The 144179-nt window shown below is 43.6% G+C and overlaps 1 protein-coding gene across 1 annotated transcript; it reads left to right on the top strand.

The window, feature by feature from the left end:
• The first annotated feature begins 31505 nt into the window (after window positions 1-31505).
• LOC145360561 (androgen-dependent TFPI-regulating protein-like) lies at window positions 31506-106240 on the top strand. Its single transcript, XM_080215865.1, has 6 exons — window positions 31506-31662; window positions 71090-71206; window positions 78473-78574; window positions 91096-91211; window positions 92958-93109; window positions 103872-106240. Exons 1-6 carry the CDS (start codon window positions 31507-31509, stop codon window positions 103898-103900), a joined length of 672 nt encoding a protein of 223 aa, XP_080071991.1. The 5' UTR covers window position 31506; the 3' UTR covers window positions 103901-106240.
• Window positions 106241-144179: the final 37939 nt, after the last annotated feature.

Raw genomic sequence — 144179 nt, 5'->3', positions numbered from 1 at the left:
CAGGAGTAGGCCATCTAGCCCTTCAAGCCTGCCCCACCATTCAATAAGATCATGGCTGATCTGTCGTGGCTCAGTTCCACATTCCCGCCCTCTCCCCATAACCCTTAATCCCCTCTATTATCAAAAACCCATCAACCCGCGTCTTAAAAATATTTAGCGAGGCAGCCTCCACCACTTCAACGGGCAGAGAATTCCAGAGATTCACCACCCTTTGAGTGAAGAAGTTCCTCCTCAACTCCGTTCTAAACCGCCCCCCCTTTATCTTGAGGCTGTGCCCCCTAGTCCTATTATCCTTTCTGAGTGGGAAGAGTCTCTCCACCTCTATCTTATCCATCCCATTCATCATCTTATATGTCTCAATGAGATCTCCCCTCATTCTTCTAAACTCTAACGAGTACAAGCCTAGTTTATTCAGCCTCTCCTCATAGCTCAACCCCCTCAACTCCGGCATCAGCCGAGTAAACCTCCTCTGCACTCCCTCCAAGGCCAAAATATCCTTGCGTAAGTACGGCGACCAAAACTGCACACGGTACTCCAGCTGCGGCCTCACCAATGCCCTATACAGCCGCAGCAAGACCTCCCTACTTTTATATTCAATCCCCCTCGCTATGAAGGCCAGCATCCCATTCGCCTTCCTGACCACCTGCTGCACCTGCAAGCTGGGTTTTTGCGACTCATGCACAAGAGCCCCGAGGTCCCTCTGTTTGTGCCAAATCTGGACATGTAAACGCGATGGTGAAGGGGAAATACTGGTAAAGTTGGGTGGGCAGCCCATTAATTCAATTTAAATGTATGCAAATGCATTTAAATTGCCACTGCGCCTGTTTTGGGCATTGTTCAGATCGCGGCCATTTTCGGACCTCGGTAAAGTGGGCATCTGCCCGAGTGTGGATGCGGATTGCATTACTCACCTCGCGCTTGACCTTCCCAAGTTTTCGCGCCCGATAAAATCGGGCTATCTCTATTTAAATAATATTCTGTTTTTCTATTCTTCCTGCCAAAACGGACAATCTCATTTTTCCATATTACACTCCATTTTCAAATTTTTTACCTAGTTGGTTTTCTACCTATTTTTATATCATAAGAACATAAGAAATAGGAGCAGGAGTAGGCCATCTAGCCCTTTGAGCCTGCCCCGCCATTCAATAAGATCATGGCTGATCTGAAGTGGATCAGTTCCACATTCCCGCCCTCTCCCCATAACCCTTAATCCCCGCGCTTATCAAAAACCCATCAACCCGCGTCTTAAAAATATTTAGCGAGGCAGCCTCCACCACCTCAACGGGCAGAGAATTCCAGAGATTCACCACTCTTTGAGTGAAGAAGTTCCTCCTCAACTCTGTTCTAAACCGCCCCCCCTTTATCTTGAGACTGTGCCCCCTAGTCCTACTGTCCTTTCTGAGTGGGAAGAGTCTCTCCACCTCTATCCTATCCATCCCATTCATCATCTTATATGTCTCAATGAGATCTCCCCTCATTCTTCTAAACTCTAACGAGTACAAGCCTAGTTTATTCAGCCTCTCCTCATAGCTCAACCCCCTCAACTCCGGTATCAGCCTAGTAAACCTCCTCTGCACTCCCTCCAAGGCCAAAATATCCTTGCGTAAGTGCGGCGACCAAAACTGCACACAGTACTCCAGCTGCGGCCTCACCAATGCCCTGTACAGCTGCAGCAAGACCTCCCTACTTTTATATTCAATCCCCCTCGCGATGAAGGCCAGCATCCCATTCGCCTTCCTGACCACCTGCTGCACCTGCAAGCTGGGTTTTTGCGACTCATGCACAAGGACCCCAAGGTCCCTCTGCACCGTCGCCTGCTGCAGTTTTTCGCCACGTAAGTAAGAGTCCTTCCTACCATTATTCCTACCAAAGTGGACCACCTCACACTTGCCAACATTAAATTCCATTTGCCAGTTCCTGGCCCATTCGCCCAGCCTATCTAGATCCTTCTGCAGACTCTCCACACCCTCCGTGCAATTTGCTGTTCCACCAATCTTGGTGTCATCAGCAAATTTTGACACCATACACTCGGTTCCCTCCTCCAGATCATCTATATAAATGGTAAATAGCTGAGGCCCCAGCACCGACCCCTGGGGCACTCCACTAGTCACCAACCGCCAATCCGAATAGCACCCATTAACCCCCAGTCTCTGCCTCCTATTTGACAACCAATCCTCTATCCACGCTAACACCCTACCCCCAACTCCATGCCCCCTTACCTTCTGCAATAACCTCTTGTGAGGTACCTTGTCAAACGCCTTCTGAAAATCAAGAAAGACCACATCCACAGGCTCTCCTCTATCCACTGCCCTAGACACATCCTCATAGAACTCCAATAAATTTGTCAGACACGACTTCCCCTTAACAAAACCGTGCTGCGTCTGCTCTATCAAGCAATTCCCCTCAAGGTGTCTCACTATTTCCTCCTTGATGACGGATTCTAACATTTTACCTACAACAGATGTTAAACTAACTGGCCTATAATTCCCTGCCTTTTGCCTGCCACCCTTCTTAAACAACGGCGTAACATTAGCCATTTTCCAATCTTCTGGCACTTCCCCGGAATCCAGCGACGTTTGGAAAATAACCACCAAGGCATCCACTGTCACCTCCGCCATTTCTTTCAGAACCCTGAAATATCATTCAGCAACAACAAATTCAGAGTCTTTAGTTAAGTCATTAATGAAAATCGTAAATAGATGAGGCCCAACATTGATACATGTGGTTACTGGTTACTGTCTGCCAACTTAAAAATGACCCATTTATCCCACCTCTCTGTTTCGTGTTTGTTAACTAATTCTCTATCCATGCTAAAATAGTATTCTCAATATCATTGACTCTTACTTGTGTAGTATCCTTTCATGTAAGATCAGCAGCTCTGGAAATCCAATTAAACTACACCTATTATACCTCTCCTTTATCCACCCACTTACTATATCCTCAAAGAACTTTGATTTGTCAAATATAATTTCCCTTTCTAAAGACCAAGATGACTCTACCACACTATATTATAATTTTAGAAATGTTCTATTACTTCCTCAATAAGGGATTCCCACATTTTCCTCTTGACAGATAGCAGGCTAATTGGCCCGTAGTCTCCTGCATTCTATCTCCTTTCTTGAATAGTGGTGTTGCATTTACAGTTTTCCAATCCACTGGGACCGTTCCAGAATATTGGAAATTTTGAAAGGATGCGACCTATAGCCCCTTCTTTTAAGATTTTAGAATGCAGGCCATCAATTCTAGGGGACTTGTTGACCTTTAGGCCTATTAGTTTTCCTCATACTTTTTCCATGTTTATGTTTTTAGTTCCTCACTTCCTTTTGTTTCTTGATCTTTTACTATTCTCAGGTTTACTCTGTCTTCTATTGTGAAAAAAGGTATGAAATACCTGATTAAAATCTCTGTCATTACCTTGTTTCCCATTATTAATTTCCCATTCTCACCCTCTAAGGCAGCAATGCACATTTTAGTGACTTTCTTCCTTTTTTATACACTTGTATAAGTTTTTACTGCCTGTTTTAATATTTCTTGCAAGAATCTTCTCATAATCTACTACTCCAGCATTAGTTTTTGATTAGTTATCACTTGCTGATTTCTAGAATGTCTTCAATCTTCTGGTTTCCCAGTAACCTTCACAGCATTGTACACCTTCTTTTTCAAATAGAAGACCTCATCAACTTCCCTAATTAGTCAAGGATGGTACATCCTTCTCATAGTTGCTTGTTTCTTCAGTGGAATAGATCTTTGTTGAGTGATGTGAAAAATCTCCTTAAAAGGGTGCCACTCCTTTTTTAATCTATCTTCCAAATCCACTTCAGCAAATTTTGGGCGCACGCTTATAAAAAAAATTCTAATGGCGTGATCTTACGGAAAAAATTTAAGTGCCGAACAAGGCGGGAAAACAGAAGAGCTTCAGAAAGCAATCTTATGGCATTTAGTCCAAAAAAGAGCCAGGATGCGATTCTCTGTCTTTATACCATTTTAATTATTTTTACTTAAGTTTAAGACTCTATTTTCAGACACACATTTATCACCCTCACACTGAATATGAAATTCTGTCATGTTATGCCTTTATTATGAGGTCATTCATTAATCCTTTCTCATTAAATATTCCAATTCCAATTCTCTTCCTGCACCTAATGGTGCATTAAGTCATACGTTTGTCTGTTTCTGTTGCGGGTCATTCCTGGAAAAAGTAGCTAGTCTGTTGCTAGGGGCTTGAGGGCTGCCACCCAACATTATTCATAGTTCTCCCACTGTTACCCCTAGCCATTGGAGTGTTGGAAGGATTTGCAGATTGACGCTCAGTCTGTCTGGTTGTGTTATGAATGCATCTTCTTTGGCCAACAAATTCTGAGGTGGCGCTTGAACCTCGAGTTCCTGGCTTAGAGAAAGTGATGCTACTCATTGCGCACAAAACCTCGATTAGATATTAACAAGTCTGAAATAACCTGACACCTGGTTGATTCCAGAATGCATTGTTCTAAGAAAATGTTCTGAATATCTTCTTATAAACTCATCCTCCAGATTGCCTCCGTCAATTTAATTCATCCAATCTATATGAAGATTAAAATCACCCATGATTACTGCAGTACTTTTCATCTAAGCCTCCATTATATCAGCTGGGGCAGTGAGTTTAAAAATTGGTCATGTTGCAGCCTTACAGAACCTTAGTTAGGCCACACTTAGAACATAGTGTTCAATTCTGGTTGCCATATTACTAGAAGGATATGGAGACTTTGGAGAGGGTACAGAAAAGATTTACCAGGGTATTGCCTGGTATGGAGAGCATTAACTATGAGGAGAGGTTGGAGAAACTTGGTTTGTTCTCTCTCACTGGAACGATGGAGGTTGAGGGGCAACTTTGTAGAAATCTACAAGATTATGTGAGGCATGGACAGAGTGGATAGTCAGAAGCTTTTTCCCAGGATGGAAGAGTCAATTTCTAGAGGGCATAGGTTTTGCCAGTTAAGAAAGCCCACCATGCCTCTCCTTTCTCAGAAACTAAGGAAAGTTGGCATGTCAATTATGACTGTCACTAACATTTGCAGATGCACCATAGAAAGCATTCTTTCTGGTTGTATGACAGCTTGGTATGGATCCTGCTCTGCCCAAGGCCACAAGAAAATACAAAAGGTCATGAATGTAGCCCAATCCATCATGCAAACCAGCCTCCCATCCATTGACTTTGTCTACATTTCCTACTGCCTTGGCAAGGCAGCCAGCATAATTAAGGACCCCACACATCCCGGACATACTCTGTTCAATCTTCTTTGGTTGGGAAAAAGATACAAAAGTCTGAGGTCATGTACCAACTGACTCAAGAACAGTGTCTTCCCTGCTGCCATTAGACTTTTAAACGGACCTACCTCACATTAAGTTGATCTTTCTCCACACCCTAACTATGACTGTAACACTACATTCTGCATTCTCTCATTTCTTCCTCTATGAACGGTATGTTTTGTGTGTATAGCATGCAAGAAACAATACTTTTCACTATATATGAATACATGTGACAATAATACATCAAATCAGAAGTTTAAGGTGCAATGGGCAAGGTTGAAAGGAGATGTACACAGAGGGTGGTGGGTGCCTGGAACTCGCTGCCGAGAGGGCAGTGGAAGCTGATACAATGGTGACTTTTAAGGGGCATCTGGACAAATACATGAATAGGATGGGAATAGAGGGACATGATCCCTGAGAGGATAGGAGTTTTTAGTTCCGATGGGCAGATGGTCAGTGCTGGCTTGGAAGGCTGAAGGGCCTATTTCAGTAGTGTAATTTTCTTTGTTCTCTTTATGATTTCTTGATTTACACACAGCTTGTAGTGCAGCTACTGTCAGGGGGCCTGTAATCTATTCCGAGCACTGACATATTTTGCTACTTCTAACACAAGGGCATAGGCTTCTCCATTGCTATCTTAGGTATGGATCCCCATTCCTAGCTCACTCACAGCTATACCCTCCTGTCCCTGACCATTGATCAAATCTGAAGGGTCTAACTGCTTCATGGATTGAAGTGTCCAGGCATCTTCCCACTCTCTGATGCATCCTAGTATGCATGAAGTTTGAGCTCCAGTACATCAACTTTGAGCCAAAGTTCCTCCAGCCATAGACAGCAGGGAAGACACTGCCCTTCAATCGGTTGGTATGTGACCTCAGACAGAATGCCCTCTGGAAAATACTGAGAAGACAGGGGAAGCAGATAATTGTTTCAATTAATGCTAGAAGGGTGGCCCCAAGGATCTAGCTGCACTTTGGAAAGAAGCTTAATGATCTCACTTGAATGCCAAAGTCAGTGAATACAACTTCACATTCCAGTTCTTATCAATTGGCCTCACACACTGCTCCATCACCACACCATCTTTAATCTTTTATCAACCATGACTCTTGTCTTAAATTGATCACATCATCTCACCCTCATTTAGTTTGCACTGCTGCAAGCCACACAGTCACAGCTTACAGTTTGCACATACTGCTAGCTATTCAACCATTGTAGGTCCCTCAGTCAAATACATTGCATTCACTGACATACTTCCCACTCTTTTTCAGGACAAGATGGTGCACAACAGGTCAGTGGCATGGCTGAAACCATTAATGATGATGATATATTTCTGCCTGATGCACCTTTGGAAATCTCACTTTATTTTCATCCTGAAATCTGATACGATCTACATTCTGCAGGTGATGGTATGAAGATGTATGTCTTATTTTGCCCCATTTCCTTCAACCAAATCCTATTCTCATGCCTTTATGTTTTCAGATACACAGGAAGTGTCACCTGGCCTGTCAGTAATGCAGGAGGTTGAGAGCTTGGATGGAGAAATGACTGAGAAGAAAGAAACACTTCCACTTGGCCTGATACATGTAGCTGCAACTCAGATACTGGTACTCCACAAAGTTCAAATGATTACACAGACCTTGTGAGTCAGCAGACATGAGTGAGCTGCAACCAGGACTGTATGGGCAGCAACAGGATTCAGATTGTAGCAAATAGAAACAGGCTGCCGAGCATGCACAGTGAAATGCATTGGCAGGCCCACCAGAGAACCTGGAGTCACAATTGTTATAAGGCGGAGATGGATTCCCCCTCTGAGAAATAATACCTGACCACTCAAAGAGGAGAACCTTGCCTCATGATCTGTAAAAGTGAGTTGAAGTGGTATGATCTTCTCTTCAGCAACTTTTAGTGGTTAAATCAAATTAACTCCCTGACATTCTCTTTAAAGTCAACAAGTAACAATTTATTTATCTAACTATAAGTGAACAAGTTAACTAAGCTATTAACAGACCAAATAAAACATAATTCTAACAGAATGCTGTTCAGATAAATACAACTCCCATATATTAAAAAAAAAGCAGAATTTTAGTCACTTTCTAAATTACAACCAGGCTTAGTATCTTCTGTACTATTCTGGGCCTTCTCGGTTGATTCTTCTTTCTTCTTTGCTATCTAGATGAGGCTTTGAGCTAACAGCTACAAGCTTGTAGCAGGTGGCAATTGCTCTCCCCCTTCTATCGCATTGCCCCCTTCCCTTAATAACTGTGATAATTATCCCCCGCAATAAGATTGGTTGCCAAAAACATCAGATTTAATAGGTTCTTGGTATTAAGAATTCAATTGCCCAATTCAAATTGATAGGCTGAATTCAAATAATTCGGAAGTCTGAAAGCCTGTTGTCTTGGTAACCCTGATGTTTGCCTTCTGATACAAATGATTCATTTTGAGCACTCTATATACACTTGCATTTTTTAAAACTTTCTGAGTACAGAAAAAATACCACCTTTTAAAGGGACCACACAATGCTTTTTCCCTAGCATTTTACAATTTTGCAAACACCAATATACAATTGCTCAACTTCCCAACACAGTTAAGGAGCATAGAGGAGTCTAACTCCAACTTGGCAGAGCTCGGAGATCTTGCTTTGCAATATGGCCAGCCCATCAGTACACTTCTAGGCTAAGTCATTATGTTGCACTTTATGGCTTCCTTTACAGCACAAACAGAAACCACACAACAGCTTAGGTACAATGCAAGCTCAGACTGCTTCAATCATCACCGTGGATACCAGTGCCCAAAGTAGTTTTCAGGGTCTCACAGGAGTTCAGCAACAGATGATGAGCATTGCTAAGGGCCCTCTCTTGGGGAGTGGTATTAACTCCATGGAGCATGAACCTGCCATTATTTCTCAGGATATGAATGAACATGAATGATAGCATTCATGTTCTCACTGTGGCAGTTCACTTGCTGTTGCTATTCAACCAGCTGCTCTTGTCAAGATAGTGCTGTTTGAAGCTGGGCCCACAAAACTCCAGAGATGCTCAAGAGTATGTTCAAGGCTATGTTCAATCTCCCCCACTGAAAATCAGCAGCCTTGGACCAGCAATGCTGCAACCACTGGTATAGGAATCAGCCAAGCTCAAGGATTCGACTAAAATAAGCAAAATGACAGGCCATATCTAATGAACCTAACTGAGCTTTTGAAATAAATAGCTAAAGTACTGGAGAAGGGAATTTCTATGTTTATATAAGAGTAATGAGATCCTGCAGCTGAATGCGTGGCTGAGGGATTGGTGCAGGACAGAGGGTTTTAGTTTTGTTGACCATTGGGAAGTCTTTGCAAAGGAAGGGCACTTGTATAAGAGGGATAGGGAACACTTAAATGGGAAGGGGACACATATTTTAGCTGGGAGGTTGGCTGGAGTGTTTAGGCAGGGTTTAAACTAGTATGGAGGGGGGGTGGGGAGGAGAGAGACAGCTCAGGCACTGGGAGTGAGTTGGAGGTCAGGGTAAGTCTAGTTGATAGGGAAATCCCCCTGAAGAAGGAGGATCCAAGAGGGACTGAAGGTCTTAAGTGCATCTGTTTTAATGCGAAGAGTGTGACGGGAAAGTCGGATGAACTTAAGGCCTTGATGTTCGTGAGGAATTTAGATGTGGTGGCAGTGACAGAGACGTGGTTAAAGGAGGGGCAGGACTGGCAGCTAAATATTCCAGGGTATAAGTGTTTTAGGTGTGATAGGGGAGGGTTGAAAAGAGGAGGGGGAGTGGCGCTCTTCGTTAGGCAGCAGATCACAGCAGTGCAGAGGGAGGATAACATAGAGGGGTTGGGAATTGAGTCTTTGTGGAGTTGAGGAATAGGAAGGGGGCCATTACTATGCTAGGAGTGTACTACAGGCCGCCCGATAGCCCTCGGGCAGTGGAAGAGGGTACATGTAGGGACATTTTGGATAAGTGTAGGAAGAATAGGGTTGCTGTAGTGGGAGATTTTAATCTTCCTGGGGTGGATTGGAAGGTGCCTAGAGCTGGGGGGTCTGACGGGGAGGAATTCATAAGATGTGTATTGGAAGGATCCTTGCAACAGTATATAGATAGCCCGACTAGAGAGGGGGCGATACTGGATTTAGTTCTGGGCAATGAGCCGGGTCAGGTGGTTGAGGTTGCAGTGGGTGAACATGTGGCTAATAGCGACCACAACTCCGTCTACTTTAGGATACGAATGGAAAAAGACGAGAGCTGCCCTAAGGGGAGGGTGCTAAATTGGGGGAAGACTAGGTACAGCCGGATTAGGCAGGCGCTTAGGGATACAGACTGGGATAGGCTGTTGGAAGGCAAGACCACGTTAGGCATGTGGGAGTCTTTCAAGGGAAAACTGCAAAAGGTGCAGGAAAGGCATGTGCTGGTTAGGAGGAAGGATGGGAAAGGTAGGATTAGGGAACTGTGGATTACTAGAGATATAGAAGACCTGGTTAGGAAGAAACAAGAGGCGTATGTCAGGTCTAAGCAGCTGGGAACGGAGAGAGCGTTGGAGGAATACAGAGAGAGTAGGAGAGATCTCAAACGGGGAGTTAGGAGAGCAAAGAGGGGGCATGAGATGGCTTTGGCAGGTAGGGTTAAGGAGAATCCAAAGGCGTTTTACTCCTATCTTAAGAACAAAAGGGTGGCTGGGGTAAAATCGGTCCTCTCAGGGACAGACGTGGGGAATTGCGCTTCGAGACAGAGGGAATGGGGGAGATCCTGAATGAATACTTTGCGTCGGTATTCACGAAGGAGAGGGGCTTGATGTCTAGTACGGTCATTGAGGGAGCGGTAGACCGATTGAAAGATCTATCGATTACGAGGGAAGAAGTGTTGGGGCTTTTAGAGGGCATTAAAACCAATAAATCTCCAGGGCCTGATTGCATTTATCCTAGGCTGCTTAGAGAGGCGAGGGATGAGATTGCTGGGCCTCTGACACGAATCTTTGTCTCTTCTTTGGACACAGGTGAGGTCCCAGAGGACTGGAGGATAGCGAATGTTGTTTAAAAAGGGTAGGAGGGATAGCCCGGGTAACTATAGGCCGGTGAGCTTAACGTCAGTGGTAGGTAAGTTGATGGAGAGGATTCATAGGGATAGGATGTATGCGCACTTGGAGCGTTGCGATCTGATTAAGGATACGCAGCATGGCTTTGTCAAGGGGAAGTCTTGCCTTACGAATCTGGTAGAATTCTTTGAGGAGGTGACAAAAACGGTTGACGAAGGATGAGCCGTTGATGTCGTCTATATGGATTTCAGTAAGGCGTTTGACAAAGTCCCTCATGGTAGGTTGGTACAGAAGATTAAAGCTCATGGGATATGTGGTCAGGTATCTAGATGAGTAGAGAACTGGCTTGCAAAGAGGAGTCAGAGAGTAGTTGTGGAGGGGTCTTTTTCTAGCTGGAGGTCTGTCACTAGTGGTGTGCCACAGGGCTCGGTACTAGGACCTCTTCTCTTTGTAGTGTATATAAATGATTTGGAAGAGGGAGTAGGTGGTGTGATCAGCAAATTTGCTGATGACACCAAGATGGCTGGATTGGCAGGCAGTGAGGAGCAGTGTCTGGCAATACAGCGGGATATTGATAGGCTGGTTGATTGGGCAGATATGTGGCAAATGGAGTTTAATCTGGATAAATGTGAGGTGATGCATTTTGGCCGGAATAATGTAGGGGGAAGTTATATGATAAAGGGTAAGCCCGTAAGGTGTATAGAGTCGCAGCGAGACCTGGGGGTGCAAGTGCACAAGCCTTTGAAGGTGGCAGTGCAAGTGGAGAGTGTGATGAAGAAAGCCTATGGTATGCTAGCCTTTATAGGAAGGGGTATAGAATATGAGCTGGAGTCTAATGTTGCAGTTGTACAGAACATTGGTTCGGCCGCATTTGGAGTACTGCGTCCAGTTCTGGTCGCCTTACTACTGGAAGGACATGGAGACTCTGGAGAGAGTGCAGAGGAGGTTTACCAGGATGTTGCCTGGTATGGAAGGACTGGGGTATGAGGAAAGATTGAAGAAATTGGGGCTCTTTTCCCTTGAAAGATGTCGACTGAGGGGGGATCTAATAGAGGTATATAAGATTATGAGAGGTATAGATAGAATAAACAGAGGTAAGCTATTTCCTATAATAGAGACACGTAGGACAAGGGGCCATGGACTTAAGGTGAGGGGGGAGCGGTACAACACAGATATTAGAGGGAGGTTTTTCACACAGAGGGTAGTGGGGGTATGGAATGCTCTGCCAAGTAAGGTGGTGGAAGCAAACACGCTAGAGTCATTTAAGAGTAACTTAGACAGGCACATGACTGGGTTGGAGATGGGTGGATATAGGAGAACCTTTTAAATAAGGGTCATTAGCATTGGGGCGTCCCTGGTAATATAAATGGGTATGGTATGATAGTAATGTTTTTTTTTCTCTTTCATTCACAGGTTTTAAGTCGGTCCACCTCGTGTCCAACGAGGGGCATACACGCGATGGGTCGTAATGGGGCTGCTCTTGGTGGTTCGAGATTGGCCTAGTGCTTCATGTCATTAATGTGTGCCTAAACTGGACCAGATACTGAGCAAGACGACAGCTCAGTGACTATCGCTGATTGCTGTGCAGACACATGGATTTGAGCCGGTGTCTGTGGGAGATTGTGCATTCTCCCCGTGCTTGCGTGGGTTTTCTCCGGGTGCTCCAGTTTCCTCCCACACCCCAGAGATGTGCTGTTAGGCTGATTGGCAGGAATAAATTGTCCTTAAATCAGTTTCCCTCAATCTGGATGGCCATAACATTAGATAGGGGTCATGGGTAGAGAGGGGGACTGGTGGTGTTGAGATGGCGGCGCGGGCTCGTTGGGCCGAAGGGCCTGTTTCCCTGGCTGATTTTGTTCTTTGTTCTTTATATAGCATTTGATAAGTTTGCATATAAGTTACTGTTAGTTCAAATTAGAACTCATGGAATTGAAGTTGATTGGTTAGGAAGTAGGAGATCGAAAGTAAGGGCAATGGATAGGTACTTCAATTGGAAGGGAGTGACTTGTTGTGTCCCACAAGCATCTGTGTTGGGCCTTCAACTATTCATTGTGTTTATTCATAACTTGGGTGACAATTTTTGACCTTTTTGTCTTTAAAAACAAGGATGGTTATTTTGTTCTCATACACATGACCCAGAGGTTAACGAAAACTCACTCTGCTCACTCATACTGTCACACACATACAAAATTAGATATTGATGAAGATCAAACAGTTACAAGGATGGAACTTAACTCTGTCTCTATTTCTGTGCAGGCCTAATGTTTCTTTGTTGAGTTGATGCATTAACGACTTGTAACAGCAAAGATTTCTCAGTAGCTGCAAAGGTTCTTATTGATCTTATTGGTGGATTTCTCAGGTGAACTTGAAGGTGGATCAAATTAGAAGGGAAAAATTTCTTCTTTCTTTTTCAAGATGTTGTAGTCATACTTTTTGCTGCTTAACTGACTACAGCAGACTGATAGCTTTACTTGCAGGATTCTCTCTCTGTTGGAATTCTCTAGAAAGCTGATTTAACTTCTACTAATATCTCTTTTAGAAGTGAGAAAATATGGCCACCTTATCATGTGACCTTTCATGAAGTGACTTAATCTTTAGTATCAAGTCAGTGTCCAAATAAAGTGCTACGGTAGTAGAATAAGTAGTCTGGGTTGTAGCTTCTCATCCAATGTAGTTTCAGTCAGTCAAAGGCCTTTGTGTTTGAAAGGCAAACCAGCATGTTACACTAAAGACATCAATGGGCTTCATCTGCCTTTTGGGTTTACCATCAATGAGTTACCTCAGAAAGAATGTCCTTTGTTCTGTCTGCAGGTGAGATAGTTTCTTAATCCACTGCAGAGCTCTGGTGACCCTCAGAAGCCATCTTGATTTGCAGTCATTTTAAAATGTAGCTTTTAGAATGTATCTTTAAATTTTATAATATTGTCATGCCTGTTCTTGGTACGGCAAGCCACATAAATAATATAACTACAATTAGCTGCTTAGAGACAAGGCATTCCACACTGATTAACTCACCTCCTGACAGTCCAAAGTCTTTCTATCCACAAGGCATTAATCAGGAGTATGGTGGGAAACTCCCCACTTGCCTGACTGAGTCCAGTTATAAGAGGACTCAAAAAACTCAATGCCATCCAGACGAAATGGCCTGCTTAATTGATACACCATCCTCCTTAAACATTCTATTCTTTCACTACCAGGGCACAATGTAAAGATGCACTGCAGTAGTTTGCCAAGGCTTATTTGACAGCATCTTCCAAAAAAGTGACTGCTACTTCAAAGATTAGTGTGTGTATTTCAGCTTATGTGACATTATGGTCAGTGATATCAGCATTCCACAATTTGGAGCATCTGGTCAACTATGTGGATGTTCCAGTCAGACTCTCTGCACGGATATCTGTGCCACCAGCTCTGAAAACTTTGTTAAAACACTGAAGGATATCATAGAGGTTTTGAATTTTGCAGTATTTGCCAGCTTCTATATGTTAATGGATTGTATTGACATTAACTTCCAAAGCATCTTTCATCGCCTACAGATCAAAAGAAGGAAGGCCTACTGCAGCCCAATGGTAATGGCAGTTTTCAATGCAAGCGGCATGTTCTCTCAGGGTGACAGTACATTTTCTCTCATGTCGGCTTTTAAATTAGTGTCCACCATAGCATTCGAAAGGCAACTGGGTAGGACCAAACACAGCAATTGAGATGTCCCAATCTTGAGCTGGTTCCTTGAGTTTCTAAGCCACTATGGGTTGCTGACCAAGAGCATCTCAAGTAATCTCATCTGAGCAGCAATAGACCCCCATAGTCTCTGTTGAAGCCACAGGGATTTGATTTGATTTGATTTATTATTGTCACAAGTATTAGCATACAGTGAAAAATATTGTTTCTTGTGTGCTATGCAGACAAAGCATACCATACATAGGGAAGTAAAGGAGAGAGTACAGAATGTAGTGTTACAGTCATAGCTATGGTGTAGAGATAGATCAACTTAATGTGAGGTAGGTCCATTCAAAAGTCTGATGGCAGCAGGGAAGAAGTTTTTGAGTCAGTTGGTGCATGATCTCAGACTTTTGTATCTTTTTCCAATGGATGAAAGTGGAAGAAAGTATGCCTGGGGTGTGTGGTGAGCTTGATTATGTTGGCTGCTTTTCCAAGGCGGCAGGAAGTGTAGACAGTGTCAATGGATGGGAGGCTGGTTTGAATGATCGACTAGGCTTCAGTCAAGGCCCTTTGTGATTTCTTGTGGTCTTGGACAGAACAGGAGCCATACCAAGCTGTGATATAACCAGAAAGAATGCTTTCCATGGTGCACCTGTAAAAGTTGGTGAGAGTTGTCACGGATATGCCAAATTTCCTTAGCCTATAATGTCCGTATGGAGGGGCCATAGAACATAGAACATAGAACACTACAGCACAAACAGGCCCTTCGGCCCACGAGTTGCGCCGATCACATCAACACCTACCAATCTATAGACCTATCTATAACCCCCAATCCCATTAAACCCCATATACTCATGCAGAAGTCTTTTAAAAGACCCCAGCGAGTTCGCATCCACCACCACTGACGGCAGCTGATTTCATTCACTCACCACCCTCTGAGTGAAAAACTTACCCCTAACATCACTTCTGTACTTTCCTCCCCGCACCTTAAATCTGTGTCCTCTCGTAGCGACCATTTCAACCCGGGGAAATAGCCTCTGAGAATCCACCCTATCTATTCCTCTCAACATTATATAAACTTCTATCAGGTCGCCTCTCAACCTTCGTCTCTCCAGGGAAAAGAGTCCCAGCTCCCTCAACCTAACTTCATAAGGCATGCCTCCCAGTCCAGGCAACATCCTTGTAAATCTCCTCTGTATCCTTTCAATAGCTTCTACGTCTTTCCTATAGTGAGGCGACCAGAACTGCGCACAGTACTCCAAATGAGGCCTGACAAGGGTCTTATAAAGTTGCAGCATTACCTCCCGACTCCTAAACTCAATCCCTCGATTAATGAAGGCCAGTACACCATACACCTTCTTGACCACCTCCTCCAACTGCGAGGCCGATTTAAGAGTCCTGTGGACCCGGACCCCAAGATCCTTCTGCTCTTCAACACTACTAAGACTCCTGCCCTTGATAGTGTACTCGTTCATCCTGTTGGTTCTGCCAAAATGGACGACTACACATTTATCCACGTTGAAGTCCATCTGCCACTTCTCCGCCCAGTCCTGCATCCTATTTATGTCCTGCTGCAACTTTTGCCATCCTTCCAGACCATCCACAACACCACCGACCTTCGTGTCATCAGCGAACTTACTAACCCATCCCTCCACTTCCTCATCCAGGTCATTTATGAAAATGACAAACAGCAAGGGTCCTAGAACAGATCCCTGACCAAGGCAGGTTTTGGTGATCTGGACACTTAAAAATTTGAAGCTCTCGACCATTTTTACTTTATCCCCATTGAAGTAGATAGTGGCATGCCCTCCACTATACTTCCTGAAGTCAATGACTATCTCCTTCCATTTGTTGGCATTGAGAGAAATTATGGTTGCCGCACCAGTCCACCAGATTCTCTATCCCTTTCCTGTACTATGTCTTGCCATTGTTTGAGATCCAGCCCACAATGGTGGTGTCATCAGCAAACTTGAAAATCAAGTTGGATGGGAATTTGCCCATACAGTCAAAAATGTATAAGGAGTGTAGTAAGGGGCTGAGGACGCAGTCTTGTGGAGCACCATTCCTGAAGATGATCATAGAGGAGGTATTGTTGCCTATCCTATTGACTGTAGTCTGTGAGTTAGAAAGTCTTGGATCCAGTTGCAAAGGCAGGAGCCAAGCTCCAAGCCACGAAATTTGGAGATAAGCCCATAGGAATCATGGTATCAAAGGCTGAGTTCTAGTCTATGAATAGGAGATAAAACCTCGCAGAAGCTTTTGTCTAGTTAAGGAGGTAGGATGGGAGTTCCAATACAGTTATTTTACGTTAACAGTCTGCAAAGGCATTAACTATAGTAAACCTGTTTGGTGCATGTTTTGTTTGTTCACGGAGTTGTACTGATGTATTCAGATAGCAACACCAGGACACAATTGTGTGTCTGCAAGTCATGTTCAGCACCTGGCGGTGGGGTTAATTTTCTTGCAACGCAAAGATTTATGATGAATTGCTGTTCATCTATTAATACTGGCATGATGTGAAGTAGTTGCTTCTGAATTTTCTTTTGTGCTAATGATCTGCTGCCTAACAGAACTGCTACTTGCTGTGCAGATCTTGCTATAGCTTCTACTGTATCTTCTTTTCCCTGGCGTTCTTCTTGGCCTTTGACTCCTCATCACTGCTGCTGCTTGCCTCCAATGCAATGCAAAGGCTAAGCAGCTACGATGACTCAGTAGTAAAGGAAATCCCTAGATTCAACGAGGCATTTACAGTTTTTTTGTTTGTCATAGAATATGCAATCTCTTTTCTGCTCTTGTATAGCTCTATATATATGCCTCATCCAATTCAGTTTCTGGTTGATGATGATCCCCAGGATATTGTATTGGTGTGCTATGTTATTGAAGTCAGAGGGAACTGATTACACCCTCTCTTGTTGGAGTGGTTATTGCCTGGCAATTGGATGACATAAATGATTCTTGCCACTTATCAGTCCAAACCTAGTTGTTGTCCAAGTCTTGCTGCATTGTGAGCAGGGGTGGGCTCAGTATTTGAAGAGCAATGAATGGTAATGCTCCAAGGAAAATTCAGATTTTTGTTATTCTTGTTGATTGTAAGGGCTTCAGCAATGAAGGCAATAGAGCTTGGTAGCAACGTATATGTGCAGTCATGAAGATTTTCCCTTGGGCGAAGCCAGTAATCTGCACAAACCGTAGGGCCTTTCCTGCTACTTCCAGTTTTCCACAGGGACCATGATGAAGTTGTTTGCTTTGGCAAACAGAACAACTCAATCATGAACGGCAGATTGATGAATCTTACTGATAATTTCTGTTGTATTCTGGAAGGAGCCAGAGGTACCATATTGATTGCAGCAGGCAATGCAATGTCAGCTGTGGCAGTAGGCTATCGATATTGTGCAGTCAACAAGATAAGCCCGTGGCAACCGCCCTGGAAAAGTACAGTTTTCATATGCAAGTCCACCTCTGTAACATTGGGTCTATATTTCCTATTGAGGTAAGAATTTTTTTGATCCATATTCCTTTCCTGCACTGATAGTGTAGGTGTTGGTGCATTTCAAGTGACCAATGTGTAAGTATGTGGAAGACATGCTGATTTGAGCAATTTACAATACGTGGAGTCTTTTTCTAAGCCTGTGTTATTGGTCAGACTCCTTGTCTTCTGACAACACCAAGAAATTTGATTGGGAACCACCTATAATTTTTCCTATTTCCAATGTGTTAGGTCAGCACCTCGGCTCACTATTGTTGTGCCTGGTTCCTGGGTGAGGTCCCCCAGTTTGTTACCCTCCACCCCTTCTGTGGGGACTCTCTGAGCTCCAAGTTATAATGATTCGAAATGCAATACCCCAATACGTTCTGTCCCCACATGAGGAGAGATAAAGTGGCTCCCTTTCTTTATTCAACTTCCTTAGCTGATTTCAACATGGTCAATTAAAAAAGTTCTGCAGAAGAGTCATATGAATTTGAAACATTTGCTCTATTTCTGTTTCTACAGATGCTAGCAGACCTGCTGAATTTGTCCAGCCCTTACTGTTTTTATTTAATTTAAAAAAGATTCCTTCCTTTCGGACACCTTTTTCCAGTCCAAATGTATTTATGTTTTAAAAGGAGCCAATTTAACCAGGCTTGCTTCAGTTAAAGAAAGAGTGAGTTTATTAGTTGCTAAAGCACGAGAACAAGAATAAAAATGCACACACATACATACACACAGATTAGAAATGAGAAGCGAGTCAAGAATAAAAGTTACCATTCAGCCATTGACTTGTCTGTGAGGTATAAATGGGAAAACATTGCAACTATTAAGATTTGTGATTGCAGTAGCTTTGATCACAGTAGTTGATGAGTTGGTTTTGAGATTCCTGGTCCTGCAATTTAGCTGAAAGGAGTTGTCTTACTTCCTTTATAACTGTGGCTTTGCTGATGACTTGCTTCCAGCAACGAAAGAAAGAGCGAGACATTGTTACCTGCCAGAGCTGGGGTGCTCGAAAAGCTGTGTTTCCTTGATTCTGTGTCACACACTCTGATGCCATGTGTGCCAGTACACATGGATCTGGTCTGCAGCTGACTTTTTATCCCAGTTCCCTGTGTATTCCTGGATGGGAAAACTCCAAACAGGATGGTTCCTACTGAGATGATAATCAACTTCTACTATCTCCACGGGTGATGACAGTTGAGCCTGTATTACTTCTTTCTTTGAAATGTCCCAGTCTGAAAAAGGTATGACATTCCATTGTCTCTCTTCGTCTCACGATTGAGTATAACTCACACAGGAATATTTCAGGCAGCCGTTGAATCACATTCTCAAAAATTACATTCCTAGCCATTTTTGGCCTGTACAGCTCTTTAAAAAAATACTTAATTAAAAGTTCAGCACATCCGTATGTGTTATGTATAGAGCATAGAACACTACAGCACAAACAGGCCCTTCGGCCCACAAGTTGCGCCGATCATATCCCTATCTATCAGGCCTATCTATAACCCTCAATCCCATTAAATCCCATGTACTCATCCAGAAGTCTCTTAAAACATCCCAGTAAGTTCACCTCCACCACCACCGACGGCAGCCGATTCCACTCACCCACCACCCTCTGAGTGAAAAACTTACCCCTGACATCTCCTCTGTACCTGCTCCCCAGCACTTTAAACCTGTGTCCTCTTGTACCAACCGTTTCAGCCCTGGGAAATAACCTCTGAGAATCCACCCTGACTATTCCTCTCAACGTCTTATAAACCTCTATCAGGTCACCTCTCATCCTTCGTCTCTCCAGGGAGAAAAGACCGCGGTCCCTCAACCTATACTCATAAGTCATGCTACCCAATCCAGGCAACTTCCTTGTAAACTCCTCTGCACCCTTTCAATAGCTTCCACATCCTTCCTGTAGTGAGGTGACCAGAACTGCACACAGTACTCCAAGTGGGGACTGACAAGGGTCTTATAAAGTTGCAGCATTACCTCCCAACTCCTAAACTCAATCCCTCGATTAATGAAGGCTAGCACGCCATACACTTTCTTGACCACATCCTTCACCTGCAAGGCCGATTTAAGAGCCCTATGGACCTGGACCCCAAGGTCCTTCTGATCCTCAACACTGCGAAGAGTCCTATCCTTGATATTATACTCCTTCCCATTGGACCTGCCAAAATGGACCACTACACATTTATCTGTGCTGAAGTCCATCTGCCACTTCTCTGCCCAGTCTTGCATCCTATCTATGTCACACTGCAACTTCTGACATCCCTCCAGACTATCCACAACACCACCACCCTTCGTGTCATCAGCAAACTTACCAACCCATCCCTCCACTTCCTCATCCAGGTCATTTATGAAAATGACAAACAGCAAAGGTCCTAGAACAGATCCCTGGGGCACTCCACTGGTGACCAACCACCATGCAGAAAAAACCCATCCACAACCACTCTCTGCCTTCTGCAGGCAAGCCAGTTCTGAATCCACAAGGCAACAGCCCCTTGGATCCCATGCCCTCTCACTTTCTCAATAAGTCTTGCATGGGGGACCTTATCAAACACCTTGCTGAAGTCCATATAAACCACATCCACCGCTCTTCCTTCGTCAATGTGTTTAGTCACATTTTCAAAGAATTCAACTAGGCTCGTAAGGCACGACCTGCCCTTGACAAAGCCGTGCTGACTATTCCTGATCATGCTAAACTTCTCTAAATGCTCATAAATCTTGTCCCTCAGAATCCTCTCCATCAACTCACCAACCACTGAGGTCAGACTCACCGGTCGGTAATTTCCCGGGCTGTCCCTGTTCCCTTTCTTGAAAATAGGAACCATATCCGCAATCCTCCAATCCTCCAGAACCCCTTCCATCTCCATCGACGACGCAAAGATCATTGCCAGGGGCTCTGCAATCTTTTCCCTCACCTCCCACAGTAACCTGGGGTACATCCCATCCGGTCCCGGTGACTTATCTAGCTTGATGCAATTTAAAAGTTCCAACACATCCTCTTTCTTAACGTCCACATACTCAATCTTTTCAGTCTACCGCAAACCTGCAGTACAACCTCCCAGATCATTTTCTACCATGAATACCGAGGCAAAGTATTCAATAAGCACCTCTGCCATTTCTACCGGTTCCACACAGGCTTTTACCCTTTCACCTTTTGTAGGTCCTATTCCTTCACATCTCATCCTTTTACTCTTTACATATTTGTAGAATGCCTTGGGGTTCTTCTTAATCTTAACTGCCAAGGCCTTCTCATGACCCCTTCTGACTCTATGTAAGTTGAGGCATAGCTCCTTTAAGGGAATTGGTCATGTGACTTCAGGTACGGGGTGAATTATTGGGATCCGCCCAGGGTAGCCAATGTGTGGCATGTGGAGCAAATAGACATATTAAAGAGCCGTGTCCCCTGAGCATAATGGATTTAACACTGGCAACAAAGGTGGCATATTTCGATAGCCAGTAAAGTGAAGGACATGAACCTTTAACACAGATCGTCTGGAGACCCACAGTGCACAGTAAAGAAGGAAATCCTTGAAGGACAAGTAGGATCATGAGGGTAAGAAGGCATCATAGGAGACAGAGGTCAGATTTCTATCGCCCCGCCCATCATGGGAATCAGAGTGGACGAGGGGTGGATAGTAGGAAGGCCCGTTGACTTCGAGTGGGATTTTCCAGTCTCAGGTCGAGTGAGGCCATAAAATGCCACCCAGACAGTAGATGAACTCAGGAACCATCAGACGTTTTAAGTCAGTCTCCATGACAGTTCCTGGCTTTGGGTTGCGAACGATCAAAGGAACTCAGTTGTTGGGTGTGACAATACTAAATACTGGGGAGAAGCGAGTGCAATAGCCAGCACAGGAAAAGCAGGCTTCAGGCCTTGTCCAGGGAATCTCCGGCAGCTGATACAGAGAAATGGCGGGAAAGTTTGGGTTGATTGGGACATTTGATAAAGAGGCTGTGTCGTGTACGGCCTGTATCAACTGGTCTTGTATTTTTGTCGCCACAAATAAGACCTTGTGGCAAAATAAAACATTTGCCATTTTGAGAAACCTGTTGCAGCCAGAAAAACCAACTGAGAAACCTTTTCAAGAGTTGTGTAGTTACCTCATGATGAGGGGGCAGGTTAGATCAGATCAGCCATGATCTTATTGAATGGCAGGGCAGGCTCGAAGGGCTAGATGGCCTACTCCTGCTCCTATTTCTTATGTAGATACCCAACCCTGAGCTGGCCCTAATAATAACACAGAAGATGGGCAGGCACAAACATTCACAACATCCCCAACAAATTTTTTTAAAAAATTAAGGATCAATTTGGGCTTGTTAACAAACTAATTGACCCATATAATTTACTACATGCACCATAAAATGGATGGCATGGGAAGATAGGTGGGAGTAAGCAGATTATGCGTTTTAAAGAAATTGTAAAGGTGGTAAGGAAGGAGGCACATCATTCAAGGATGCCCTTTGTGCCTCAGGACCAACATTGACAAAGATTTTATGCATTACCTTTGTTCCTTCAAAATGGCCCCTTTTACCTCTCTCGCCCACAACTCCATTCTGGCACTGCTGCGACTGCTAGACCTGTCAGCCAATCTGATTAGCTAACAATTCTCAAAGATGTCAGGGGTAAGGTTTTTCACTCAGAGGGTGGTGACTGAGTGGAATCGGATGCCGTCGGTGGTGGTGGAGGCGAACTTGTTGGGGTCTTTTAAGAGACTTCTGGATGAGTACATGGGATTTGATGGGATTGAGGGTTATAGCTAGGCCTGGTAGGTATGGATATGATCAGCGCAACTTGTGGGCTGAAGGGCCTGTTTGTGCTGTAGTGTTCTATGGAACTTCCTCTGACTGAGGGTCCCTTAGCAGCCTGGATCACAATTCTTCTGGACCTGGAGCTTTGTCTACTTTTAAGCCTGCCAAAACTCCAATACCTAATCACTCCTTATGTCAATTTGCTCAAGAATCTTGCAGCCTCTCTCCCAGAATTCCATACCTTCACCCTCATTTTCTTGGGTGAAGACAGATGCGAAGTATTTGTTCAATACTCTGCTCATGCCATCTGGTTTCACCAGTTGATTACCATCTTGGCCCGTAATGGGCCCATTCTTCCCAGTTATCCTCTTCCCATTGAAATCTTGGGATTTTCCCTACTTTTACCTGCTGGAGTTTTCTCGCATCCCTTCTTTGCTCTCTTAATTGTTTTCTTAAGATCCATCCTGCATTTTCTATACTTCACTAATGCCTCTGCTGATTTGCTCCCCTTGTACCTGTAAAAAGCCTTTCTTTTCCTTCTCACTATATCCTGAATATCTCTGGTCATGTATGATTTGCTGGGCTGGTTACTCCTTCCTGTCACCATGGAGAAAACAAGTTGGGCCTTTAGCCTCCCTGTTTCCTTTTTGAACATTGTCCACTGCTCTTCTGTGGATTTCTCCGTAAGTGGCTGTTCCCAATCTACCTTGGCTGGATCCTGCCTTATTTTACTAAAATTCGCTCTGCCTCCAATCCAAGCTTAAATTGTACCATGTTGTGGTCACTATCACTAAAATGCTCCCCCACCACTACCATCCAGACAGTACCACTACCAACCCAACAACTTGTCCAGCTTCATTAGGCCCAACACTGCGCTGTCCCTTGTTGGACTCTCTACATATTAAGTCTACATATCTAAAAAGTTCTTATTTCAAAATATACTATGTCTATCCCAAATAATGTTGGGAAAGTTGAAATCACCAAATATAATTACCCTATTGTTAGTATTTTTATAGACCTAACTGAATTGTGTACATTTTTGCACCTTAATTTCCCATTGACTGGAGGGTCTATAATGAATGCCTAGCAATGTGGCTGCCTCTTTTTATCCCTAAGCTCTACCCATAAAGCTTCATTTGATGTGCCTCCAAGATGTCATCTTTTCTTTCTGCAATAACTAACTCCTTAACTAATAATGTAATGTCCCCTCATCTGACCCTCCTAAATATTTTATATCCCAAAATGTTGAGCTGCTAATCCTGGCCCTCCCTCAACCATGTCTCTGTGATGGCTATTATATCACAATTCCCTGGTTCAACTGTTCCATGTGTGCTAAGTTTCCGTAGGAAATCCGTAGTATCCCTGGTTCAACTGCTCCATGTGTGCTAAGTTTCCGTAGGAAATCCGTAGTGTCCCTGGTTCAACTGTTCCATGTGTGCTAAGTTTCCGTAGGAAATCCGTAGTGTCCCTGGTTCAACTGCTCCATGTGTGCTAAGTTTCCATAGGAAATCCGTAGTGTCCCTGGTTCAACTGTTCCATGTATGCTAAGTTTCCATAGGAAATCCGTAGTGTCATGACAAAAGCTGGGGATTCTTTGTACAATGGATTTCTAGATGCCCTTGACGTAGCTGGAGAGGTCCTCGTACAGGGTCCCATCACCCGATATGATGGGACAGCCGGGTGTGTTTGCCTTGTGTATCTTTGGGAGGCAGCGCAGAGTCACTGAGCAGAGACTGATAGCCAAGCTCCGCACACATGAGGATGGCCTTGTTATCGGACAACAAATTTTATGAAATTGGGCACTCAAAATGGAAGCAGACTAAAGTTACCCTCAGAGCCTCTCCACTAAAAATCACAAAGTAACAGACACCAATCAGTAGGCAAGAGCATGCTTTTAGAATGCAAATGAGGGCTAGCACATAAGGGAAGCTGGACAGGATGGCACCTACAGGAACTAAATCTCCACCCCATCAAAATCAGCACCTTTAAAACAGTCAAACAACCCATGGAGACCCCTAAAATTAGCATAGTTAAGGGAACATTCCTGGCCCCTCAAAACCTCTTTTGAGATCAATGACACACCTATGGTTCAAACCCCAGAGATTCTCGACTATTAAATAACCAATCAGACAAAACAATTAACACACACCTAAAACAATTTCCTCAACACTTGAAAACATCGAGACAGGATGACTAAGGCCGAATACTGTAAATAAGATATTAGCATTTGAATCACATACTGCACCGAAGTTCAGGTATAACTATAGCCCGCTGCGAGGGACGGGCAGAGCGCTTTCAGGACAGTCTGATTGTATGTCCTGACTGTGCTTCTCTGTCAACATAAAGAAAATAAAGCTGTGCCGTTATTGAACTTCACCCTGAGTCCGTAGTGGTCGTTTCGTCCACTCGCGCTAACAGCCTCAACTGGGATCTTGGGTTCATGTTAGGAAAGTTAAAAAGTTTTGATGCCACCTCAATATCATGGGTGCTCTAACACTCTGAATAAATTGCAGTTTTTGAAAACCGTTCACGGGTATGTGAATGTAATGGTCAGCTGAAAGCATCTTGATTAGGATCTTTGCAATCCTCTTACACTGAGGTTCAAATTTTCTCATACTCTTAGTGTCGTCTTTTAAGATTAACATTTATGTGATGTCAATCTGATTGGCATGTGCTATCATAACCTTGTGTGTTGTCGGGAATTCACAGTTTCATAAAATCCCTAGAGTGCAGACGGAGGACATTTGGCCCATTGAGTCTGCATGAACTCTCTGGAAGTGCGTCTTACCAGGCCCACCCAGCACCCTACCCCTGTGCCCTATCCCCATAACCCCACACATTTACACTGCTAATTCACCTAATCCTCTACACATCTTGGGACAAACATTAAGGGACAACTTAGCATGGCCAATCCACCTGACCTGCACATTTGTGGAGTGTGGGAGGAAACTGGAGCACCCGGAGGAAGCCCATGCAGACAGAGGGTGAACATGGAAACTCCACTCAGACAGTTAACCATGGCTGGAATTGAACCCAGGTCCCTGGGGCTGTGAGGTAGCAGTGCTAACCACTGTGATTTTGGAATATGCCATTTTACCTGAGTGTTGAGATGGTGGTGCTTCTCCTTTATTGCATGTTGGAGTTTGAGCCTCACGATGTGCAGGTGGAGATGCCACCTGTTATTCTCCAGCTTCCCCCCTAATACTGGATCCTGTGATTGTGGCGTGGGCATTGACACACACCATCCTATCCCCATTTGCTGAAGACACCGCCTACCTATGCTGAAAGTGAATCTGTACCCACCCCATTTGGAGGCTGTGAGCACCATCACTTGACCCACCCCCTGCCCTTGAGAGCTTCACATACCTCCTTCTCCCCACCCCCTTTCCCATTTCCTTTGTGTTTCCCATCTACAGGTCGCAGGTTCCATCTGTGACCATCACCATGCACTTCAGTCCAACACAGAACCCACCACATCCAGGAACATCAATTCTAGGACAGCCCCGCACGCCAAGCTGTGCATTTTTCCTTTGGAGTATATGCCCTTGCCCGTCCCTGCAGCTGGGTTACGCCATACTTCCCTTGATAACTCCTGCAGCATGGTCGCTGCACTATCTCCTACCTCAGACTTCAGTCTGTGAGGCCCATATAGCTCCTGCACTGCCTTCCATCTGTGATTCCTTACAATTCTCAACAGGAATTTCTGCACTAGTGGCTCCTGTCAGCCAGCCTCTGAACTTAAACAGGAGCCTTGACATAGTTCCTGTGTTCAAAAAGGACCACAGACAACAGTGATCTTCACAAACTACTGCAATCCCGACCTGTTTAGTGGTTGTGTGAACCATCCCTAATATGCCCCACTATCATGCACCCATTCCATAAGTTTATTCATTAGTCACAAGTAACGCTTACATTAACACTGCAATGAAGTTACTGTGAAATTTCCCTTGTCACCACACTACTCCGGCATCTGTTCAGGCAATGTACCTAACCAGCACATCTTTCAGACTATGGGAGAAAACCAGAGCACCCAGAGGAAGTCCACACAGACACGGGGAGAATGTGCAAACCCCACACAGATAGTAACCCAAGCCGGAATTGAACTCAGGTCCCTGGTGCCGTGAGGCAGCAGTGCTAACCACTGTGTCATCATGCCATCTCATAAGCTGCCATCTGTATGCATCCATCCCGAAATGCACGTGCTAGCCCTGAGAACACTTTGCTTTTTGAAGCCTTGCCAGGATCCAACTTTCGTCCCCACAGTCTTCCCTCAGCGTTCCATTGTTCATCCTCTTCATCCATCTCCTTGCCCCTTTGCCTGCCATCGTGAGCCCTTGACCTTTCCCCACCCCATTCATTGCACAACCTTCCTTCCACATTGCTCCCCTTGTTTTCGTCTGCCTAACCCATTCCGGCTTTACCTCGCAACTCGCCTCCAGTCGAACTTCATACCTTTGTTGTGGTGGCCACATGGGTACTGCAGCACAGTGCTGTCCAGATAGACACAGGTATATGGAACTGGTGGGAATGAGACCCCTGTACTCTCCAACCCAAGATGCAGTACTGCTCTGAGCTAATGATACAGGAGGTTCCAGGAATCCAGGAGCACAGTGCTGTGCATGAAGATCAACTTGGCATGGAGATGAAGGACAGGAATTGCCCTGGCAGAGTGGTACACAGCACATCAAGAGCAGTGCCACACTATGGCAGAAAGGCTTTGTGTGTCGCACTTACCTCCAGGTTTTTGGTGAACTGAGGGCCATTTTATGCAAGTCACGCTTTATCAATTGGGTTTGATGCTGACATGATTCCCCGCTGATGAAATGCAAGATTGGAAAGCCTACCAGTACACCGGTGACAGCTGTTTTAATCAGCAGCTATACAATGCAAATGAATGGAAATAGTGGGGGTGATTCTCCCAAAAGTGCTGAATCTAGTTCACCAGAGGGCATGGGGGTGAAGATCAACATTAGTCAGGGTATGGTAATCATTTATGTTAAGAGCACGATAAACTTAATTGCACATCACACTGTGACTAATGTGTCTCTGATTCTCTTTCCCTTCCCCCACAGCTCAATGTTCCCGTCTCCTAAACGTTGAGATGCTGTCGCTTGAGCCTTGCAAACTCAGCCCATGTTTCAGAGTGCCTGCCCTATCTTCCCCAGTATCCACCAGACTCTTGGTGCAAGTGCCCCCCCCCTCCACACCCCCCGCCCCCCCTTTTGCCAAAAATCATATGCCCCCCCTGCCCCCAACCCTTACAGCTACAGTGGCCAGGGTTGGCAGTGTGCATTTGGAGTACAGATAGGAGTCAGGCTTGAATTGCACCAGGGGCAGGACCCCAGTCTGCACAACAGCAAATTGTCATCCTCCTCCAGCCTTCAACCAAGACTCGCAATTATTGCCAGCCCAGACACATTAATAGGATTGGATGTTTCTGGGGGATGGGATGGTGGGATGACAGGAGCAGGGGAAGGGGGATGTGCTGGTTTCAGGGTCCAGGTTGGTTTGGAGGGGGAGTAGCGGCTGCACTTGCTCCTGGCGTGTGGTGGATGTGTATTGGTAGCACCCCCCCTTACTGCACAGCACCAACTAGGTGAAGCGGGCTGCAATCAAGGTGTCCCTCGCTGCCCTTCCATGCCAGACACCTGTCATTGTCGCCAGCCATCTTTCCTCCGGCTCTTTATATGGTGAAATGCCCACCTGACTCACCACTCCTCCTTCTCCTGCTCCAGCTGGTCTCCCTGCTGCTGGGCAATGCTGTGCAGAGTGCAGCAAATGATAACAATGTGAGAGGCACACACAGAGTCATACCGGAGGGCACCCCCAGAGCAGTCCAAGCAGGGGGACCACATCTTGAGCCGCTCAATGATGGACCAGATGGCTGCATGGGCCTTGTTGTAGCAGGTAATCGCCTCAGTCTGGGGCCTCCACGTAGGGTCAGCCATGATCTTAGTGGGTAAGCCTTGTCACCCAGTAGCCATCCCAGGAGTCTGGGCTGGTCTTCAAAGAGCCCAAGGAGGTCCGACTGCTGGATCAGAAAGCTGTCATGGACACTCCCTGGATGGCATGCATTGACTTGCATGATCTTGAGCTGGTGGTCGCAGACAATTTGAATGTTCAGGGACTGGAACCCATTCCGATTCAAAAATTGCTGCCGTTTTGTATGGGGTGGAGCCTGCAAAGGGATGTGCGTGCCATCCACTGTGCCCTGCACATTCGGGATCCTGGCAAAGGATGCCCAGCCGAGAACCTGGGCCCCCTGCTGTGCATGGCACAGAGGCCTGGGAGATCCCAGCTAGGTCCCCACTGGGAGCCTGGAATGACCCAGAGGCGTTACAATTGAGGGCTGGAGTCACCCTCACATCTGTCGCTCTCCTAAGGTGCCAGGTGTGAGAGCACCTCACAAATGTGATACACCGTGGTCCTGGACAAGTGCAACAGGCAACAGCACATCCCCACCTAGAGGGCCTCAAAGGAATTACAGGGCCTGTATCTCCTTTGCCTCGGCACCCTCTGCCTTCTGTGCGTCCTCTCGGGGACTTGCTAACCCACCTCCTGGACCTCAACAGCAGCCCCCTGCCCTCTTTCCTGAGGATCTGGTGGTGGCTGCTCTTGCGGTGGTCACTCCAAGCCCACCACCCCCTGAGCCGCTGCCTCCTTCTCCACTCCTGTTGCCACCAACATGGCCAGCTCCAGATCAAACAAACCGAGATCCATCTGAAGAGTGGGGTTTGGACAGAGCATAGAATGACAAATCATTATCATTGGCTGCGTAAATGTGTGCCCTGTGACAGCAGATTCCACACAGTCATGTCTGAACTTCTGCAACCCCGACCTAGAGAAAGCAGCTGCTTTCAGTCAGCACATGGTACACTCCCCACCCCGGGACACCAGTACTTTGTAGAGTCCCTGACTAGACCCCTCAGGAAGGCAATGCCACTGCAAAGTGCTGTGGAGGGGGGGAGGAGAAACGGGAGCCCTTGAGGCTGTTTCCCATAGTGCGCTTCAGCACTGCTTGGAGAGGAGGTGAGAGGTAGTGGGAGACCTTGAGGCTGCTTCCCACAGTCAGCTTCAGCGCTGCTTGGAGGGGTGTGGAGAGGGGAGGTGGGAATGGGAGCCCTCAAGGTTGTCTCTCACAGTCAGCTTCAGCGCTACTTGGGAGGGGGAGGTGGGAAATTGTTGTGGGGGGAGGTGGGGGTGGAGCTGCGGGTCTCCCTGACAGAACCTCACCCAGGGAGCTCTGAGAAAATGGAAGCCTCCCTCCCCGACTACTCCCCCCTGCCCCACAAGCCCGGCCTCCCCCCTCCACAGATATCACTTGTCAATGGGCCAAAACCTGAAGGCAGCAGGAGGAAGGCCACTAGGCATCTCCAGGGCCTGCCTGCAACATCCCCTGCGCTCTGCTGGCAGCACTTACCTCCTCACATCAGTTCAAGGCTTCCATGTCAGGTTCAACTTTTAAATACTTATTCTGATTCGTGCCAAAATTACATCACACCAAAAAGATAGGAGATGTAGACCTGGGCGGAGATTGCCGTGTGGATTCCAATAATGGCATGCAAATGTATGTACACTCATGCCAAACAGCGGCACGCCAGTTTTCGGCAGATTCTCAGCGGCGCCATTTTTATCTGACTGAGAGATGCGCGCGGGTTGTAAAAACTGTTGGGGAAACCGCGGAATGGCCTTCACATGAATCTCCCATTTAACTCATCAGAAAAGTTGTGGGTTGCAACAGGAGAATCGCAGCCAATATTTATATCGCCTGCTGTATAGGAAGAGCAACCCGTGTTTAACCCACCATTGGGAGAATTGCCAGAGAATTTTATATAAGCATATTTCTGACTTTTTGCTTCTTGCCAGATTCTCCACGCCTGCCATCAAAACCGCCACAGGGATTTGGGCTGAGAAATTCCGTCCTGTGTCCTTTGCAAATGCAATGAAGTAGCTGCTGTAGGCCAGTGTCCTTTCCTTTGCAAATGTGTTCTTTTCAAAAAGTTCAATGTATATTTGTGTATATATGTATATATATGTCCAGCCAATGTCCTTTTAAATCTATATTCTACGTAACACATCTTTGTGAGAATACAGTAGATTGATAAATGGGAGGTTAGATTTAAGTGTAGGTATAGATAATAGATGGATAGATTGCTTGATGTCTGATAACTAGCAGGAGAGGTAAACACAATTATAAGGGTAAATTTTATGAGTTAGCCCTCCTGCAGTAGAAATTCAACCAATGGAAAAACATGTTTACAATAGATCATGGGGATAAATACCTGATTCTCAGCTCTTCTTAACTCCTGATTATTGTCTTTAATAACCAGGAAAATTGGATACACTGACCTCAACTCCCAATATAAGATATGGGAACTTACTCAGTTCTGATGAGGTGGATAATAAAACAAGCTGTGTAGAGAAATGTATTCCCCTGCTATAAAATTGCTTGACGTGGAGGTGTCAGCATTGAACTGGGGTAAACACAGTAAGAAGTTTCAAGTTAAAGTCCAATAGGTTTATTTGGTAGCAAAAGCCACTAGCTTTCGGAGTGCTTGCTGCTCCTTCACTCCGAAAGCTAGTGGCATTTGCTACCAAATAAATGTGTTGGACTTCAACCTGGTGTTGCGAGACTTCTTACTAGTAAAATTGCTTGCCAGGAGCCTTTGTTGAGAATTTAAGCATGCGGTCCCATTCCTCTCCCATGAGTAAACACTAACTTGTAATTTACCCCATAGATAGGCAGACAGACAGCCTCAATTGCTCAGTTTGCCAAGTGTGAAGCTGCAATCAGAACAGTGAGTCATCAAGTCCACAAGGGATTAATTAAATGGACAAAATAGTTTTCTACAAAGAAAACACTTTCATTTTGTGCTAAATATGAACTGTTAAGTAAATTGTTGTTCAACTTCCACAGCGTGGGCTATAATGTTAGTAAAGCTTTACTTTGTATGGAAACACTACAAGAAGTGGAACTGCAAGAATATTAGCAAACAATGAGTCCTTTGTATCCCGTCTACTGATTTACATTGCACAAGCACTGAACTTAAATGGTTTTGACTGGTCTATTTATGATTGTGAATCATGTTCATATTTGAAGTCTGTTAGTACTGAACTGCCATGAGAATCAATTCACAGTTGTTTGGAGAAACAGGGAAAACAGACTTTAGAGAGAAGAAAATAATCTCCCTTTGAGAATAATAAAATGTATTTCATTTGTTTCAGTGTCATGCTTGGCTCACCCATGCCTGATGGGAAATGGTAGGATCCAGTCAGATTATAAGATTAATGTCATGCTCATGCTATCACTTCAGTCAAAGGAACAGGTATGGCTTCAACAGCAGTGTCTGGAGTGTATCATATCACCACTTTTGTGTGGTATCTTTTTCTTATTTATTTACTTCTTAGTACGCAGTCTGACCACCCGCTTACAGGAGTGTTCTTATATGCTGGTCAATGGAAGTATCTCACATTCCTAAATTTAGTAAGTAGATCTTTGGTTTTATATGTTTGTGTTGGCAAGTGTCTATGAAATAGGTAAGAAAAATGTGGAACTTGCCCAGTTCTATGCGAGATGGATAAAAATCAACCGTATAGGCAAAGTTTTTACTAATCTATTCCATTCCCTTACCTTGTCAGAGGTTAAACTGCCAGGAGCTCTTGTTGAGAATTTAGGATTGGGGTCCCATGATTTTCCATTCACTAATGTTGTCACAGTTAACAAGACTTCTTGAAATGTTTAGGTTTTCTTTCTATATTTTGATTTTTTGGCTAAATGTCAAAATTTGATATAACTGTGGTTTGAACCATTCATTCCAACAGATCTTTTACAATGGATACAAGTGTATATATTAGAGAAAATTTGCATATCTTCTGAAATATGATTCTTCAAAAGATCTCTTGGGAATCATCCAACTTGAGGAAAGTTCTTAACACTGGTTTGGTATATATTTCAATTAGTATCTTTTTTGTCTCTAGATCAAAAGAGTTGTGGATTTGAGCCCCTGACTTTTACACATAAGCCAGATGAACAGTTCAGTGTAGAATTGAAGGATAGCTCCATTGTGTAAGTGCCATCTTTAAGATGAGGCATTAAATGCATGCCTTGCCTCTGCTCACTGATTTGAAAATGAACAAGGCATTCTCCTGGTCAACAGCATTTTGTTTTTCTTTAACCACTTGAACATTTTACCACATTTGCTTCTCCTCAATATATGTGCCAGGTAATTTTCGTTTAAGTGCATAATTGTACAAGGAGCAAAGCGTTCAAAATAGCCTTGAAGCAGGTAATTGACATAGCTTAATTTTTGAACAACTTATTCCAACAATTCAATGAATTATATACATTTTATTCATTCAAGGGATGTGGTCTTCACTGGCTAGCCAGCATTTATTGCCCATCCTGAATTTACTTGCCATTTGACAGCCCAAGCCAGGGATATTATCCTTGCCTTTCTGCATGTGTACATGAACTACTTCATTACCTGAGGAGTTGTGAATGTTGCTGAACATTGTGCAATCATCACTGAACATCCTCACTTCTGATCTTATGATTGAGGGAAGGTCATTGATAATGGACGGAAGTCATTGATGAAGCAGATGAAGATGAGAAAGTCTTGCAGTGATGCCCTGGAGCTGAGGTGATTGACCTCCAACAACCACAGTCTTTATGCTAGGTCTGATTCCAACCAGTGGAGCATTTTACCCCTGATTCCCACTGACTCCAGTTTTGCTAGGGCTTCTTGATGTTGCACTTGGTAAAATGTGGCATTGATATCAAGGACAGTCACTCTCACTTCACTTCTGGAGTTCAACTCTTTTGTCCATGGTTGAACCAATGCTGAAATGAGTTCAGGAATTGAGTGACGCTGCCAGACTCAAACTGAGGCCAGAATTTTACCGGCACACCTGCCCCAATTCCGGGGACAGGTGAGGTTCGGAGATCGGCATTCTCCATTGGCCTCGGGTGGGATCGTACGAACCTTGGGCTGACATGCTGGTAAAATACTGCCCTGAGTGTCAGTGAGCAAGTTATAGCTAAGCATGTGCCACTTGAGAACAATGTTGATGATCCCTTACATCGCTTTATTGCCGATTGAGAACAGACAGATAGGCCGTTATTGGTTAGGTTGGAATTATGTGTATAAGATATATCAGGGCAGTTTTCAACATTGCTTGATAGATACCAGTGTTGTAGCTGTACTGGAACCACTTGGCTAGGGGTTCTGGAGCGCAGATCCCCAATGCTATTCCTGAAAAATTGTCATATTTCTACATGTGACTCAAGACCAACAGCAATGTGGTTGCTTTTTTAAACTACCCTCCAAAGTGGCCCAGCAAGCCCTTCAGGGATGGGCAACAAATACTGGCCTTTCCAGCAAATCCGACATCCAGTAAAAAACACAATGTAAAGGTAGGACTTTGTTTCTACGAGGATTTGCACTGAACATTCCTACTACTACTGCCATAGACAGATGCATCTGCAACGGGTGGATTGATGAAGATGAGGTCAAGTAAGTTTTTCCCGCTTGTTGGTTCCCTCGCCAACTACTACAGGCTCAGTCTGGCACTAAATCTATAAGAAAAAGCTAATGTCAGTAATCATCATGAAACTGATCATCATAAAAATGCATCTAGTTATTTAATCTTCTTTAGAAAAGCTAATCTAACCACTTTATGCAGTCTGGCCCACATGTGAGTCTGGTCTCAAAGCAATGTGGTTGATTCATAAAATCAATTATGAATATGATCACTTTACATTGACCTAGGTACAAGGTATGACAAAGGCCATGTCCAGTCTACTCTGCAAAGTCCTCCCCACTAATAGCTCAGGATATGTGCCCAAATCAGGAGAACTGTCCCATGTACTAGTCAAGCAACAACGTGACACAGTCACGCTCACTATATCATATCTTACCATCAATGTTCCAGATTCCTCCACCATCAGTCCTAGCTATGTACTGCTTCATTACAAGATAGACCCACTAGAGGTATACAATCAGGAGAGAGTGAACCTGGTAATTCTAAACATTGGTTATGGATCCATGGTCTCATGGCATCAAGTCAAACATGGGCAAGGAAATCTGCTGTTGTCCACCTATTGCCTCTTCTTAGCTGTAGTACCCCACCATGTACCCCACCATGTACCCCACCATGTTGAACACTACTTGGATGAAGCACTGAAGGAATCAAGGGCATAGAATGGATTTGGGTGGGGGAATTTAATGCCCACTCAGTAGCTCAATGGCACCATCATGGACTGAGCTGGCCAGATCCTACCTGGGCTTGTAGCAGGTGAGAGAACCAACAGAAAGGGAAAAACACTAGACCTCATCCTCACCTATAGCTAACAGTTGCAGGTACATTTGTCCCTGATAGTGTTGGTAGGAGTGACCAGTGTACAGCCTATGTGGAGTTAAAGTCCCATCTTCACACTGAAGAAACTCTCCTCTACATTGTGTGACATTTGCATCATGCCAAATGGGATAGACGTAAAACAGATTGAGCAGCTCAAAATTGGGCAAGTGAGGTGCTGTAGACCATCAGCAGTAGCAAAATTGTATTTCACCACAATCTGTCCAGCATATCAGAAATCTAGGGGATTGATCTAGATTCAATGAGAAGTATAGGAGAACATGGCAGGATAGCACCAGACATGAAGAAACCTGAGGTACCAACCTGGTGAAGCTACAACACAGGATTATATGCATGCTAAACAGCAGAATTAGTGTTTTGTAGACAGAGCTAAGTCATTCCAAAAACCAACAGAGCAGAACAAAGATCTGCAACCCTGCCACATCCACTTGTGAATGATGGACAATTAAACATTTAACAAGATGAGAAGATTCCATCCTTAATGCTGGAGGAATCCATCATGTTAGGGCAAAATACCTTAGCAATGGGATTTTCCAGTCACATTTGCCCCACAATCAGAAAACCCTGCTCAAAGTCAACGGACTTTTGTATGGTCTGTATCTCACCTGTTATGATTCCAGTGGTGGACAGGATGGGAAAATTCTCCCCAAGGTGTTTGTAATCATCTTCAGCCAGATGTTCCAGTTGGCTGGTCCATCTTAGTTTTTTCCTGAGGTTCACAGCAGCATAGATGCCAGTTTTCAGCAATTAATGTATTCTGAATACACTGGCTAAAGCAAAGGCTATGGGCCCTGACATTATCCTGGCTAAAGTGCTGAAGGCTTGTGCCCCAGGAAAAAGTTATACCTCTAACCAAACTCTTCTGGTACAGCTACAACATTGACATCTACCCGACAGTGCATCTATCCAAACAGTTTCTTTGTCAATGATGAATACTGGAATAAAGCCTGGGTGTGATTGTGGTCTGTGCAGACTCAATGGGCTGGATGGCCTCCTTCTGCACTGTAGGGATTCTATGACTCTATGAATGACCTTCTTTCCATCATGAAGTCAGAAGTGGGTATGTTCTCTGTTGATTGCATAGTGTTCAATTTCATTCAGATAATTAAAGAGTTCATAGCTACATGCAGCAAAATCTAGGGAACATTCAGGCTTGGGCTGATAAGTGGTGTATTTGTGCCACACAAGTTCCAGGCAATGATCTCCTCCAACATTGTTCAGAAACTTAACTGGACCAGTTGTATGAATACTGTGGCCAAATGTGCAAGTCAACAGTTGGGAATTCTGTGCAGAGCATCTCATTTCCTGTCTCACCAAAACCTGTGCACCATCTACAAGACACAAGTGAGTAGTGTGACAGACTCTTCTGCACTTGCCTGGATGAGTGCAGCTCCAATAACACTCGAGCAGCTCAACACAATCCAGAGCAAAGCAACTAACTTCATCAGCACCCCAACCACCACATTAAACATTCAACCTTTCCACCACCAGTTCACAGTGGCAGCAGTGTGCACTATCTACAAGATACACTGCATCAACTTGCCAAGACTCCTTTAACAGATCTTCCAAAGCCGCAACATCTTAAAAACAAGGGCAGAAAAGGCATGGAACACCTCCACCTGGAAGTTCCTCTTCAAGTCACACATCATTTTGATTTGGAACTATACCACTATTCCTTCACTATTGCTGTGACAAAATCCAGGAAACCGCCTCCTTAAAGCACTGTGGGTGTACCTGCACCATACGAACTCCAGCAGTTTAAGAAGATGGCTCACCACCATCTTCTTAAGGGTACTATTGTTAAGACACTATAGTTCAGAAAGCCCATCAACTTTCCCAGAAGACTTAGGAAATTTGGCATGTTAGCTATGACTCTTACCGATTTTTATAGATGCACCAAGAAAGTATTCAATCTGATTGTATCACAGTTTGGTACGGCTCCTGCTCTGCCCAAGACCACACGAAAGTACAAAAGATTGTGAATGTAGCACAATGCATCACACAAATCAGCCTCCCATCCATTGACTCTGTTTACACTCCCTGCTCGGTGAAGCAGCCAGCATTATTAAGGACCCCATGTACCATGGACATGCTTTCTTCCATCTCCTTTCTTCGGAAAAAGATACAAAAGTCTGAAGTCACGTACCAACCGACTCAAGAACAGCTTATTCCCTGCTGCTGTCAGACTTTTGAATGGAATTACCTTGCATTAAGTTGATCTTTCTCTGCTCCCTAGCTATGACTGTAACACTACATTCTGCACTCTCTCGTTTCCTTTTCTATGAACGGTATATTTTCTCGTATAACATACAAGAAACAATACTTTTCACTGTATGTTAATACATGTGACAATAATAAATCAAATCAAATCAAAATTATGAATGGGCAGCAAATGTTGGCCTAACCAGTGATATCGACATCTCATGAAAGAATAAAGAAGGGCTGAGGCTCCTCCATTGCTATCTTCTAGGTCCCATGTCTGCCTCACATCTTCTGTGGCTGACTACGTACCAAATCTGAAGTGCCTAGTTTAAAGAGTGTGACTGCCTCCTGGAACAAAACGTCCAGCTAACTTCTCCCTCCCTGATATATTGCAATGTCAAAAGTTCAGACCATAGCTCATCATCATTAAGAGGTGGCACAGTGGCACAATGGTTAGCACTGCTGCCTCACAGTGCCAGGAACCTGAGTTCAATTCCAGCCTTGGGTGACTGTCTGTGTAGAGTTTGCATGTTCTCCCCATACCTGCGTGGGTTTCATCTGGGTGCTCCAGTTTCCTCCCACAATCCAAAATATGCAAGTTACATAGTTTGGCCAAGATTCGTCGCTTAGGGGATTAGCAGGGTAAATACGTGGAGCTATTCAGAAGGACCTGGGTAACAGACCATAGATGCAGCATAAAATGTACGACTCACTTAACTAACCCTGGAACATCATTTTCTGTTCCTCCTGCCAATTAATTTTGACTGATTTCCACCACTTCTACCTTTTTACGAAGATTATTCTGCTTCATTAAGATTTGTAATCAAGCAGTCCCACCGAATGCACATTATATTGTATTACACCCGGACCTCTTATTCATTCAATACCCAACGTAAGATATCTAATACACATACATATATCCCACCTAACACCTCGTATATAGCATATCCATCGAATAGATTTATACATTTTACATCCTATCATTTTAGATATGCATACTTATATGTAAATACTCAATGATACACTTTACAAATTATACATAGAGCACTGCACTTGGAGTATGGCATGCAGTTCTGGTCACCACACTACCAGAAGGACAGTAAGAAATCTCACAACACCAGAGGAAGGAGCAGGACTCCTAAATCTCATGATTCTGAATAAACCTGTTGGACTTTAACCTGGTGTTGTGAGACTTCTTACTGTGCCTATCCTAGTACAATGCCGTCATCTACACACTATGGCTATCAGAAGGACATGGAAGCTTTGGAGAGAGTACAAAGAAGGTTCGCCAGGATATTGCCTGGTCTTGACGGCATTGATATGAGGAGAGGTTGAATAAACTATGATTGTTTTCACTGGAAAGTTGGAGGCTGAGGGAGCACCTGTTAGAGGTCCACAAAATTATGAGAGGCATAGACAGGGTGGATAGTCAGAGTTTTTTTCCCAGGGTGTAAGTGTAAGGGGGCACACGTTCAAAGTGAGAGGGGGAAAGTTGAAGGGAGATGTGCGAGGTACGTTTTTCATACAGAGTAGTAGGTACCTGGAGTGTGCTGCCAGAGGAGATGGTGGAAGTAGACCCATTAACAACATTTAAGAGGCATCTGGATGGGTATATGAATAGGGCAGGAAAAGAAGGATACGGTCTGAATCAGGGCAGATGGGGTTTTTTTAAAATTGAGTTTAGGGCATCATGATTAGCACAGGCTTGTAGGGCCAAAGGGCCTGTTCTGTGCTGCACTTTTCTTTGTTCTTTGTCCCTCGCCTTTATATTTAGATACCTTTTATAGCTGAGTTCACAAATAATGTACCAAATAATGTACAAATAATGTTTTCTTTAGTTCTGTTGAAGAGTCATCCAGATTTGAAACATTAGCTCTGTACTTGCTCTACGTATGCTGTCAGGCTGAGATTTTCCACTGTTTTCTGTTTTTCTTTCAGATTCCAGCATCTGCAGTCATTTGCTTTTATCATAAATAATGTATCCATTCTTTATGCACATTTCTTGCTATAAATGGACACTTATTATGATCTTGCTAATATTGTCCAAATATCCAAGATATTCAACAAATTGAATGATACCTCTATATTTAAAGAATATAAATATGATGTGGTGGTGGAATTTGAATTCAATAAAATATCTGGAAATTAAAATCTAATGGTGCTCTTGAAACCAATGTTGATTGTTGTAAAAATCTATCTGGTTCACTAATGTTCTTTTGGAGTGAAAACCTACCACCCCTACCTGGTTTGGTCTAGATGTAATTCCAAATCCACTATATGGTTGACTTCTAAATTTCTCTCAAGCGGTCAAGCAAGCCACTCAATTGTATCAAACTGCTAAAAAGTCTCAAAGGAATAAAACCAGATGGACAACATAGCTTCGATATAGGCACTGGAAACGACAACAGCAAACTCAGCCCTGAGAGCCTTGCAAAGTCGAAGATCTAGACGATTGTGTCTGAATTGGGAGAATTGTCTCACAGACTAGTCATAGTCTGACATTGTCACATTCATGAATCATACCTTACAGATAATGGCCCAGACCATAAACATGGGTAAGAAAACCTTCTCCTTATCAGAAGCTCAAACTTCTGTGGCCAAGAACTCACCTCTTAACTCCCACAATCCTGCCCACCATCTGCAAGTTTGACAGAATATGCACCCCTTCTCTGGATGAATGTAACTCCAACAACACTCAAGAAGCTTAACACAATCCAGAACGAACTAGGCCACATGATTGGCACCCCATCCACCATAGTAACCATTCACTCTTTCTACCACCTCAGCACAGTGGCAATAGTATGTACCATCTACAAGGTGCACTGCAGCTGCATCCCACCCCTTCGACAGCCAAGCTTCTCTCATCTACCAAGGTCAACAGGTGCAAGGGAACACCATCATCTCAAGTTTCGCTCCAAGTCACATTCCTTCCTAACTTGGAACTGTATCACCGTTCCTTCATTGTTGCTGAGTCAAAATCCTGGAACTCACTCTCTAACAACACTGTGAGTATACCTACCCCACAGTGACTGCAGTGGTTCAAGACGAAAGCTCACCACCATTTTCTCAATGGTAACTGGGGGTGGGCAATAAAAGCTGGCCTACCCAGAGACACTCACATTCCAGAAAGAATAAATGCTGTAGTGGAATTTGAACTCATGTCTTAAGAGCTTAGGCCTAGATCTTTTGATTACTGGTGCTGTAATATTAAGACAATGGCTGGAGTTTTCTGGCCGTTCCTGTCTGTGGGATCTTCTGTCCCACCAACTGCGAACCCCTTTTGCGGGTTCCCATTTGGGGATGTATACAAACCCCATGACAGTGGTAGAACCAGAATATCCCGTTGCCAGCCTCTGCAGCCACAAAACACAACAGGGGGCAAATAAATTCTGCTCTATGGTACTGTTCCTGTTAAGTATTTGAAATAAACAGGTAAACAGCTCAGCAATTTTCATTGCCGGGATTGCTGTCAGAGAGAATGTGGGGGTGGTTGTGACATACATCCTTTGTGGGGTTGCCTGCATCCATTGGTGGACCCCCTCCTAAATATCTCCTCCTCCTAGCATCTCTAATCCAACCCCCTCCACCCTCTCACTTGGATTTCCAAAATCTCTGGACTTACCTCAAGGCCGAAAGATATCTTCCCTTCAGCTTTGGGACCAACAGTGGCACGGCTGAGACTACAGAACTGCCAGCCAATCTGATTTGTCAGCAGTTCTGTACAGTGGGTTTTTCTGCCTGATGGGAATGGAAGTTCCACTCTGGACTTATTAAAAACAACCCCAGCAAGGCAGCTGCATTTCTGCTTGGGGAAGTGCTGATTGATTTTTAGATTCAGGGGTGCGAGTAATCTGTCCCTATAAAATTCACCTCTATTCTCCTGTTCCTTCACAGAAAGGAAAATACTTCGTTTTTATGGTTGCTTACTACCCACTAACAAATGAGTGAATACAAATAATTTTTAAACATGCAATTTTATGTGATGTGATTAAGTTGGGAGGAAAGGAGAAAATGTAATCAATTTAATGCATTTGCAATAATCAATATTTCTCAAGCAGATAATGTCAGTAAATCGTATAACAAAAAGCTGTCACATAGACTCTATGTTTCAAAACCAATTCACTGAGGTTAATGATAATACTTTTAGCAATAGTGTAAAATGTTGATATTAGATTGGCTGCCCATAGTACATCTCTCCTGGTCTTCCTTTCCATTAGTTTCACATAGCTATGTAATGGACAGCCAATCAAATGTTCCTTATTTTGCACTATTACCAAAGGTTAATTTTATTATTTGTTATATCCTATGGTTATACACGAAGGAAACTTTTGCAAATCTATTGGAAGATTACTATTTCTCTGAAGAAGCCATACAAACTCAAAACATTAACTCTGTTTTCCTCTTCACAGATTCCATTGGACCTGCTGAGTTTTTTCAATATTATCTTTTTTTAATTTCAGATTTCCAGCATCCGCAATATTTTGCTTTAACTACTGTTACTCATGTTGCCAGTGAGTGTATAATATCAGGTGCTCAGCAGACAGCAGTTTCCCAAATAATCCAGATGATGTGCTGGTATTACGGATAGTATTGATTGGGGAGGGGTAGATAGCATGATGTATTGAGAGAGGATGACACTTGAATCTCCTATTGTGCCTCTGTTTTTTCCATGGGAGCTAATCATATCCACTGATGTGTGGGTGCTCAATATGGGTTAACTCTTTTAAAACCCCTGTTTATTAGTGACATTAGTGAGCTCAATGTGGCCAACAGTTGGTATCCAAGGAGATCATGTCTTTCTTGATGTTGCAGCCCAAGGTCTGCGTGACAACTGATCTTCAACTAAGGTGTGTGAACATGACCTCTTGTTATGAGATCTGAATGCAGCATCCCTGGAGGTAACCTGATCAGAGTTGACTGCAGATTATTGATATCATGTGAGATGACACCACACTTGCTGGAAACAGAAATTTCCATATTATTAGCTATCAAAATGAATTCCTCAACAGGCCATCCAATATCTTTGTGTGATACCAGCTAATCTTCCACCTTCTGTGGCCCACTTCCAAACTATCATAAAGTAAGTTCATCCATTGATCCTGTGCACACTAATTGACATTGACTCGTCATCTGGAAACATCTCAGTTTAAAAGTTCTTATCCTTGTCTTTCAAATCTTCCTGACGTTATGTCTCTCTATTTTTGTACCTCCTCCAATCCTTCAAGATCTCTGCACTCCGCCAATTCTAATTTCTTACTCAGCATTGATTTCCTTCACTCCACCATTGGCTATCTTGTTTTCAGTTGCCAAAGCTTAAGGTCTGGAATTCCCTCTCTAAATCTCTCCACCTGGCTACATTTCTCTAAATTGCTCTTGAAATCTGTCTCTTTGTTCAAGAATTTGGTTAACTGTCCTAATATGTTCTTGTGTGACTTGGTGTTGAATTTTGTTGATAACATCTATGCGTGGCACACAAGGATGTTTTATGATACTAAAGGTACTATATAAATGCAAACTATTGTTTTAGTTTAATGGTGCAGTCCATATAGTCATTAGTTAATTCTGAGCAGAGCTATGAGGGAACCTTGTTCTTCAGTGAGCTTCCATCTGCAATGTGCTTCATACCAGTAATTATGATACTTACTCGTGTTCTGTGACTTGACACATACAGATCCTTCAAACTCACTATCTAATCCTGCGTAGTGTTATTGTTAGAACTAGTGTCTATGTGGGTTGGAGAGCTTGATGGTGCAATCTTCAAGATCACAGAAGAATAGAAGAATATAAGAAATAGGAAAAGGAGCAAGTGCCTTAAGCCTATTCTGCCAATCAATATTATAGCTGATCTAATTCAGCACATCTTCCTTGTGCCTTGTAGATGGTGGACAGGATTTGGAGAGTTAAGTGGCGAGTTACTCACCGCAGGATTCTTAGTCTTTGACCCACTCTGGTAGCCACAGTATTTATATGGCTAGTCCAATTCTAGTTCTGGCCAATGGTAACTCCCAGGATGTTGATAGTGGGAGATTCAGTGATGGTAATACCATTGAATATCAAGAGGCAATGGTTAGATTCTCTCCCATTGGAGATTGTCATTTCCTGGCACTTGTGTGGTGCAGACATTACTTTCTACTTATCAGCCCAAGCTTGGATATTGTCCAGGTCTGAACATGGACTGTTTCAGTATTTGAGGAGTCTCAAATCACTGAACATCATGCAGTCATCAGTGAGCATCCCCATTTTTAACCTTACATTGGAAAGTAGATCATTGATGAAGCAGCAGAAGGTGGTTGGGCCAAGGACACTACCCTGAGGAACTCCTGCTGTGGTGTCCTGGAATTGAGATGATTGACCTACAATCATCAGAACCATCTTCCTTTCTGCCAAATATGACTCCAACCAGCAGAGAGTTGAATATTCATATTCTCATCGTGACAATACTGTGCCTTTAAGAAATGTATTTGTGTCATGTTACTTGTGTAGGTTTTTAGCAGTCTGTTCTATTATTGGTGTCGCTTTGTCTGTACCCAGCAGCCCATTTTGTTATTGCAGCAGCACAATCGATCTTAATTGCTAAAATGTTTGTTTTAATCTGGACTAATGCAAGGTTGTTATTTTAGTGTTTTCTCCCGGGGATTTTCAGAGTGGGGCTTGAGTAGGCTGATTGTCAAGGTCATATGACTGGGAGGCAGTAGGCTCACAGCAAGAAACCCAACTCAGTTTGGGAGCTGTTTGGGAGTGGTCGAGAGAAAAAGTTGTTCTTTATTTGTCTCTTTCTCTCTCTGAATTTGGAGACTGGAATCTGCCAGGAAATAGGCCTCTTTCTCTGAAGTTCTACTGCTTGAATGTAGATCTTTCTCTGGAAGCTGCTGTATGGGAGTCTTTCTGTATCTGTCCAAAAGGCTGGAAATCCAGTGTCTAAGTGAGCATATCTGTTTTTGTAGCTAATTGATTCTGAAGTAAGATTTATGCCCATGGGGATGTTGCTCAAATTGGAACTGAAGAGATAGATAGCTGTTAAGGGTTATACTTAGTCATGTTTAAGTTCTTAAATCAACTTTGTTTTAATTAAAGCTGACTTAGTGGGTCAATAGAATCACACCTGGAGCAAGCACCTTCTGCTCACACTAATGTCAACATCAAATAAAGCTGGGGCCGAGACTAACTTCATAACATATCTTGGAGTTTCTGGTCTGGTCCCAAATACCATATCCATTGATTCCTTCAGTATTCAAAAGCCTAACAACCTCTGATTCGAGTGTACTCAATTGAGCATCTGTAATATTTACAAGGAAAGGAAACCACCAGTTAGTATCACAAACTATAATGGTTTATTTATGAAAAACATAAATGCAGAGTGTACTTTCACAATGTCTTCATTTCCAGCTGTAAGATCCACTCAGGTTGTAAAAGCCCACACTCTGCACCAATATCCCCACCTTTGTTCATCACTGGGCATTTGTGTCACATGACCCTCCCAATGACACCACTTAAATGGGCCAGCGACTACATCCCTCCCCCTTCAAGTCCCTTATTATACAATACATAAATAACTAATACAGTTTCCAAAACAATCTCAGTAAAAGAACATTCTTAACACAGCTTTAACACAAACAACAACACTACTTGCTGGCACAATCAGATAACTCAGTAACACTGACTCCTGCAATGGCACCCACCTCCTCAAATGATCTACATGTTTCATAGAACATAGAGCATTACAGCGCAGTACAGGCCCCTCAGCTCTCGATGTTGCACTGACCTGTGAAAACCAATCTAAAGCCCATCTAACTGACATTATTCCAATATCATCCATATGTTTATGCAATAACCATTTAAATGCCCTTAATGTTGGTGAGTCCACTACTGTTGCAGGCAGGGCATTCCACGCCCTTACTACCCTCTGAGTAAAGAATCTACCTCTGACATCTGTCCTATATCTATCACCCTTCAATTTAAAGCTACGTCCCTTCATGCTAGCCATCACCATCCCAGGAAAAAGGCTCTCACTGTCCACCCCATGTAATCCTCTGATCATCTTGTATGCCTCTATTAAGTCACCTCTTAACCTTCTTCTCTCTAACGAAAACAGCCTCAAGTCCCCCATAAGACCTTCCCACCATACCAGGCAACATCCTGGTAAACCTCCTCTGCACCCTTTCCAATGCCTCCACATCTTTCTTATAATGTGGCGACCAGAACTGTACGCAGTACTCCAATTGTGGCCACACCTGAGTTTTGTATAGTTGTATCATGACCTCACGGCTCCAAAATTCAATCCCTCTACCAATAAAAGCTAACACACTGTATGCCTTCTTAACAACCCTATCAACCTGGGTGCCAACTTTCAGGGACCTATGCACATGTACACCGAGATCTCTCTGCTCATCCACACTACCAAGTATCTTACCATTAGCCTAGTACTCAGCATCCCTGCTACTCCTTCCAAAGTGAATCACCTCACACTTTTCCACATTAAACTTAATTTGCCACCTCTCAGCCCAGCTCTGCAGCTTATCTATGTCCATCTGTAACCTGCAACATCCTTCTGTACTGTCCACAACTCCACCGACTTTAGTGTCATCTGCAAATTTACTAACCCATCCTTCTACGCCCTCATCCAGGTCATTTATAAAACTGACAAACAGCAATGGCCCCTAAACAGATCCTTGCGTTACACCACTAGTAACTGAACTCCAGGATGAACGTTTCCCATCAACCACCACCCTCTGTCTTCTTACAGCTAGCCAATTTCTGATCCAAACCGCTAAATCACCCTCAATTCCATGCCTCCATATTTTCTGCAATAGCCTACCATGGGGAACTTTATCGAACGCGTTACTGAAATCCATATACACCACTTGAACAGCTTTACCTTTGTCTACCTCTTTGGTTTATGAGACCTACCTTTCATAAAACCATGTTGACTATCCCTAATCAGATTATTCCTTTGTAGATGATTATAAATCCTAGCTCTTATAATCCTTTCCAAAACTTTGCCCACAACAGAAGTAAGGCTCACGGGTCTATAATTACCAGGCTTGTCTCTACTCCCCTTCTTGAACAAGGAGACAACATTTGTTATTCTCCAGTCTTCTGGCACTATTCCTATAGAGAATGGCGACATAAAGATCAAAGCCAAAGGCTATGCAATCTCCTCCCAAGCTTCCCAGAGAAGCCTAGGATAAATCCCATCTGGCTCAGGGGACTTATCTATTTTCACACTTCCGAGAATTGCTAACACTTCCTCCTCATGAACCTCAATCCCGACTAGTCTAATAGCCTGTATCTCAGTATTCTCCTCAACAACATTGTCTTTTTCCTGTGTGAATACTAATGAAAAATATTCATTTATCGCCTCTCCCATCTCTTCGGACTCCACACACATCTTCCCACTACTATCCTTGACTGGGCCTAATTTTACCCCAGTCATTCTTTTATTCCTGACATACCTATAGAAAGCTTTTGGGTTTTCCTTGATCCTACCTGCCAAAGACTTCTCATGTCCCCTCCTGGCTCTTCTTAGCTCTCTCTTTAGGTCCTTCCTGGCTAACTTGTAACTCTCAAGTGCCCTAACTGAGCCTTCACCTCTCATCTTAACATAAGTCTCCTTCTTCTTCTTCACAAGTGATTCAACTTCTTTTGTAAACCATGGTTCCCTTGCTTGACCACTTCTTCCCTGTCTGACAAGTACAAACTTATCAAGGACACGCAGTAGTTCCTTGAACAATCTTCACATTTCAATTATGCCCATCCCCTGCAGTTTCCTTCCCCATCCTATGCATCCTAAATCTTGCCTAATCGCATCATAATTTCCTTTCCCACAGCTATAACTCTTGCCCTGCAGCACATACTTATCCCTTTCCATCGCTAAAGTAAATGTAACCAAATTATGGTCACTATCACCAAAGTGCTCACCTACCTCCAAACCTAACACCTGGCCTGGTTCATTATCCAGTACCAAATCCAATGTGGCCTCACCTCTTGTTGGCCTATCTATGTACTATGTCAGGAAACCCTCCTGCACACATTGGACAAAAACTGACCCATCTAAAGTCTCAAACTATAGTGTTTCCAGTCAAATTTGTAAAGTTAAAGTCTCCCATAACAACCACACTGTTACTTTTGCTCCTATCCAGAATCATCTTTGCAATCCTTTCCTCTACATCTCTGGAACTTTTTGGAGGCCTATAGAAAACTCCCAACAGGGTGACCTCTCCTTTCCTGTTTCTAACCTCAGCCCATACTACCTCAGTAGACGAGTCCTCATCAAATGTCCCTATACCACCATAGTACTGTTCTTGACTAACAATGCCACACCTCTCCCTCTTTTACCATCTTCCCTGATTTTACTGAAACGCCTAAACCCTGGAACCTGCAACACCCATTCCTGTCCCTTCTCTATCCAGTTAGTTTCTTCACTAACTTGTTCTGTACTTACACTTTATAAGACAGTGGCCCTAACTTGGCCACCACAGCTCCTGAGAATTTTGCCCTCTTCCAAAATTCTTCACAAGATTGGATCATCAATCTCAAATCCTCTATCTTCTTTTGAAAAATCATTGTTCCTCTTCTGACAACTCTGCCTTGTCTTCATCCTCCTTCTTAGATTTGGAATCGCCAGGCTCAACTTGGTTCTCAAGCATCAACTCATCAGCAGCTCAGTTGGATCTAATCTGATAGTGGTATGTGGGGTGATTCTATAGGCTAACGGGAATTGTGCTATCTTCATTTCTAGTGACATAAGTGGTTGCTTCCTCATACCAGCCTTGAAAGTCTGAACTGCACTTTCAGCCAATCCATTTGAAAAGGGGTGATATGGTGTAGTTTTGTTTTTTGAACCCATTATATGTAATGAACTTCTGGAATATGGCACTTGTGAATACAGTTCCATTGTCCGAGACAAGTACTTCTGGTATACCATTGATGACAAAACATTGGCAGTTTCTTGACCATTGCATATGAAGTTGTGGAACATAAGAACATAAGAACATAAGAAATAGGAGCAGGAGTAGGCCATCCAGCCCTTCGAGCCTGCCCCGCCATTCAATAAGATCATGGCTGATCTGTCGCTGCTCAGTTCCACTTTCCCGCCCTCTCCCCATAACCCTTAATCCCCTCTCCTATCAAAAACCCATCAACCCGCGTCTTAAAAATATTTAGCGAGGCAGCCTCCACCACTTCAACGGGCAGAGAATTCCAGAGATTCACCACCCTTTGAGTGAAGAAGTTCCTCCTCAACTCCGTTCTAAACCGCCCCCCTTTTATCTTGAGGCTGTGCCCCCTAGTCCTACTGTCTTTTTTGAGCGGGAAGAGTCTTTCCACCTCTATCCTATCCATCCCATTCATCATCTTATGCGTCTCAATGAGATCTCCCCTCATTCTTCTAAACTCTAACGAGTACAAGCCCAGTTTATTCAGCCTCTCCTCATAGCTCAACCCCCTCAACTCCGGTATCAGCCTAGTAAACCTCCTCTGCACTCCCTCCAAGGCCAAAATATCTTTGCGCAGGTGTGGCGCCCAACACTGCACACAGTACTCCAGCTGCGGCCTCACCAATGCCCTATGCAGCTGCAGCAAGGCCTCCCTACTTTTATATTCAATCCCCCTCGCTATGAAGGCCAGCATCCCATTCGCCTTCCTGACCACCTGCTGCACCTGCAAGCTGGGTTTTTGCAACTCATGCACAAGGACCCCGAGGTCCCTCTGCACCGTCGCCTGCTGCAGTTTTTCGCCCCGTAAGTAATAGTCCTTCCTACCATTCTTCCTACCAAAGTGGACCACCTCACACTTGCCAACATTAAATTCCATTTGCCATTTCCTGGCCCATTCGCCCAGCCTATCTAGATCCTTCTGTAGACTCTCCACACCCTCCGCATAATTTGCCGTTCCCCCAATCTTGGTGTCATCAGCAAATTTCGACACTCTACACTCGGTTCCCTCCTCCAGATCATCTATATAAATGGTAAACAGCTGAGGCCCCAGCACCGACCCCTGGGGCACTCCGCTAGTCACCATCCGCCAATCCGAATAGCACCCATTGACCCCAACTCTCTGCCTCCTATTTGACAACCAATCCTCTATCCACGCTAACACCCTACCCCCAACTCCATGTCCCTCGACCTTCTGCAATAATCTCTTGTGAGGCACTTTGACAAATGCCTTCTGAAAATCTAGAAAGACCACATCCACCGGCTCTCCTCTATCCACCGCCCTAGACACATCCTCATAGAACTCCAGTAAATTTGTCAGACACGACTTCCCTTTAATGAAACCGTGCTGCGTCTGCTCTATCAAGCAATTCCCTTCAAGATGCCTCGCAATTTCCTCCTTAATGACAGATTCTAACATTTTACCTACCACAGACGTTAAACTAACCGGCCTATAATTCCCCGCCTTTTGCCTGGCACCCTTCTTAAACAACGGCGTAACATTAGCCGTTTTCCAATCATCCGGCACTTCCCCGGAATCCAGCGACGTTTGGAAAATAACCACCAAGGCATCCACTATCACCTCCGCCATTTCTTTCAGAACCCTCGGATGCATTCCATCCGGTCCTGGGGACTTGTCCACAATCAGCCCCTCCAGTCTGTCGAGCACCGCCTCTCTAGTAACAGTAATGTCATTAAGACCCTCCAGTCCTACCACCTTTCCATCGCTAACACCCGGCAAATTATTCACGTCCTCCTCCGTGAAGACAGAAACAAAAAAGTTATTCAATACCTTAGCCATATCCCCATCCCCTACCACTAGGTCCCCTTTCTCATCCTCTAAAGGACCAACATTCACCCTAGCCAGCCTTTTCCTTTTTATATATTTATAAAAACTCTTGCTATCCTTTTTTATATTAAGCGCTAGCCCAGCTTCATAGTTTCTCCTACCCTTCTTTATCAACTTCTTTGTCAATCTTTGTTGACATTTAAACCTCTCCCAATCCTCTTCTCGCCCACTACTCTTAGCTACTCTAAATTCCTCCGCTTTTAGTTTAACACTTTCCTTCACCTCCTTCATTATCCACGGCTTATTATCTCTCCTCCTACTATCCTTTTTGACCATCGGAATAAATTTCCGCTGAGCACCAAGAAAGATCTCCTTAAAGATCCTCCGCTGCTCCTCAACAGACCCTCCCTCCAACGCGCTCCCCCAGTCCATATTCGCCAATTCTTCTCTCATCCTACCGTACTCCCCTCTATTCAAACAAAGGACGCTTGTCCGGGAACCCACTTTCTCCTCCTCCATCTGCACCAGAAACTCCACCATACAATGATCACTCTCTCCAAGAGGATCCTTCACCGCAAGGTCCCTAATTCTACCCGCCTCATTACATAGCACCAGATCCAAGATAGCTCGCTCCCTCGTCGGCTCCAACACATTTTGAATACCTCATTTTGAATACCTCCGTGCATTTTGAATGGGCGCCCCTGAACAAAAGGAACATGATGCACTAACAAAACCCACGTGGACTCATACCCATGGCTGACCTGGCCATTCCCACAGGTGGAGGCTGGTAACTTCCACTGAAACTGGCTCTAGTCACATTATTTGACAACTCTTTCTATATCAGCATTGATAGAAGGCCACCAGATACAGCTTCTCACTAGTATTATCATCTTCAACACGTCTGGATGCGCACTATCCAATTCTTCAAGCAATAACTTTCTTTCTGTAATGAAGACAACTAGTCTCACCCCACAAGGATTCATAGAATCCTCACAACTGGGCCCTTTCTTCCTGAGCTGATAAGACTTAATTTCCTCTGAAGTTCTCTCATTCAACCATCATACATTTAATATTCAATAACAGTCTCTATTAGTCTAGTACTTAATTTGTTGTTTTGTCAAGGAGTCCAGAAATCATTACAATTCTTGTGGGACTAGTGGGAGTGGCATGCTTTTGGGTAGTGGGATATGACTTAAGGCATCTGCATTGCGTATGTGAGCCAATTTCAAAGGTATATTCATAAATTGACAAGAACAGAACCCATTACAGTATCCTAGCAGAAGCAAACTGCCTTGCCCTCCTTGAAAAGCCTTAGAAGTGGCTTATTATCTGTTATAATAGTAAAATATTCCCGAAGATAACGGCAAGGCTTTCTTTTTTCTATCTGGGTGTATCCTCTTTCTATGTCTGACCAAGATACTTGATACATATCTGATGGGCCTCTTGGACCTGTCATCCATTGTGTTGGATAACACAGCCCCTACCCCATATGATGATACCTCACATGTTAAGTATTATCTTCTTAGAGGGGTCAAAATGCACTGATAAACATGCTGATTGAACTGCCAGCTTAACTTGGTTAAAAGGCTCTTTTTGTGGTTTTCTGGATGGTATGCAGTTGATTTAAATTACTTTACTCCTAAACTATCCAAAACACCCGTGAATAACTTAGATGTAAAAGGTTCTTCAAATATTAGAATGGGTATTAAAAGTGCCATCGCTTGAAGTTTTCCTATTACCTGACATGTGTGATACATCCAGTAAAATTCAACTACATCTTTAGGCAATCCAGGCCAATAAAAATGTTTCTATATTTTAGCTTGAGTTTCCCTTACTCCCATATGACTTCCTACTGATACCTCTTGTGGTACCCACAACACCTCTTTTCTGTAACCCTCTAGTAATACAATTTGATGAACTTCTGCCATTTTTCATCCACCTGGATATTTAAAGGTCTCCATTTCCTTATTAAGGCATTTTTAAGGTTACGTAAGAACATAAGAAATAGGAGCAGGAGAAGGCCATCTAGCCCTTCGAGCCTGCCCCACCATTCAATAAGATCATGGCTGATCTGGAGTGGATCAGTTCCACTTTCCTGCTCTCTCCCCCCATAACCCTTAATTCCCTTGTCTGTCAAAAACCTATCTACGCGTGTCTCAAATATATTTAGCGAGGTAGCTTCCACCACTTCAACGGGCAGAGAAATCCAGAGATTCACCATCCTTTGAGTGAAGAAGATCCTCCTCAACTCCGATCTAAACTGCCCCCCCCTTATCTTGAGGCTGTGCCCTCTAGTCCTGCTATCCTTTCTGAGAGGGAAGAATCTCTCTACCTCTACCCTATCCATCCCCTTCATTATCTTATACGTCTCTATAAGATCCCCCCTCATTCTTCTAAACTCCAACGAGTACAGACCCAGTCTATTTAGTCTCTCTTCATTGTCCGTTATGACATTCCAGGATTTTTCTTCCAAGTATGCTTTCTGAAAAATTGTTTTATCTTTATATCTTTCTATTGTAACTCTGCCAGCTTTTCTGAACTAACAATATCCAATTCATTCTTGTTTTTTTCTGATCAACAATAATAATTTCTGAGAATTGAACTTCAACTTCTTTATCTTCACTCTTTAACTTCCCCTCTTGCTTTAACCTGTGACTTTGTGATCTTGTTACCACACAATCAGGAAAATGCCAGAATGTGCTTCCTTTAACATCTCTGTTGTTTGATTTTCCACTGGCTTTTCAATCACTGTAGGCATCACTCCTACTGGGATACAGCTATATTATTACTCAAGATAAACTATATTCCTGGACAAGTTAATTTCTCTATTATGCTTACTACTACTTCAGTGTAGTAATGTTCATGACATAATGGAACACTTCTTCTCATCTTGAATTCCACATATCACCACTGGATAAAAACTAATTACTGCAAATGCTGGAATCTGAAGCCAAAAGAGAAAATGCTGGAAAATCTCAGTAGATGTGGCAGCATTTGTAAGGAGAAACAATAGCTGATATTTCGAATCCAGATAATCCTTTTTCAAAGCTTTGACAAAAGGTCAGGTCATTGGGATTCAAAACATCAGCTATTTTCTCTCCTTACAGTTGCTGCCAGACCTGCTGAGGTTTTCCAGCATTTTCTCTTTTGGTTCCACATCTTACCAGTTTTTCGGGCAATACTCCTTCTAAACTACATAATTCCTCATCTCTCACCGTCAAAGATTGACTTGCCCCCATATCTCTTAAAATTTTAACTTTTTTACCTACTTCTCCTATGTACATGAGTAAACCTTACGCACACAAGTAAATTATTTAAAGAGGTCTGGCACTTTCTTATCATGATCTGGAGATGCCGGCATTGGACTGGGGCAAGCACAGTAAGAAGTCTCACAACACCAGGTTAAGGTCCAACAGGTTTATTTGGTAGCACAAACCACAAGCTTTGAAAGGTCTGCTCCTTCATCAGGTGAGTGAGAGTTGTGTTCACAAATAGAGCATATAAAGACGCAAACTCAATTTACAAGATAATGGTTGGAATGCAAGCCTTTACAGATAATCAGGTCTTAAAGGTACAGACAATGTGAGCGAAGAGAGGGTTAAGCACAGGTTAAAGAGATATGTATTGTCTCCAGACAAGACAGTTAGTGAGATTTTGCAAGCCCAGGCAAGTTGTGGGGACTACAGAAAGTATGACATGAACCTAAAATCCTGGTTGAGGCCATCGTCATGTGCAGAACTTGGCCATCAGTTTCTGCTCAGCGATTCTCCGTTATCAAGTGTATCAATCAATCCCTGATCAGGTTGAACATTCTTTGACACCTCTTTAGCTTCAACTGGGGTTTCCTTTACACTTTAACAAACCTCTCTGGCTTATCCTGTTTTACTACATCTAACTTCCCAGTACTTCTCTTAACCACCAACACCGCGACTTTTTGTGCCCTATGTCATTACAGTGAAAACATCTGAGGCTTTTTATTTCCCTTCCAACCTCATGCGCTTCCTCTTTAACCTGAAGTAAACTACCTTTATTATTTCCCATAAGACCTCCTTTGTCTTTAGCCCCTGAGAGTTTCTCTTTTCCCCAGTTTCTATTCCTCACAGGCTGAAGCTGATGTCAGAAACCAAACTTTAATTTATAAGCTAATTTATAATCATCTGTACTGTAGGGTTCTAAGTTCTAAGATCTGCCATTTCAGTTGCTAGTCTTGCAGTTTTACCCTCTGCTCTTCCACATGAGTTCTCACTACTTCCGGAAGTGAATTTTTAAACTCCTCCAAAAGAACCATTTCCCTAAAAGCATCATATGTCTGGTCTACTTTCAAGGCCCTTATCCACCTATCAAAATTACTTCTCTTGATCCTTTCAAATTCTATGTACATTTGACCAAGTTCCTTCCTTAGATTTCTAAACTGTTGTCTGTAGGCTTATGATACTAGTTCGTATACACTGAAGATGGCTCTTTTCACCTCATCATAATCCTTAGATACAGGATGATAGTGACACAAACACCTCACTAGTTCTACCTACCAACTTTGTTTGAATCAGTAATACCCACATGGCCTGTAGCCATTTCATTCATTTAGCTATTTTCTCAAATGAAATGAAAAAAGCTTTTACATCCTTCTCATCAAACCTTAGCAATGTTTGGAAGTATTTAAACAGATCCCCTGCAGTTTCTATGGTTTCTCTCTTCCTCACTATCCTTATCATTACTCACTGAAGGTATAACAGTGGTAAGGAAAGTTAATGGCATGCTGCCTTTCATAGCAAGAGAACTTGAGTGTACAAGTAAGGATGTCTTGCTGCAAGTATACAAGGCCTTGCTGAGGCCACATCTTGAGTATTGTGCGCAGTTTTGGTTTCCTAGTTTGAGGAAGGAATTCTTGCTATTGAGGGAGTCCAGCGAAGGTTCACTGGATTGATTCCTGGAATGGCAAGATTGACAAAAGAAGAAAGACTGGATTGTGCTGGGTTCCTACTCACTGGAATTTAGAAGAAGGCGAGGGGATAGCATAGAAACAAGTAAAATGCTGATAGGACTGTACAGGCTAGATGTGGGAAGAATGTTTCTTATGTTGGGGAAGTCCAAAGCAAGGGGGCTCAATCTAAGAACAAGGGGTAAGCGATTCAGGACTGAGATGAGAAAGAATTTCTTCACTCAGAGAAATTTGTTGGATATGTTCAAGATGGAGGTGGACATGGCCCTTGTGGTTAAAGGGAACAAGGATATGAAGAGAAAATGGGAGTGGGACACTGAAAGTGCATGATCAGCCATGATCATATCGAATGGTGGTGCAGACTGGAAGGGCTGAATGGCCTTCTCCTGCACCTATTTTCTATGTTTCTACTCCCAGACTTTATCCTTTCCTCTGTCAGTTTCAGTTGATGTTCACTTTTCAGTGCCAGCTTCTGAAGTTCAAATTCTCTCTCTTTTTCTTTTTCCTCTGCCAGAGCTATTCTTTCTCTTTCTTTTTTCCTTGCCTGTAATTCAAGTAGCTGCAATCCTTTTGCTTGTTGTTCCTCTCTCTCTCTCTTTCCCTCTTTTTCTTTTTCTGTTGCAATTGCCTCCTCTTCTGCTTTTGCTTCTAATTCAAGCTAATTCATTTATAATTGAATTCTAGCCATTTCCAATGATCCGACTGTATTCCTGGTAATTTTAAATGCTGAGCTATCACTGCAATTATCTCCACCTTCCTCACCCCTTCAGGTAATGTCAACTGCAACTTGTTTGCCAATTCAAAAAGATTTTCTTTAACCACTTTTTGTCACTACCCTGAGTGATGTCTTCTATACCCAGGAAACATTTAGCCAAGGAAAGAGCCAATATTCCACAAGACACTCCTTATTTAAACCAACCAAATCCAATACCTGAAAAGAAAACACAAATATGCTCACCACTCACTGTCTTTGATTCCAATAATACTAAACCAATCAAGAAATATAAATTTTAATTCCACAAAGAGCCCCTAATTTGTTAAAAACCAGATCAGAAATTCCACGGTATTTTATGAAGTTAGATTTGACCCTAACTTTTACATTTGATTTTGGCATTAGGATGAGCATGAGGTGTTTCACTCCAGGTATGATTCAAATGACCCAGGAGGAAGCTTTTATCAAACAAGCTTTATTTCAGAACTCAGTTAGAATATAACAGAATTAGCATAACTTTTACCAATTAAAATACTTAAACATGACAAAGTCTAATTTTTAACAGCTAGCCAGCTCTATTGTTCCAATTTAGCAGTATTCCCCCCCCCAACCGCTCCCCCCCTCATAGATATGAATCTCTTCTTTAGAACAACTTAGCACAGAAACCAAAGATGCTTACGTAGGTATTAGATTTCCAGCCTTTTGACACTTCTGGAGAGTGATCCAGACAGACACTTGTCTTCTAATTCTCATGCAGCAACATCCAAGCTGATGACACCAAGATGGCAGGGTTGGCGGGTACGGAACTGGATTGTCAGGTGATACAACAGGATATAGATAGGTTGGTGCAGTGGGCAGATAGGTGGCAGATGGAATTTAATCCTGACAAATGCGAGGTGATGCATTTTGGACGGAATAATGCAGAGAGGAGCTATGTGATAAAAGGTAGGCCGATTAGGAGTATAGACGTACAGAGGGACCTGGGAGTGCAGGTTCACAAATCCATGAAGGTTGCGTCACAAGTGGAGAACGTTGTTAGGAAGGCTTATGGGATGTTAGCCTTTATAGGAAGGGGCTTAGAGTATAAAAGCTGCCGTCTAATGCTTCAGTTATACAGAACGTTGGTTAGACCGCATTTGGAGTACTGCGTCCAGTTCTGGTCACCTTACTACCGGAAGGACGTGGAGTCTCTGGAAAGGGTGCAGAGGAGGTTTACCAGGATGTTGCCTGGCATGGGGGGACTGGATTACGAGGAGAGATTGAAGAAACTGGGACTATTCTCCTTGGAAAGACGGAGATTGAGAGGGGACATGATAGAGGTATATAAGATACTGAAGGGAATAGATAGAGTTAATAGTGAGAGACTGCTCCCTAGACTGGGTACGAACACGAGAGGTCATCACTTAAGGGTGAGGGGGGGAGGTATAATTTGGAGGTAAGAAGAAGGTTCTTTACGCAGAGAGTTGTGGGGGTCTGGAATGTGCTACCGAGTAGAGTGGTGGAGGCAGGAACGTTGGACTCGTTTAAGATGCAGTTAGATAGGCACATGAGTGAAACGAGAATGGAGGGATATGGTAGGGGCTATTAAATAGGGTTAAACCTCGGGAGACACCGGAAGGGCAAGCTGTATGATTAATATTTTTTGTCTTTATTCCACAGGTGGAGGTCCACCTCGTGTCAAGCGAGGGGCATGCACATGGCGGGTCGTGCGTGGGCTGCTCTTGGAAGTCCAGGAGTGGCCTGGTACTTCATGTCGGTGTGTGTGCTTGATCCTGGACCGATAGACGGGCGCCGCAACAGCTCAGTGACTAGCACTGCTAGCTGTGCAGATACATGGATTTGGGCCTGTGTCTGTGGCAGTTTGCGCATTCTCCCTGTGGTTGCGTGGGTTTCCTCCGGGCGCTCCGGTTTCCTCCCACACCCCAAAGATGTGCTCTTAGGCTAATCGGTTTCTACCAAATTGACACTATTTCTTCCCTGAATCTGACTGAGTAGGGTCCCATTCGTAGACATGCAGGGTAGAATAGGTGTAGGGTGATGCGGCGGCGCGGGCTCGTTGGGCCGAAGGGCCTGTTTCCCGTGCTGGGTTGTTCTTTGTTCTTTGTTCTTTGTATCCAGAGAAATCTCCACTCCCAAAGAGGTGGAGAAGACATGAATTGGAATGATGAGTGAAGGCAATTAAACTAAAATCAATTGTGTGTGATTCAAAACGAGACAGGAATGTTGGGAAGAGTTGATAGTTATACAAGGGGTGATATGTGAGAAGAGAACATAAGAACATAAGAAATAGGAGCAGACATCTCAAACTTGTTCCACTGTTCAGTATGATCACTGTGTACTTTTTGCCTCAAATCCACTTTCCCATCTGGTCCCCATTTGCCCTGATTCTTTGAGATCAAAGATCTGTTTTCTCAGCCTTAACTATATTAAATATTGGAACATCCACAATCTTCTAGAGTAAAGAGTTGCAAAGGTTCACAACCCCTGAGTGAGGTCATTTCTCACTTCAGTCTTAAATGATCAGCTCCTTATCCAGAGATATGTCTCTGTATTTTAGATTCCCCTGTCAGGAGAAAGAATTTCTCTTGTCTACCTTGTCAAGACCCTTCAGAATCTATAATTTCAATGAGATGAGCATCAGTGTGTGGTGTGAAATGAAAGGAGCGGTTGTAAAGGGAAAGGGAGGTGTTATAATGTATTTTGGTGATGGAGGGGGAATGGGGGGAAGGAATTGGATAGTGGTGAGTGATTGTGTGAGATACTATTGAAAGAGACAGGGCAATTGAGGTACATTCACCTTTGTGGCTTTTGTGAGCCCAGGGAGCTTCTTACTCAGCCAAGTCTTTGGATGTCACTAAATACATTTTGTCCGACTCTGCCCACACCTGCTTCATTCTGGCCTTGCAGATGTCTTTTCAGATTAAGGAGGAGTGTTACTCCCCCCTTCTCTTTTCTGAATTCGAACTGCGAGGGAGGCAGAAAATCACAATGCACCACTTCTGCTCAAGCTAGCTGCCAAAAAGCATTATTCAAACATTTATGAGCAGTTTAAACTGAGGAAGTGAAAGCAGGAAGCAACCTCATTTTAAGAAGTGCACTTTAACTCAAGTTGACACTTATGCTGGATATTGTGTCCAACAGGAAATGAACTGCCCACAATATTAAATGAGGCCTAGGAGTTAAAATGGCTTCTCGCTCAGCTGAAAATTGAAAATTCAACTTTTAGGACATCATTTACACTTAAGTTCCACAGTGATATTTTCTTTTTCACTTTGCTATGCAATATACAGTCACTTCCCGGAGGCTCTTTGCAGTAAAATCATTCTTTCACTGCCTTCTCAGAATGTAGAGGTTTTCTTAGTTGTGTCTATACTATAACTGAAGCATTCTATCTAACTGTGCCCTGTCATTCTTTGTATTCCCCTTCTCTATAAGTACCCTGCTGTTAGAACACAGTTGCTGCCAAAACAAATAGTTCATCAATACATGTTAAAAATCTGTCATCTCATTATAACCTGCTGCGTATGAAAGCTACTCAATCCTGTTTCAAGTTAATTACATCTGCATATATGTCGTGTTTTAAGATACTTTGGAAATTTTTGATTATATGTTTAATTAATAATTGCTTGTTTTTGTGCAATGCCATTAATCAACAAAGTGTGATTTTTTTCCCAAAGTATATTTTACTTCCAAAACAATTTCCTGGAATTCCACAGGCAGCAACATTCTATGAACAAGCTGGAACTTCCACAGAAAATATGATGAGAATTTATGAAACAGCTGGAATGCCTTAAGATTTTTGTTGAAATATTTTTGGACTCATTCCAGATGCGAATAAAAATAATCTTATCCTCCAGGGGATCCCCCATAAAAAGATTTTTAAGTTTTAGCTGTTTGCACAAACAAGGGGCAAAATTTTCCAATCCCACCAGTGCCAGGCATCGTCAAGGGCCGGGTGGGAAAATTTGGCGAGCAGCCAAAAGTCAATTGACTTCTCTCCAAATTTTCTATCTACTCTGATGCCGACCGCTGGCAGGACCAGAGAATCCCAGCCAAGGAGTCACAAGGATCTTACAGGGCTCAGAGTGAGGAGTCCAATTTTTGGATAGCACTTTGTGGGTAATGAAGGTTTGTGTGTACATGGAGAGAATGAGAAAGTGGCTGAAAAAAAAAGAGCTTATTGTCCATTACAGTACCTTCACAAGGAATGGTAACTGTTGATTCTGGCTGGTGGCAGTAATGGCTCTGAGTGTCCCAGTCGAGGGAATGGACAATTATCATGGTCTTTGTTCCCTCCAATTTGATTCCCATGACTTACCTGTGCTAGCTTCCATATCTCTCAGGATCTGCTGCATCTCCAACTATCTTCAGAGGGCCTCTGATGCATCTCTGCCTTATGGGTGCTGCAGAAGTGGACCTGCTTGCCCTTGGATAATGAAATGCTCCTTTCTGATTTTCAGATTCCTATTGGAAGGTTTTCATACGTCCTCTGTCAAGTATGAGCTTAACATAAGATACACCTAAAACCGATGTAACTCTGATGTAATGACACATACCTAAGTAACAGAGATCTGGAGAGAGGAGAAGTCCAACTCCATGCAGAGTTCTTAAGACAGACATAGAGTTGTAAATAATTAATAAAGGTTTTAACAAACCAGCAGCTTACTTAGACAAACCCTGAAGAATCTGTTAGACACCAAACACAACAAAATATACTCACAGGGTCCAATTTTACCATTGTGTCGCGCCCGTTTTCAGATGCGAAAACTTGGTAAATTTGGGTATGAGATGAGAAGTGGGATCCGCGCCTGTGTCCGCACTGATTTCCCCCTTCATCAAGGCCCAAAAATGGCCTCGATCAGGACCGCACCCAAAACGGGTGTGACGGCCATTTAGATGCATTTGCTTGTATTTAGATTGAGTTGATGTGCTGCACGCCCAACTTTACTGGCACTCCCCCCTTTACCACCACATTTGCCCATCTGGAATCAGCACGAAACAGACATGCTCTATGTAAGTATGATTTGGGTGCTCCATCAGTGAGGAGGTAAGTGCTGATTGTCCGATGGCTCTCTGCTTCAGATCGGTGGAGGGGGAGGGGGAAGGGGGAAGGTAGGTCCGCTGCCACTCTGCTTGAGATCGGGGAGGTGAAAAGGGGTCCGCTGGCACTCTGCCTGTGATGTGTGGGGGTGAAAGGGGGTCCGCTGGCACTCTGCCTGTGATGTGTGGGGGTGAAAGGGGGTCCGCTGGCACTCTGCCTGTGATGTGTGGGGGTGAAAGGGGGTCCGCTGGCACTCTGCCTGTGATGTGTGGGGGTGAAAGGGGGTCCGCTGGCACTCTGCCCGTGATGTGTGGGGGTGAAAGGGGGTAGGCTACCCCTCTGCCTGTGATGTGTGGGGGTGAAAGGGGGTAGGCTACCCCTCTGCCTGTGATGTGTGGGGGTGAAAGGGGGTCCGCTGGCACTCTGCCTGTGATGTGTGGGGGTGAAAGGGGGTCCGCTGGCACTCTGCCTGTGATCAGTGGGGGAAGGGGGAGAGTTCTGCTGCCACTTTGCCTGAGATCAGAGTTGGGGGGAGGGGGCGGGAAATAAGAACATGAGACGCTAACACGTAGAAGCAGAATTAGGCCACTTGGCCCATTGAGTCTGCTCCGCCATTCAATCATGGCTGATATTTTCCTCATCCCTATTCTCTTGCCTTTTCCCCATAAACCCTGATCCCCTTATTAATCAATAACGGGGTCAGTAATGATGTGAGGGTGGGGCAATGTCTGTGGGGGCCAGGTAGACATTATCTGGCCTGGGGGGATGTGGCAGGGGAGCAGCATTCCACCATATGCATTTGGAGGAGCTGATTGGAGCTGCAGGGTTTTGAGTGCATTAAGACCTACCCACAGGCTTCTGTAGCGCGATCTGGAATCGCTGATATTTTTGCAGGCGGAGTGTGTATGGGGGCACCTCAGAACGGGTCTAAAGGTTGGATCTGAAACATTCCCAGTCTCAAGTCTGCCCAGCACTTAGAATTAAAATGGTAAACCAAGCGATTTGGACCTGGGCAGGCGAAACTACTATTCTGTAGGAGATCCAAAGAAATGGAACCCTTGGCTGATTTGTGTCTTACCTGCTCTTTGCAAAAGGAATCCAAAACAAATTTCACTGCCTTATTATCTACACATAGCTCTGATTCATCCTGTGCTTTGAATACGTATCCAATTTCCCTTAGAAAATGCTGTAGCCTCTGTTTTAACAACTTCCAGTGACAAGCATTCCATGCTAATAGACAAGTTTAATCTGGCGGCCTCTCATTATTGACTCCCTGGCTATTCTGTTCCTATTCACTCTTCCACCAGCAGGGATCAAAGCTCATCCCCACCAAGGGGGACAAGGCATGATCACCCAGCTGATGGGGACAGAGGCCTTTTGAGGCCCCCCCCCCCCCCGGAGGTCAGGGGCAGGGTGGGAGGGGTGTCCTGGGGAGGAGGAAGAGGGAACTGTGTAGGCCAACAATCGTGGAAGGGGGAACTGGGGGGGATGACGGCCATCAGCAGGAAATCTGGGCAGAAATCAGGAGGCAGGCAATGGGTAACCCAATGCGCATGCGCCGATCTTCCCATTGACAGATCGGTGCATGCAGAGTGGCCCCCTCAGTGCTCTGATGCCGGCCTCTCCTGCAGGATGAGGCATCCCCTTATTGGCATGGATTCCCCTGAGGTATCCTGTGGAGCACAGACCGCAAGAGATTCATAAAACTAAGTTTGCCCAAACAAGGGCATAAGTCTCCTGTTTTCACTTAGTTTTTTAGGGGGGAGAATCACCCCTATATAGACCACATCAAATGCATTATCCTCACCAACAATCCTGATTACCTCCTCAAAAATGGCCTTCTCTTAAATCTATGTTTAAATCTTAAATCTATCTTTGATTAATCCATGTCTATCCAAGTGCAGATACATCCTGTCCCTCAGCATTCTTTCTAGTAACTTTCCCATCACTGAGGCTAAATTGACTGACCTAAAATTTCCTGCTGTATTCCTACCTCTGTTTTTTTATTAATGGACAATGTTGACAATCCTCCAGTCCTCTGGCATCTAACCTGTGGGGTGGAGATGTTGGCATTGGACTGGGATAAGCACAGTAAGTAGTCTCACAACACCAGGTTAAAGTCCAGCAGGTTTATTTGGTAGCCCAAGCCGCAAGCGTTTGGAGCACTGCTCCTTCAGTGGGTGGGTGGGAGTTGCACAACCTGATGAAGGAGCAGTGCTCTGAAATCTTGCGACTTGTGCTACCAAATAAACCTGTTGGACTTTAATGTAGTGTTGTGAGACTTCTTACTGTATCTAACCTGTGGTCAGAGAGGATTTAGAAATTACTGTTAGTGCTCTGATTTCTCGTCCGTTGCCTCCCTCAAGAATCTGGGACACTTCTCATCGGGAATTTATCTACTTTTCAGGCTGCTAAACTGGCTGATAAGTTCACTCTCTCTATGTTAATTTCTTCAAATATTTCATAGTCCTTCTCCACCCTGAGTTCTACACCTGCTTTCCCCACAGTCCTGTTAGGAAGGGTACACCAGGGCTTTGATCCAACAACAGTGTTTTCATTCAAAGCCTTGATTGTGTGTGGCCTGGAGAAGAACTTTCAGGTGGTAGTCTCTCTGCATCAACTGCCCTTTGCCCTTCTGATTAGTTGAGGTAGTGAATTTGGAAGATGCCATTGAGGGAACCTTGGTGGGTTTAAACTGAGCATCTTGCAGATGGTGCACACCACTACCGTTGTGCGTTGGTGGTGCAGGGAGTGAGTATTGAATGTGGTGAATGGGTGCTAATGTAATAGGCTGAACTTTTTCTGAATGGTGTCATGCTCTTTGAGTTCTATTTAGATTACACTCATCCATGCAAGTGGAGAGTATTTCATCAGTCTCCTGACTTGTGCCATGTAGGTGGTTGACAGAAATAAAAACAAAAAAGTCCAACTCTTAAAGTTTCTCATAGAGCATTTTTAATTGATTAAATCAAAAGATTACATGGAAACATGGAAATGAGGAGAAGCAGTAGGTCATTCAGCCCTTTGAGAGTGCTCTCCCATTCATTATGATCGTGGCTGATCATCCAACTCAACAACCTGAGTCCACCTTCCTCCAATATCTTTTCATGCACTTATTCCAAGAACCACATCTAATTCCTTCTTGGAAACATACAATGTTTTGGCCTCAGCTGTTTTTTGTGGTAGATAATTCCACAGGTCCACCACTCCCTGGGTGAAGAAATTTCTCCTCGGTTCAGTCTTAAAAGGTTTACCTCTGTATCGTTAGACTATGATCTCTGGTTCTGGGATCAGGCCCCCCGCCCCCCCCGCCCCCGGCACCACACCGCCATCGGAACCATCCATCTATCCTGTCTAGTCCTGTTAGAATCATATAGCTTTCTATGAGATTCCCCTCATTCTTCTGAACTCCAGTGAATATAATCCTAACCAACTCAACTTTCCTCATATGTCAGTTCCACCATCCGAGGAATCAGTATGGTAAACCTTTGCAACAACATTCTTCCTCAGTTAAAATAACTATGTCTGCACACAACAGTCACTAAAGTCCTGGATAATTGCAGCAAGACATTTGTGTACTTGAATAATTTTGTTATGAAGGTCAACATACCATTCCTTCTTTAGCATCTGCTGCAACTGGTATATTACGACATCCACGTCTCATTGCACACTTGCCTCTTTCAATTTATAGCCATTCAGGTAATAATCTGCCTTCCTGTTTTTCCCACTAAAGTGGACAGCCTCACATTTATCCTCTTATATTGCGTCTGCCATGCATTTGCCCATTCACTCAGCTTGTCCAAATCACACTAAAGCACCTCTACATCCTTCTCACAGCTCATCCTCCCACCCAGCTTTGTAATCTGCATATTTGGAGATATTACATATAATTCTCTCATCTAAATCATTACTGTACATTGTGAATAACTGAGATCCTAGTACCAATCTCTGCGGTATCCCATTTGTTACTAATTCCACATATCTAAACCTGGGGTAGCGTGGGGGTTTTGGGGGGGGGCGGAAATACTTAGGGGAGGGTTGTGGGGCAGTACAGATGAATGGAACTTTTTTTCCACACACACACAAATCTACGGTAAAGAGAATAGAAAGGAATTTTACAATTATGAATAACCTAGCAATAAAAGAAATACAGAAACCAATATCAATTCACATGATTTCCAGAATCCACAAAGTCAAAGTCCAAAGAGGAGTTCCTTCTTGGAGAAGTTATTTCCTGGCTGAAGACAGCAGTGTGGTTTCTTGAAAATGGATGGCAATGCAGCGAGATAAGATTGTTGTACATAGACTTGGCCTGCTTGGCAGGCAATGATCAGAGGCTTCCAGTTAAACATTCTTTGAAAGGCTAGGACATTTTCAAGTTGCTTTGTCAACCTGGGATTCTGCTGTTGAATATTGCAGGTTGGAGGTACATCAACATTCTAAAGTATGAGTTTCAAAATGTAATATCAAAAGGGTTCCAGAAGCCAGAAACTTGCATCATCTAATTTGACCCTCCAGAGGGGTTAACAAAGCAGTAAACAAGCAAGTTAACAAGCAGTCTGTGTGTCTCTGGTTAATTTCATTATCCACGTTATGAGAGGAATGTAGCACTTAATGATCTGCAGGGTTAATGAATTTCAATGGCTCTCCCTTTGTTATGATTTAAGCTGTGGAGATCAACCATCTGCTGCTCCTCTGATTTTGTTCATTATAATGTCCTCACAAAGAAAAGTGTGAGATTCCACACTGATGAGGGATGCTTTAGTGTTGTAACTGCTGTTTGGAAATGTCCAGAAGCTGTGGCCAATCTTTAGTCATGTGACCTGTAGCAGCCATCCTTTGATTCAGCAGAATCCAGCTTAAGTAAGATTGATTTTGAACAATCTATGATTCCTATGATCTCTTGGTGATATAACAAGAGTAAGTAATCACCTCACAATGGGTAATCTTTGTTGGCCAGTAGCCAAAATAGGGATATAGGCTTGAAAGTGTTGTAAGTTGCATTCCCTCAGGCTGATTGAGCCATGGCAGCTTCCAGGAAATCTTATGTATCAGGACAGTGATATCTCACAGTGATCTTTGCAGCCTATAAATCATTATAATGGGGTCATCATCCTTAGAAGGCACAGTAGCTTGGGGACACGTGGGAGGTGATTCTCCCACTCTGCTGTGCTAGTTTTCTAGCACAGTGGGGTAGGGGAATCCTCCAATTGGGTGCGCGCAGGATTCACACATGCATTACCCCCGCAAGTGCATCTCCTAGTGCCGAATTTCTGACGTGGTCAGATCCATGCTGGAAAGCAGCAGGAAGACAGCTAAGTAATTTACATCTTTATTCGAATGTAATTTAAATCGGATTAGCTGACCTGGGATTGAATTCCCCGGGCCCACTAGCCTCTCCCAACCATTCAGAGTGTTTCACTCTTGCGGGGATTACACTAACTCCCCACTTTCAGAGAACTAGCAGAATGACCAGCACAAGTGAAGGATGGGGGGGGCAATCAGAGTTTCCCAGGGGATTGGGCAGTGGGGTGTGGTGTCTCGTGGCATGGGCACCCTGGCAGTGCCAGCTTGTGCCCCAGAACTTACCACAAACATGGTTGTCTGAAATTTCAGTGCATCCCACAGATTTCCACATGTTGCAGGCACAGAACATCACTGTCATTATCATGTCTATCTAACCTTATTTATTAGTCAATTAATTGTTAATTTACACCTTTAAAGTAATAACAGGCCTACTGTCTTGATTAGGATGGATTGGAGGTGTTCACAGCAATTTTATTTAAAATTTCTTAATGGGCAGTAGGCATTTCTATCAAGGCATGTATTAATTGCCCTTAACTGCCCTTGGAAAGTGACAGTGAGTTGAAATTTCAAACCACATCAGTTGGGAGTAATACTGCGTGGCTTACTAGGCCATTTCGTTTTGCTGTTAAGAGTCAACCACATCACTGTGGGTCTTGAGGCATGTATAGGCCAGATTATGATAGCAGATTTCCTTTCTGAAAGGACATTAGTTTGGTAGTTTTGTGGTCAGCATTACTGATACCCAAAATGCATTTAATTTACTAAATTTAAATTTCCTAGTTGCCTTGGTGAGGTTTGAATGTTGACCTTGGATCATTAGTCCAGACTTCTGGAATACTGTTCGTATATTTCAATTCATTAAAATCATTATTATGCTGTTGTACCCAGTACAATCTGTACATGGGTCAAGGCTTTTAACTATATTTAAAGCTAAGGAAGGAATAGAGAGCCTTATATAGGGTCTTCTAACACCACTTTGGGTCCAATAGTAAATACTGTAGGTGGAATCAAAAAGTTGCAAATAGACATTTGACAGATTATGTTTGGGCGAAAACATGATGTATGGAGTTTAAGGTGAAGAAATATGAAGTTATCCATTTGGAGCCAGAATGATTGTATTTTCCAAATGGTAAGAAGCAGAGAGAATGTGGAAAAGCAGAGAGATTTAGGAGTCAATGTACAGTTCAGATGCAAACAATTTATAAAGCTGGTTGTACTTCCACCTTTGACTGAAGAGATGCTGGAATATAAAGGGGTAGAAATTACATGAAGAGTATTATAGATTTAAAGAGTTCTAGTTGGACTGTATCTGGGTACTGAACACAAGAATCATATTTTTGCCTTAAAGAAGCGTTATGGTTCAAGTTAGAAACTCCAAAGTATTTTATGAAGCCTACCTGAATCATACATTGTGCAACTTTATTTTGGCTAGGATAAGCATGAGATGTTTCACTTCAGGTATGATTCAAGTGACCCACTAGGGAGTTTTTAATCAAACAAAGTTTATTTAAGAATATTGTTAACATGTATAGTAAGAAAATTAGCAAGAGACTTTATCAATTACCAACAAGAAACAAACAATCATGATATGGTGTATATGTAAAGATATCTATAATGTTCCAATCAAGCTAATCCCGTAGAAAGAAGACCCTTTTCACAGGTTCAACACAGCACAGACTAATTCTCATGTGGTACTGGGATTGAGGCCATTAGTTGAATTCTGCATTCAAACGCTCTTGAGATTCAGAACAGTTTGAAGACAAGTCAGCTTTCCAAAACACGAGAGAGACTCTGGCACAGCTCCCAACAGCAGCAGATTTTTTTTTTCCTTCAGGAAGGCAAAACCTTGCATTAAGATCGCCAGCAGAATTTCAAAATAAAACAGGGAGCGAGGGAGCACAAAAATACTGGGCTGAATAAGTTAAATGATGAGAACTAGTTGCATTAACTAAACTTGTATTGTCTTGTACAGTTATCCCATGTTTAACACTCCCAATGTGTTTCTGGAAAACAATTAGCATGCTACTTGAAAATCACTTTCAAATAAGAAAGTGTATAATAATGGTGGGTTATGTTACTAACTTGTAACTTTTACATTAAAAACCTATTTTGATATCCTAGAATCAAAGAATCCCTACAGTGCAGAAAGAGGCCATTTGGCCCATCGAGTCTGCACCAACCACAATCCCACCCAGGCCCTACCCCCTTGTCTCTACATATTTATCCGCTAACCCCTCTAACCTACTCATCTCAGGACACTAAGGGGCAATTTTAGCATGGTCAATCAACCTAACCTGCACATCTTTGGCCTTTGATATGTTGAATTAGAGTATTTTACGTAGAGCACCTGCACTGTAGAACAGGTAGATGCTTAATTTTCAGTGAACATTGCAGAAAATATTAAGTAAGTGAAAACTATGCACCAATAATGCACAATCATCCACAGAACTTCTAACTAGCACTGTCTTTGCTGAAAACTATATTAGCTTATTCACATCTTGGACAGATTTTTTGGTAGTGTTGTTGTTGAATGCATTTCAATGTCTTGAAAATGTAGTTCCTGGCAGACATATAGTAAAAACTGAATGCTCGCGCAGTAACTGTGCTAAAGTCAAGTGGCTGGCAGCACTATTTGAGTAAATTGCCCACTGTACTCAAATGAAAACGTGTCATCAGAACACATTTTGTATGGGGAGATCTATTTGGTGATTCAGTGGCGATCAAATTCAGGTGTTTGTGATTATTAAAGGATCAGATAGAATAAATAGAGAAAAGTTATTTCATCTGAACAATGCAACAGTTATTGTTCTGGAGTCCAGAACAAAGGGACATAACCTTAAAATTAAGCTGGGCTATTCAGAAATGATGCTGAGAAAGATTTCTTCCCATAAAATAGTGGAAATCTGCCTCTCTCTTATAAAAATATGTTGAAGCTAGGTCAATTGAAAATTCAGAAGCTGAGGTATTGAGGGAAATACAATCTGGGCAGGTAGACCAAGTTAAAAACAGACTAGCCATGATCTAGTTGATTGGTGGAATAGGCACAACGGAGTGAACAGCCTATGCCAGCTCCATATTTCTAATTTGCCATTTGGTTCTCTTTAATCCTGTTTCATTTGTATCACCTTAATTACATTTTATCGGAGTCTGAGAATTTTTTAGTCCTTTGAATTTATAGTCTTATTAGCACTTTTTCAAGTGTGTCCCAGTACCTTGATTGCCTTTGGCTTTAATACATAGGATGAGATTTAGCCAGCCTGTTCACTGCAGGCACAAATCTGATTATAGTTATAAAATCTAATGAGAGGGCCATAACAAGATTTGTGCCAGCAGATCTTGGTTTGAGATCTTCCCCACCACCCACCGCTGACAAAACCTGGTCTACGCCCAGAACGGCCATGTGCCTGATTTGCATGAAGTTAAATTGTTTTAAATTTCATCACACGACTTTACAGCATATTGTCCAGTCCTGTGGAATGCTCTCCCCTTGGTTCTATTGGAACAGAAACTGCACACAGAGTTGGAAACATTTTTAAGACTGTGTGTAATCAGGTTGTAATTCTTCAGGAATAAGATTGACCTAGATTTTCACTAAAAAGACAAATGCTGTATTCAGTGCAGTCTTTGTTTGACTGAAGGCAAGGGATAAGTTGAATCATGTGATTATGTTAAGTTTGTGAGGTTGTCAGAAAGTGTGCATCTTGATTCTGAGTTAATATAAAATTCTCTTTTTTATCAGGTAGTGAATCTCAGCTCAGTGAACTATCTAAGTTAGGCTGTGGAAGATTGAAAATCAAATGGAAGAGAAAGCTAGGGTACAACAACAGTGCAAACAATTTGAATCCAACAGCATCAACATATAAAAAAAATCAATATTCTGCAGTTCACAAGACTAACAATGCTACATTTAAATTCCACTCACCCAGCAACCTTGATCTTATACACATATGAACATGGTGGATCTGATATTGGCAACACTGATAAAAGGTGTACAACCTTTGGTGTTTCCTTCCGTATCTCACTGGTATTTGGTAGTACTATGGGCATATAGAGTGATAGCTTCATGGCGATATTGATGGCGTTGGATTCCCACACCATGTGGAGCATATTGTTAGACCAGTGCTGTTTTGCTGATTTTTGTAAAAAGTCTGACAACACCAGGTTTTAGTCCAACCTATTTATTTGATAATATACTCACAAGCTTTCGGGGTTAGTCCCTTCGTCAGGTGAATGAACTCTCCATTCACCTGACGAAGGGACTAACCCCGAAAGCTTGTGAGTATATTATCAAATAAATAGGTTGGACTAAAACCTGGTGTTGTCAGACTTTTTACTATGTTTACGCCAGTCCAACGCCGGCATACCCACAACATTGCTGATTTTTGTGCAGACATTGATTTCCACATTTCTCTTCTTGGAGATGTTGCTTTCTGGTTCAGGGAAGTGGCCAACAGCCTTAATGTTCTGTTGCCAATAATTCTAATGAATTGGTTAAACATGATTTCCCCTTTCACAAAACCACATTGACTCTGCCTGATTAACGTAGATTTATCTTAGTGCCCTGCTATAACATCGATAATGATAGCTTCTAACATTTTCAATTTGACCTTTGCAGCATTCCATGAGTACTAGCCTGCCCATACCTGAAAATGATCTGTTTACTCTGAATTCTGTTTTCTGTCCTTTAGCCAATCCTTTATCTGAATGCAAAGCCACTTAATGCCAAGATAAAAGCAAATTAGTGCAGATGCTAAAATCTGAAAGGAAAATGAAAATGCTGGAAAATCTCAACAGATTTGACAGTATCCAGATCCAAATTCAAAATGTTAGCTCTAATCCGTCTCCACCGGAGCTATCAGACTTGCTGGGATTTCCCAGCATTTTCTGTTTTTGTGTTACATAATGCCATCTTTTTACTTCCCCTCCATTTCTTTTCCAGCCCTTTCCCCATTATCCTTCTCTCTTCCCATTCTTTTTCCTCCAGATAACTCACTTTACTATTCATTCATCCTCTCCTTTACATCTTCTCTTTCCCCCTCTTCTCCCATCATACTCTCAGGTCATCTCTCCAATCACTGTTTTTTCCTCCCTCCACCTTTCCACTTCCTATCTATCTCCTTTCTTTTGCTTTCTACACTTTTTGATCTGCAGTTTCCGTGTCCTTGACATTTTGTATGCAACACCAAGAGAGATTGTCTAAGTAATTGAATACAGTTAATCTTGAAGCCTGCACTGTAACTTTGTAAGAATGTTCATAGATCATAGAAGCCTACAGTACAGAAAGAGGCCCTTCGGCCCATCGAGTCTGCACTGAACACAATCCCACCCAGGCCCTACCCTCATATCCCTACATATTATACCCCCTGTAACCTACACATCCCTGGACACTAAGGGGCAATTTCTTAGCATGGCCAATCAACCTAACCCGCACATCTTTGGACTGTGGGAGGAAACCCACACAGACACGAGGAGAATGTGCAAAATCCACACAGACAGTGACCCGAGCTGGGAATTGAACCTAGGACCCTAGAGCTGTGAAGCAGCAGTGCTAACCACTGTGCTACCGTGCCATCCTCACCGTGTTACACTCACAATTTCTCTAATTATTTTTCTAGTTTCTGCAGACTCTTTTCAATGGGCTGTGTATCCTGGCAGATATACTGGGACCTGTGTTTTGGATTCTGAAACTGAGGGATCTCTTCTTCTCGGTCCTAGCTTTTCCTGTTGGCACTGTAAGTGGAAATTCTTTTCATTGTCCTGGAAATTACCATGCATTTACAAGTAAACAAGGAACAGACCCCCACTCAGCATCCCCTTCCCCTTCAGACCACAGCACTCAGCCCCCTTTTTCCCCTCATCCTGCCAACTCAGCTCTCTCCTGGCTACATGCTTTGGCAGTGTCTACAGTGCACTGTCGCCTGGTACCCTGGCACTGACACCCTGGCCTTGCACCTTGGGCCCTGAGGGAGCTCAAAGAGATTTGTCTCTTTGCTGCTGCTAGACTGCAGAGGAAAGGTCCTTATGGGTCCTGGTGGTTGGGTGGACTTGGGCTGGGAGAAAAGGGTTGACCTCACCACTCTCCGCAGATGACCCAAGCTGGGAATCGAACCCGGGTCCCTGGTGGTGTGAGGCAGCAGTGGTAACCACAGTGCCACTGTGCCACAATCTGGTATAAAGAGGTGCCGCTGAATATTTATACCAGATTCTTATTCATTCTTCCAGACATAAGAGGGTCATTGGGAGCTTGATGGCTGGTGGGCCTGAGCCTGAATGAAGGTTGTAGGGCAGTGGATACGAATGGGTGGTGTAGCTTAGCATTGTGCCTTGCCAGTCTGGGGTTGTGACTGGGGGTGCCAGATGGATTTGAGGAGGATGCAGATGCGTTGAGTGTTGAATGGCTGCGGGGTGTCCAGGACCAGGTCGAGCTGGACATTCAAGGTGTGATGAGTGGGATTGCTGCTAGGGTGAGATGGATGGACACTCACTCTTGCAGCCCGAATAAGGTTGTTCATTTTCTGTCTACATTCCTCAGTGTCAGGCCACGGGCACTAACTGCCACAGCCACTGCTTCTCAGGCCACATTGGAGTTCTGTTCCTGAGTGGTCTTCCCTCCTAAGGGTATAGGATAGGCCACCCCTCCTCCACGGACGCCAGCAGCTGTCTGAGCTCTCCCTCTGTAAACTGTGCGGCTGATCTGCACAGTGCCATCTTCCTGGTGTGAATGCAGCTCTCCCTGCTTAACGGCACAAAGCTGCAGCCACTTCAGGCAGTCACACCTGGGGCTCCAGAATGGTGTTACTCACATGGATACTCTTTCAGTGCACTAAGTTCCAGTGGATTGAGGTGCGGCTTGCCGAAGAGTGCGGCGTGGGTCACTCCATTATTCTCACCGTAATGACACCTAGAATTATTTTGCAAGTATTCCACCCGAGATTTTCAGCAGCAAGTGAACTGAGGTAGGTGAGGAGTCAGGCAGTGTTATGCAGTATCACCAGGAACAGTGGCCTCTGTTGGGATTGTGGTAACTGAGAGATGCAGCAATGGACACTGGTGAATGGGTTTGGGTGGTCACTGCGGCCACTAAGACAGGCCTTTGCAAACAAGGCAGTGTGCGTGGCATGGGCACAGAAGTAGCAATTGCCTCTGGGAAACCCTCCCCAATCAACAGAGGGTTCCCCTACTGAACCAACAGGGAGGATGCCAGTGTCCCCATGTAGTGAAGGGCCTACCCATCACTGGAAAATGCCAGCAGTGGTGGGAAGAGGCCCTTAATTGGTCACTTAAAAATGACCTCTGCGTGGGATGGTCATTTCCCACCTTCCCTTTTGCTGGTGAAATGCCATGAAATCAGAAACATTGCACTCCAACCTTACCCTTCTCTTATGTTGTGAGCCTCCTAACCTATCCCTAGGGAGATCCTGTCCATTGTGTCTTTCTGCTTTCTTAAAGGAATATGCTTTCTCCAAAGTTCCGAGCATGTCATCCACTCTTTCCTAAACTAACAGTTAACATTTGATTCATCACTTTGATCACTGAGATAATTTCAGGATCCACACCCATATTCAGAAATTACCAAAATATTCTTGCTTTATTAATTCACAGAATGTGGGATTTTCTGGCAAGGTCATCTATTTCCCATTCATAATTATCCTTGAGAAGGTGATGGTGAGATGCCATCTTGAGCTGCTGTAGATGTGATCTGCATATACTGCCGATACTTCCATAGAGCTGTTAGGGAGCGATTTTAACCAAATGACAATGGAGGAACATTGATATAGTTCCAAATTAGGTGACATGTGATTTTGAATGGAATTGAAGGTTGTAATATTTCTTGTATCTGCTACCTTTGTTCTTCCAGTGGCAGAGGTTATGGGTTTAGGTGTAGCTATTGAAGGAACCTTGGAAATTTGCTGCAGTGCACTTTGTAGATGTATAACTACAGCTATGATGCGCTGGAGAGATTAAGACCATGATTCTCCCAAAAAAGCTCTAAGTGTTTAGTTTTCCTGCAAATTCGAGTAAGAACAGAAGTCACGTACTAACCGACTCAAGAACAGCTTCTTCCCTGCTGCTGTCAGACTTTTGAATGGACTTACCTTGCATTAAGTTGATCTTTCTCTACACCCTAGCTAATACTGTAACGCTACATTCTGCACTCTCTCGTTTCCTTCTCTATGAACGGTATGTTTTGTCTGCATAGTGTGCAAGAAACAATACTTTTCACTGTATGCTAATATATTTGACAAAATAAATCAAATCAAATTAAATCAATCAAAAATCTATCTAACTCAGTCTTAAAAATATTCAATGACGCTGCCTCCACCACTTTCTGAGGAAGAGAGTTCCACAGTCTCATGACCCTCAGAGATAAAATTTATCCTCATCTGCATCTTAAGTGGGAGACACCTTATTTTAAACTCTGCCTCCTAAGTCTAGGCTGTCCCACAAGGGGAAGCATCTTCTCAATATCCACTTGTTAAGTTCTGGCCTCTCATTCTTCTAAACTCCAATGAACACAGACCCAACCTGTCCAAGCTTCTTTCATGGGATAACCCCTCATCCCAGGAATCAGTCGAATGAACCTGCTCTGAACTGCTTTTAATGCAATCATGTCCTTTCTTAAATAAGGAAACCAAAACTATACGAAGTACTCCAGATGTAGCCTCACCAACATCCTATTCGACTGTCCATTTGCCTCCCTAATCACTTGCGACACATTAACTTACCCAGCTCCCTAAATTCTAACTGCAGAACCGTATTCTTCATTGTGTCTATGTTGTTGGTACTAACGTAGACCACAGCTGCTGACAGCCCATACTCTCCCTCAGGGTACATTGCAGTCATTCAATGACACCCTTGACCTATGACACTTTGGAGGCAACATGCCATCCTGGATTTACGTCTGCAGCTGCAAAAATGCCTGTTTATTCCCTATACTATTGAATCTCATATCATTATTCCTAATCCAATCTCGTTTGTGTCCCCTGTACAGCTGAACCATGGCTCAGGCTGTGGCTGTTTCCCATCATGATGAACCATTACTTTCAGCATATTCAAAATTGAATAGCGGTTGGAGAGTCAGATGCAACTAGAGGACTCTACCCATTTATTTTTTCTTGACTGTTTGATGGCCTCATTCTGCATACGCTTAAGCAATGGGGTGACTTCATCTATAAATGTGTTAGCCATGAAGCTCTCAGCCACACAGATGCGCTGCAGTGATGCTAGCTCCAAAACCTGGAGTACAAGCTGCTTCAGTTAACAACACTAAAAAAAGGCAGAACACATTCCAGAGTTATTTATAGCACAACATATTGTAGAGTCATTTAACAGTACAGAAAGAGACCATTCAGCCAAAGGAATCAAAGTATACAAGCTCTTTTATGCTGGAACTGAACCAGTGATTGAAAGACATCTGGTATTCTGGATACTTCCACACACACACACACACACACCCCCACCCCCCAAGCAGTTGAGCTTGCAAAGAGAAGCCAAGGCTGAGATAGTGGTCATTTATTTTGTTGTCAAGTTCCTGGGAGACTTGTTGTACCTCCACCTTGTGTGCATTGTGAAGGGTTTAGATTACTCCATGTTAAATGTCATTGCCCCCCTTAAAACTATCTCCATGTTAATGAAGGCCAGTAAAATATCAGTAAAATGTTCATTCCATATAATTTTTGAATTCATGCACAAGATTTGAGGATCACTGGTAGTAGTGCTGTAACTCACTCTTGGTGAGAGATATTAAAGTCCCCCATGCAGAGTACATTCTTTATACCCTGTGTGTTTCTTTCAACTGATGTTCAACATAGAGATATATTGCTGCATCAACTAAGGGAGGATGGTAGGTAGTAATCAGCAAGAGGGTTCCTTGTCTGTGTTTGACCATACGATTTCATGGGGTTCAGAGTTAATGTTGAGAAGTCACGGGGCCAATCTGCCATCTGTATTCTATTATGCTGTCACTTCTGATGGGACAGGACATAGCTAGGGATAGTAATGAAAGAATCTAGAACACTGGTTGCGAGGTATGACAAATTATTTCTTGCCTTGTCTGTTGGACACCTCTCCTAATTTTCACACAAGTCCTCAAATGTTGGTGAAGAGGATTATACTGTCTTGAATGAGTGGGGTATGCCTTTATCATTTCAATTGCTCAAGTCCAGTTTTATTCTTCTTCAGTGATGTTTTCTATAGGGATTTGGTAGAACTGGGTGGTTTGCTGGGCTATTTCAGAGGGCAGTTAACAGTCAACTACATTCCTGTAGTTCTGGTGTCACCTGTAGGCCAAATCAGGTAAAATTTCCTTTCCTAAAGCACATTAGTGAATCAGATAGGTTTTTACAACATTCCAGTTGTTTCATGTCCATCTTGAGTCCAAAGATGTGCAGGTTAGGTTGATTGACCATGCTAAGTTGCCCTTTGGTGTCCCAAGTTATATAGGTTAGTGAGGCAAATATATGCAGTTATGGGATGAGTCTGGGAAAGAGTTGGTGCAGATCCAAAGGGCTGAATGGCCCCCTTCTGCACTGTAGGGATTCTACGATTCCTTGATTATTGTGGTTTAATTTACTGTGAGCAGTAATTTACAGACTTTCTTCCTAATGTTAGCAGTTTGGTGAACTTATTTAATTCTGCACCACATTGCAGAAGCTGTATACCTATAAAATCAGTTTGTCCAAGTAGATGGTGGGATTGATTTTAATGCCCTACTGGTTTAAGAACATAGGAAGACAGAAGAAATGGGAATAAGAGTAGCCAAACTTATTCTGCCACTCAGATTTATCGCTTTTCTCACTGTCCGGTAGCAACTAACCTTTTACCCTGAAGAGATTGCATTTTCAGAATCCATTGTAGGCCAAGAAACTTTTTTCCCCAAATTCTGACATCCAATTCTTGATGCCAAAATTCGACTTTGTGGCTTCAGTTTAGGAAACACACAGAATAGGGTCATAGAAAATAGGAGCAGAAGGAGGCCATTTGGCCTTTCAAGCCTGGTCCTCTATTCATTATGATCATGGCTGATCATTCAACTCAATAGCATGAACCACCTCTCTCCCCACTACCACCCCCAACCAATATCCTTTGATCCTTTTTGCCCAAGTGCTATATCTAACTACTTCTTCAAAATATACAATGTTTTGGCCTCAGCTATTTTCTGTGGTATCAAATTCCAGAAGGAGGCTGACCACTCTCTGGGTGAAGAAATTTCTTCTCATCTCTGTCCTAAACAGTCGACCCTGTATCCTCAGACTATGATCCCTGGTTCTGGACACTTCCATGATGGGGAATATCCTTCTTTCAGCTATCCTGTCTAGTCCTGTTAGAATCAGGGGGCAGCGCAGTGGCACAGTGGCTAGCACTACTGCCTCACAGTGCCAGGGACCTGGGTTCAATTCTGGTCTTGGGTGACAGCCTGTGTGAAATTCGCATATTCTCACCGTGTCTGTGTGGGTTTCCTCCAGGTGCTCCACTTTCCTCCCATAGTCTAAAGATGCACAGATTAGGTAGATTGGTCATGCTAAATTGCCCCTTAGTGTCCAAAGATGTGTAGGTTAGATGGGCAGAGTTAGTAGGGGAGGGCCAGTATGGGATGCTCTTTCAAAGAGTTTTTGAAGACACGGTGGGCCAAATGGTCTCTTCGTGCACCGTAGGGATTCTATGAATCTTACAAGTTTCTAAAAGATCCCTCTTCATTCTTCTGAACTCCAGTGAATACAATTCTAACCGACTCAATCTCTCCTCATACATCAGTCCTGCCATCCCAGGACTTAGCTTGGTAAATCTTCTTTGCATTCCCCCTAGAGAAAGAGCATTCTTTCTGAGGTAAGGAGACCAAAACTGCACTCAATATTCCAGGTGTGGCCTCACCAAAGTCCTGTATAATTGCAGCATGACATCCCTACTCCTGCACTTGAATCCTCTCACTATGAAGGCCAGGATATCATTTGCCTACTGCACCTGCATACTTACCTTCAAAGACTGGTGTATGAGGGCACCCAGATCTCATTGCAGATTCCTCTCTCTTAATTTGTCATTCAGATAGTAATCTGCCATGCTATTTTTACTACCAACATGGATAACCTCATATTTATCCACATTATACTGCATTTGACATTGATTTGCCCACTCACTCAATTTGTCCAAATCACACTGAACAATCTTTGTATCCTCCTCACAGCTCACCCTCCCACCCAGCTTTGTATTATCTGCAAATTTGGAGATATTACAACTAGATCCCTCATTTAAACAGTAATACATGTAGTGAATTGTGGGGTTAAATAGCTCCTCATGGTACCCTACATTCCCTACCTGCCATTTGGAAAAAAACTTGTTTATTCCTACTCTTTGTTTCCTGTCTGCCAACCAGTTTTCTGTACATCTCAATACACTAACCCCAGTACCATGCACTTTACTCATAGGGTCACAGGCAATAAAAGGATATTTTTCGTGGCAGGTTATAACAATCTCTTAATTTCTGAAAATATATCTCTGCTAATTAATGACATTGAAGTGCAGTCACTGTTGTTGCCTAAGCAAATGGAACAGATCTTAGACAAAAAGTAACTTGTTGAAAAAGAAGTTTGGCCGGGTGTGAACTCTTTGTCATATTTTCCCATACATTTACTGGAAAAGATGTAACATCTGCACACTTCCAGCTTAAATTTTTTTACCTCTTGTTTTCTTCTTTTTAATTTTCATTTCTAAAAGTCCAATTGAATATTTAAATAAATCACTTCTAATTTCAAACTGATGGCCTCTGGTTTATGTGAATTTATATTAGAAAGTATTATAACTCCCATCCTGATTTCCAAAAGAAGTACTGATTAGGTGCATTAGCCATGCTAAACTCTCTATCAGTGTACTCAAACAGGCACCGAGGTGTGGCGACTAGGGGATTTTCACAGTAACTTCATTGCAGTGTTAATGTAGCCTACTTGTAACATTAATAAATAAATAAACATTAAACTCTGAATTTTTAATGTGACCTTTTTCAGTTTGTTGTCGCATCCTTTTGGCTTTTGTTCTCGTATGACAGAGCGCTCGTATATCCTGAAGATCTTGATGAATTCATTCCTTTATGGCTGAATCATGCTGTGGTAAGTGTGAATAACTAAAACCTGGAGAAACTATTGCAACACATAAATAACTGTATTTAAGTGTTATCGGAGACAGACAGTGGAATATTAAACATTTATTTCCTTTTTACTGTAAATGAGCAATAGGTTTTATTAATCCGTGTGTTCAGATCTTACATAATAAAAACAGAAAATGCTGGAAATACTCAACAAATCAGACAGCATCTGTGGAGAAATAGTTAACGGGTAAATTTTTCATGAAGATGATGGGAAGCATGAGTCTGGAAAGTTTCCAACTCTGCAAATCTATCCCTGTTAAGGAGGCCTCCATCTGCCATATTTTTGTTCTGGGGAGCTGGATGTGGACTGCAGTCAGGACCACTGCCTCCTGAGGCAGGCCCAAGGTTGTAATGGAGTCAGGTGGATGGCCAGACAAGCAAGCTAGAAATCCACATCTGTTTACTTGGACATTGGCCCAGTTGTAATCATGAGTGTTTGGTCCTCACCCCTCTCAAACTCCCTTATTTCCCTCAACCTCCCATATTTTCCACTATCCTGTTATCCCCATATTTCCATGCCTCTTCCATATCCTACATGCATCCTCCACTTCAACTCTCCCAGTATCCACTATGTACAGAAGTAATGAGTAATTGGGAAGTCTGGCAAGTCTTTGAAACAACAAGCAAAGAGGCTTTAAAAAGTACCATGAAAATAATGTTCAGCTTGCAATATAAGTGACAAGCAACCATCACAATTTATAGTATTAAAGGCAAAAATCCTCCATCCATTTCACATCTCTTAATCTTGTGTAAATAATTACACCATCCTTTGAAAATGCCCATCAAAGAAATGTAAGATTCTTACAAAGATTATTAGGAAAGATGTCAACCAAACAAACCTTGCGACTCCATGCAAGCTGTGTCAATAATTGCCTACTGAGTTAAGTGCATTAACCAATACGGGAGCTTGGCCAAGGATTCATCATGAGATAAGCTGGGAAAACAGATGCTGGACCACTTGTTTGGATATCTGTTCTAATTGCTTCTGTGGGTAGAGTTGTCAGATTATCTCATTGTGAAAGCTTGGCTGAGCTCCCAAGACTGTGGTGCTTAGCTCAGCATGTAATGTGGACACATCTTGTAGGACAGTGCAGTTTTTCTCTGATTGAAATCTTTATCACCTTGTGATAACCTGATTGTTCTTTGTGCCTCTGTGTTTATTTACCCTTTATCATATCACAGACTGACCAACTGACAGACTAATGACTAACTGCTGATGTGAAATATGGATTGTGATTTCTTTCCACTTTTAATGCTGCTTCTCTTTTAGCCTTTTACTCTCCCTTTTCTGCCTCCTTTACCTTGTACTGACTGCAACAGGATTTCTTACAGCCTCTCTCTCTCTCTTTCTTTTCCCCTTTATTTTTCTCTCTTTCCCTTTCTATACTTTAGGACTCCATGGCAAGCTTCCAACTGGCTCTGATAGTGATTTATTTACCCAAGATAAAGAGAAATGAAGTGGATAAAAGCTTTGTGTCATTGATACTATGAATGGCTGTCATTGATTGACAGCTTTATGAGAAGGTAAGGACAATGTATTTCAAAGGGAGGCAATGTTGAATGGCTGTTCTTTCTTGATTGCTGACTCAGTTCTAGGGTTTTAAATTTCTGTTAGCTGTGGCTGCTAACATAACAGGCCTGATTCCTCTTCGACTTCTTCCGTCAGAAAAAGATACAAAAGTCTGAGGTCACATATCAACTGGCTCAAGAACAGCTTCTTCCCTTTTGAATGGACCTTCCTCGTGTTAAGTTGACCTTTTTCTACATCCTAGCTATGACAATAACATTACATTCTGCACCCTCTCCTTTCCTTCTCCATGCATTGTTTCTTGTCCACTATATAAACAAAACATACCATTCATAAATGTATAATGGAGAAGAAAAGAAACAGGCACAGAAAGTAATGTTACAGTCATAACTAGAGTGTAGAGAAATATCAACTTAATATAAGATAGATCCATTCAAAAGTCTGATGGCAGCAGGGAAGAAGCAGTTTTAGTCAGTTGGTATATGATCTCAGACTTTTGTATCTTTTTTCCGATGGAAGAGAGTGGAAGAGAGTATGCCTGGGGTGTGTGGGGTCCTTGATGAAGCTGGCTGCTTTTCCAAAGCAGTGGGAAGTGAGTGCCACAACATTCAAATGAAGTGGATAGACCAATTATGTATGTTATACATATCAATCTCAACGGGAGCAAACAGGTCATGAAGGACACTGGCCACATCCAAGTCACAGGACAGATTTCTAGCCCAACACTAAAACAGTGTAGCATGTCTTTGGTATTTTACCTCGGTATAAGCCTAAATTATGTGCTGTAATTTTTGGATTAGCGCTTGAACACTGACTCAGAAGCTCGTGTGCTGCCATTGAGCCAAAACTGATGTTAGAGTTGAAACAATTGAATTATACCCTTATACCGATTGATTGTGATTTTGAGCCCACATGCTACGAATTCTCTACACGGCAGGAATTTCCAGGAATGTTGTTGAAGACCATGTGTCACAGGTAGCCTGCTGTTTCTGAAAAGCTGCCTGTGTCTTAAAGGGGAGTTTTAGGAAAATAGGTTGCTGTCATGCAAATTCTAGGAAACTGAACATTAGCACCGATAGAAGGATTCATGTTGGTGAATGGGATGCTGGAAGCATTAATGATACAGGTGCACAGGAGGAGAGATACCAGGAGCCATGGAGGGGGAGCTGGCGTTAGGGATGGCGTCAGGCGAACTCCAAGAACCATCCTCAGAAGAGAGTAGGCAGAAAGATCAAATCCCAGGGCTGGACTTGAGGATCTGGCAGTTGTCTCATAAGCAGCTTGATCATTTCAAACAGGTGGTCAACTTTACATGAAAGTCCTACTCAGCACATTACCTGCCTCTCATACTGCTCTCTGCATCGCATGCCCACCACTCAGCTAACAGCGCACCATAGCCACCAACACTGTGCTACACAGCTCCTGGCATTCTGCCCTCTGGTTAATGTACTAAAAGAGACCAGTGCAGAGTTGGCAAGGGCCTGCATCATCCACAGAAGAGATGCTTCTCTACATCATGGTGCCAGCTACAATAGGGCTTGTACCATCTGATATCACTGATACATTTCCTGCTCTTGGTTTGTGCTCATTTTGCTGGCTTACCTTGCTGTGCAAGCTGCTGATGGTTTGATCATGCTCCTGCTTCCAACCCTGTCCTCCTCCCCTCACTTTCCTTTCCTGATTTCCTGTTTTCAGACAATCTGCACTGTCACTTGTCCAACCCCAGGAGCCTGAAGAGAAGCAGAGTATAGCTAGCGTCATGATGTGCCTTTGAAAACTCATAAGTCTCCTTTTCCTGTTTCGCTTTAACCTTGATATCTTTAGTCATTCAGGGAGTCTAGATTTGGATGTTCTTATAATTGGAAGACAAAAGAGAGGAATAACTGCAAAGGAACAAATGATAACTTTTCACTAAAGCTTTTGTTGTAATGTCAAATTTGTAGATTTAACCGGCAAAGCTAGTCTTATCTTGGAATGCTGAATAATTAACTTAAGCACAATATCGTATGAGATTTGGATCCTGTCAATGATCATTTTAAAGTGAGGGAATTGGGCATTCTGGGATAGAATTCTCACCTGCCATGTGGGAGACATTTGGGGCGATCTTACGAAAATTTGGCATTGTGTCGGTTCCAGAGAGAAAAATTGGAGTGAATCCCACTGACGACTCCAGCGCAATTTCTGGCCAAATGTTCAGCGTGATTAACCAAAGTTTTTATGGTTATGAGAATCATGCCACTCTCGTGGTGGCCCCCCCTCTGATTTGCTCAACCCAGCTCAACATAATCACTGGGAAGGCCCATATAAATGGCTCCTCTGCACTGCCCAACACTTGTTCCAGAACAGTTGAAGGGACTGGCATCCAGGAAGCCTGCACCTCATTTCTCAGAGGGCCACTGACCAGACTGCTGGATGGAGTACAACAGTGGTGTGATGTGCACTGTCCTTGGTCCAGAAGACGTCCTTCTGTCAAGATCACCACTTATGCCTAGGATGCAGTGGCAGCCCTTGTGAGTGTCAGCTCACTGCAAAGGAGGCAGTCATGCTGCAACAAGATGAACAATCGTCTTCATCCAGCCAGGATAAGTAAGCCTCTTGCAGTCTTTTTCTGGAACACACACCTCCAACCTCATCTCTCACTCAGCCACTTTGGGGTTTGACAGCACCAGGCAAGAGGCTCTCCTACCCCCTCCCCAATTGCCATGTTCCTCCCAAATCACTGCTATGCTCCTCACACTCCAACACCCATTAAAGACCTATGCCTGTTTCACCTCGTCACCGTCTTAAATGTCAAAGCTCCTACCAATATTCTCCTTATCTGTGTCATTGCAGGACAAAATCAACCACGACAAGCATGAGCCAGCTGGAGAGTTTAGAAGAATGATAGACCACAATGGGCAGGGCAGGAATCTGGGAGACATGGAATTCTGCATTGCCAGTCAGCATACTGGTACCCCAGCTCTATCCCAGCCCTAGGCCACTTTCCTGACTGCGGAATGGGCAGTAGCCAATTCAGACAGTTAATGGGCACTTGAAGCTTATTGTGGGAGGCTGCCTGGGATTTCCCAGTTAATCTCTAGGTTTCTGCAGACAACGGGGGGCAGGAGGTGTCTTCCCAGTAACAGAGTGGACAGCCAGTGCACCGAGCAGGCTTCTTTGACGAAGGGACTTTGTATATGCCAGCTTTTGACAAAGAGTCGTCTGGACTCGAAACATCAGCTCTTTTCTCTCCCTACAGATGCTACCAGAGCTGCTGAGATTTTCCAGCATTTTCTCTTTCTTCCTGCCCACCTACTTCACATGCACCATTGGGATCCTCCTCTCTGTGGTGGGCTGGCTGCAAAGGGCTCTTCTTTATTTCAGATTTTAAAAAGTTGGAGAGAGAACACCTCCACCTTGTGGCAATTGTGCCTCACTTATCTGCAATGGCATTTGCTGCTGCTTCCAAGATGGAAGGCTTCCTATTGACCCTCCAACTTTGAGAGACAATCAGGATGGCAAGTTCATAGAAATATAGAAACGAGAAGCTGCAGTAGGCCATTCAGCACTTCAAGCCTGCTCCACGATTCATTTTGATCATGACTGATCATCAAATTCAATATCCTGTTCTCCTTCCCCCCTCCCCCCCGCCATATCCCTTGATCCCTTTAGCCCCTCGAGCTATATCAAATTTTTTCTTGAAATCATGCAACTTTTTGGCCACAACTACATTCTGTGGCAGTGAATTCCACACATTTATTACCCTCTGGGTGAAGAAATTTCTCTTCAACTCAGTTCTAAACCCTCAAACCTCAATCCTTATGCTCAAACTATGACCCCTAGTTCTGGACTTCACCACCATTGGGAACATTCTTTCTGAATCTACCCTGTTAAAATGTACAGACTTCAATAGTTGTTGTGTCTTCCACTACTGACCTTCATGGAGCTGAATGTTAAAAGGGCTGAAAAATGTTCAGATATCAGTATCAAAGATGCAGCATTGAGATAGTCACAGAAAGTGGGATTTTTCAGACTGCAAGATTCCCTGCCACCCAAAAAAACACAATAACACAAGAAATAGAGGCAAGAGTAGGTCACCAGGCCTTTCAAGCCTGCACAGCCATTCAATACAGTCATGACTGATCTATGCCAGCCTTAATTGATTTTCTGTACCATTTCACAAGGCTCTCTATTCTTCAATCTAGCAAATATTTATCCACCTATCATTTTAAATGCTTCTAATGATCCAACCACCTTGGGGCAGAAAATTCCAGAGATTCACCACCCTCTCTGCAAGAAGAAATTTCTATACATCTCAGTTTTAGATGATTGGCCCTTTATCATATAGCGATGTCATCTTGTTTCAGACTCTCCCACTAGTGTAAACATTTCACCATCTACCCTGTCACCCTCCTCAAGATCTTATATATTTGAATAAGGTCACCCCTCACCCTTCTAAACTCCAAGGAATACAGAGCAAGGCTATTTAATCTCTTGATAGGGTAACCCTCTCATTCAAAGAATTAAAGAATTGGCAGGGAATGCTTCTCTGCTGATCGCGGCTGTCCTGCAGCCATCGTACACTCTCAGGGTGTTACTGACTACAGTTGGGACTTCCCCTCACACTCAGGAAGAAATTCCACCCCAGAGAACTGCCAGTTAGTTTGATTGATTGACAATTCTGCAGTGCCAGCAGCACCAGTGGTGGCAGCGGTAAGGACTGGAAGCCCTCAGGCTATAAGGGCTGAGTCATCAATGAGCCATAAGAATACCTGAGCCATGGCCCATTGTTCCTCAATTTGCAAAATTGGGAGGGGGGGGGGGAAGGGGGGAGGGGAGGTGGGAGCGGCACGGTGGCACAGTAGTTAGTTCTGCTGCCTCACTGCACTAAGGACCCGGGCTCAATTGTGGCCTCTGATCACTGTCTGTGTGGAGTTTGCATATTCTCCTTGTCTCTACATGGGTTTCCTCTGGGTGCACTGGTTTCCTCCCATGCTCCAAAGATGTGCAGGCTAGGTTGATTGGCCATGCTAAATTGACCCTACTGTCAGGGGAATTAGCAGCGTAAGTGTGTGGGGTTACAGTAATAGGGCCTGGGTGGGATTGTGATCAGTACAGACTCAATGGGCTGAATGGCCTGCTTCCCTAGAGTAGGGATTCTATGACTCTACTCTATTTCATTATGGTAAGTGGGACTCAATTCCAGGATTTCCACATTTTCTGTTAAAGTTTATTTATTAGTCACAAGAAGGCTTACATTAACACACAATGAAGTTACTCTGAAAATCTCCTAGTCGTCACCCTTCGGTGCCTGTTCAGGTACACTGAGGGGAAATTTAGCCTGGCCAATTTTTCATATTTTTCATATTGTGGGAGGAAATTGGAGCACCAAGAGAAAACCCACACAGACACGGGGAGAACATGCTCCACTTACCCACCATAACCCTTAATTCCTTTACTATTCAAAAATTTATCTATCCTTGCCTTAAATGAGGTAGCCTCAACAGCTTCACTGGGCAGTTAATTCTACAGATTCACAATCCTTTGTGTGAAGAAGTTCCTCCTCAACTCAGTCCTAAATCTGCTTCCCCTTATTCTGAGGCTATGCCCTCTAGTTCTAGTTTCACTCGCCAGTGGAAACAACTTCCCTGCTTCGATCTTATCTATTCCCTTCATAATCTTATATGTTTCTATAAGATCTCCCCTCATTCCTCTGAATTCCAATGAGTATAGCCCCAGTTTATTCAGTCTCTCCACATAAGCCAACCCTCTCAACTCTGGAATCAACCTAGTGAATCACCTCTGCACCCCCTCCAGTGCCAGTATATCCTTTCTCAAGTGAGGGAACCAAAACTGTACACAGTACTCCAGGTGTGGCCTCACCAGCATCTTATACAGCAGCAACATAACCTCGCTGTTTTTAAACTCCATCCCTCTAGCAATAAAGGGCAAAATTCCATTTGCCTTCTTAATGACCTGCTGCATCTGCAAACCAACTCCTTGAGATTCCTGCACAAGGACACCCAGATCCCTCTGCACAGCAGCATGCTGTAACTTTTTACCATTTAAATAATAGTTCATTTTGCTGTTATTCCTACCAAAATGAATGACATCACATTTACCAACATTCTACTCCAACTGCCAGACCCTCGTCTACTCACTTAGACTATCTATATCCCTTTGCAGACTTTCAGCATCCTCTGCACACTTTGCTCTGCCACCCATCTCAGTGTCATCTTTTTGACACACTACACTTGGTCCCCAATTCCAAATCATCTATGTAAATCTTAAACAATTGCGGTCCTAACACAGATCCCTCAGGCACACCACTAGTCACTAAATACCAACCAGAAAAACACCAACTTACCCTCACTCTTTGCTTTCTGTTAGTTAACCAATCCTCTATCCATGATAATATATTACCCATAACACCATACACCTTTATCTTATGTAGCAGTCTTTGGTGCGGCATCTTGTCAAATGCCTTCTGGCAATCCAGATACATCACATCCACAGGTTCCCCATTGTCCACTGCACATGTAATGTCCTCAAAAAATTCCACCAAATTAGTCAAATTAGCCATGACCTTCCCTTCATGAACCCATGCTACATCTTACCAATGGGACTATTTATATCCAGATGTCTCGCTATTTCTTCCTTGATGATAGATTCAAGTATTTTCCCTACTGCAGAAGTTAAGCTACCCAGCTGATAGTTACCTGCCTTTTGTCTACCTCCTTTTTTAAACAACGGCATCACATTTGCTGCTTTTGAATCTGTGGGAACCACCCCAGAGTCCAGCAAATTTTGATAAATTTGTGTATTTGCTATTTCTCCCGCCATCTTTTTTAGTATCCTCATTTTGCTGCCTGAATAGATGATAAAACATGAGGAACATGAACATTCATGGTGGGTGAAGTTCTTGCATGGGATGAAAATTCATCAAATTCACTTCTTAATAGTTTATCTTACTAAATAATGTGGTTGGCATGGGAAATGCGAACAAATGCTTCAACCATAATTTAAAACAGACATTTCAAGAAATGTTTCTGAAACTGTCTCACAATTAGGTGTGTTGTGTGATAAGTTACTATAACTGTAAAAGTTATGAATCAACACCTAGTCCATAGCCCAGCCATATATCAGTTGATTGATGCAGCTCATAACCTGAATATACTAAGTGCTGAATTGTATATTTAATGTAGATGTCAACAGAGAGTAGACATTGATGGATTTTCTAATGGAATAAATATACATCGCAAGATCAGTTACTTCTAGATAAATAGTTACAGGAATCTCCTAAGTAGTTTCATGAGAAAATGGCTTTTTAAGCACAGTGCAAATTTTGAGATCATCCTTCAAACTACTGTTAAATGAATAAACATGACAGGTCTAATCTGCCCCTAAAGAGGTCCCAATGATCCAGGAACCTGAATCCCTGCCTCCTGCTCCAATCCCTCAGCCATGCATTCATCCTCCAACTCATTCCATCCTGTGGATGTGGCTGAAGTGGTGGCCAGCTGAATAATCATGCCTAGAGCCTGTGTCCATTGTAAAAGCCCTTTAATGACCTGCTCTGGAAAATTGAATGACATGAGCAGTTGGCATCTGGAAGACCAGCATGAAATGAAAGGCATCCAGGAAATTGGAGGCCAGGTGGCGGGCCCAGGTATGGGGCAATATCAATCACCATTATTGGCACTGAGATGCCTTGTCATCGTGCATCAAAAACCATGCTCAGCCTGGGTGAAAGCTGCATTTAGATGGCTGAAGGGCAGCCTCAAGATGCAATACCATAAACATGGTATGTGATTGAAATCATGAAATAATTTATTTATTGTTTTGGCAATATGGAATGTTACAAACATATTAGTTTACTTAAGTACCAAGTTTATTTTCAAGAGCAAATTAAGATCTGATAAATATTCCAACCTATGTGAATCTCCATTCACATTAGAACATAGAAAAACTACAGCACAAACAGGCCCTTTGGCCCACAAGTTGAGCCCATCATTATCCCTACCTACTAGGCTTACCAATAACGCTCAATCCTATTAAGTCCCATGTACTCATCCAGAAATCTCTTAAAAGACTCTATCGAATTTGCCTCCATCACCACTGACGGCAGCCGATTCCACTCACCCCCCACCCTCTGAGTGAAAAACTTACCCCTGACATCTCCTCTGTACCTACTCCCCAGCACCTTAAACCTGTGTCCTCTTGTAGCAACCATTTCAGCCCTGGGAAAAAACCTCTGAGAATCCACCCGATCTATACCTCTCAACATCTTATACACCTCTATCAGGTCACCTCTTATCCTTCGTCTCTCTAAGGAGAAAAGACTGAGCTCCCTCAACCTATCCTCATAAGGCATGCTACCCAATCCAGGCAACATCCTTGTAAATCTCCTCTGCACCCTTTCAATAGCTTCCACATCCTTCCTGTAATGAGGTGACCAGAACTGAGCACAGTACTCCAAGTGGGGTCTGACTAGGGTCTTATAAAGCTGCAGCATTATCTCCCGACTCCTAAACTCAATCCCTCGATTGATGAAGGCCAGTACACCATACGTCTTCTTAACCACATCCTCTACCTGCGAGGCCGATTTAAGAGTCCTATGCACCCAGACCCCAAGGTCCTTCTGACCATCTACACTGCTAAGAGTCTTACCCTTGATATTATACTCCTTCATCCCATTTGACCTGCCAAAATGGACCACTACACATGTATCCAGGTTGAAGTCCATCTGCCACTTCTCCGCCCATCTTGCAACCTATCTATGTCACACTGCAACTTCTGACATCCCTCCAAACTATCCACAACACCACCAACCTTCGTGTCGTCGGTAAACTTACCAACCCATCCCTCCACTTCCTCATCCAGGTCATTTATTTATGAAAATTACAAACAGCAAGAGTCCAAGAACAGATGCCTGGGGCACTCCACTGGTAACCGACCTCCATTGTCACTTAATTCTTGCAATTTTCTGCAAAATAATGTTTTAAAAGGTTGGACAATTAACCTACCATTTAAATTGATTTTCATTAAGAGAATACTGCATCCAATCATGAGAAGAGACAATACAAATGGACAGACGGTCTGAGGTGTGTTTGCTTTAACGCAAGGAGTATGACAATAAGGGGGATGAACTTAAAGTTTAGATTACTACATGGAATTATGGTTTTGTGGCAATTACAGAGACTTGGATGAAAGAAGAGCAAGACTGGTAGCTGCACATTTCAGGATTTAGATGCTTCAGGCAAGATAGAGGGGGTGATGAAAGAGGTGGGGGTGTTGCTTTATTGATTAGGAACAATGTCACAGAGTTGTTGTGATGGGTGATTTAGATTCCCCAACATAGACTGGGATTCCTTTATTATCAGGGACTTGGATGGGGCAGTTTGTTCAGTGTGTCCAAGAGTGCACCTAGAGGCAATATGTAGATAATCCAATTCGGGAAGGGGCTATCTTAGACCTGGTTCTGGGAAACGAGCCTGGACAAGTGATTGATGCCTCAGTGGGGGAACATTTTGGGAACAGTGATGACAATTCTATAAGTTTCAAGATACTTGTAGAAAAGAATTCAAGTGGTCCCAGAGTGAAAGTATTAAATTGGTTTGGAACAGTGATTATGAACAATGATTGGTTGGAATAGTGACTCTTTCTGAACAATGATCAGTTTGGAGCAGTGATTGGTTCTGAATTGTAATTAGTTCTGAATAGCAATTGGTTTGGATTTGTGATTCCTTTGGAATACTGAATGCTTTGGAAGAGTTGGACGGGTGTAAATTCACCACAATTTGGCTGAATTGCATCAACTGTGCAACATGTCCATGATTTTTACATTTTGGTTCTGTTGATTATAGTGTTTCATTTCAAAAAGAACTTGAGTAGTATGGCGGACTTGAACACAAAGTGTCCAGTACAGTTTTGTGGATGTGTTATTTTGTTGAAGGTACTGTTTTCTTTGTGATCTTATAGAGGTCTATAAAATAATGAGGGGTACAGGTCAGCTTGATAGTCAATATCTTTTCCCAAAGGTAGGAGAGTCTAAAACTAGAGGGCATAGATTTAAGGCAGAGGGAACAGATACAAAAGTGTCCATAGAGGCAATTGTTTCACACAGAGGCTGGTGAGTGTCTGGAACAAGTTGCCAGAGGTAGTAGTAGAGGCAGGTATGATTTTGTCTTTTAAAAAGCATTTAGACAGTTACATGGGTAAGATGGGTATGGAGGGATATGGGTTAAATACAGGCAATTGGGATTAGTTTAGGGGTTTAAAACAAGGGCAGCATGGACAAGTTGGGCTGAAGGGCCTGTTTCCATGCTGTAAATCTCTATGACTCTATTCTGGTGAGAAATTATTCCAAGATACTGTCCATCCTCTTAGGTTGATGTGAATTGTAGTATAAGGATATTTGGCACAGGAAGGATTAATGTGGGAATTGGAAAGTGTACTGCTTACAGTGTGATGTTAAGAGGCACTGACCACTGATGAGAGAAACCTGTGATTTGGACAGAAGCCTGTGTAGAAGCAAACATGGTTTTAGCTCATAACTTGGGCTGTACCCTCTCTATATGTATATAATTATGTGTTTTCAATAAACAGTTAATGTTCAACCATACAAGATTTGAACCACTTCAAGTATCATATAACCCTTCAACTGTTCATATAACATGTACCATGAATGATCTCATATCACTATGTGACGATGAAAGAGCATGGCAATTTCCATAGGTGGTCTGCCTAATATTTATACCTCAACCAATATGATTTAAACAAATCATCTTGTTCATTATCATATCGTTCATTATCATATTGTTCCTGAGTTCTTGCTGAGCACAAATTGGCTGCCATGTTTCCTACATTACAACAGCAGCTTCTCTACAAACATTCTATTGCCTATAAAATGTTTTAGGACATCTTGAGGTCACAAAATGACACGTATAAATGCAAGTCTTTCCTTCTTATTGCAGCACACCGTGGTGTTGCCACTGATCTTGTTGGAGCTGTTCAATACACCACACCAATATCCAAAACGAAGAACTGGTCTTCTCATCCTAGGGATTGCCTCTATGTCCTATCTACTCTGGTAAGAACTGTAAACAGATACGTAAACATGAATGAATGGAGAAATAATCCACTGTCAAATTCCAAATGTGTTTTTAAGTCCCATCACTTAAGTCTTTGCTTATATTTGATTGTTTCCTTAACAGCAGCAATATCCTCCTATTATCTGAAGGCATTGATTTCTTTTCAGCTAAGTTTAACAACATTCGGTATTCTGGTAAATGTTTTGTTCAAAACCTTTCACTCTGGAACTGCACATCAGGAAGTCCTAATTTTTGCATTACAATGGATGGAAAATCAGGAACTTTGTGCATTTTACTTACTGATACCTGCTGCTAGTAGCTGGGGCATTGCATTGGCAGCACAAATGCATTAAATTGATATAAAGTAACATGTATATGAATAGAAAGTTACTTTCTTTATTTCAAATTGGGAGGAAGTATTGAGTCATCTGCCATCAATAATGTGGATAGATTTAATTGACTGATTGGTCTTCCTAACTGTCATTTTCATATGTTGCAAATATAGGTGAAAGAGGTTCTTTGGCTTAACTAATTCATCTTTCAAATGAGTAAAAAATCATCCCCATCCTATTGTAGCATCAAACTCTTTCAAATGTCTCCAGGCACTTTTTGCCTCCAGTACCCCAGCCAGATATTTAGCCTTCTTAATCCTGTTTTTAATTATTTACTTAAATCAGTTTGTACCTATATTGCCCTGGGCCTGCAGTCATGTTTAACTTGAAATAGTACATCTAGTAATTGTATAACTAACTGGATGTATGCATCTTTCCATCAAACTCAAACTAAAGTTGTTATTCTGTAACTTAATTGAAGGAACGTTACATAACCATGTTCTCATTAAATAAAGTATCAGAATCTGCATTGTTAGGGATCAGATCAGAAACTCCAAGGTATACTATGAAACTAGACTACACCCCGATTTTTGATTTTGGCATTAGTGTGAGGATAAGGTGTTACACTCCAGACGTGATTCTATTGACCCACTAGGAAGCTTTTATTGAAACAAATTTTATTTAATAATACAGTTTAACTATAACAAAAAGGATTAGTGTAACTTTTACCTACTGAACTACTTAAACATGACAAAATACAATTTTTAACTGCTAGTCTATCTCTATTAATAACCCTATCCTATCCCAGTTTAAGCAATATTCTTCGTAAGCGTAAACTCTTCTTCAAAATTAGTTAGCAAACAATAGGCTTACATGTTGATACACAGGCTGCTGGTCCTCAACCCTCCAGAACACCTCTGGAGAGAGATACCTCTTTTCTAACAGGTCCCAAACTGCAGTCGCTAGAGAGAAAGAGAAAAGAGTTCCTGCTCCTTGCAGACCCAAAACTGAAAACTGCCTGCTTGTTTCGATAAGTGTAGCTCCTCCCATTAGCACACGATCTCTGTCAACCAGCCTAATCAAACCCTACTCTGAAACCCCAGGAGACAACCCAAAAAAAAACGCTATTAGCTCAAATCAGAACAAACACCCCATTATCTAAGGTCAATTATGCTACTGCATTATTAGCATGTGGGACGCCTGGAGGAGACAGATCGGCACCATAAATCAGAGTTGAATTTTCACAAGAAACAAGATACAAATTCATTTCTTAATGGCATTGTATCATCACAGCATAGATAAGTTTTTATTCCAAGCACAATTCTGCAAAACCCCTCTATTTTAAACACATTCAAACCAATTCCAGCTTTCTGATGACTTAATTCAGTGAAATGGAATGTATTCTCTTTATAGGGTTCTCTGGATTTACTATGCAGCTGGAGCCTGGGTCTATCCCCTGTTGGGCCTATTTAATCGACTAGGCCTAGTGTTATTTTTCTCAGTGAGTCTTCTGTTGGTGATGACCTTGTATCTTCTGGGGGAGAAGCTCACCCTTTTAATCTGGGGTAAGTAATTATTCATCTATAATATTCAGATGATAACAAATTCAAGGGGCATAAATTTTAAAGTAGAACATAGAACATAGAACATTACAGTGCAGTACAGGCCCTTCGGCCCTTGATGTTGCGCTGACCAGTGGAACCAATCTAATGACCCTCTAACCTAAACTATTCCAATATTATCTATATGCTTATACAATGACCATTTGAATGCCCTTAATGTTGGCAAGTCCACTACTGCTGCAGGCAGGGCATTCCATGCCCTTACTACGCTCTGAGTAAAGAACCTACCTCTGACATCCGTCCTATAATTACCACCCCTTAATTTAAAGCTATGTCCCCTAGTGTTAGCCATCTCCATCCGAGGAAAAAGGCTTTCACTGTCCACCCTATCTAATCCTCTGATCATCTTGTATGCCTCAATTAGGTCACCTCTTAACCTTCTTCTCTCTAACGAAAACAACCTCAAGTCCCTCAGCCTTTCCTCATAAGACCTTCCCACCGTACCAGGCAATATCCTGGTAAATCTCCTCTGCACCCTTTCCAATGCCTCCACATCTTTCTTATAATGCGGCGACCAGAACTGTACACAATACTCCAAGTGCGGCCGCACCAGAGTTTTGTACAGCTGCAACATGATCTCACAGCTCCGGAGTTCAATCCCTCTACCAATAAAAGCTAACACGCCGTACGCCTTCTTAACAACCCTATCAGCCTGGGTGCCAACTTTCAGGGATCTATGCACATGTACACCGAGATCTCTCTGCTCATCCACACTACCAAGAGTCCTTCCATTAGCCTAATACTCTGTAATCCTGTTACTCCTTCCAAAGTGAATCACCTCACACTTGTCCGCAAGTACTCAAAATGTTTCCTTTTATTTGGTCAACAGTACCATCAAGCTCTACTGCATTCGAGCAAGAATTTTCAGTTAACTAATGTGAATGCCTGAACGCTGATATAGAAAACTAGCATCCCTTCCTAACAGTATGATGATTTGCCTACACCACATGGACAGCAGCAGTTCAAGAAGGTACTGTCCACCACCTTCATAAAGGCATTTATAGGGATGAATAACAAATGCTGGCTTAGCTAGCAATGCTCAGATCCCATGACAGATTTGTTTAAAAGTGAGCTACAACTTCAAAAATCAACCCAGAATAACTTTGGATATAACACTCTTAACAGAAAACAAGTGGTATTTTTCTGTTTGCCTGCCATCACATTCACAATGAAAAGCTGAGTAATTGGCAACCAAAGCTAAAAAAAAACATTACAGCATACTGGCTGCTTGGGGCTTGCCCTATTCCCAATTCGAATTGGTTTCAAAATGTGCAACCTATTCTCTGGCTCAAATCTGGATCCAATGCCATTTGTAGAGTCCTGAGTCAGGTTTAGTCTTTGACTAACCTGACCAACAAAAATCGTCCACTCCATTAAAATGCAAAAAAAAATCATTGATTTATGTGATGCCTGGAGGTTGTCCAATATCTTCCTATCCCTGCACACACCTTCAACCAGGAATGCTCCCCCCTTCCAGCCTATCCTACGTTCCCAAAACAAGTTGTCAGATTTTCCACTTATTGGATATAACAACTCACAGTGACGTCTAATGGCTTGCCCTCTTCAACTGGTCAAAGGCTCTTTGGAATTCTCTTCTACAAACAGTAGTGGAGGCTGAGTTACACAGATTTCTGATAGACAGGAGAGTTGAAAAATATGGGGTTAAAGCCAGAATCAGATCAGTCATGAGCTTATTGAACATTAAAACAGATTTAATGGGCTGAATAGCTACTCCTGCTCTTGTTATCTTATGGTGATATAATCTTAAAATCTCCATAATCTTGATGAGTGGTAGCCTCAGCAATGGCTCACCTTTTTATATCAGGCATGCTCCCTCTGCCTCCTACCTCCACCATTATTAATTGGGCACCAAACAAGTATTCGCATCCTGAAATTGAATTGGATTTGCCTTTTGTTGTCGGAGCGGTGTCAGGCCTTGGAAGTCTTTACAATACTGAGTTCCCAACTGAAAATAAAACCATAACACAAGATGATCGTTAAACAAAACACTTCAATGTACAAAAACATGGGGTAGAATTTAACATACTGGGTTGAGAAACCATTTGGCCTGGGCTTGCAAAATCCTACTAATTGTCCTGGCTTGAGACAATTCACACCTCTTTAACCTGTGATTATCCCTGTCTCCACCTGTATTGTCTGTACATTTAAAGACTTGATTACCTGTAAAAGCTTACATTCCAGCCATTATCTTGCAATTGAGTCTCTACCTATATATGCCATGTTTGTGAACCCAACTTTCCACTCAAAGGAGAAGCGCTCTGAAATCTCATGATACCAAAAAAACCTGTTGGACTTTAACCTGGTGTTGTGATACTTCTTACTATGCCCACCCCAGTCCAATGCCGGTATCTCCACATCACACTGGGAGTGAAAATCAGATCTATGTACCCAGTGCACTGAGTTTAAATCACACAGCTCATTAGTGATTTGTGCTTGTGTTTCTCACACCGACACCTTCCCACTTCTGATTAAATTAAATCTGCTATAAATGGAAGCAGGATGTTTGGGTCCAAATCCCATCTGCCATTTTTAAAGGTCCACAGATCTGCCAAAATCCAGCCCTTAATCTCCTAAAACACCCAAATTAAATTGCCTTGTAAATCTTTTACATACAAGGAATGTAAAATATTACGTACAATGAGTATGTGACCGGTCCTCATGACTTAACCCTGTCAGGCTTGATATCATTTTCATGAATCACGCACTATCCCCTTCAAATCATCATAGCCTTTCCCTGCAGTTGTGACCAGAACAAAATACCGAAGTACAGATGATACTGAACCAGATATAACTTATTGCCCTTTTCTATCCCAAAGGGAAAAAGGCCAATATTGGATCAGCCTTTTTAATTATTTTTGTAAATATCCATTAGTTTTTGGTGATGCCAGGATATTGACCAGTAAATCTCTCTCTGCTCCTCCATACTTCCCAATATTTTACATAAAATTGAGAAGATATTCTGGCCATCATCTTCAAGATCAAAGAATAAAAACAATGAAAATACTTGATCAGGAACAGTAGTAATGCAATAATCTCACCAGATTAGGGATTCAAAGGCCCAGACTGGAGACAGGAGTTCAAATCACACCATTGCACCCGAAAGAATTTAAATTCAATTAGTTAACTGTTGTGAATTGAAAAACTAATCTCAGTAGAGATGACCATAAAGCTACCAGGTTGTTACTTAATCCATTTAGTTCACTAATGCCCTTCAGGGGATTGTCTTTAACTGGCCTGGCCCTCATGTGACGAAAAGACCAACATCAATGTGGTTGACTCGTCAATGCTATCCGAAATGACCTAACAAGACATTCTGTTGTACCAAACTGTTAAAGAAAGATCAAATAAAGAATGCATAATGCACCTAGCATTAACCTAGATAAAGAAGATGACCAATCCTGCAAAGTCTTCCTCCGTAACATCCTGGGCACTTGTGGCAAAATTGGATGAGCTGCTTCAAAGACTAGTTAAGCAACAGTTTGAAATTGTCATCCTGAGACCAACGTACTATCAGAAAAATGTACTGCATGGTACCAAATGCAAGAGTGTTGAGCACAAAGAAAAACCCTGCATTTAATTAAGCCCCCAATTTTCTTTGAAATTGGCCAATGCCAAATGGTGGAGCATCCAAAAAGTATGCCAACTGTTTAGTTCCATTTGAATTGAATACTTGATGCAGGCTTAAAAATAATTTGTCTTTCTTTCAATGTATGTATCTTGGGCTCCAAACACCTTAAAAGAGGGCATTCCTTAGCATTCCTTTGGTCAAGAAAAAAGCAGGAGTTTAAAGACTGGCATATTCCCTGCCAATGCCCAGTCATGTGGCCCAGACTTTATTTGCACTCCCAGCTCACTACAAGCTATGGTAAATGCCAGGAATACATTTAAAATTATCTGCCCTTGTATTAATAGCAATTGAAGCCAACCTTGCCACCCTTAATACATATCCTTCTTGAATGATGGGACTGGCTGTATTGTAACCATGGCCGTGATTCTCCCACCTGAGCAGCAACTTTTTGGGCGGGACAGGGTGGCAGATGCGTGTTGCCTGCCTTGTTTCGGGATTTGTGCATGCGCCGGGAACACATGCGCATCTCCCAGAGCTGACGAACAGTCACAGGCCAAACCACGCTGGAAGCCAATGGGAAAGTAGGTAAAAAATTTGAATGCGTCTTTAATATGTTTTAAATGTCTTTTACGTTTCATTATTGGGAACTTACCAGTCCCGTTTGAATCTCCCACCCCACCAGCAGTATTTAATTCCGGCAAGGTCAGAATAGCTCCCCATATTCAGGGAAGTAGCGGGACACCCCGTCAGAATGAAGGGTGGGGGGCGACCGGGCCCCCCAACGGGGTCAGGCAGTGGGGCGGTAGAGCCCCTGGGTATGGGCACTGTGGTACTGCCCAAGGGACAAAGTGCCCATGTCCAGGCGGCACCTTGGCACTATCCATTGGGCATCAGGCAGTGCCAAGGGGGCCTGTTGTGAGTGGGGCATAGGGGTGATCGGTGGGGATGGGTGTCCTGCTGTCACTCTGCATGGTGATTGGCCTGGGATAGAACATAGAACAGCGCAGTACAGGCCCTTCGGCCCTCGATGTTGCGCCGACCAGTGGAACCAATCTCATGACCCTCTAACCTAAACTATTCCAATGTTATCCATATGCCTATCCGCTGACCATTTGAACGCCCTTAAAGTTGGCGAGTCCACAGCTGCTGCAGGCAGGGCATTCCACGCCCTTACTACCCTATTAAAGGATCAGCTACCTTTGATGTGGGTTTATAAATAGAATTGCTTGTTTTCTTACATTTAAATATTTGACTGGATTTAGGTATGCTGAGTGGGATTTCATGAATGAGAATTCTTTTGTACAGTTGGAACATTATTTTACTATTTCTCAGCATGGATCCTGAGGACTTTCTGAGATGCTGGTTGAGTTGGTATGGCAGATGTAAGAGTAAAGGGTAGGGGCATGGGTTGTCGTGAGTTGGCATAGGGGGACATGTTGCTATGGGGATGAGTGGAAAATGAGGAATGGGTGGAGGAGGTGGTTAGTGGGTGTGGGAGGTGAGGGCTAGAGGGCCTAATTTTTATCAACACAACCAGATGAAGTTCTAATCTCAGGCAGAGCAAGAAAGGTGACAAGTATGAGAAGTGGGCGGTTAATGCAGGGCTGAAGCTGTTGTACCTAAATACGCACAGTATATGGAACAAGGTAAATGAGCTTTTTGCGCAGATTGAAATTGGCCAGTACGATGTCGTGGGCATCACAGAGAGGTGGCTGCAAGGGAATCAGGGCTGGGATCTAAATATCTAATGATATATGTCCTATCGGAAGGACAGGCAGTTGGGCAAAGTGGGAGGGGTTGCATTGTTAGAAAGAAATGAAGTTAAATTGATAGCAAGAAGTGATATAGGGTCAGAATGCATAGATTCTCTGTGGTAGATTTGAGGAATCGCAAAGGTAAAACCACCCCCCACCCCCCCACAACCCCCAAGCATTGGTCAGGATGTGGGGCACAAAATAAATCAGTAGAAAGAAAAGGCATATAGAAGAGGCAATTTTATGGTTTTCATGGGGGACTTCAATGTGCAGGTGGACTGGGAAAATCAGATAGGTAGTGAATCCTAAGAAAAGGAAATTGAGGGATGTTTAAAAGCATTTTGGAGCATCTTGTGACAGAGCCGACTAGGGAACAGGCAATTTTGGTGATGTGTAATGAGGCCAACTTGATTAGGGAACTTAAGCTGTAGGAACCCTCAGGGACCAGTGACTACAATATGATAGAATTTATCCTGCAGTTTGAGAGGGAGAAGCTGCAATCAGGTATAACGATATTGCAATTAAATAAAGGTAACTACAAAATCATAAGGGAGGAGCTGGTCAGAGCTGATTTGAAAAGGAGCCTAGCAGGGAAGATGGTGGAACAGCATTGGCAGGGGCTTTTGAGAGTTATTTGGGAGGCACAACAGAAATTTATCCCAATGAGGAGAAAACATGCTAAGGGGAGGATGAAGCATCCATAGCTGATGAGGGAAGTCTAGAACAGCATAAAAACTAAAGGAAAAGCACGCAAAGTGGCAAGGATTAGTGGAAAACCAGGGGCTTGGGCAGATGAACATATGGCTGAGGAACTGGTGTAAGGGGCAGGGTTTCAGATTCCTGGATCATTGGGACCTCTTCTGGGGCAGGTGGGACCTGTACAAGAGAGACGGGTTACACCTAAATGACAAGAGGACCAATGTACTTGCAGGGAGGTTTGCTAGTGTCATTGGGGAGCGTTTAAACTAGATTTGCAGGGGGATGGGAACCAGAGTGCCAGAGCAGATAGTGGAGCAGAGGTAAAAAGACAGGTTAGTTCAAGCAAAATCACAAATGGAAGGGTTGAGTTTGGTGGAAATAATCTTTTGAGGAGTGTCTATTTCAATGCCAGGATTATTGTGGGGAAGACAGATGAGCTGAAGGCGTGGATTGACATGTGGAAATATGACATTATAGCCATTAGTGAAACTTGGCTACAGGAGGGGCAGGACTGGCAGCTCAATGTTCCAGGGTTCCAATGTTTCAGGCGTGATAGAGGTGGGGGGAATAAAAGGTGGGGGGGGGGGTGGGGGTGGCATTGTTGGTCAGGGAAAATGTTACAGCAGTACTTAGGCAGGATAGATTAGGGAGCTTGTCTACAGAGGCCCTATGGGTAGAGCTGAGAAACGGGAAAGGTATGTCCACATTAATGGGGTTGTAGTATAGACCACCCAATAGTCAGCGAGAATTGGAGGAGCAAATCAGCAGAGAGATAGCTGACAACTGCAAGAAACTCAAAGTTGTGATAATAGGGGATTTTAATTTTGCACATATAGATTGGGACTCACATACTGTTAAATGTTTAGATGGAGTAGAGTTTGTAAAATGTGTTCAGGAGAATTTTCTACATCAGTATATGGAAGTGCCAATTAGAGAGGATGCAATATTGGATCTTCTATTGGGAAATGAGTTAGGGCAGGTGATGGATGTGAGTGAGAGGGAACACTTTGGATCCAGTGATCATAATGCATTAGTTTCAACCTGATCATGGATAAGGATAGATCTGGTCCTCGGATTGAAATTCTGAACTGGAAAAAGGCCAAATTTGATGAAATGAGAAGGGATCTGGGAAGTGTGGATTGGCACAGGCTGTTCTCTGGTAAGGATGTAAATGGAAAGTGGGAGGCCTTCAAAGGAGAAATTTTGAGAGTGCAGAGCTTGAATGTTCCTGTCAGGATTAAAGGCAAAGTAAATAGGGATAAGGAACCTTGGTTCTCGAGGGAGATTGGAACGCTGATTAAGAGGAAGAGAGAGTTGTATGAAACGTACAGGAAGCAAGGAACAGATCAGATGCTCGAGGAGTGTAAAAAGTGCAAGAAGCTACTTAAGAGGGAAATCAGGAGGGCTAAAAGAAGACGTAAGGTTGTTTTGGCAGACACAGTGAAGGAAAATCCAAAGAGCTTCTATAGGTATGTTAGGAGCAAAAGGATAGTGAGGGGTAAAATTGGTCCTCTTGAAGGCCAGAGTGGTAGACTATGTATGGAACCAAAAAAGATGGGGGAGATACTAAATGTTTTTTTTTTGCATCTGTATTTACTGAGGAAATGGGCATGGAGTCTACGGAAATAGGGCAAACAGGTAGGGAGGTCATGGAACCTTTACAGATTAAAGGGGAGGAGGTGCTGGCTGTCTTGAGGCAAATCAGAGTGGATAAATCCCCAGAACCAGACAGGGTATTCCCACGGACCTTGTGGGAGGCTAGTGTTGAACTTGCAGAGGCCCTGGCAGACATATTTAAAATGTCAGTATTCACAGGGGAGGTGCTGGATGATTGGAGGGTGGCTCATGTTGTTCTGTTGTTTAAAAAACGTTCTAAAAGAAATCCGGGAAATTATAGGCCAGCAAGTTTGACGTTGGTGGTGGGCAAGTTATTGGAAGATGTGATAAGGGATAGGATCTACAAATATTTGGATAGCCAGGGACTTATTAGGGAGAGTCAACATGGCTTTGTGCGTGGTAGGTCATGTTTGACCAATCTATTAGAGTTTTTCGTGGAGGTCACCAGGAAAATGGATGAAGGGAAGGCAATGGATGTTGTCTACCTGGATTTCAGCAAGGCCTTTGACAAGGTCCCTCATTGGAGGTTAGTTAGGAAGGTTCAGTCGCTAGATATACATGGGGAAGTAGTAAACTGGATTAGACACTGGCTCAATGGAAGAAGCCAGAGAGTGGTTGTGGAGGATTGCTTCTCTGAGTGGAGGCCTGTGACTAGTGGAGTGCTGCAGGGATTGGTGTTGGGTCCATTGTTGTTTGTCATCTATATCAATGTTCTGGATGATAATGTGGTAAATTGGATCAGCAAATTTGCTGATGATACAAAGATTGGAGGTGTAGTGGACAGTGAGGAAGGTTTTCAAAGCTTGCAGAGGGACTTGGACCAACTAGAAAAATGGCAAATGGGATTTAACACAGACAAGTGTGAGGTATTGCACTTTGGAAGGACAAACCAAAGTAGAATGTACAGAGTAAATGGTAGGACTCTGAAGAGTGCAGTTGAACAGACGGATCTGGGAATACAGGTACAGAATTCCCTAAAAGTGATGTCACAGGTGGATAGGGTGGTAAAGAGTGCTTTTGGTATATTGGCCTTTATAAATTGGAGTATCAAGTATAAAAGTTGGAGTGTTATGGTAAGGTTATATAAGGCATTGGTGAGGCCAAATTTAGAGTATTGTGTACAGTTTTGGTCACCCAGTTACAGGAAGGATGTAAATAAGGTTGAGGGAGTGCAGAGAAGGTTCACAAGGATGTTGCCGGGACTTGAGAAGCTGTGTTACAGACAGAGATTGAGTAGGTTAGGACTTTATTCCCTGGAGTGTAGAAGAATGAGGGGAGATTTGATAGAGGTGTATAAGATTTTGATGGGTATAGATAGAGTGAATGCAAACAGGCTTTTTCTACTGAGGCTAGGGGAGAAAAAAACCAGAGGGCATGGGTTAAGGGTGAAAGGAGAAAAGTTTAAAGGGAATATTAGCAGGGAGCTTCATGCAGAGAGTGGTGGAAGTGTGGAATGAGCTGCCAGATAAAGTGCTAAATGTGGGGTCACTTTTAACATTTAAGAAAAACTTGGACGGGTTCATGGATGAGAGGGGTGTGGAGGGATATGGTCCAAGTGCAGGTCAGTGGGACTAAGCAAAAAAATGGTTCGGCACAGCCAAGAAGGGCCAAAAGGCCTGTTTCTGAGCTGTAATTTTCTGTGGTTCTATGGTTCTAGTGTGACAGTCATTGCTAGGATAAAGAGAAAGATCAACTTAATGCAAGGTAAGTCCATTCAAAAGTCTGACAGCAGCAGGGAAGAAGCTATTCTTGAGTCGGTTGGTACGTGACCTCAGGTTTTTGTATCTTTTTCCCGAAGGAAGAAGATGGAAGAGAGAATGTCCAGGATGCATGGGATCCTTAATTATGCTGGCTGCTTTGCCGAGGTAGTGGGGAGTGTAGACAGAGTCAGTGGATGGGAGGCTGGTTCTTGATTAATATGGGGATCAGGGGTTATGGAGAAAAGGCACGGGAATGGGGATGAAAAAAAATCACCCATGATTGAATCTTCGTTTTGAAATTTTCAATTGACCTAGCCTCACCAGTTATTTGGAGAGAGTGTTCTAGATTTTCAGTACCCTAAGCATGGAGAAGTGCTTTCCAGCACTGCTCTAAATGGCCTAGCTCTAAACCTAAGGTCAGACCCTTTGGTTTCGGACTCCATGCCAGAGGAAATAATTTCTAACTACCCAGTTAAAACCTCAGGGCCTGATTTTCATCTTAGAGATGGGTTGCTCAAGTCAGGGAAATTTCTCAGTTCAATAACCTGCCTTGGGGGGGGGAAAAGGGCCCAAAACAGTGTGATTTCCATTGTGGGGGGGGGGGGGGGGGGTAGTGGGCGGGCAGGAGAAAGAGAGAGAGACAGAGAGAAATGGTGGTGGTGGTGGGTCCTGGATATCCTAGGCTCACAGGCAGTTAAAGTAGCTGCTTAGTGCAGAGGCAGGCTGGTTAAAATGCCGAGTGACTTAATTCTGCTCCTATGTCTTATGGTCTTGTGGTCTAAGTTCTTGAGAACTGAAGCATGCCTTTTAACCAGCCTGCCTCTGCATTAAGCAGCTACTTTGACTACCTGTGAGCCTACAACTACCCTGGACCCATCCCCATCCATTGTATCCACCCCCACTCCCCGCAATGGAAATCACACGGTTTTGGGCATTTTTTCCCCAAGGTAAGTGTACTGAACTGGGAAATTTCCCTGACTTGAGCAAGATGAAAATTGGACCCTGAGGTTTTAACTGGGTAGTTAGAAATTATTTCCTCTGGTATGGAGTCCGGAACAAAGGGCCTTAGGTTTAGATCTAGGCCATTTAGGGCAATGCTTCTCTTTAGGTTAGTGAAAATCTCTCTCCAAAAAGCTAGTGAGGCTAGGTCAATCGAAAATTTCAAAATGAGGATTGAGAGTTTTTTATATATGTAAAGAGTATCAAAGGCTGTAGAACCAAGCTGGCTAAATGGAGTTAAGGTACAGCCATGATCTAACTGAATGATGGAACAGGTTCGAGGGGCTGAATGGCCCACTCCTATTTTTACGTTCTAAACTACACATTTTATATTTGATTATTTTCAGGTTCAACTGGGAAAGCAAAGAATACTTAAATGCGACGCAAGCTTGTCAACGTGTAGAGGAATTTGGGCAACTTATGCATTTTGGAGCACCCTGCTACACCCTGGATATAACTGTATCCCAAAGAAAACAAGCCTTTTCTATCTTGATATTTGTGTCACTGTTTGTATTCATTCAGGTTAATTCTTCATTCAAGATACTCTAAACTCTCTCAGAACCTATCATCCAAAGATGGATAAGCTTTGAAGGAAGCTTTTATCATCAATTGGCAATATCGCAATCCAAAAAATACGCTGAGTCCAACATTACAAGGTTTGGAGAGGGTGGAAATCAAGAATCTGGAATTAAGGACAAACCCTGATAGAAATAATTTACATGAGGTCTGTTATTATATTTTAGGAGGTATAGCTGGCCTCCTGCTGGAGACAGAATGGGAAACTTGGAAATCCCTTTGGAATTTCATGGCTGATATGTTCAGCTATGTAATATGTGATATAGTTTGCAACAGGGTAAATGGGAAAATACACGCTCTCTGCTTGGATGGAAATGGTCTGAAGGTAATTTTTACATTAAAATCAAATTAAATCATTGAACAGAGAAAAGCATGGTGATCCATTGTGTATGAAGTATCAGGTGGAATGATGCATTACATTACTTACTCAATGAATCAAACATTTGACTGGTGTTAAAGTGAAATTCCAGTGTGAGCACTATGAACTATCTTTAGTGAAATACTGAAATTGCGCACATACTGATAAGTCTTTTGTCATCCCTTGTAAGTTATGCAGGAAGCAAATAAAATGAGTAGAAGTAAGTACCATGCAGCTTAAATACTTAAATGCATCAATTTGCAGAATAGCTTATCATAGAATAATACAACACTGCAGGATGCCCATCATAACTGTCAATGGATTTTTGGCTGGCCCAGTGCATCTCCCGTGGTGGGATCCACCACAGCAGGACTGGAAATCCTGGTCCCTGTTGACTCTACGGTGGAACCATACTGCTTCTTTACCATCAGATAATAAATGCTTTCCTTCAAGTACTTACAAAATACTCTTTTCAAAGTTATCATTGAATCTGCTCCCACCACCCTTTCAAGATTATAATAGTTCACTGCATACTTCTTTCTTCCTATGTTACCTCTAGTTGTTTTGGCAAATCTGTACCCTCTGTTTATTGACCTGTCACATTAAACAGTTTTCCTTATTCACGCTATCAGAATTCTTCTAAAGCATCACTATACACATTGTTCCAACAAGAACAATCTAAACTTCTTCGGTCTCTTCATATAACTCATTCAAATTCCTTCTATTGAATCTTCTCTGCATCCTTGAAGGCCTTGACATCTCTTCTGAAGAGTGCTGCCCACAACTGAACACAATACACCAGCTGAGGCCTAACCACTGTTTTATAAAAGTTTAGTATAATGTTCCTGCTTTTCTATTCTATGCTTCTATTAATGAAGTCAAAGATTCCATTTACTTTTTGAACAGTCCTCTCAACTTGTCCTGCTAACTCCAAAGATCTGAATATATATCCATGATGCCTCTCCTCATTCTTACCATCTAAATATAGCACTTTGTACTTTGTTGCATTAATTTTCATCTGCCACATGTCCACCCATTTCACCAGTATGTCTCTGTCCTCATGAAGTCTGCTCATCATTGTTTGCTACATTTCTGAGTTTGATATTGTCTACAGCCTTGTTCATATATACCGTAGGCTTAATAGAAACTTCAGAACTCCACTGTATATTGCATTGTGTATTGAGCACAGAAACAGACCATTTGGACCAACTGGTCAAGCTCAATGATTATGCTGCACATGAACCTCCTTCCACCCCTTTTCAACCTTTAATGCTTTAAATTCTCTTTGTTACTTGTGTCTACATTAATATCTAAATGACCTCATCCTTTACTGCCGATTCGTCAGAAGCTTTTCCTTTAACAATGACAGATATAATGTACTCATTTTAACACTGTAACCATGCCCTCTGTCTCCACAAGAAGAGGTCCTTCTTGATCCTTAATTGGCCAAAATACAATGGTGGTCTAAAAAAGGCAGTAAAGCACAAAGAGAGAATAAGATAAGACTTGATTATATGAATGGAAACTATGTGCAGGAATATGGGGAAAAGGTAGGGGAATGGCATTAGGTCATATTGCTCATTTGGAGAGCCAGTGCAGACACATTGAGTGGAATTTTACGGCCTTTATTCCCCAGAACTAGATCCAAAAATGTTTTATTCTCTCATTGGGCTGGAAATCTACTGATCAATAGTTTTCTTGTAAACATTTCAGCCATTCTTCCTCCTTTTCCCCCTTTATACTGTTACTACCCATTCAGGATTATCCCAAAGTACTTCATAATCAATGGAGGCCAATGACTAATCTCGTGCAGATAAAGGTGTCTCCCAATTTGCACACAATGGAATCCCACAAACATCAGACAGAATGATCTCTTGATGGTATGCGATGGGTTTTGGTTTCTAAAATATAAACGTAACATGGTAAAAATGATAAATGTATTAGTTTTATGTTAATTTGCTACCTACTGTAAGTGGATGCACAATATCCATAGCAGCCAAGAATAGCTTGGTATCACAATAATCTCATCCACACCACAAACTTCACTGAATGGAAAAATTACATTATTATTAAAATGTTTACCATCATTCTGGGTTTAATTATATGTTTGCCTGAACAATTTGAGAAAATTATGAATATATTGATAATAGAACATAGTATTCATTTGACAATTTATATTATGCACAATTATTGTGATATATAGATATAAATAAATGTAGATTACTAATGACAAATCATTTTCTTCTATACAAATGGTTAATAACAATGGGCTTAAACGGCAGGATTTTACCGCCTCGCTCGAGTCAAGATCAGACAATCCCACCCAAGGTCAATAGACCTTCCCATTGTCAGCCCCTTATCCACTTCGATTCCCATGGCGGACGGGGTTGTAGAATTCCAGCAAAAGTCTCATTTAGTGTTTTATGAGTATTTGCACATATGGAAGTCAATTTTGTGATTTAGTTTACCCAATGCAAAACGTTGTGTCATATCTTAGAATCATACGTACAGAAGAGGCCCTTTGGTCCATCAAGTCTGCACTGACACGTGAGAAACATCTCACTTCCCACCTACTCTCGTTTACCAGCACTTGACCTATAGCCTTGGATATTATTGTGTGCTAAGTGCTCATTCAGGTATTTTTTATAGGATGTGAAGCAACTACACCTCTATCACCCTCCCAGGCACCACATTCCAGACTGTCAGCACCCTCCAGGTAAATAAGTATTTCCTACATCCTTGTAAACCTCCTGCCCCCCTCACCTTGAACCTCCCCTTGTAGCTGACCCTTCAATTAAGGGGAGCAGCTGCTCCGCTTTCACTCTGTCAATGCTCCTGATAATCTTGTCTACCTTAATCAGGTCACCCCTCAGTCTTCTCTGCTCCAATGAAAACAACCCAAGCCTACCCACACTCTCTTCATACTTTAAATACTCCATCCTAGGCAACATTCTGGTGAATCTCCTCTGTAACTTCTCCAATGCAATCACATCCTTCCTATCATCTTCAACTGGAACGGCATACAATACTCTAGCTGTGTCTTTGTCACACCCTACAAACATGCCCTTCTGCCTTCAGAGATCTATGGATAAACACACCTAAATCCCTTTATTCCACAGAACTTCCTAATGTCAAGCCATTTGTTGAAAACTTCCTTGTCAAATGATTTCTTCCAAAATCTATCACCTCATACTTTGAGGGTTAAATTCCATCTGTCACTTATCTACCCATTTGATAATCTTCCTGTGGGTGGCACAGTGACACTGTGGTTAGCACTGCCTTGCAGCGCCCGGGAACCAAGTTCAATTCCAGCCTTGGGTAACTATCTGGTGCAGCGCTTGCATTTTCTCCCTGTGTCTATGTGGAGTTCCTCTGGGTGCTCCAGTCTCTTCCAACAGTCCAAAAATGTGAAGGTTAGGTTGATTGACCATGCTCAATTACCCCTTAGTGTCAGGGAGATTAGCAGAGTAGATATCTGGAGTAATGGGAATAGAGCCTGAGTGGAATTGTTGTCGGTGCAGACTCGATGGGCTGAATGGTCTCCTTTTGCACTGTAGGGATTCTATGAAGACACTCAACCTTACTGCTAACCACCTGGCCAATCTTTGTGGCATCAACAAATTTATAAATCCTAATCCCCACATAGTCACCTATAGTTCATATAAAAGACAAATAATAGGGACCCAGCACAGATCCCTGTGGTAAGCCACTGGACACTGGCTTCCGGTCACTACAGCAGCCATCTATCATCACTTCTACAACTTGTCTACAAATTGTCTACAAACTTCTACAACTTCTACAAATTTGTCTTCTACAACTGAGGCAATTTTGAATCCACTTTATCAATTTACCTTGTATCCCATATGCATATGCCTTCTTCATGGGACCTTTGAAATCCATAAAAACTACATCAACTGCACTATCCTGATATACACACCTGGTCACATCCTCAAAAAACTTGCCAAATTTGTTAGGCATGACCTCCATCTGACAAAGCCATGCATACTTTGCTAGATCAAGCCTTGCCTCTCCAAATGGAGATAGATGCTGTCCTTCAGAATTTTCTCCAATAGTTTCCCTGCCACTGACTTGTGACTTAGTCTGTAGTTCCCTGATTTACCTCTACCACACTCCTTAAATACCAAAACCACATTAGCTGTTCTCCAGTCCTCTGTCAACTCCCATGATCAGAAATTTGGGTCAGAGCCCTTGCAATCTCATCCTTTGTCTCCCACAGCAGTCTGAGACACAATTCATTGAACCTGGAGATTCATCCACCTTTAAGCCTGCCAACACCTCCGTAGACAATACCTTTATCAATTTGCTCAAGAACCTTACAGTCTCCCTCCCCAATCCCATACCTTCATCGTCATTCTCTTGAGTGAAGATGGATATGAAGTATTCATTCAACACCCTACCTATATCCTCTTGCTCCACCCACAGATTGCCCCCTTGGTCCCTAATAGACCCTATTCTTTCCCTGGTAATCCACTTCCCATTGATATAGAATATCTTGGGATTTTCCCTATTTTATCAGCCAGACTTTCTCATTTCCCTTCTTTGATTTTCTCCTCCAACAAAAGAGGTAAACATTAATGGGTCAATTTAACGTCCCCATCTCCCCACACCCTCATTCCAACTCCAGACAAGAATGGGGCATGCAGCTGTTAAATTAGACAGCTTCCCTTGTTCTAGATTGTTGCAGCATTGATGTTTAGCACCAGATTAATTACCATGTTTCTGGCAATTTGTGAGGCCTTGTCCTAAGGTAGACAATGGGCTCACTGCAGGATTTGCATCTTGGACCCAGCTTGAAAATCTTTCCTTCTCTCCTTTTTAGAGAGGTGGCTGCCAAGATAGTGGCCAGAATATCCCCACTTTTCTCTTTTAACATACAAAGGAAGTAGACCAAGTTTGGGTTGATGCTAGAATATTCTTTTGGCAACATTCAAAGAAGGCTGAGTTCAGGGTGGGCAACAACACTGCAGTCATCCATAAGCTGTAGATCATGTGTGTCTATGGTGGTCAGTTTAGTTTTGACACAGAGATGATTGAAGTTAAGGAGTTTCTTTATTTATTAGTGTCACAAGTAGGCTTACATTAACATTGCAATGAAGTTACAGTGAAAATCCCCTAGTTGCTAGACTCTGACTCTGGGTACACGGAGGGAGAATTTAGCATAGCCAAGCACCTAACCAGCACGTATTTCAGACTTGGGAGGAAACCAGAGCATCCAAAGGAAACTCATGCAGACACACAGAGAACCTGCAAACTCCACTCCACCCAAGCCAGGAATTGAACCCAGGTCCTTGGCATTGTGAGCAGCACTGCTAACCATTGTGCAAACCAATAGTTTTCTATGAACATGGTTTTTAATACTGTTACCAGAGGGCAGTTGTTCTTTGATGAATAGATTGCAAATAGTATGGGTGCATCACACACACTTCCTTGGCCCCCATTTGGATCTCAAAGGGATCTGTTCCAAATTTGCCATTCAAGGCAATTGCAGTCCTGTCATCAATTGTAAGGTCGTAATGAACTTTCTTGGATATCTAAATGTTCAGAGCACAAGCTACAGAGTCTTCTGATTTACTGAGTCAAATGCTTTGGTCAGGTCAACAAATTGAATGAAGAGTACCTGTAGCTCTTGACATTCTTCTTGGATTTGTCAGGTAAAAAAGACCCTGGCTGGTTTTTTGTGGAATAAGACAGACTGTGTGGATGGGCAAAAATGGTATCCGGGAACAGATTCTAGATTCTGAACTCTTTCCTGGGTTTTACGATTTTCAGGCGTGTCTTCCTGGCATTCCCCACCTGACTAGTTCCATTGTGGGAACAGGCATGTCCTGATCCTCCACAATTTTCATGGTGTTGGACCTGTTGTTCAAAAAGCCATGTTTTACAGCACCAGAGGTATCATGAGCTCTACATGAGGAAACCTTTTGAATGGTGAGTTCATATCCCCATGCCTCAGTATATCCTATGACCTTTCCTGCGGCCATGCCAAGATATTCAGATTCCATGTACTTTCAACCATTGCATGGAACGAATGAACCCAATAGAGCCAATATCATGTATAACATATGTAATTCATTGATAACTTTCCACTTTCTGAAAAATAAACCTCTTTGTACTTTCGGCAACAAAAATTCAGACCCTATAATGTAAAAATAGCTAAAACTGCAAATGCTTGAAACCTCTTTATAGAGACTTCTCTGTGCACCTTCAGGAAGAAAAAACATGAGCATGTTTTGTCCTGCTCCATGGAACGGACCCTGGACTGAAAGATAACCTTGGAGGCCTCCAAGGCAAAGAGCGAGGCTTGCTGGCTCTTCACCTCCTGGAGATCCTCCTTGATATCAATATCCATTGACTGCAGTTGGAATAGCTCCTGAGTGCTTTTCTGGAGTCAGGACATTTCCCCCCATCTCTCCCTGGCTTTCTGAACCCCTTTGCAGATGAAGAACCTCTTGATGTTGTCCTTGATGATTTCCCACCAGAGCGATGGAGACTCAAAGAAGGGTTCCACAGTCCACCAACCGTAGTAAACCCTTCTGAGTTCCTCAAAGTTCTCTGGAGTCAACAGTTCTACATTTAGCTTCCAGGACCCCCTGCCCACTTTCTAGTTTTCCTCCACCTGACAGTTGGCCAGCAGGAGGCAGTGGTCAGAAAAGAACACCGGCTTGACGTCGGTGGACATTGAGCGTGCGGGATACAAACATGAAGTCAATCCTGGAGTGGACAGACCCATCTGGCCATGACCACGTGTATCTACGCTGCACTCCATCTGCAGGGTTGCTGAAGATTTCATGCAGCTTGGCATCTTTGACTGTTTCCAGCAGGAGTCTGGACGTAACATCCAGTTTATTTTCAGCTCTGTTGGGTTGGCCAGCTGTATCCATAATCCCCACTCAGAATGACTGGCCTGGAGGTGGTGAGCAGCAGTGGCAGTTGCTTAAAAACTGCCAGCCGCTCGCTCTTGATGGTAGGGGCGTACACATTAATCAGCCTGAGAGGGCAGTTCTTGTAGGTGACGTCTGTTATGAGGAGGCATCCTTCCATCACCTCCTTAACTTCGGAGATGGTGAAGTTGCTTCCTCGCAGCAGAACGCATAGGCTGGAGGAACGGCAGTCGTTCCCACCTAACCAGATGGACGGTCCGTGGGACCACACACTTAACCAACGCCTGTACCTGCTGAGGTGAGGTATCTCTCACTCCTGCAGCAACAGCAGGTGGGCCTTGACATTTCCCAGGTAGGATAAGTTGGCCGCACGTCTCAAACCATCTTTAATGCTGCGTACGTTTATGGAAGCAAACGTTAAAGACATTTTAAAATTGAAAAGATTGGACAGTTCTTACATATCTTTCAGTCAGCACGCTCCAGGTGCTGCATCCCTGTGGCGCTGATGAAATTTTGCAGGGCTGAGGTAGCAGTCTGACCCTGCCTCAGATCCCCGACCGTGACTGGGTGACATCGGTGGTGTTGTGTAGCCCTCGTTGGTGCCGGGGTTGCAGACCGATCTCCGCCTTGGACGTTGTTGGTGCTGTCGATGTCCTTGTTTCTGTTTTCCAGGATCAGGGGAGCCTCGGCTGCATTGCTGCATCCTCATCTGAGTAGGTGCCACCACTGGAGGCTCTAGTTGCGAGGGATTTTCTTTTGCAGGTGTTTTTCTTGGAGGTTACGTCCTGCCGGGGCCCCTCGGAATCTCCACTCTCCTGCTCCACGGCCTCTGCACCCTCTGCTAGTGGTGTGGATGTGTCTCCCTCCTGTACTGGGGAATCCACCTTTGCATCAGAAGCTTTCTTCGTGCCAGCTCCTTTTGTGGTGGATTTCTTATTCTCTGAGGTGGCAGGAGTACCCACCTTCCTCGCTCAGCCTCTGGTGATCTGGACGTCGGCTACCTTTCAGTTGGGGCAGATATTTGTAGACAAGGCCCGTCTCCCCGCACAGGTTGCAACATTTGCTTTCTTTGCAGTCATTGGTCGAGTGTCCCTCCTTCAAGCAGTCCTTCAATGACAATGCTCCAGGCCATGCAGGATGGGCGCTGGCAGGGGTAAGGCATGCAGTACAGCGAGAGAGGCTCGAAACCATACTAAAGGCCTGTGTTGCAGTATGTAGAAACCAGCACACACACACACACACACACACACACACACACACACACACACACACACACACACACACACACACACACACACACACCATAACTGAACAAATCTCCCATGCCGTGCTAACAGCAGGGTGATGGGCCTGGGCAGGCCATGTTGGCAAGTTACTGTTGCAGGCAGGATGGTGATGGTGACTTGTTATTCAGCACAATGTGTCAGTGCCCTGCTGCAAACAAGTCTGACTCCTACCTGAGCTCTGCATGCACGCTGGCACCTGGGCCCAGATCTGGGTAGGGGTGAAGGAACACTGTAGGGCTTTGGGATGGGTGTGGGGGAAGGGGGTATTGAGTGACTGCTTGGTTCTGGGAAAGCCATGGCAGCTTCAGTGACTTGGTGGCTCTGCGTGGCTCCTGGAACTATCGGGGATTGTTTCGAGTGCCTCAATTGTAAGTACAGTGACATGCGCCAGGATTTGAGGATCACAAAAGCAGGATGCTGAGGGCCTTCCTCCATGCACAAAGACATTCGGAGCCTTTCCAGCTAAGGTCGGGGTACGGCCACCCCTGCTGGAGGTAATACATTCATCACAGCTGTGGGACGCAAGTATATTTATCTGTCAAATTGGATGAGTACATGGGATTAAAGGGATTGAGAGTTATAGATAGGCCTGGTAGGTATGGATATAATCAGTGCAACTTGTGGGCCGAAGGGCCTGTTTGTGCCATAGTGTTCTATGTTCTATATGTAAAGACAAGTGCTTATTCTCAACAAATGCTCGTGAGATGAAGGTGGGAGCACCAGAGCGAAGTTTGATCTGTGTCCATTAAAGTGCTGTGAATGAAAGATTTAACTTCTCATTAAAAAATGCATTTTCCAAATTTTTACTTGACACTATTTGACATATTCCAGGAATTACTAAATTTGTGCATGATGAAGAGAACAATGAACAAAAACCTTGTTGCACATTTGCACCTCCTTTGGAGTAAATACAGGGGGATACAAACATGTGGAGAAGAAGCAGGGGTAGGCACTTGGAGCTTGCTCTGCCAATTAATTAGATCATGCGGATCCGATAGTAACCTCAAATCTGCATTCCACCGATTCCTAATAATCTATCACCCCCTTTGTTTACCAAGAATCCATCCATCTCTGCCTTAAAAATATTCAAAAAGCCAGGCTCCACCACATTCACAGGAAGAGAGTTCAAAATACTCACGACCCTCTGAGGGGAAAAAATGGTCTCATCTCCCTTATTTTTAAACAATAGTTCATAGTCCTAGATTCTCCCAGAAGAGGAAACATCCTTTCCACATCCAACCTGTCAAGATCCCTCAGAGTCTTATATATTTCAATCAAGTCGCCTCTTACTCTTTGAAACTCCAATGGTTACAAGTCTAGCATGTCCAACCTTTTCTCAGAAGATTACCTGCCCATTTCAGGTATTAGTTTGATAAACCTTCTCTGAACTGCTTCTAATGCACTCTCATTCTTCTTTAAGTAACCATGAAATTGAAATGCCAGCATTGGACTGGGTTGAGCAAAGGTGAGAGGGAACTCACCTGATGAAGGAACAGCGCTCCGAAAGCTTGTGATTCCAAATAGACCTGTTGAACTTTAACCTGGTGTTGTGAGACTTCTTACTGTTCCTTAAGTAAGGATAGAAAGGATGGGGGGAGGGAATTGTGATGGGGGGACTGGGACCGAGGAGGTTCGCTCCCAGACAGGGAAGGACTGCAGGCAGTATGAGAGGGAGGTTAGACAGGGGGTAGAGAAGGGAAATGCCCAGACTGAGGGGCTGAAGTGTATCTATTTTAACGCCAGGAGTGTAGTGAATAAGGTAGATGAGCTTAGGGCGTGGATTGCTGCTTGGGAATGTGATGTGGTGGCCATTACGGAGACTTGGATGTCTCAGGGACAGGACTGGGTACTTCAGGTGCCAGGATTCAGATGCTTCAGGAAGGACAGGGAGGGAGGCAAAAGAGGTGGTGGAGTGGCATTGTTGATCAGAGACAGTGTCATGGCTGCAGAGAAGGAGGATGCCGTGGAGGGACTGCCTACAGAGTCTCTGTGGGTGGAAGTTAGGAACAGCAAAGGATCGATAACTTTGCTGGGTGTATTCTATAGGCCGCCCAATAGTGACAGGGAAGTTGAGGTGCAGATAGGGAAACAGATCCTAGAGAGATGTAGTAATAACAGAGTTGTCGTGATGGGAGACTTTAGCTTCCCAAACATCGATTGGAATATCCCAAGGGTAAGGGGTTTGGATGGGGAGGAGTTTGTTAGGTGTGTTCAGGAAGGTTTCCTGACACAGTATGTGGATAAGCCTACGAGAGGAGAGGCCGTACTTGACCTGGTGCTGGCTAATGAACCAGGACAGGTGATGGATCTCTCGGTAGGAGAGCATCTTGGGAATGGTGATCATAATTCTATCTCCTTCACAATTGCATTGGAACGAGATAGGATCAGGCAGGCTAGGAAGGTGTTTGTCTGGAGTAAGGGGAAATACAAAGACGTCAGGAAGTTACTTGGACAAATAAACTGGAGGGAGGCGTTCTTAGAGAAAAGTAGCAAAGGAAGGTGGTGCATATTCAAGGAATGTTTGTCTGGAGCTCTGCATGACAATGTTCCAATGAGACAAGGAGGTTTTGGTAGGTCGCGGGAACCGTGGTGCACGAAGGCTGTGGTGAACCTAGTCAGGAGGAAAAGGAAGGTGTACAAAAGGTTTAGGGAGCTAGGAGATGTTAAGGATCTTGAGGAGTATAAGGACTGTAGAAAGGAGCTTAAAAGGGAAATTAGGAGAACCAGAAGGGGTCATGAGAAGGCCTTGGCGGGTAAGATTAAGGAGAATCCCAAGGCCTTCTATAAATATGTGAAAAGTAAAAGGATGAGAAGAGAAGGGATAGGACCTATAAAAGGTGAAGGGGGAAAGGTCTGTGTGGAACCAGAAGAAATGGCAGAGGTGCTTAATGAGTACTTTGCCTCAGTATTCACAGTGGAAACTGATCTGGGAGATTTTGCTACGGATTTGCAGCAGATGGAAAAGATTGAGTATGTGGATATTAAGGAAGAGGATGTGTTAGAACTCTCGAATCCTATCAAGATAGATAAGTCGCCGGGACCAGATGGGACGTACCCCAGGATACTGTGGGAGGGGAGGGAAGTGATTGCAGAGCCCCTGGCGATGATCTTTGCGTCGTCAATGCAGACGGGAGAGGTTCCGGAAGATTAGAGGATTGCAGATATGGTTCCTATTTTCAAGAAAGGGAACAGAGATAGCCCGGGAAATTACCGACCAGTGAGTCTGACCTCAGTGGTTGGTAAGCTGATGGAGAGGCTTCTGAGGGACAAGATTTACGAGCATTTGGAGAGGTTTGACATGATCAGAAATAGTCAGCATGGTTTTGTCAAGGGCAGGTCGTGCCTTATGAGCCTAGTTGAGTTCTTCGAAAATGTGACTGAACACATTGACGAAGGAAGTGCAGTGGACGTGGTGTACATGGACTTCAGCAAGGCGTTTGATAAGGTCCCCCATGCAAGACTTCTTGAGAAGGTGAGAGGGCATGGGATCCAAGGGGCTTTGGCCTTGTGGATCCAGAACTGGCTTGCCTGCAGAAGGCAGAGAGTGGTTGTGGATGGGTCTTTTTCTGCATGGAGGTCAGTCACCAGTGGAGTGCCCCAGGGATCTGTTCTAGGACCCTTGCTGTTTGTCATTTTCATAAATGACCTAGATGAGGAAGTGGAGGGATGGGTTAGTAAGTTCGCTGATGACACGAAGGTCGGCGGTGTTGTGGATGGTCAGGAAGGATGTCAGAAGTTGCAGCAGGACATAAATAGGATGCAGGACTGGGCGGAGAAGTGGCAGATGGACTTCAACGAGGATAAATGTGTAGTGGTCCATTTTGGCAGGACCAATGGGACGAACGAGTACACTATCAAGGGCAGGAGTCTTAGTAGTGTTGAAGAGCAGAAGGATCTTGGGGTCCGGGTCCACAGGACTCTTAAATCGGCCTCGCAGGTAGAGGATGTGGTCAAGAAGGCTTATGGTGTACTGGCCTTCATTAATCGAGGGATTGAGTTTAGGAGTCAGGAGGTAATGCTGCAACTTTATAAGTCCCTTGTCAGGCCCCACTTGGAGTACTGTGCGCAGTTCTGGTCGCCTCACTATAGGAAGGATGTAGAAGCTATTGAAAGGGTACAGAGGAGATTTACAAGGATGTTGCCTGGACTGGGAGGCATGCCTTATGAAGTTAGGTTGAGGGAGCTGGGACTCTTCTCCCTGGAGAGACGAAGGTTGAGACACGACCTAATAGAAGTTTATAAAATGTTGAGAGGAATAGATAGGGTGGATTCTCAGAGGCTATTTCCCCGGGTTGAAATGGTCGCTACGAGAGGACACAGATTGAAGGTGCTGGGAGGCAAGTACAGAAGTGACGTTTAGGGGTAAGTTTTTCACTCAGAGGGTGGTGAGTGAATGGAATCGGCTGCCGTCAGTGGTGGTGGAGGCGAACTCGCTGGGGTCTTTTAAAAGACTTCTGGATGAGTATATGGGATTTAATGGGATCGGGGGTTATAGATAGGTCTATGGATTGGTAGGTGTTGATGTGATCGGCGCAACTCGTGGGCCGAAGGGCCTGTTTGTGCTGTAGTGTTCTATGTTCTATGTAAGTAAGGTAACCAAGAGATACAAAAGTGTCCAGAGGGGCAATTTTTTCACAGAGTGGTAAGTGTCTAAAAGCTGCCAGAGGTAGTAATAGAGGCAGGTACAATTTTGTCTTTTAAAAAGCATTTAGATAGTTACATGGATAAGATGGGTATAGTGGGATGTGGGCAATTGGGACTAGCTTAGGGGTTTAAAAAAAGTGGCATGGACAAGTTGGGCCGAAGGGCCTGTTTCCATGCTGTAAACCTCTATGACTCTATGACTCTAATACTGTAAACTGTACTCCAGATATGGCCTCACCAACACTGAAACATAACTTCCCTGCTTTTGTATTAAATATTCCTTGCAATAAGTGGCAATATTCCATTAATTTTCTTTATTACGTGCTGTATCTGCATGCTAGCTCTTGCAATTCATGACTAAAACACTCATCCGTCTGCATTTCAAGCTCTGCAATCTAGATTTAGATAATAAGCTTCTCTTTTATTCTTTGTGCCAAAATGAACTATTTCATATTTGCCACATTACTGACATTTACCAGGTCTTTGCCCACACATTTAACCTGTCTACATTTTTTGTAGGCTCTTTATGTCCTCTTCAGAACTTATTTTCTTACCTATCTTTGTTTTATCAGCAAATATGCATGCATCCCATCCATCCCTTCATCCAAATCAGTTGCTTACCCATCTTCAGATGGAGAAATATCAAGAGCAGCAGGTTTCTCATAAAATGGGAGATAATTTTTCATAAAATAAGTGAACATTAAACCACCTTGCTGTTAATTATTCTGAATCCTGGCATCTGACAAGCTGTCAAGTAAAAGATCAACATTGTAAATGTGAAAAACTCTTGAAATTACTTTTGAAAAGTACATTAAATTGAATAATGTACTATTACAGTGGCATGGTGGCACAGTAGCACAGCTGCCTCTCAGCACCAGGGATCCGGTTTCAAATCTGGCTTTGGGTGACTGTGTGGCGTTTGCATGTTCTCCCTGTGTCTGGGCATGGGTTTCCTCCGTGTGCTCCAGTTTCTTCCCACAATCCAAAGATGTGCAATTGAGATGGATTGGCCATTGTTAATGTGTGGGGTTACGGGGATAGACTGGGGGAGTGCTCTTTAGGAGAGTCAGTGCAGACCTGGTGGGCCGAATGGCCTCTGTTTGTACAGTAGGGATTCTATGAATTACAGAATTATAAATGTAGGCTAGCAAAATTATTTCTTTTTTTTAAACACTTTCGATTGCTTTTATGCCTTCAGTTTGGATAGCTGCTGAGATAAGAAGCTCTGAGGTCAAATTGTTTTTGGCTCTAGAATGGATTCCAGCTTCTATAATTAGATGAGGAGGGAAGTGGGAGGACAGAGGGTAGAGGGGGGGTGTTGAGACTGATGAGCTAATTGGGTGGAGTCTGGATGAGGTAGAAGACTGGATGGGTGAAGGGGATAATGCAGATAAATGCATTTAAATTTTAAAATACTTTAAAATAGATTTAAATACATATTCAGGTATTTATGATACAACTTAATGTTCACTGCCAATTTTATTGGAATACCTGGATTGATGTATTTGGGAATGGATGTGAATGAGAGTGGGTCTATTAACCTCTTCAGTCATCCTGCCCCCACTCCTGACATGGGTTTGTCAATAAAGGTAGCAGCCTCATCTCCAGGCTAACTAAGACTTCTATTGTGGGAAAATCCCTTTCCCAGGAGGCTTGTGATGGAAGCTGGTGGTGAGGTGGGATTGATCCCACTTCCTTATTCTCCCCTCCATTGGAAAAATATGGCTCTAGATTTTCTTTAAGACAAAGAACAAAATAAGCAGCAATTACTAGGTGTTTTTTTTTAACCTGAGTAAAGCTGAGTTCTATATTGAAAATGTCAATTATTTATGACACTTTAAAAGCTTAAGTACCCACAAACCATAAACTTGTCTACATAACTCTTCGAGATATAATTCTGCATCACAGCACCATCTATTGCTGAAAATAATTCATTACAAGACTTAGTGGCCCAGGCGTTCTGTTCACCCACTTGCATGCAGTCACATTCTGCCATTCACTCACCCGTTCAGTTTATACCTAAAAATTGAGAAGCCTTTAAACATCTATCAGAGTATGCCCATTGGTGCCATAAAAGGGGCATTTGTCTTCTGCACAGATTGCCTTTGCTGCTCTCTGTGAGGGAATTCTACTTTGTGGATCAGAAGTCTGATTTTATGAGGACATTCTGATGAGATGCCCTCATAAGAACAGGATATGGCACTCGACTCATCGATCGACAGTTCCAACGTGCAACAGCGAAACTCCCCACCGACCTCCTCAGAAGACAAACACGGGACACAGTGAACAGAGTATCCTTTGTCGTCCAGTACTTCCCTGGAGCGGAGAAACTACGACACCTCCTCCAGAGCCTTCAACATGTCATTGATGAAGATGAACATCTCGCCAAGGCTATCCCCACACCCCCACTTCTTGCCTTCAAACAACCGCGCAACCTCAAACAGACCATTGTCCACAACAAACTACCCAGCCTTCAGGAGAACAGTGCCCTCAACACACACAATCCTGCCACAGCAAGCTCTGCAAAGCATACCGGATCATCCACATGGATGCCATCATCTCACGTGAGAACACCATCCACCAGGTACACGGTACATACTCTTGCAACTTGGCCAACATTGTCTACCTGATAAGCTGCAGGAAAGGATGTCCTGAAGCATGGTACATTGGGGAGACCATGCAGACGCTATGTCAACGGATGAATGAACGTCGCTCAACAATCACCAGGAAAGATTGTTCTCTTCCTGTTGGAGAACACTTCAGTGGTCACGGGCATTCGGCCTCTGATCTTTGGATAAGCATTCTCCAAGGCAGCCTTCATGATACCGAAAGCACAGAATCGCTGAGCAGAGACTGATAGCCAAGTTCCGCACACATGAGGATGGCTTCAACCGGGATCTTGGGTTCATGTCGCACTATCTGTAACCCCCTTGACTTGCCTGGACTTGCAACATCTCACTAACTGTCCTGTCTAGAGACAATACACATCTCTTTAACCTATGCTTAATGCTCTCTCCACTCACATTATCTGTACTTCTAAGACGTGATTAGCTGCAAAGATTTGCATTCCAATCATTATTCTGTAAATTATGTTTGTGTATTTATATACCCTGTTTGTGAACAGAACTCCCGCTAACCTGACGAAGGAGCAGCTCTCTGAAAGCTAGTGGTGCTTGCTACCAAATAAACCTGTCGGACTTTAACCTGGTGTTGTGAGACTTCTTACTGTGTTTACCCCAGTCCAAGCCGGCACCTCCACATCCTTTCCAACATATGCAGGCCAGTGGGTAGTTTTCCATCTGATCAATGCAGACAAAGGGGTTCGAAATCTGATCAGAGGTTTTGGGTGATTTATATGTGAATTGTCAGCTCAGATATTTTTGCCTGCTCAATTCTTCTGAACAATATTCAGTGGTTCACAAGAATGAAATGACCCTTACAAAATGTGAACTGTTCCCAGAAACAACGGTTTGGTTCCCTGTTCATGCATCAAATATGCCAATTAATGCTGGGTTCCTTATGGTCTTGGTAGGGCATGAATTGTATAGAAATTGTCTATTTTGTCTTCCGTGTATCTAACCAGTTATGGTCACACCTAGTCCCAACCCAGAAACCTATGCATAACATCTAGACTAGCACACAACTGCAGTTTTAAATGAGTGCTGTGCTGTAGGAGGTGTTTTCCTTCATTTGAAGGTAACTGCTCCAGCAATCTCTCAGTACTTCACTTAAAGTCAGCGCAGAATATACATCCAAGGCTCAGAATAGAGTATGATTTCATAACATTTGGACTCATGAATAGTGGGCAATTTGACACCTACAATGAGACTGGGCTTAAATTTGGATACCCCAACCAGAGCTGCTTTTGCCTTGCAGATGGAGTTCAGGTCATTGACCTAATATGGAGAAGCACTGATTCATCAGCTGATGAGGACAGCAGGCAATGATCAGCAGGAGGTTCCTTACCATTGTTTGACATGATTCCATGTGACATTCTGAGGTTTGCAGCCAATATAGAGGTCTCCTAGAGCCATTCCCTCCTGATTAAAAACCATTGTGTTGCCACTTCTGCTGGATCACTCCTGCTGGTATGACAGAACATACTGAGGAATTGGTGATGGAGGAAGTTGAGACACTGTCTAACATATATGATTCTGCGAGTACAATCATGCCAGTCTATTGCTTGATTAATCTAACTTATGTCTGCCAATTTTAATGCAAGTCTCCAGATGTTAGTGAGGAGGATTGTTGCAGGGTTGTTTGGACAGGATGAGCCTTTGGTGTGTCCGCTACCTGACATATTCCCAATGGTCTGCCTCATTTTATTCTAATTGAATTTTATTGTAGATTGATGCAGCTGAGGGGCTGGCTAGGCCATTTCAGAGGATAGTTAAATATCAACCCACACTGTTGAGTCTGGAGTCACATGTAGGGCAAGGATGGCAGATTCCTTCCCCAAGGGGCATTAGTGAACCAGATGGGTTTGGTAATTTCATGATCACCTTTACTGATACAAGCTTTTGTTCCAGATAACGTTTAATTAACTGAATTTAAATTTCCAGGCAGCTGTGGTGAAATTTAAACTCAAGTCTCTGGATTACTAGTCCAGTGACAGAGAAACAGAACATAGAACACTACAGCATAAACAGGCCCTTCAGCCCACAAGTTGCGCTGATCATTTCCCTACCTACCAGGCCTATCTATAACTCTCAATCCCATTAAATCCCATGTACTCATCCAGAAATCTCTTAAAAGACCCCAGCAAGTTCGCCTCCTGCACCACCAACGGCAGCCGGTCCCATTCACCCCCCCACCCTCTGAGTTAAAAACTTACTCCTGACATCTCCTCTGTACCTGCTCCCCAGCGCCTTAAACCTGTGTCCTCTCGTAGCAACCATTTCAGCCCTGGGAAAAAGCGTCCGAGAATCCACCCTATCTATTCCTCTCAACATTTTATAAACCTCTATCAGGTCGCCTCTCAACCTTCGTCTCTCCAAGGAGAAAAGACCAAGCTCCCTCAACCTATCCTCATAAGGCATGCCTCCCAATCCAGGCAACATCCTTGTAAATCTCCTCTGCACCCTTTCAGTAGCTTCCACATCCTTCCTGTAATAAGGCAACCAGAACTGCGCACAGTACTCCAAGTGGGGTCTGACAACGGTCTTATAAAGTTGCAGCATTATCTCCCGACGCCTAAACTCAATCCCTCGATTAATGAAGGCCAGTACACCATACGCCTTCTTGACCACATCCTCCACCTGCGAGGCCGATTTAAGAGTCCTATGGACCCGGACGCCAAGGTCCTTCTGATCCTCTACACTGCTAAGAGCCCTACCCTTGATTTAATTTCCTTCATCCCATTTGACATAGACATAGAGAAACATAGACAGGTAAATTTTCTGGTACGTGGGGATTGGAAAGTCTAACAGAGCATTGAGAAGTCTGTTGATGTTGGGCAGGAATTTCAGGTCTCAGGGCAGGCGCAACTAGAAAATCTCGCCTGTAATAATGGAGTAGGAGGAGGCTATTCAGCCCTTTGAGCTTGCTCCTTCATTCAATATGATCAAGGCTAATCCTCTATCTCCACACTATACACTCGCGCTCTCCCCATACCCTGTGACACTTTTAATGCCTAGAAATCTTCTTAAATATATTCAGTGATTTGGCATCCACAGCCTTTTAACTAGACTAGAGCATTTTCCCTATTACTGATGTAAGGCTAACAGGTCTGTAAACCCCCATTTTCTTCCTTTCTCTTTTACAAAAAGCAGGGGCATATTTTCCACCTTCCAACATACTATTACTCAGAATATAGTTTTAATATAGAACAAATTAAGGCTTAAGTAAGAGTATACAGGAAACTCTCTCCACATCTTGTCTCTGCTCTCCCACAGAGATGAGTATACATGAATAGTTGCCCAGGCAACAGTGGCTGATCTGGAGACAAATAACTCTTATCAGATAGATGCCTTAAGTGGTTGGGTGTGAATAGAAAGAATGAATAGTGACAGCCATTCGCTTAGTCACTTATTCCATGGAGCACAATGCTTAATGTACCAACTTGGATAGGCATCATCTGGGTAGCAGGCTGAAGAATAGAGATGTGATGATGGAATTAGATGAATATTGTGGAGTGTTGTTTGATTATTTTGGGGGATTAAGGACTATTTATGGAGAACTTTATTAAATGGATAAATTGGGTGGGTGTGTTTTTTTTGTTGGGTTAGACTGTAGGTGGGTTTTAGTCATTTCTTCTGCTGTAAACCACTAGCAAAATAGAGCAGCAACATTATGAACCATCAAAAAACAAAGCAACCTTCGCAAAACACTTTTATTTTGTTTTGAAATTGTTAGTCTCTCCCAGACAATTTATTTCTTTTCAGCTAAGAATGCAGCAAGAAAACAAGGGAAAAGTAACAAAGCTCTACACTCAGAGAGGAGGGGGGCAGTTCAAGATAATTCTCAATTCACTGATACAGTGTTCACTGTAGTATCAAAACTGCCCATGTCAGTCTGACTGAGAACTGACAGTTATCAGGCAGCTAATCATAGATTATAATAAAGACCTAGGACACTCCTATTTCAAAAGGCTTAAATATATTGGGCCAGATGTTGCTGTAGATTTCACTCACCGTTATTAAAGTGAACAGTACTTTTGATGACTGCATACAGAGATAAACATAAACATCCAGAATTTCTGCCTAAATTGCTCTGATCTTGTGGGTGGCACGGTAGCACAGTGGTTAGCACTGCTGCTTCACAGCTCCAGGGACCTGGATTTGATTCCCGGCTCGGGTCACTGTCTGTGTGGAGTTTGCACATTCTCCTCGTGTCTGCGTGGGTTTCCTCTGGGCGCTTCAGTTTCCTCCCACAGTCCAAAGATGTGTGGGTTAGGTTGATTGGCCATGCTAAAATTGCCCCTTAGTGTCCTGAGATGCGTAGGTTAGAGGGATTAGTGGATAAATACGTTGGGATACTGGAGTAGGGCCTGGGTGGGATTGTGGTCATTGCAGACTTGATGGGCTGAATGGCCTCTTTCTATGCTGTAGGGCTTCTATGATTTCTATGATCCTCCAAAATGAGAATGATATCTCACAGAGAGTGAACATTGAAATATGTAAAAACAGAATGAGATTGCTATATTTTTGTGATAGATTCCTATTATACCTGTGACAAGAAGTTAGCAGCTGTGGATTCCTGTGTAAACATTTTTTAATAGTGTTAGAATCATACAGCGCATGAGGAAATAAACAGTATATGATTGTCTGTGCTGGCTCTATTGTAGTGGTATCCAAATTAGCCCTATTTCTCTATTATTTCTCCATCACCCTGATTCTTTTCTCTTTCCATAACTGCAGGGAACTTCAAAGTAGCTAAATGCTTTCAGTTCCTCTTTTGTGTAAACATTGCAGTTAGGTACAAGAGAGGTACTTGAGACACATTCAAACATGAAGGTAAAGCTAAATAGACACAGCTGACTGCAAGACCAGTAAAAAAGCCATTAAGGAAAGTTAAAAGGACTGAATTGAAATTGAATGGAAGCAAAGATTTTCAAAGAACCTTAGCTTTCTATGAAGGCTCAGAGACTTTAAACAAATATTGTGCTTAATAATGGTGCGGAGAAAGGAATCCCCTCCCAGTGAAAGTGAGAGACTTTTTTCAGAGGATTTCAAAGGAAACTTCTACCACCTGTAGCTCCCTAGGGAGAAAGAAAGGGGAATCCCTTCTGCTGAATAGAGTGCTGCAGGTGGGGGAGGGAGGTCTGGGTTGGGTGGGGGAGGGGGTGCTGGGCCGGGTGGGGGAGCAGGGGGTGGGCCGGGTGGGGGAGGGGGTTGGCCAGGTAGGGGAGGGGGGCTTAGCCAGACGGGAGGAGGGCAGCTGGGCGGCGTGGGGGAGGGCGGGCTGGATGGAGTGGGATGGGGGAGGGGGGTTGGGAAGGCAGGGGCTGGACAGGGTGGGGAAGGAGGGCTGGGTGGAGAAGGGGGGCTGGGCAGAACGAGGGAGGGGAGCAGGAGAGGGGGGGGCAGGGTGGGATGGGGGAGAGGGGCTGGGCGGGTGGACAGGGGCTGGATGTGGCTGGGAGGGGGGCTGGGCAGGGGCAGGGGAATGGTCAGGGGAGGAGCCTGGGTGGGGAATGGGAGGGGTGCTGGGTGGGGCAGGGAGGGGGACTGGGCCATGTGGAGGAGTTGGGCTGTGCCGTGCAGTGGAGGGGGGCTGGGCTGTGTGGGGGGAGGTGGGCTGGGCTGGGTAGTGGGGGGTGCTGGGTAGGGTATTGAGGGGGGGGGCTGGGTTGGGAGGGGGAGGGGCGCTGGGACAGGCAGGGCAAGTGGGCTGGGATGGGTGGGGAGGGGCTGAGCGGGATGGGGGATGCTGGGTAGAGCAGTGTGCACATGGTGGGGTGATAAGGGGAGCTGGGTGTGGTGGGGAGGGTCTGGGTGGGGGTGGGGATGGGGAGGGGGTCTGGGTGGGGAGGGGATCTGGGCCGTGGGAGAGGGCTGCAGGGCAGACATGGGAGATGGGCAGGAGGGGGAAGGCAGGGAGCTGGGGGTGGGAAGCTGGCTGGTGAGGGGGCTGGGGTGGGTGCTGGGCGTGGCAGTGAGAGGGGCGGGGTGGGGAGGTGTGTTCAGCGGGGAGGAGATGAGCGCTGGGGGTGGGGTAGGCAAGGGTGCTGGGGGGGGAGGGCGGTGCTGGACGGGGGGGGGAGCACTGGGCAGGATGGAGAGTGCTGGGCAGGGAGGGGGTTGCTTGGTGGGGAGGATGTGCTGGATGGGGGTTCTGGGCGGGGCGTGTAGGGGGTGCTGGACAGGGCATGGAGTGTGTGCTGGGCTGGACGGGACTGGGTGAGGCGGGGAGGCAGCTGGGCAGGGAGGGGGCACGGGGCAGGGAGGGGGCACTGGGCACGGAGGGGGGTGTGGTGGGGAAGGGCATAGGGCAGGGAGGAGAGTGGTGCTGGACGGGGCGTGGAGGGGGACTGGGTGGGATGGGGAGGGCAGCTGGGCGAGGCAGGGAGGAGGGCTGGGAGGGGAGGGGGCCTGGGGGCAGGGAGCTGGCCGGTGAGGGGGCCAGAGCAGGGGGTGGAGGACTGGACGGGGTGGGCACTTGTGCAGGGAGGGAGGGCGCTGTGTGGGGACGGGGTGGGGGGGGTCACTGTGCAGCAAGGGGCTGTGCGGGGAGGGGAGGGGCTGTTGGGCAGGGTGAGAGGGGGCACTGGGCAGTTTGGGGAGGGGGTCACTGGGTGGGGGTACGCTGAGTGTGGAGGGGTGCTGGGCGGGGAGGGGGACGCTGGGGAGCTGGGCAGGGACGGTGAAGGGATTTGGGCGGGGAGGGGGCTGGTGGTGGGGAGTGGCCCAGGGAGCGGCTGGGGCAGGGGCTGGACGCAGTGAGCACTGGGTGGGGCACGGAGGGCGCAGGGTGGGGATGTGCGTTTGGCAGGGAGGGGAGGGGTACTGGGGATGGGCGCTGGGCAGGGAAGGGTGCAGGGCGGGCGGGGAGGGGGACGATGGGCAGGGCAGGGGGGAGGGTGCTGTGTGGGGATGGGGGGGGGTCACTGTGCAGCAGGGGGCTGTGCGGAAAGGGGAGGGGCTGTTGGGCAGGGTGAGAGGGGGCACTAGGCAGTTTGGGGAGGGGGTCACTGGGTGGGGGTATGTTGAGTGTGGAGGGGTGCTGGGCGGGGAGGGGGGTGCTGGGCGGGGAGCGGGACGCTGGGCAGGGAGGTGGGAGGGGTGGCGCCGGGCAGAGAGGGGGAGGGCACTGGGCGGGGGGGGGGGGCACCGGCGCTGGGTGGTGAGTTAGCAACACTCTCTGTTTTTATATTCTGAACTGGTTTACTCTCATAAATCTGTCTTACTTAATAGCTTTTCTCGTGGCTCTCTGTTGACCTTCAATGATTTCCCAATCCTCTAATCTCCCACTAATCTTTGCCACTTTGTATGTATTATCTTTGAATTTGATACCCTCCTTTATTTCCTTAGATATCCATGGCTGATTATCCCTTTTCCTACACTCCTTCCTTTTCACTGGTGTATAATTTTGCTGAGCACTGTGAAAGTTCGCTTTGGATGTCCTCCATAAAGTTGTTTCTCCCAGTCTACTTCAGCCAACTCCTCCCTCATCCCATTGTTTAAGCACAAAATACTGGCTTTTACCTTCTCAACCTCCATCTGTATTTTAAATTCAACTATACTGTGATTGCGCCTGAGAGGATCCCTAACTGTGAGATCATTCATTATTCCTGTCGCATTACACAGGACCAAATCTAGGATAGTCTGCTCCCTCATAGTTTCCTCAAACAGTATGTAATGCAACCTATCACGGATGCATTGAATGAACTCCTCCTCAAGGCTGCCTTGACCGATCTGATTTCACCAATCGACATATACAGTAAACCCCCCCGTGATAATTGCTGTACCATTTTTACATGCATCAGTTATTTCTTTGTTTATTGCCCACCTCCCCCCATGACATTATTATATGGTGGCCTATACTCTACGCTTATCAGTAAGCTTTTCTCCTCACTATTTCTAATTTCCACACAAATGGATTCAACCTTCTTTCCTCCATATATATCCTATAATCATCTCTCACTACTGCCCTGTTGTCATCCTCAAATATCGAGGCTACACCACCGCCCTTATCTACCTGCCTGTCTTTCCAAATAGTCTGATAACCCTGGATATTTAGATCCCAGTTGTGACCATATCTCTGTAATGGCCACTAAATCACACTCATTCATAATGATTTGTGCTGTCAACTCATTTACCTTGTTTCGAATGCTATGAGCATTTATGTAAAGTGCTCTGATGCTAGTTTTTACACTTTCTTTTTGTATCCTAACACCTCCATTAATAACATCTCCTGAGTTCACCTTCCTTTTAACTTTTCTCATTATTTCCCATGTAATTGAATCCTCCTCCCCACATGCTAACCTGCTGCTTTGCTTCCCATTAGCCATTATTCTTCCGGTCGTTTTACCCTTCCCTTCCCCCCACTTGCTAGTTTAAAGTCCTTGTGACTACCCTGTTTATCCTTTCCGCTAGAACACTAGTCCCAGATCGGTTTAGGTGAAGACAGTCCCAACAGTACAGATCCCTCCTGTCTGTCCCAATACTGATGCCAATGCCCCATGAAATGGAACCCCTCTTTCCCACACCATTCCTTTAGCCACGTGGTTACTTCCCTAATTTTCTCACCCCTGTGCCAATTTGCCCGTGGCTTGGGTAGTAACCCAGAGATTATAACAATGGAGGTCCTGATTTTTAATTTAATTCCAATGCCTGATAATCCCCAAACAGATCCTCTTTCCTAGTCTTGCCAATGTTGCTTGTCCCAAAATGGACCACAACAATTGGATCCCCCCCGTATCACTTCAATATCCTTTCAAGATGGTCAGAGGTGTCCTTCACCCAGGCACCAGACAGGTAACATACCTTGCGGAACACTTGTTGAACCGCAAGTATGTTAGTTTATATACTCACACTGCTGCTGCTGCTCTGCTCTCTGACTGCTGCCTACAGAGTAGGCCTCCATTGAGCACAACCTTTATGCTAGGTATGGCTCCAGCCAGTGGAGAATTTTCCCCCTGATTCCTATTGACTCCAGTTTTTCTTAGGCTCCTGGATACCACATTTGGTGAAATGCTGCCTTGATGTCAAGTGCAATCATTCTCACCTCACCTCTGGAGTACTTACATTCAACTCTACATATTTTTAAATTAGCCACTGATACATTGCTTTCTGAAATTTAATGTGGTCCACGCAGTAACCAAGCCTCTACTAAAGCTTATTAAAAGGAACAGTGGTCAAGTTTATTTTTGTTTGTAAGTTATTTGTCCAAGTAATTTAAAAATCTGTCTAATCTTTCATACTGTTTTAAAATGATCAATCCTATGCTTTGGTGATTTAGAAATATAGTTTAGGAAATGTAGCAGTAAACTCAGCAAATCCCACCATCTCAAAAAACAGAAGGAAAGAAGTTGCATTTATAATGAATCTTTCATTTGCTCAGGACATTGTATTTTGTAGATAGTAAATTATTTTCTGTAAGTGTTATTAGTTTTACCATTGGGAAAATGCAGCAGCAGCAAGCTTGTACAGCGCAAAGTCCCAGAAATAGCAATGGGAGGAATGGTGAAAGCGTCTGTTTTTAGTGATATTAGCTGCAAGAAGAATGTTGAGCAGGGCACTAGAAAACAGTCCCTATTCCTTTATAAATTGTGCCTTGGGAACATTTACATTCACTTGTGGATTGACGGGACTTGATTCAACATCACATTTCCCCATAAAGCAGTACTAATATCAACCCAACTTTGTGCTTGAATAGCCCGAAAGTGAGGGCATCTATCAATTATGCAGTTGTGAAAAATTTTCCAGCTGTCCTGTCAACAAAAAGCAGGATAAATCTAATCCGGAAATCCAAGTGATGACTCATGAACAGCAGCAATGCAGTAAAATTTCACATTTGCCAATCCTGGTAAACAAGTCAGAACCCTGTTGTGCATTTGAGAGTTACTGACTGGAAGATTCTGGGTACATGTATGGTAGAGCCCTGAAGGATCTGAAGGTTAAAAGTTTGTGTTGGTAGATCCATCCAATTGGGCCCATTCCCCTCTTCTTTTTCTATAGTCATGTAAATGTAATAAATAATTCCAACTGGTAATAAGTTAAGTTGGGGATACACAATTCCTGCTATACATCCCACTGTAAAAGAATGTGAAAGCCTGACCAGAGAACCGCTGAGCTCTCACAAGAAAAATGTTCCTCTGATTTTTATTGAGTCTGCTTGGAAGCACAGAGCATTCAGAGTGGGAATGGTGAGTTGATGGTGAGCTGCAGGAATGCAAGTACCACAGTTGTGGACAAAACAGAGTTATTTGGAACAGCAAAAATATTCCCTAGGTGTTGAATGTCTGACTTTCATCCCATAAAGTAAGACCATTTACGTGTTATGAAATCCTGCTTTATATGAAAAATGAATCTATTATTTGAATCTACCAACTACAAACCCCCAAGTGATTTTTTTATAACTGAAGAGACTAAAGCCACATTCCAACAACTTGAGCTGGCAACAACTTTCATCACTGTAACTTCCGCATTCTAATACTATTGAAAATACTCAACCAAGACAATGACCTTGGAATGTGAATAAACCATATCCTCTGTATCGTTAGCATAGTGTCTAGACATTCAATCAGATGGAGACAAATCTTTAGACATAACCACTTGGACAATGGAGCCCTGGTTGAGAGACTGATTGCTAGATAAGAACTAATCAGGCTACAATTGGAATATACTGGTCATGACCTTATTTGGATCCATGGGCTGTTGGTGAGGAAAACTCATGTGACTAACCAAAATTTTGTGTGTCTTAAGCACCTGCTTTCTCTGCAGAACAGACCAAGGAGCTGAGACACTGAAGGAACAAGGACATTGGGTTGATTCTTCTCTCTAAATTCTAAGTTTTTGAACCTTGTCTGCTGATTGTAACTAATTCAGGCTTTGAAAGAAGTCAACCCCATGCTATTGTCTCCAAAAGAGCAGATAAATCGTCCATCTACATGTTTAAATTGCCTCAAAGGTCCTAAATATCAGGAGTGCCGAGTGGGAGTAGCAGGAATAATGCAGCCTCAAATCAGCTAAATTCACCAATCTCCACAAACTTTTTTTTTTACTGGGCTCTTGCATAATCCACATTTTGTCATCTATTTGTGAGAACTTCAAGTGTTTGTGTGTGTAAAAGTTAGAACATACTTAGAACGGATTATAGACAGTAAAAACAATTGTCTAATTGAGTCTTTTATAATTACAATGCATTCATTGAATTGTCAAGTTTATCCGTCTCAAAAAAACTGTTGCAGTCAAACAAGGGAAAGAGGTGGATTAATCAACCCATCTTCACCTGATCATAGCACCTGGAATTCCACTGCCTTTGAATTTCACTGAGAATATAATTTTTAATTTGATTTCATCTGAGTATGAGGGGATATAACAGAGGTCGGAATTTTTTGGCCATTCATGCCATGCTGCTGTTGCCAGAGAGGATGGAGAATTTGGCGCTCAGCCAAATCTCTGCTCACTGCGGCAGAACGGGAGAAGCCTGCTGGCATGAACAGTCGGAGAATCCTGCCTAGGGTATTACGGAATAATACAATACTAATAAAAATAATGTTTCCTCTTGTGTAATAATCTAGAACAAGGGGCCACTGTTTAAAATGAAGCGGTCACCTATTTAAGACAGAGATGAGCTATTTTTTGTCTCAGTCATGAAACGTTTGAATCTCTTTCTCATGGTGGTGGAATCTTTGAATATTTTTAAGACAGAGATAGATAGACTCTTGATAAGTAAGCAGATGAAAAATTATTGAGACTATGCAGGAATATAGAGTTGAGGTTTCAACCACATAAGCCATAATCTTATTAAAGGGCTTGAATGGTCTTGTGCCCTACTCCTACTCCTCATTCACATGTTTGTAATGTTTGTATCATTTTAAATTCTATTTGACATAACAAATGCAAATCATCAGATTTTTATAGTTTTCCATTTTATAATATCACATCTCACATTCACATATGCTAATCTGAATATTCCTTTGTGATTTTGATGCCCTTGTGTTGGCTACTAATACACTTTTGTTTGCAATTGTCAACTTCTTATTGTGTAAAACCAGACTAATTTTAAGGTATATTTAACTACAATTTTGGGTGTTGATGTGAAGCAGCTTCAGATTCATACCAATCTGATACAGTCCTGTCTGCACTGTAATCAGATGATGGAGATGGGGGCATGGCCATATTTCTGGGGACTGCGTAGGCTAGTCAGCCTGGCAGGGATTGGGTAGATGCCAGTGTGGTTGGCTGGCACAAGACCGTCCACCTGGTCAGGTCTTACACTGAAATTGCAGGTGTGTGTTATGGAGGGAGGTGAAAGTATAGGCTTCTTCCCTGACTGTGTGTTACAAGCAAGGCAATTCGATTCCAAATTTCACAGAAAAGTAAAGTTTGCAGAATGTGATCCAAAAATATTAATAGCAATCAACCCTGAAATACAAGCTAGTAAAAATAATGTAACTTTTTCCTTTAAGCAATTTGAAGAGCGCTTAGTCATTGTTATTGTTTCTTCATTAATTTCCATTTGTACATAGTTTTAGCAAAATCCTTTTCTGGGTCTGTGTTAGCCTGAGAGTTATTGTGAGTTTCACAAGGTAATATGTTTGTATCTAGATTAGTTTTCACTATAAGGTTTATTTATTAACCAAAATCATAGATCATAGAACCTTACAGTGCAGAAAGAAACCCCTCGGCCCATCGAGTCTGCACCGACCACAATCCCACCCAGGCCCTACCCCCATATCCCTACATATTTTACCAGCTAATTCCTCTAACCTAAGCATCTTAGGACACTAAGAGGCATTTTTTTAGCGTGGCCACTCAACCTAACCAGCACATCTTTGTGTGTTGCTTCACAGTTGTGTTCTTTGTGTGAGTTTACTGGAATGCGATACACAACATGGCTATACAAGAGGAATTAAACCAAGCTAAAGATCGTGCACAATTAACATGAGCAAGAGAAGGCAAAGCAAATAGGATATAGGATTATGGAACCATTCAGGGCGAATCAAAGGACAGTTTGTGATCGCTGTGCAAGTCTTTAGTTGCCTGGAGTACTGCAGGCGTTTTTGATATCCTTGCATAATGTACTAGCCTTTGGTCTGCAAGACATAACAGACTGTAAGATGAAGGCAAGTAAAATCACTGGCTCCAACACACTCCTCCCTGATGAGTTCAATGCATTCTATACTCGTTTTGAGCAAGAGCTCAGTGACAGCATACCCTCCATCCTGGAAGAACTTGTATCTGGGGTCACCATTGCAGATATCAGATAGCTTTCTTGAAGGTCAATCCACTGAAAGTGACCGACCCAAATGGGGTACTCGGACAAGCATTCAGATCTTGCGCAGATCAACTAGCGAGGGTATTCCAGACATCTTCAACCTCTCTTTACAACAATCAGAGGTCCCTATCTGCTTCAAGAAGACAACCACCATCCCGGCACCTAAGAAAAACCAAGCAGTGTGTCTTAATGATATCGGCCGGTGGCTCTGACATCCATCATTATGAAGTGTTTTGAAAGGCTAGTCATGGCACGCATCAATTCCAGCCTCCCAGACTACATGGATCCACTACAGTTTGCCTACCATTGCAATAGGTCCACAGCAGATGCCATCTCCCTGGCCCTGCATTCAACCCGCAACACCTAATTCACAAAGTCACCTATGTCAGACTCCTATTTATTGACTACAGCTCAGCCTTCATCACCATTATTCCCACAAAACTCATCTCCAAACTCTGTGGCCTGGGCCTCGGCTTCTCCTGCTGTAACTAGATCCTGAACTTCCTAACTCACAGACCACAATCAGTAAGGATCTTCCACGATCTTCCTCAACACTGGTGCTCCATAAGCTTTCTCAGCCCCCTAGTATACTCCTTTTATAGACCAATGACTGACTGTGTGGCCAAATTCCCCTCTAATTTGATTTTCTAGTTTGCTGATGACATCACCATAGTGGGTTGAATCTCAAACAATGACAAGACTACAGGGATGAGATTGAGAATCTGGCGAACTGGTGTGGCAATAATCTCTCCCTCCAATGTCAACAAAACGAAGGAGATTGTCATTGACTTCAGGAAGCATAGTGGAGAACATGCCCCTGTCTACATCAATGGGGGTGAAGGAGAAAGGGTCGAGAGCTTCAAGTTTTGAGGTGTTCAGATCACCAGCAACATGTCCTTGTCCCCTCATGCTGAAACTATAGTTAAGAAAGCCCACCAATGCCTCTAATTTCTCAGAAGACTAAGGAAATTTGGCATGTCAGCTACGACTCTCTCCAACTTTTATAGATGCACCATAGAAAGCAGTCTTTCTGGTTATATCACAGCTTAGTATGGTGCTGGCTCTGCCCAAGACCGCAAGAAAGTACAAAAGGTTGTGAATTTAGCCCAATCCATCACACAAACCAGCCTCCCAGCCATTGGCTCTGTCTACGCTTCCTGCTGTCTCAGCAAAGTAGCCAGCATAATTAAGGACCCACATACCCCGGACATTCTCTTTTCCACTATCTTCCATCGGGAAAAAGATACAAAAGTTTGAGGTCGTGTACCAATTGACTCAAGAACAGCTTCTTTACTGCTGATGTCAGACTTTTGAATGACAAGTGCAAATGACACCTTGCATTAAGTTGATCTTCCTCTACACCCCAGCTATGATTCTGACGCTACATTCTGCACTCTTTCATTTCCTTCTCTATGAACGGTATGCTTTATTTGTATGGTGCACAATAAACAATACTTCTCACTGTACGCTAATGCATGTGACAATAAATCAAATTCTAGCCTATGAAATCTTAGTTACTCAGGCTTAAAGAGTTGCAGCCTATTTGTTTTATGGAATGTGGAGCTGACCTGATAGAGTTATATGAAACAATGAAGGGGCTGGACTGCAAGCTCACTGATCCAATTGACCAGAGTCAGGGGAGGGCAGGTGCAGTAGGAGATCAGCATATGCATCTGAGAAGGTTGGTGGGGAATTTTTCAGCTTTTCTCTTGTGGCCTTAGAATTTTTTTCTGCGCTTTTTTAACTCTCCCATAACACTGCACAATTATGTGTGGGATGACGTGAAGTAGGGTTGATGGATCAACTAGGTTTTTCTTGCTGTCACTTCTGTATATTTGCTTGTGAATCCAGACAGGTAGAGTTATGGAGATTCTTTCTATATTTGTCCAACTAGGCACTCCAGTGCACAATTTATTTTTGCATATGCTTGCTTACACGAACACACACAAAGCATATCTTCACAAAGGTAAATGAGGAATGTTATAAAGAGAAGATGTGGTAGCAGAAATATTCACTTTATAAACTATAGAGAATGGCCATACCTCCTGAGGAGTATGGTAAGAATCATGTCTATGGAGGATGATTATACGTGTGCATTATTTATGGAGACAGTAAGCATCAGACTTACTCCCTACGCATATATGTCACTAAGAATCTTGCTTAAATGCAAAATTTTATTTAAATGTGGGCTTTCTTCATAATGTAACCCTGAGGTGTGAACAGTACCATATGAGTTAATGTTTCTCTAACATAGGCACTGCAAAGGAGGGCTTTCCCCTTCAGCTGTATCTCTGTTTTTAAAGATGCATCAAGAATAACTAGCCACTATAAATTTTGCCCCATTTCTTCAGCTGTTTGTAAGAAGTGCTCATCAAATACACTCAATTAGTGCAGAAGGAGGCCATTTGGCCCATTGACCCTGTACCAACAACAATTTCATCCAGGCCCTATGTCCATAATCTTACATTTTTACAAAGAATAGGGGGGCACAGGAATAGGCCCTTCAGTCTGCCATGCCTGTGTCGATCATGATGTCCTTTCCAAACTAAAGAAAAAATCCTTCTGCCCTTACTCAGTCCATATTCCCCTATTCATGTATCGATCCAGATGCCTTTTTAAATGCTGTTAATGTGCCTGCTTCCACCACCTCCTTTAGCAGCTCGCTCCAGGCACCCACCATTCCCTATGTGGAAAAACTCCCCCCAGACTTTCCCCTCTCACTTTGAACCTGTGCCCCCTTGTAATTGACACTTCCACCCTTGGAAAAAGCTTTTTTTTATACCCTTGGAAAAACCCTTGGAAAGACTTTTCACCCTGTCTATGCCTCTCATAATTTTGTAGACCTCTATTAGTTCTCGCCTCAGCCTCCATATTTCCAGTGAAAACAATCCTAGTTTATTCAACCTCTCCTCATAACCAACACCCTTGAGACCAGGCAACATCCTGGTGAGCCTTCTTTGCGATATTTCCAAAGCTACCATATCCTGCTGGTAGTGTGACCAGAACTGCTGCAATACTCCCAATGCAGCCTAACCAAGGTTTAATATAGCTGCAACATGATTTCCCAACTCTTGTACTCAATGCCTTGCCTGATGAAAGCAAACATGCCAATGTGATCTCTTAAACACCCTGACCATCTGACACTAAGGGGCAATTTAGCATAGCCAATCAACTTAACCCACATGTGGAGTGTGGGAAGAAACCCACGCTGACACAGGGAGAATGTACAAACTGTACAGTCACCCGAGGCCAGAATTGAACCTGGGTCCCTGGCATTGAGGCAGCAGTACTAACCACTGAGCTGCCCCAGCATCATAAATGTGTTCTTTCCAATTTTATCAGCTTTGTCGAAATTTTCACCCAAATTTGGTCTATAGTTAAACAAAGTTTTGAGTTCTCATTACAGTAAAATTGTGAACATGTACAGAATTAGCCCTGCTGCCCACGCAAGACATTAGCAGGTATACGGAGGATAAATTAATATTTGATAATTTACCTTTGTCCCAGATCTGACATCAAGGACAGCAACCATCAGTTAGCATGGCAGCTGATAGATTTATATTGACACAAAGAAACTTGCAGCACACGTTCTTTGCACAGGCTGCCTTGGTCGCATCATCCCTCACCAAAAACTTAGGCCTTCCGAGTCTGATGCAACTGAAGCTGAATTAAGTGTACGACTTGGAAAAGAAGCCAAACATGGCCTGATTTATGTGTGTTGGAATAACTATATGGGACTAGTAGCTCCTGCTTCACAATGTTTACAGACAGAAATTGTTTTGGCACAGTTTCACAATTCCATGATAAATACAATATTTTTGCATCAATAACCTTCTGAATGCATTCCCATCAATTAAACAGCCTGATAAACAGAGAGAGAGAGAGAGAGATATCTTATACAATTTATAATTAATTGTATTAATTAGACAAAAATACCTAAAGCTGCAACATTTGGAGCAGGTATTTAAATATCCAATCCGACATCACTGTGGTAATGTCACTGTGGAACAGGGCTGGAATCAGGAATGGGAATGGGAATGGGAGGGCAAGTTTAAAAACCCGACCTGCACACCTCCCAGGTTCTTTCCAAGGTAGGTTTGTTCAATGCGGGAGATAATAATTCAGACTAACGTCTAACATGCACAGTTATTTCACAGTGACAATGACTAAATCGTTTCAACTTGAATAAATGGAAGCAGTGCAGTGTTAGTTTCTATTGTTATCGAACAGAGGAAAAAGACCCATCCAAATGATTTTGACCTTTCCAGTAAAAGTCTTTCACGTTTTCCTGATAACTGCTGTGTTCAAAACTAAACAATATTCATTTTGCAGCTGATAACACAGTTATGTGTTTTCCAGTCCATAATTTTCCAAGAACAATACTAAGCTGTCTGGAGTGGAAGTAACTTGGGTTATTATTTGCCATTTTGAAATGCTGACAATGAAGTTGAGTCAGAGCTCTATATTCATGAACACAGTTTTCGGAACTTAATCAGTCAGAAAGTGAACGCTAATCACTTGTTTCCGTGTCCTAATAAGTCAAAGACAGTTCAATTAATGAATTGAACTTATATCATTAAGAAAAATTTGTAATTTGTTGTGTGTTACCTGCAAAGCACTTAAAAATTTCAATCTGTATTGGAGTGACATAGCAAAGACAATGGTCTGAATTATTACCTCCCGCATTGAACAAACTTACCTTGGAAAGACAACCTGGGAGGTGTGCAGGTCAGGTTTTTAAACTTGCTCTCCCATTCCCATTCCTGATTCCAGCCCTGTTCCACAGATTGGGATTAGTGCCAGGTGACATTATCACAGAGATGTCGGATTGGATATTTGGAAATGTTGCTGCTTTAGGTATTTTTATGCACAGGCAGGTGAGTTTCAGAATACTGTGGGCACCCCACCAGGCAAGTCAATTTGTGAAACTTGAGTGGCGCTTGTGGTGGGTTGAAACCTTTTGACAGGTAAGTTCAGCTCTTGCCAACTTCAAGTGTCATAATGTGATTTAATTTGATTTGTTATTGTCACATGTATTAGTATACAGTGAAAAGTATCATTTTTTTGCATGCTATACAGACAAACATACCATTCATAAAGAAAGGAGAATGCAGAATGCTGTGTTACAGTTACAGCTAGGATGCATAGAAAGATCAACTTAGTGCGAGGTAGGTCCATTCAAAAGTCTGATGTATCAGGGGAGAAGCTGATCTTGATGGTATTTAGAACAACACAGCACAGGAAACAGGCCCTTCAGTCCAACGAGCCCGTGCTGCCATTTTAACAATGTGAGTGCCCTCTTCTACCTATGACCTTTGTCTTCGCCTATTGGACTCCACAATAAAGGAATTATAACCAGATTGAGGGACACCCAATTTAGGGACAATTTGTTAACACCAATCAGCCTAACAGCACGTTTTTGGGGAGTGGGAGGAAACCGGAGAAAACCCACGCAAGCACGGGGAGAATGTGCAAACTCCCACAGACACCGGCCCAAATCCATGTATCTGCACAGCAAACAGTGATAGTCAATGAACTGTCATGTTGCCCGTCAGATGGTCCAGTTTGAGCGTACACTAACGACGTGAAGCACTAGGCAACTCTCAAAGCAACATCCAAGAGCAGCCCTCACACGACCCATCGCGTGTATGCTCCTTGTTGGACAACAAGGTGGACCGAATCACCTGTGGATGACATAATGTTTTCAATGCAGTAATTTGATGTCCTGACATCTGCTGTGCCTACTGGCTCAGTGAGTATTGGGGTGAATGGCGATTAGTAATGGAGAAGGTAGCCTAACAATGAGGAATTGGTCTGATGCTCAAGTAAACAGAGGTTTAACCAGGGTCTTGCCTTCCATCCACTTCTGTTCCCGCTTTGGGATTGCCTCAGACGGCAACAACCAAAATATCAGGCTTAACTGATTCGCAGTTGGCTTTGCTCATCAATAAGAAGATACCGAGGTGGAGTGGAGACAGTTCAACTGCGGCCCCAATTTAAACTCACTGTAGCTGCTGTTTCACTGTGGATAAGAGAATTAAAAAAATACTCACTGAGCTTTGGGCTGTATCTCTGTATTCCATTATTTGTTAGAAATGTGGGATAAGGCAGCTCTCACTTTACTGACAATGATCTAGGAATGATGTTGTGGGTTGGTGAGGGAGATATTCATCCTGGAGGGTGGTAGAAGGACATCACTAATTCAGACCAAACAACACTGGCTCAAAATTGCACTCACTGTGAGCAGCAGAATTGTTGTTAGACAATACTGAATCCAATGTGGGAAATGTTTCAATTACTTGACAGTCTCTGGCAAGCTGGATATAAGCAGCAATCCTTAGGACAGGCCTGTTGGTATTTACCCTTCACAAGGACCCCAGCCGACTATAGCAGGTCTGCAAAACATAACAGGCTACAAGGTGAAGCCATGTAAAATTGCCGGCACCAAAACACCCTTCCCTAATGCGCTCAATGCATTCTATGCCCATTTTGAGCAAGAGGTCAGCGAGAGCATGCCCTCCGCCCCGGAAGCCCCAGATGGACCTGTATCTGGGTTCACCATTGCAGATGTCAGAGCAGCCTTCTCGAAGGTCAACCCATGGAAAGTGACTGGCCCGGATAGGACACCCAGACGAGCACTCAGATTCTGTGCGGACCAGTTTGCAGGGGTACTCACAGGCATTTTCCACCTCTCTTTACAACCATCTGAGGTCCCTGTCTACTTCAAGAAAACAACCATCATCCTGGTAACAAAGAAAAAATGTCTATATGAACTTCAGTAAGGCCTCTGATAAAGTTCCACGTGGTAAGTTGCTCTGAAAGGTTAGATCACATGGAATCAGGGAGAGCTGGCAAATTGGATATTTAATTGGCTTAATTGTAGGGAGCAGTGGGTAATGGTGGGAGGATGCTTACTGGACTGGAGGCCTGTGACTAGTGGTGTACCTCAGGTCAGTGCTGGGCCCATTGCTGTTTGTTATCTTTCTCAACGATTTGGATGAGATGCACAAGATATGATTAGTAAGTTTGCAGATGACATTAAAATCAGTGGTAGACTGTGAGGATGGTTATTTAAAATTGCAACAGGATCTTGACCAGCTGGGGAAGTGGGCTGAGAAATGGCAAATTGAGTTCAATAGAGATAAGTGTGAGCAGTTTGGAAAGGCAAATCAAGGTAGGACTTTCATAGAGGTTTACAGCATGGAAATGGGCCCTGTGGCCCACCTTGTCAATGCCACCCTTTTTTATTTAAACCCTTAAGATAACCCACTGGCCTGCATCTGGCCCATATCCCTCTATACCCATCTTACCCATGTAACTGTCCAAATGCTTCTTAAAGGACAAAATTGTACCCGCCTCTACTATTACCTCTGGCAGCTTGTTCCAGGTATTTGCCGCCTTCTGTGAAAAAATTGCCCCTCTTCACTCTTTTGTACCTCTCCCCTTAAACCCCTGGCCCCTAGTTTTATATTCCTCTACCTTTGGGAAAAGATATTTACTATCTAACTGATCTGTGCCCCTCATTATTTTATAGGCTTCTATAAGATTGCCCTTCAGCCTCCTACGCTCCAGTGAAAAAAGTCCCAGTCTATCCAGCCTCTCTTTATAACTCAAACCATCAAGTCCCGGTAGCATCCTAGTAAATCTTTTCTGCACTGTTTCTAGTTTAATAATATCTTTTCTATAATGGGTGACCAGAACTGTACACAATATTCCAAGTGTGGCCTTACCAATGTCTTGTACAACTTCAACAAGACGTTCCAACTCCTGCATTCAGTGTTCTGCCCAATGAAACCAAGCATGCTGAATGCCTTTTTCACCACTCTGTCCACCTCTGACTCCACTTTCAAGGAGCTATGAACCTGTTCCCCTAGATCTCTTTGTTCTCTAACTCCCCCCGACATCATACAATTAACTGAATAAGTCCTGCTCTTGTTCAATCTATCAAAATGCATCACCTTACATTTATCTAAATTGAACTCCATCTGCCATTTGTTAGCCCATTGGCCCAATTGATCAAGATCCTGTCGCAATCCGAGATAACCTTCTTCACTGTCTACTATGCCACCAATCTTAGTGTCATCTGCAAACTTACTAACCATGCCTCCTACATTCTCATCCAAATCACTAACAGTGAGCGGTAGGACCTCAGGGAGTATTTTGGAACCGAGGGACCTCAGAGTTCAGGTTCATGGTTCTCTAAAGGTGGAGTCACATGTAACTAGGGCAGTGAAGAAGGCTTTTGGTATGCTGGCCTTTATCAGTCAAGGCATTGAGTATAGAAGTTGGGAAGTTGTATTGCAGTTGTATGGGATGTTGGTGAGGCTGCAGCTGGAGTATTGTTTAGTTTTAGTTACATTGCTATAAGAAAGAAGTTGTTACACTGGAGAGCGTGCAGAAGAGATTTACAAGGATGTCCTCAGTACCCAAGGGATTGAGTTACAGGGGGAGATTGGATAGGATAGGACTTTTCCTTTGGAATGCAGGAGTCTGAGGGATGATCTTCTAGAAGTGTATAAGATCATGAGAGGCATGGAAAGGGTGAATGCACTCAGACTTTTCCCAGGGTTGGGGAATCGAGAATTAGAGGGCATAGGTTTAAGTTAAGAGGGGAAAGAATTAATGGGACCCTGAGGAGCTTTCTTACACAGATGGTGGTATGTAAGTGGAATGAGCTGCTGGAGGAAATGGTTGAGGCAGGGACATTGACAACATTTAAAAGGCATTTGGACAGATACATGGATAGGAAAGGTTTGGAGGGATAGGAGCCAAATGCAGGCAAATAGGGTTAGCTTAAATGGACATTTTGGTTGGAATGGACCAGTTTGGGCTGAAGGGTCTATCTCCATGGCTTCTATGAAAAGCCAAGCAGCGTGCTTTAATGACTATCATCTGATGGCTCTGGCATCAATTTATTATGAAGTGCTTTGAAAGTTTAATCATGGCACGAATCAACTCCCGCTTCCTAGATTGCCTAGATCCACCACAGTTCACCTACCACCACAACAGGTCCACAGCGGACACCATCACCCTGGCCCTGCACTCAGCCCTGGAACACTTAGATAACAAAGATGTCAGATTCCTATTTGTCAATTAAACCCAGCCTTCAACACCATTATTCCTACAAAACTCATCTCCAAACTCCATGGTCTGGGGCTCAGTTCCTCCCACTGTGACTTGATCCTGAACTTCCTAACCCACAGATGCAATCATTAAGGATAGGCAACAACACCTCTTCCACAATCATCATCAACACCAGTGCCCTTAGTATACTCCATATACACCTTTGACTGGGTGGCCAAATTCCCCTCCAACTCAAATTTCAAGTTTGCTGGTGACACTGCCGTAATGGGCCAGCTCAGAAAAAAATGGTGAGGCAGATTACAGGGAAGAAGTAGAGGGGCAATTCTCCCAAAAAATTTTAAGTGCTAAAATTGCGGGAAAACTGATATAAATCACAATTGTTTTTCAGTAGGAGTCTACACTCAAATTTCCCACACTCTGTGCAATGAAGAGGTCACAATCGTGAATATAATTAAAAGCTAGATCGCTGGCCAGTGCAGGACCCCCCCGCAGTGCTGCCCCTCCAACACCCCCATGGTTTGATTGCAACCCCCCCATTCACGGGCGAGCCCCAAGCCATCCCATCCCAGAGCACCCTGATCTCCAGCCCGCCTCGCCTACCAGCAGTGACGATGTCCCCCCAGCAGTGCTGCCCCATGGGAGGCAGGCACCTCCCCTCCCTCCCCACACCCCCATCAACCCGTCCCAATTGCTGGCCTCCCTCCAGTTCAACCTATCCCCATGCAGAGTGGTGGCAGGACCCTCCACCCTCACTGATTGCCCCTAGGCCCTGACTCCTGGCACTGCCCCCATGCCTGATGAGCACTTTGTCCATTGCTGGAATGAAGGCGGAGCAATCAGGGACCACCAGGGGGTCGAGCAGTGGGGGATGGAGTCCCCTTGGCATGGGCACCATGGCAGTGCCAGCCTGTGCCCCTGGGCATGGGCGCTTTGTCCCTTGAGCAGTGCTTAGTGCTCTCTCCACTCACGTACGCACCTTTAAGATTTGATTACTGTAAAGATCGCATTCCAAACATTATTTTGTAAATTGAATTTATGTCTTTATATGCCCTGTTTGTGAACAGAACTCTCACTTACCTGATGAAGGGGCAGCACTCTGGAAGCTAGTGGCTTTTGCTACCAAAATAACCAAATAAACCTGTTGGACTTTCACCTGGTGTTATGAGACTTCTTACTGTGCTTTATACCAAGCAGTCTTATTTCTATTCTCACAGACACGTAGATGGTCCATCATGCCATTGCAATACAGAAGCATTTCCTTTATGAAATGGAATTCTTTGTGTTTGCAACCATATTTTTATGACATCAAATGGAGTAACATTCAAAGAAGTCAGTAAAGCGCCAGAACACGAAGCTATCATTTGTTGGATCGGTGATTAAATTTATACCAAGGTTTGACTTACGGGCAACCATTTTGCCATATTCTCCCTCTATCGTGATCACCAAGCTGTTTTATTCTGGCAGTGAGCACGTCATTTGGGAAAGACGAGGTGGTGGTTTGCAGACCCACTGGAGTGTGCTTTGCATTACTCACCCACCTCCGCGCAGCGATGCCTCCCCATTGTATTTTGTTATAATCAGATGCATCTGTGGAAAAAAGCGCAATACTAACATAAAAAATTACCTATCCTACTATCAGCTATATGTATGCCAGAGCAGCAGATTTCATGGTCTGGTAAGATTGTTATGATTTGTTCATCTGAAGATTATTTTCTGAACAGAATCCAGTAAATATTAATTTGTGGAAATGTGTTTATGTTGCGAAATGTGATTTTTTTTTGGGCGCCTGATAAATGTCTCTTTGAACTAAATGAACACTGAACACCTTGAAAAAAGCTTCGAGGAGAATGTGTCACTAGCAGTGTGTGCAGTTAGAGAAAATACAATGAATACAGGGGTGAGGTCTGGGTGGGACTGTTG

This window comes from Carcharhinus amblyrhynchos, chromosome 2, assembly GCF_965287045.1.
Source record: "Carcharhinus amblyrhynchos chromosome 2, sCarAmb.v2.hapA, whole genome shotgun sequence".
In the NCBI taxonomy this organism is placed as follows: Eukaryota; Metazoa; Chordata; class Chondrichthyes; order Carcharhiniformes; family Carcharhinidae; genus Carcharhinus; species Carcharhinus amblyrhynchos.
This window is presented reverse-complemented; position numbering and strand designations above follow the sequence as displayed.

Bases quoted from the DNA above. Each gene is read 5' to 3' on its own strand.
- LOC145360561 (XM_080215865.1), top strand. From the start codon at position 31,507: ATGGCTTCAACAGCAGTGTCTGGAGTGTATCATATCACCACTTTTGTG. The intron at 71,207-78,472 runs GTAAGTGGAAAT...GACCTTTTTCAG, and splicing joins TAGCTTTTCCTGTTGGCACT to TTTGTTGTCGCATCCTTTTG. The intron at 78,575-91,095 runs GTAAGTGTGAAT...TTCTTATTGCAG, and splicing joins TATGGCTGAATCATGCTGTG to CACACCGTGGTGTTGCCACT.